Here is a 142,242-nt window from a genome sequence, read left to right on the forward strand (position 1 = left end):
TTCCCTGTCCAGCTCCAGCGCCCTGACCACTTCCCTGTCCAGCTCCGCTTCCCTGTCCAGCTCCAGCGCCCTGACCGCTTCCCTGTCCAGCTCCAGCGCCCTGACCGCTTCCCTGTCCAGCTCCAGCCCTCCGCTTCCTGTCCAGCTCCAGCGCCCTGACCGCTTCCCTGTCCAGCTCCAGCGCCCTGACCGCTTCCCTGTCCAGCTCCAGCGCCCTGACCGCTTCCCTGTCCAGCTCCAGACCAGCTCCAGCGCCCTGTCCAGCCCCGCTTCCCTGACCAGCTCCAGCGCCCTGGCCAGCCCCGCTTCCCTGTCCAGCTCCGCGCCCCTGTCCAGCGCCGCTTCCCTGTCCGCTCCGCGCCCTGGCCACTCCCTGTCCCGCTCCGCTTCCTGGCCATAACCGCTTCCCTGTCCCGCTCCGGCGCCCTGGCCATAACCGCTTCCCTGTCCCGCTCCGGCGCCCTGGCCATAACCGCTTCCCTGGCCCTCCGTTCCCCTGACCAGCCGCTTCCCTGTCCCGCTCCGGCGCCCTGGCCATAACCGCTTCCCTGTCCCGCTCCGGCGCCCTGGCCATAACCGCTTCCCTGTCCCGCTCCTGGCACCCTGGCCATAACCGCTTCCCTGGCCACTTCCCTGGCCATAACCGCTTCCCTGTCCCGCTCCGGCGCCCTGGCCATAACCGCTTCCCTGGCCACTTCCCTGACCAGCTCCGCTTCCCTGTCCCGCTCCGGCGCCCTGGCCATAACCGCTTCCCTGTCCCGCTCCTGCACCCTGGCCATAACCGCTTCCCTGGCCACTTCCCTGGCCATAACCGCTTCCCTGTCCCGCTCCGGCGCCCTGGCCATAACCGCTTCCCTGTCCCGCTCCGGCGCCCTGGCCATAACCGCTTCCCTGTCCCGCTCCGGCGCCCTGGCCATAACCGCTTCCCTGTCCCTTCCCTGGCCATAACCGCTTCCCTGTCCCGCTCCGGCGCCCTGGCCATAACCGCTTCCCTGTCCCCGCTCCGGCGCCCTGGCCATAACCGCTTCCCTGTCCCAAACAATGCCGCTTCCCTGTCCCGCTCCGGCGCCCTGGCCATAACCGCTTCCCTGGCCATAACCGCTTCCCTGTCCCGCTCCTGCACCCTGGCCATAACCGCTTCCCTGGCCACTTCCCTGGCCATAACCGCTTCCCTGTCCCGAACCAATGCCGCTTCCCTGTCCCGCTCCTGCACCCTGGCCATAACCGCTTCCCTGGCCACTTCCCTGGCCATAACCGCTTCCCTGGCCCAAACCAATGCCGCTACCCTGTCCCGCTCCGGCGCCCTGGCCATAACCGCTTCCCTGTCCGGCGCCCTGACCAGAGCCGCTTCCTTGACAACTTGCCTGACCTCTTTCCTGACCACGTGGTTCACTGCATGCAAAGCCACCGGTGGTTGGGCAACATTTCTGTGTGTCAGGACACTGGCCATCATGGAAACAGCTTTTAGCACACAGTGGAATCATTTCCGGTATGGGACACTGACCCGGCTTCACTGCGTGAACACAGATAGTCAGCTTTAGTTTGTGCTTATGGACCAGGGATCCTCAAATCATACAACAAAACCGTCAAAGCATGAATAGCAATTTTACCTACAGAATGAATATATTCCAAGACAGTGGTTCTCAATTCTAGCCCTTTGCTCTGCACATTTTGCATGTCTCCCTTATTTAACACACCTGATCGAGATCATCAACTTGTTAGTCAAGTTCATGGATCGCACTCCTGACAAGCTGATGATCACAATCAGGCATTTTAAATAGGGGGGGTTGGACATGCAAAGTGTGCAGGACAGGGGGTCCCCAGGACTGGAACCACTGTTCGAAGTATTCTTTATTTTGTAAAGCCATCCTGTCCTTAAAACCATCCTAAGGGATGAATTCAAGCTGACTTTAGGGGACGACAACAAAAAGGCAAAGTCTCTGCTTAGAACTTACATTGAATTCAGTGCGTTACCGTGTATGTGGGGTTTTTTTAGCCTTAACATGCATTATTAACTGAAACTCACTGAAAACGGGCAGCACGCAAACAGGCCCACAGTCAAATCGACAGCATTTGTGCCCTCCAGGGCAAGTCTTCATCAGAGGAACACCCTCGATGGGACGGCAACGACCGTCAGGCCTCGGCCGGACAGAAACCGTCCACTAGAGAATTCAAAAGGATCATTAGGGGAGGCCAGGAGTGCGGTTTCAGGATTTGTAAATCTGGGGTTTGCGCAATGGGTCTCAACACCAAAATACAAACATTATACATATTTGTCTGCTTCAAAATCAAAAAGGGTTTTAAATCCTACTACTCATTCATAAACCGTTGATTACTTTCAAAGTCTGAGGGTCACTAATTTCTGCATTTTTTCAGGTTCTGTAATGAAATTAACATCTTTTCACCTGTGGTTCGTCTTTGAATAGCATGAGTTATGCTCAAGTATCCGAACAGACACAAAAAACAGCAGTCAACGAGAAACACACTCGAGCCGTCATCGTCCCAGCCTGCGATCTCTGCTGGAAAATGCACTGAATTGATGCGTCAGGATAAACAGACAGCAAAGCGCACAAAACTAAAACGAATAAGTGTTGCTGCAAAATCAACCTCTGTAAAATGGGGTTTTAAAGATCCAAGGAAAACAGTTCAGTTCCAACCCTGATCAAACTCACCTGCCTGTAGCTTTCTAGTAATCTGAAATGTCTTGATTAGCTTGTGCAGGTGTGTTTGATTGGGGTTAGACCAGGGCATGTTCAAGTTCAAAACGGTGCGCAACGTTTTGCTACGGTTTCCGGGTTGAACGTCATGTTTCCTGGAAACGGTGTGGCAACGGGGTTTGAGATGAGTTTTTTCTCTTGTTTGGTGGGTGTGTCAGAACTGCAGTCCAATCAGCAGCAACATGTATACAAAGCACGCGGAATTAAAGTGAACTCGCACAATGGCTTCAAGGAAAATAATGTACAAATGTGTTCGTTGCAGCTCGGTATACGTAACAACTGAGGGATATTAGAAGACATGTTTGTCATAAGTTTTATTGTAAAAATATAGCATATCAACATAATGATGTAGTTGTTTATATTTTTAGCTTCATTGCAAGTGAATGACATTTGGTATAGAAATAAACAATGGTAATTATGCTTTTCCTAAAAATGAGAAAGAAAATACAGGGTATTAAAACCATATGAACTACAAATAAAGTCAGTATGTGAGGCTAAATAGATGGCTCCGAAAATTCTTCACAAAGAACACAAATAATGGCCTTCTCAGCTGCCATAGTTGCAACTCTTGCGTCATCAGAACAGTGTGTTCAACGCATCACCGTTTCTGTTTAAAAAACCTTGTGCAACGTTTTGTTGGGGCTGAACGCAGCCCAGCTGAATGCTGCGTTCTAGACATGTCATAAATTAAGCTAGCCTAATTACGAGAGGATTGTGCATTTCTATGGCGACACTATCAACTGCAAAATGAATAGGTGTGCTCAACTTCATGCAGCGCTGCGCAGACCGAGAATTCTTCTTCTTTTCTTAAAATTGTCCAGAACAAAATTTACAACAGTAATGCACAAAAGTATGCAGACCATTTATTCAGTAATCAACAACTGTATACTCCAAAAAAAAAAAAAAAAATGCATTACAAGCCTTGTATGCTTTTTTATTAATGTTCACCAAACTGGTGCATTAGTCCTAAAGTCTCCTGAAGAAAATGTATGAAATTTGGATTGGATCCTGACCTTATATGTAAAATTTTTCCAAAATAATAAAAATGTACAAGAAAAGTTATCACATTCATTTCAACACATTCGTATCAAAATTCTTTAACTTGAATGTAATACGTTTTCTTTTTCATTACATTTTGCACATCCACCCCAAAAAAAAAAAAAAAATAAATTGGCATACAATTACAAAAAATTACAATATACATGGGTAATATATACTCCTTTTCCATTGAGCAAACGAATCGCAGGGATAATCAAGATCCAGATCTCTAACACACTTTAGCCACATGTACCATGAAATAGGGCTGTCAAGATATTTTATTTTTTTTTATATCACGATTATTGTGGCCTCGATACTGTGATATCTATAGAAACCTTGTGGGGGGAAAAAGATAGTCACATTTTTTTTACTTTGTTTATTGAGTTTTTCTTTTTCACCCAACGAACAAGGATAAATGCAGGACACAAGACTGACTTTCTCCATCATCTTTGAAGCTCCTATGAAATAAGAGAGAAAATACTGCCAAGTTCAACAGTATGATGAATAAATATTAATGGTAACACTTTACAATAAGATGTTTTGTTAACATTAACGTATTAACTAACACGAATGAACGGTGAACAATACATTACTCAATTTATTAATCTTTGTTAAAGTTAATAAATATAGAGTCATTCATGTTAGTTCACAGTACTTTAATGTTTACAAACACAACTTGAGATTTTAATAATGCATAATGCTGAGATTAACATGAACTAAGATTAATAAATGCGGTGGAAATATTGTTCAATATTATGTTATTTATATATGTTAACTAATGAACCTTATTGAAGAATGACTGCATATGAGGCATTAAGTGCATGGCACTGCGATCAACTTAACATTTTACAAGTTTAATGTAGTAATGTGTTTGCTCAGTTTTTCAAGATCAGTTTTAATCAAGTAACTGTTAATAGTTTTGAACAACGAAATAAAGTGTGACTACGCACATGATTACAAATACAAAAACGAGTAACGAAAATGTGGTACTGATTAAATAATCACCCTTTACTTAAATGTATGAACACAGAAAACCGCTGTTAACAGGTTAATATAACATTTCCCAGTCTAGGACTAGCAAAATAAGGGCAATTTACTCTGATGAACTCGACTCTCCTCAGAGTGGCTGCGTCGTCTTCTTGTGTGACAGGTGTCAGCGTTAAGGCACAATACTGCCGCCTGGGAGCTCAACCAGGTTGTGGCGCTGGAGTATTTACATGTGGGGTTATCATAAGAGAACGGTTCATTTTAAATATTGGGGTTGTTGCCAATACCGGTATATTGTCACACACTAAATTAACACTATCAATAATCGTTACTTTGAATATCACAGTTATATCGCGACACCCCTACCATGAAACATTTTAAATAGAGCCTCTTTTACTTTGTTTAAACAGTATATTTTCACAAATACGCCAGGCTTTATTCCGATTTGAAATCCACAGGTCCACAATAAGTTTTTGACCTGTAACACCTGTTAAGCTATTCCTATACAAAAACAATGGTTTAAGAATCAACGTCTCTTAGGCCCCGTCCACACGTTTCTGTGAAGAGGCACAATTTTTTTTTTTTTATCGGATAGGAATGTCATCCACACAGATCCAGTGTTTTCGGAAGGTGAAACCACAATTTTTTGAAAGCGGATCCCAGAGTGGATAAAGCTGAACACGCCATCTTTCCGGTTTCATGTGGACGTAGCCTTAGAAACATGCTGTCTTTAACATATTGCCTTAGAAGAATCACAAGAGCTTATGGAAGTATTGCTTGCACCCAAACAGTTTTCAGCATTCATGAAATGTTTCTAGAGCACCAAATCGGCATAATATAATGAATTCTGACTGGAGTAATGGCTACAGACTATTCAGCTCTGCCAAGAATAAAGTTTAATACAAAAAGTTTAAATTGGAGTCAAAAAAATAAAACCTAATTGTCCAGTACTCAGGGAGAGGAACTTACAGCACTGATGCCCGAAAGCGGTTATGAGAAAACAGGCAAATGACACCAAACAAACTTTTCAAATCAAGCAGTTTTATTTTTTTTTAATTTGAGGTGGTAGAGACAGAAATTCTAAACCACATGAGCAAAAAGGGAAAACATGCCATTTGAATGAAGGAGTGGAAAAGATCTCCAGAAAATATTATGCTAAATTACCATTAACATGTCCCTGACCACAACATTGACCTTGGCCACATCCATGACAATTCCCTCGGCCGCATCCCTGTCCAGCACCGCTGCCATGTCCTGCGCCCTGGCCGCTTCCCTGAGCAGCGCCCTCACCAGCTCCTGCGCCTTGACCAGCTCCTCTTCCATGGCCGCTTCCCTGTCCAGCTCCGCTTCCATGGCCGCTTCCCTGTCCAGCTCCGCTTCCATGGCCGCTTCCCTGTCCAGCTCCGCTTCCCTGTCCAGCTCCAGCGCCCTGACCGCTTCCCTGTCCAGCTCCAGCGCCCTGACCGCTTCCCTGTCCAGCTCCAGCGCCCTGACCGCTTCCCTGTCCAGCTCCAGCGCCCTGACCGCTTCCCTGTCCAGCTCCAGCGCCCTGACCGCTTCCCTGTCCAGCTCCGCTTCCCTGTCCAGCCTCCAGCGCCCTGACCGCTTCCCTGTCCAGCTCCGCTTCCCTGTCCACCTCCAGCGCCCTGGCCGCTTCCCTGTCCAGCTCCGCTTCCCTGTCCAGCTCCAGCGCCCTGGCCGCTTCCCTGTCCAGCTGCGCTTCCCTGTCCAGCTCCAGCGCCCTGGCCGCTTCCCTGTCCAGCTCCGCTTCCCTGTCCAGCTCCAGCGCCCTGACCGCTTCCCTGTCCAGCCCCGCTTCCCTGACCAGCTCCAGCGCCCTGACCAGCCCCGCTTCCCTGACCAGCTCCAGCGCCCTGACCAGCCCCGCTTCCCTGACCAGCTCCAGTGCCGTGGCCACTTCCCTGTCCAGCCCCGCTTCCCTGACCAGCTCCAGCGCCCTGACCAGCCCCGCTTCCCTGACCAGCTCCAGCGCCGTGGCCACTTCCCTGTCCAGCTCCGCTTGCCTGGCCACTTCCCTGTCCAGCTCCGCTTCCCTGACCAGCTCCAGTACCCTGACCACTTCCCTGTCCAGCTCCGCTTCCCTGTCCAGCTCCAGCGCCCTGACCACTTCCCTGTCCAGCTCCGCTTCCCTGTCCAGCTCCAGCGCCCTGACCACTTCCCTGTCCAGCTCCAGCGCCCTGACCGCTTCCCTGTCCAGCTCCAGCGCCCTGTCCAGCTCCATGACCAGCTCCAGCTCCATGACCAGCTCCAGCGCCCTGTCCAGCTCCGCTTCCCTGACCAGCTCCGCTTCCCTGACCAGCCCCAGCGCCCTGACCAGCTCCGCTTCCCTGACCAGCCCCAGCGCCCTGACCAGCTCCAGCGCCCTGACCAGCTCCAGCGCCCTGGCCACTTCCCTGTCCAGCTCCGCTTCCCTGTCCACTTCCCTGACCAGCTCCAGCGCCCTGACCAGCTCCGCTTCCCTGGCCAGCTCCAGCGCCCTGACCTGCTCCGCTTCCCTGTCCACTTCCCTGACCAGTTCCAGCGCCCTGACCAGCTCCAGCGCCCTGTCCAGCTCCGCTTCCCTGTCCAGCTCCAGCGCCCTGGCCGCTTCCCTGTCCAGCTCCGCTTCCCTGTCCAGCTCCAGCGCCCTGACCACTTCCCTGTCCAGCTCCGCTTCCCTGTCCAGCTCCAGCGCCCTGACCGCTTCCCTGTCCAGCTCCGCTTCCCTGTCCAGCTCCAGCGCCCTGACCGCTTCCCTGTCCAGCTCCAGCGCCCTGACCGCTTCCCTGTCCAGCTCCAGCGCCCTGACCGCTTCCCTGTCCAGCCCCGCTTCCCTGACCAGCTCCAGCGCCCTGGCCACTTCCCTGTCCAGCTCCGCTTCCCTGTCCAGCTCCGCTTGCCTGACCACTTCCCTGTCCAGCTCCGCTTCCCTGACCAGCTCCAGCGCCCTGACCACTTCCCTGTCCAGCTCCGCTTCCCTGTCCAGCTCCAGCGCCCTGACCACTTCCCTGTCCAGCTCCGCTTCCCTGTCCAGCTCCAGCGCCCTGACCGCTTCCCTGTCCAGCTCCAGCGCCCTGACCGCTTCCCTGTCCAGCTCCAGCGCCCTGACCGCTTCCCTGTCCAGCTCCAGCGCCCTGACCGCTTCCCTGTCCAGCTCCAGCGCCCTGACCGCTTCCCTGTCCAGCTCCAGCGCCCTGACTGCTTCCCTGTCCAGCTCCAAGACCAGCTCCAGCGCCCTGTCCAGCCCCGCTTCCCTGACCAGCTCCAGCGCCCTGACCAGCCCCGCTTCCCTGACCAGCTCCAGCGCCCTGACCAGCCCCGCTTCCCTGACCAGCTCCAGCGCCCTGGCCACTTCCCTGTCCAGCTCCACTTCCCTGTCCAGCTCCACTTCCCTGTCCCGCTCCGGCGCCCTGGCCATAACCGCTTCCCTGTCCCGCTCCGGCGCCCTGGCCATAACCGCTTCCCTGGCCACTTCCCTGACCAGCTCCGCTTCCCTGTCCCGCTCCGGCGCCCTGGCCATAACCGCTTCCCTGTCCCGCTCCGGCGCCCTGACCATAACCGCTTCCCTGTCCCGCTCCGGCGCCCTGGCCATAACCGCTTCCCTGGCCACTTCCCTGGCCATAACCGCTTCCCTGTCCCGCTCCGGCGCCCTGGCCATAACCGCTTCCCTGGCCACTTCCCTGACCAGCTCCGCTTCCCTGTCCCGCTCCGGCGCCCTGGCCATAACCGCTTCCCTGTCCCGCTCCTGCACCCTGGCCATAACCGCTTCCCTGGCCACTTCCCTGGCCATAACCGCTTCCCTGTCCCGCTCCGGCGCCCTGGCCATAACCGCTTCCCTGTCCCGCTCCGGCGCCCTGGCCATAACCGCTTCCCTGTCCCGCTCCGGCGCCCTGGCCATAACCGCTTCCCTGTCCACTTCCCTGGCCATAACCGCTTCCCTGTCCCGCTCCGGCGCCCTGGCCATAACCGCTTCCCTGTCCCGCTCCGGCGCCCTGGCCATAACCGCTTCCCTGTCCCGAACCAATGCCGCTTCCCTGTCCCGCTCCGGCGCCCTGGCCATAACCGCTTCCCTGGCCATAACCGCTTCCCTGTCCCGCTCCTGCACCCTGGCCATAACCGCTTCCCTGGCCACTTCCCTGGCCATAACCGCTTCCCTGTCCCGAACCAATGCCGCTTCCCTGTCCCGCTCCTGCACCCTGGCCATAACCGCTTCCCTGGCCACTTCCCTGGCCATAACCGCTTCCCTGTCCCAAACCAATGCCGCTACCCTGTCCCGCTCCGGCGCCCTGGCCATAACCGCTTCCCTGTCCGGCGCCCTGACCAGAGCCGCTTCCTTGACAACTTGCCTGACCTCTTTCCTGACCACGTGGTTCACTGCATGCAAAGCCACCGGTGGTTGGGCAACATTTCTGTGTGTCAGGACACTGGCCATCATGGAAACAGCTTTTAGCACACAGTGGAATCATTTCCGGTATGGGACACTGACCCGGCTTCACTGCGTGAACACAGATAGTCAGCTTTAGTTTGTGCTTATGGACCAGGGATCCTCAAATCATACAACAAAACCTTCAAAGCATGAATAGCAATTTTACCTACAGAATGAATATATTCCAAGACAGTGGTTCTCAATTCTAGCCCTTTGCTCTGCACATTTTGCATGTCTCCCTTATTTAACACACCTGATCGAGATCATCAACTTGTTAGTCAAGTTCATGGATCGCACTCCTGACAAGCTGATGATCACAATCAGGCATTTTAAATAGGGGGGGTTGGACATGCAAAGTGTGCAGGACAGGGGGTCCCCAGGACTGGAACCACTGTTCGAAGTATTCTTTATTTTGTAAAGCCATCCTGTCCTTAAAACCATCCTAAGGGATGAATTCAAGCTGACTTTAGGGGACGACAACAAAAAGGCAAAGTCTCTGCTTAGAACTTACATTGAATTCAGTGCGTTACGTGTATGTGGGGTTTTTTTTAGCCTTAACATGCATTATTAACTGAAACTCACTGAAAACGGGCAGCACGCAAACAGGCCCACAGTCAAATCGACAGCATTTGTGCCCTCCAGGGCAGTCTTCATCAGAGGAACACCCTCGATGGGACGGCACGACCGTCAGCCTCGCCGGACAGAAACCGTCCACTAGAGAATTCAAAAGGATCATTAGGGGAGGCCAGGGAGTGCGGTTTCAGGATTTGTAAATCTGGGGTTTGCGCAATGGGTCTCAAACCAAAATACAAACATTATACATATTTGTCTGCTTCAAATCAAAAGGGTTTTAAATCCTACTACTCATTCATAAACCGTTGATTACTTTCAAAGTCTGAGGGTCACTAATTTCTGCATTTTTTCAGGTTCTGTAATGAAATTAACATCTTTTCACCTGTGGTTCGTCTTTGAATAGCATGAGTTATGCTCAAGTATCCGAACAGACACAAAAAAACAGCAGTCAACGAGAAACACACTCGAGCCGTCATCGTCCCAGCCTGCGATCTCTGCTGGAAAATGCACTGAATTGATGCGTCAGGATAAACAGACAGCAAAGCGCACAAAACTAAAACGAATAAGTGTTGCTGCAAAATCAACCTCTGTAAAATGGGGTTTTAAAGATCCAAGGAAAACAGTTCAGTTCCAACCCTGATCAAACTCACCTGCCTGTAGCTTTCTAGTAATCTGAAATGTCTTGATTAGCTTGTGCAGGTGTGTTTGATTGGGGTTAGACCAGGGGCATGTTCAAGTTCAAAACGGTGCGCAACGTTTTGCTACGGTTTCCGGGTTGAACGTCATGTTTCCTGGAAACGGTGTGCAACGGGGTTTGAGATGAGTTTTTTCTCTTGTTTGGTGGGTGTGTCAGAACTGCAGTCCAATCAGCAGCAACATGTATACAAAGCACGCGGAATTAAAGTGAACTCGCACAATGGCTTCAAGGAAAATAATGTACAAATGTGTTCGTTGCAGCTCGGTATACGTAACAACTGAGGATATTAGAAGACATGTTTGTCATAAGTTTTATTGTAAAAATATAGCATATCAACATAATGATGTAGTTGTTTATATTTTTAGCTTCATTGCAAGTGAATGACATTTGGTATAGAAATAAACAATGGTAATTATGCTTTTCCTAAAAATGAGAAAGAAAATACAGGGTATTAAAACCGTATGAACTACAAATAAAGTCAGTATGTGAGGCTAAATAGATGGCTCCGAAAATTCTTCACAAAGAACACAAATAATGGCCTTCTCAGCTGCCATAGTTGCAACTCTTGCGTCATCAGAACAGTGTGTTCAACGCATCACCGTTTCTGTTTAAAAAACCTTGTGCAACGTTTTGTTGGGGCTGAACGCAGCCCAGCTGAATGCTGCGTTCTAGACATGTCATAAATTAAGCTAGCCTAATTACGAGAGGATTGTGCATTTCTATGGCGACACTATCAACTGCAAAATGAATAGGTGTGCTCAACTTCATGCAGCGCTGCGCAGACCGAGAATTCTTCTTCTTTTTAACACTTTACAATAAGATGTTTTGTTAACATTAACGTATTAACTAACACGAATGAACGGTGAACAATACATTACTCAATTTATTAATCTTTGTTAAAGTTAATAAATATAGAGTCATTCATGTTAGTTCACAGTACTTTAATGTTTACAAACACAACTTGAGATTTTAATAATGCATAATGCTGAGATTAACATGAACTAAGATTAATAAATGCGGTGGAAATATTGTTCAATATTATGTTATTTATATATGTTAACTAATGAACCTTATTGAAGAATGACTGCATATGAGGCATTAAGTGCATGGCACTGCGATCAACTTAACATTTTACAAGTTTAATGTAGTAATGTGTTTGCTCAGTTTTTCAAGATCAGTTTTAATCAAGTAACTGTTAATAGTTTTGAACAACGAAATAAAGTGTGACTACGCACATGATTACAAATACAAAAACGAGTAACGAAAATGTGGTACTGATTAAATAATCACCCTTTACTTAAATGTATGAACACAGAAAACCGCTGTTAACAGGTTAATATAACATTTCCCAGTCTAGGACTAGCAAAATAAGGGCAATTTACTCTGATGAACTCGACTCTCCTCAGAGTGGCTGCGTCGTCTTCTTGTGTGACAGGTGTCAGCGTTAAGGCACAATACTGCCGCCTGGGAGCTCAACCAGGTTGTGGCGCTGGAGTATTTACATGTGGGGTTATCATAAGAGAACGGTTCATTTTAAATATTGGGGTTGTTGCCAATACCGGTATATTGTCACACACTAAATTAACACTATCAATAATCGTTACTTTGAATATCACAGTTATATCGCGACACCCCTACCATGAAACATTTTAAATAGAGCCTCTTTTACTTTGTTTAAACAGTATATTTTCACAAATACGCCAGGCTTTATTCCGATTTGAAATCCACAGGTCCACAATAAGTTTTTGACCTGTAACACCTGTTAAGCTATTCCTATACAAAAACAATGGTTTAAGAATCAACGTCTCTTAGGCCCCGTCCACACGTTTCTGTGAAGAGGCACAATTTTTTTTTTTTTATCGGATAGGAATGTCATCCACACAGATCCAGTGTTTTCGGAAGGTGAAACCACAATTTTTTGAAAGCGGATCCCAGAGTGGATAAAGCTGAACACGCCATCTTTCCGGTTTCATGTGGACGTAGCCTTAGAAACATGCTGTCTTTAACATATTGCCTTAGAAGAATCACAAGAGCTTATGGAAGTATTGCTTGCACCCAAACAGTTTTCAGCATTCATGAAATGTTTCTAGAGCACCAAATCGGCATAATATAATGAATTCTGACTGGAGTAATGGCTACAGACTATTCAGCTTTGCCAAGAATAAAGTTTAATACAAAAAGTTTAAATTGGAGTCAAAAAAATAAAACCTAATTGTCCAGTACTCAGGGAGAGGAACTTACAGCACTGATGCCAGAAAGCGGTTATGAGAAAACAGGCAAATGACACCAAACAAACTTTTCAAAATCAAGCAATTTTTTTTTTTTTTTTTTAATTTGAGGTGGTAGAGACAGAAATTCTAAACCACATGAGCAAAAAGGGAAAACATGCCATTTGAATGAAGGAGTGGAAAAGATCTCCAGAAAATATTATGCTAAATTACCATTAACATGTCCCTGACCACAACATTGACCTTGGCCACATCCATGACAATTCCCTCGGCCGCATCCCTGTCCAGCACCGCTGCCATGTCCTGCGCCCTGGCCGCTTCCCTGAGCAGCGCCCTCACCAGCTCCTGCGCCTTGACCAGCTCCTCTTCCATGGCCGCTTCCCTGTCCAGCTCCGCTTCCATGGCCGCTTCCCTGTCCAGCTCCGCTTCCCTGGCCAGCTCCAGCGCCCTGACCTGCTCCGCTTCCCTGTCCACTTCCCTGACCAGTTCCAGCGCCCTGACCAGCTCCAGCGCCCTGTCCAGCTCCGCTTCCCTGTCCAGCTCCAGCGCCCTGGCCGCTTCCCTGTCCAGCTCCGCTTCCCTGTCCCGCTCCGGCGCCCTGGCCATAACCGCTTCCCTGTCCCGCTCCGGCGCCCTGGCCATAACCGCTTCCCTGGCCACTTCCCTGGCCATAACCGCTTCCCTGTCCCGCTCCGGCGCCCTGGCCATAACCGCTTCCCTGTCCCGCTCCGGCGCCCTGGCCATAACCGCTTCCCTGTCCCGAACCAATGCCGCTTCCCTGTCCCGCTCCGGCGCCCTGGCCATAACCGCTTCCCTGGCCACTTCCCTGGCCATAACCGCTTCCCTGTCCCAAACCAATGCCGCTACCCTGTCCCGCTCCGGCGCCCTGGCCATAACCGCTTCCCTGGCCATAACCGCTTCCCTGTCCCGCTCCTGCACCCTGGCCATAACCGCTTCCCTGGCCACTTCCCTGGCCATAACCGCTTCCCTGTCCCGAACCAATGCCGCTTCCCTGTCCCGCTCCTGCACCCTGGCCATAACCGCTTCCCTGGCCACTTCCCTGGCCATAACCGCTTCCCTGTCCCAAACCAATGCCGCTACCCTGTCCCGCTCCGGCGCCCTGGCCATAACCGCTTCCCTGTCCGGCGCCCTGACCAGAGCCGCTTCCTTGACAACTTGCCTGACCTCTTTCCTGACCACGTGGTTCACTGCATGCAAAGCCACCGGTGGTTGGGCAACATTTCTGTGTGTCAGGACACTGGCCATCATGGAAACAGCTTTTAGCACACAGTGGAATCATTTCCGGTATGGGACACTGACCCGGCTTCACTGCGTGAACACAGATAGTCAGCTTTAGTTTGTGCTTATGGACCAGGGATCCTCAAATCATACAACAAAACCTTCAAAGCATGAATAGCAATTTTACCTACAGAATGAATATATTCCAAGACAGTGGTTCTCAATTCTAGCCCTTTGCTCTGCACATTTTGCAGGTCTCCCTTATTTAACACACCTGATCGAGATCATCAACTTGTTAGTCAAGTTCATGGATCGCACTCCTGACAAGCTGATGATCACAATCAGGCATTTTAAATAGGGGGGGTTGGACATGCAAAGTGTGCAGGACAGGGGGTCCCCAGGACTGGAACCACTGTTCGAAGTATTCTTTATTTTGTAAAGCCATCCTGTCCTTAAAACCATCCTAAGGGATGAATTCAAGCTGACTTTAGGGGACGACAACAAAAAGGCAAAGTCTCTGCTTAGAACTTACATTGAATTCAGTGCGTTACGTGTATGTGGGGTTTTTTTTAGCCTTAACATGCATTATTAACTGAAACTCACTGAAAACGGGCAGCACGCAAACAGGCCCACAGTCAAATCGACAGCATTTGTGCCCTCCAGGGCAGTCTTCATCAGAGGAACACCCTCGATGGGACGGGACGGCACGACCGTCAGCCTCGCCGGACAGAAACCGTCCACTAGAGAATTCAAAAGGATCATTAGGGGAGGCCAGGGAGTGCGGTTTCAGGATTTGTAAATCTGGGGTTTGCGCAATGGGTCTCAAACCAAAATACAAACATTATACATATTTGTCTGCTTCAAATCAAAAGGGTTTTAAATCCTACTACTCATTCATAAACCGTTGATTACTTTCAAAGTCTGAGGGTCACTAATTTCTGCATTTTTTCAGGTTCTGTAATGAAATTAACATCTTTTCACCTGTGGTTCGTCTTTGAATAGCATGAGTTATGCTCAAGTATCCGAACAGACACAAAAAAACAGCAGTCAACGAGAAACACACTCGAGCCGTCATCGTCCCAGCCTGCGATCTCTGCTGGAAAATGCACTGAATTGATGCGTCAGGATAAACAGACAGCAAAGCGCACAAAACTAAAACGAATAAGTGTTGCTGCAAAATCAACTTCTGTAAAATGGGGTTTTAAAGATCCAAGGAAAACAGTTCAGTTCCAACCCTGATCAAACTCACCTGCCTGTAGCTTTCTAGTAATCTGAAATGTCTTGATTAGCTTGTGCAGGTGTGTTTGATTGGGGTTAGACCAGGGGCATGTTCAAGTTCAAAACGGTGCGCAACGTTTTGCTACGGTTTCCGGGTTGAACGTCATGTTTCCTGGAAACGGTGTGCAACGGGGTTTGAGATGAGTTTTTTCTCTTGTTTGGTGGGTGTGTCAGAACTGCAGTCCAATCAGCAGCAACATGTATACAAAGCACGCGGAATTAAAGTGAACTCGCACAATGGCTTCAAGGAAAATAATGTACAAATGTGTTCGTTGCAGCTCGGTATACGTAACAACTGAGGATATTAGAAGACATGTTTGTCATAAGTTTTATTGTAAAAATATAGCATATCAACATAATGATGTAGTTGTTTATATTAGTTTTCTCCAAAACTATACAGTAGAAATATTTGAAACTTAATACAGTAATGGTCAGATTGACTGTAAACAGAAATAAACTGAAAGAACGAGCAAACCTATAAAGCAAAGATTTTTATGAGTGCTTGAAAATGAGACATGATGTAAAGTGCTTATGCACTTAGATGCTTGGTGGTTGAGTTTGTCTTTAGTTTTCTCCATAACTATACAGTAGAAATATTTGAAACTTAATACAGTAATGGTCAGATTGACTGTTAACAGAAATAAACTGAAAGAACAAGCAAACCTATAAAGAAAAGATTTTTATGAGTGCTTGAAAATGGGACATGATGTAAAAGTGCTTATGCATTTAGATTCTTGGGGTGAATTTGGCTTTAGTTTTCTCCAAAACTATACAGTAGAATTATTAAAAAAATAATACAGTAATGGTCAGATTGACTGTAAACAGAAATAAACTGAAAAAAACGAGCAAACCTATAAAGCAAAGATTTTTATTAGTGCTTGAAAACTTGATAAGTGTTTATGTACTCAGATGCTTGGGGTGAATTTGGTTTTAGTTTTCTCCAAAACTATATAGTAGAAATATTTGAAACTTAATACAGTAATGGTCAGATTGACTGTAAACAGAAATAATCTGAAAGAACGAGCAAACCTATAAAGCAAAGATTTTTATGAGTGCTTGAAAATGGGACATGATGTAATGTGCTTATGCACTTAGATGCTTGGTGGTTGATTTTACAGCAATAGTCAGGATCACTATTAGTTGAAAGGTATACACAAACATTTTATTGCTCTAAAGCACGTCAAGTTAATCACTGGACAGTCCATGTAAAACAATGTAATCAGACAGCAGGAGTACACACAAATTCTGCTATACACAGAAAGAAATGTGAAGCTGACAAGTCTACACATGCAGCCTTTGTAGGAAAACAGTGTCTAGTGCCGTGTTACCTTCAAGGGCTTCTTGTTGATGCATTGTGGGATACAGGATCTCAAGTTTGTATAGTGGATGAACAGTGGAAAAGTGAACATTTACCAAACATCAGATTGAGAAATTAGGTAATTGATGCACCTGAGGAACTTCGTCTAGTGGCGGCAAACGGACAGGAAATACCTTACATTGGGTGGATGGAAGTAAGTTTTGGTTTGGCATTAAATGAAGTGGAAACGGATGAACTTCTAATACCTGTGTTGGTGATGAGGGGTAGTCAGCTTCGTCATCCCATCGTCGGATATAATGTGATCAAGCAAATAGTGAACACAGAGAGAATAACGCAGCCAATCACAAGTGAATTCCAGAGAACAGCCTGTCCTAGTGCCGGAACGGTTCAAGCTTTCATAAAAAAAATCCATGCTGAAACGCCATGTGAATACACCATCACAACAACAAAGAAAAATGTTCATGTGCCCAAACATACATCGGTACAAGTGGAATGTAGAGTGCAGACATGCAGACCAAAGGAAGAGAGTGTGCTCATTTTTGAGCCTGATGTTAACCCACAGTGGGCAGAGGGGTTGGAGTTCTGTGAGACAATCATAACCTTGCGGCGACATACAACACACATAGTTGTCAGCGTTCAGAACCCTACAGATCATGACTTGCTGTTATCAGGCAAGATGGTTATAGGCACAGCGCAACCCGTGCAGGCCGTTTATCCAACTTCAGCTTTTGAGGAACCTGGTTTAACTTCGGTGATGGTCAGTCAAATCAGGAATGAAACCAGCAATACTTCCGATGTCACATGGGTTCCGCCAGTCAATTTGAGCCATCTCAGTGAGTCTGAAAAACCAATAGTTCAACAAATGTTAAAAGAGGAAGCAGCTTCATTTTCTCAATCTGACAATGACATAGGTTGCATCGAGAAACTGCAACTTGCCATTTCACTGAAAGACACTAATCCTGTTGCTCGCACTTACCGTTCAGTGCTTAAACCCCTCTACAAAGAGATAAAAAACTACTTGCATGATCTCATTGCGCAAGGATGGGTGCAGAAATCAAATTCATCATATGCCTCTCCTGTCGTATGTGTACGAAAAAAAGATGGCAGTTTACGCCTGTGTATCGATTTCAGAGAGCTGAACCGGAAAACGCATCAGGACAGACAGCCCATACCCCGTGTACAAGACATAATGGACAGTTTGGGGGGGAACTCCTGATTTTCACTGCTGGATCAAGGTAAAGCATATCACCAGGGCTTCATGGCCAAGGAGAGCAGACCTTTAACAGCCTTTGTGACACCATGGGGTTTGTATGAGTGGATTAGGATACCTTTCGACCTTATGAATGCTCCTTCAGCTTTTCAACGCTGCATGGAGGAGTGTCTGGATGAGCTAAGAGACAACATCTGTGTTCCTTATCTGGACGACACATTAGTGTTCAGTAAAACCTTTGAAGACCACGTGGATGATGTAAGGAAAGTCCTGCGAAGATTGAGACAGTATGGAATCAAACTTAAACCTGGCAAATGTGAACTATTTAAACCTGAGGTGCAATACCTTGGAAGGATTGTCTCGGCGGAAGGGAGTAAGATGGACCCGGCTGATACAGTTGCCGTGAGAAGTCTGAAAGATAAAAGACCAAGCACTGTTGGACAGTTGAGAGCAGTCATGGGTCTGTTGCTACTATCGGCAATATAAAAAAGATTTCTCTAGAATTGCGAGTCCGCTGTACGACCTGTTGAAAGAAACCGAGAAAGAGAAGGAAGAATCCAAGGAGATACGTTATCGACAGGTTAAAGGAAAGAAAAGGGGAGTGCCATCTTACAGGCCAATATGTGTGGACGGACAAGCACCAAGAGATAATGGAGGGACTGATTGATTGTCTAGTTGAACCACTAGTACTTGCATTCCCGGACTTCTCACAGCCGTTCATACTTCATACTGATGCATCGAATCAGGGTCTTGGAGCAGTTCTATGTCAAAAGCAAGGGGGAAAGCTTAGAGTTATCGCTTATGGGTCCCGAACCCTGACAGTCGCAGAAAAGAAGTATCACCTTCACTCAGTGAAATTGGAGTTCCTTGCCCTGAAGTGGGCTGTCACTGAAAAATTTAGGGATTATCTATTATGCGGCAAAAGAGCGGCATGTTTGAAAAAATGCGACCCCGCATAAATATGCGGCCTTTGGCTGATTATGCATTAAATCAAGCGATCGCATAATCGCGTTTTTCTGGAGGGACTGATTAGTCCACAACATTTTTTTCCACAGAGGATGAGATGATAAACTAAAACTATTTTTGAATGAGGTAAATCTATTGAAATTTTCATCAACTAATAAAAACAAGACTAAAATGTTAGGGAGGGCCGATTTGGGAAGAGATTCATTCAGAACAAAATCTGCTGTGTGGACACATAAAACAAAAAAAAAGTTCAATATGTAGTAGTAAGAGAAGAACAGACATATGGATAAATCTGATTGCACAAAAAAAACCTCAATTCAGTCCAGTTTTCTTAGCACAGACCATGAATTATACACACACAGAGATCGTGTCTCACAGTGTGCGAGTTAGCTTTTTCGCTTTGATGAACTGAGAATTACGCACAAAATTATGTTGAATTGTAATGGAATTCAGGTAAACACATTATGTCTTAAGTGAACGTGAACAGTAGGGAGAATGTGTATCAGTACATTGCATCCATTGCAGCTGTGCATTTGGTTTTAAAGGCACAGCAGCCCAATTTAGTTGCTATTGTCATTGATGTTAATCAAGCATCAAAAGAATAACAGAAAATCACTCACTGCTCTTGACTGAAAATCTTTATTAGCACAAAATATTCATCTAAATTTATTTATAGAAATAAATATGTCTGCTTGAAAGAATGAAGAATATGTGTTGGGGATCGCCCCACTGAATGCTGGTTAATATTTATTGACCGCTGCAGAACTCAAGGAGTCAAGGAGTCGGAGTCATCATATTTATTTTGATGGTTTATTGCACAAGATGTGACCTAACACACATGTTAGTGTATTTGAGGTAGTTTCTGGGTGAGAGCGCGCGGCGGGTCTGCCGTGCTGAAGCAACAGTGAATAACCGGTCACGTTACAACCGTACATACTATGAATGCTGCACTACGTTATTCACGCAAGTCATTACTGAAACATAACGCAGATCACAACTCTTAAACTTAAAAGGAAAGAATTCACAACAGCCGCCCCCACATTTGAGCAGCAAATGGGTAATAAAGGGAATTCTCTAAATGTCTTTGGTATTACCTTCTAAAGCAGGTAACTCTATCAGACGGGCAACTGGTCTGGTGAAAACTTTACCATTAACGACGATTTCAACAGTCCGCACACATCCATCACTACTGGGCAATGTCTTTTGAACTCTGCCTATGGGCCACTGAGCTCTTGGGAGCTGCGGATCCACAAACAGTACGACAGAGTCAACTTCCAGGTTCTTTGAAGCCTTATGCCACTTCTGTCGGGTCTGGAGCATAGGCAAGTAGTTTCTAGTGAAGTGAATCCAGAACTGGTCCACCGTGTTCTGACAGTGCCGCTATCGCCACTGCCCCATGTCTCCTGGAGCGTATGCCACCTGAGGCAGCGATGCATCCCGCCGCCCCATAAGGAGAATATTAGGAGTAATCGGATCCATGTCAGCAACATCTGATGAGGCATATCCTAATGGTTTCGAATTGAGGATCCCTTCTACTTCCACTAGGACTGTGGACAGAACATCTTCTGTGACAGCTTGCGTTCCGAGAGCCACCAGGAGAGCATTCTTTATGGAACGGACTTCACGCTCCCATATTCCGCCAAAGTGTGGAGCACTAGGTGGATTAAACATGAAGCTAATTTGATAGTCTGAAAGCTGAACTTTGAGAACTTTTGAGAAATCTTCCCGTAATTCTCTGTCAGCTCCCCTAAAGTTGGTGCCACAATCCGAACGAATCTCGTGTGGTTTACCTCTTCTGGCTATGAACCGGCAGAGCGCAAGAAGGAAGGCATCTACATCCATTGAATTGAGGAGCTCAATGTGTACTGCCTTAGTTGTAAGACATTTGAAGATTAGTCCCCAGCGTTTCTCATTTCTTCTCCCTATTTTGACCAGGTATGGGCCAAAGCAGTCGACACCAGTTGAGTGGAAAGGTGGACAGAGCAATCTGAGGCGTTCTGGTGGCAAATCTGCCATTTGTGGGACCTTTGGCTGAGCTCTCCATCGCTGACAGGACAGATAGTGTAGCTGATGGTACTTTATGGCCTGACGCCCTCTAAGAATCCAGTACTGTCTCCTTATTTCAGCGTATACTCTTTCTGCTCCTGGATGTAACAGATGCTCATCAAATTCTTTGATAAGGAGCTTCGTTATTGTGTGTCTGGAGTCCAGCACAATAGGGTGGATTTGTTCTGGGTCTGAGTTTGCTAGTCTTCTTAATCTGCCTCCAACTCTTATCATGTTTTTCAGTGGATCCCATTCTGGAGCAAGACTGACTAATTGGCTGTGTGCAGGAACTGGTTTCTTTGCCTTGAGGGCAGCAACTTCTTCAGGAAAGCTCTGGAGTTGGCATGCTCTTATCAGGACAGCTTCTGCCTCTTTGCTTGTTATAGGCTCACTGGAGGCACAATCCAGGCTCACTGGAGGCACAATCCGATGTGGCCGCCCCATGACAGGCCTGTCGAGTTGCTTCTACTAATTCACACCATGATTTGAACTGGGTAGAATCAGGGAGGTTGGAGACAATGTCAAATGCTATTAGGCAGTAGCTTGGAAGTCCTTTTAATTCGGATACTCCCTCTGACTGGGTGAGTTCAGGTATTTTAGGCCAGTGTTCTTCGCTCTGTTTCAAGAATGGAGGTCCTTGACTCCAGCGACTAGGCTCAGCCAGACTTTGGAGCGATTTCCCTTGTGTTATGTCGTCAGCGGGGTTGTCCTGTGCATTCACGTACCTCCATGATCTGTGATCAGCTAGCTCCTGTATCTCGGAGACTCGAGTTCCGACGAACACTTTATATCGACAGGAGTCTGATTGAATCCATTCCAACACAGTCAAGGAGTCTGTCCATAGGATTGTCTGACTGATGGAGAGAGTGGTCTCATTCCTCACCAGTTTGGCTAGCTGTGCTCCAGCTAAGGCGGCACAAAGCTCCAGACGAGGCATTGACTGCTGCCTCTTTGGAGCAACCCTCGATCTGGCCATTATGAAGGAAACGTGAATGACACTGTCGGATTGAATTGCAAAATATGCCACTGCCCCATATGCTTTTTCAGAGGCGTCGCAGAACACATGGAGGGAAATGTTCTGTTCTGCTGGAGTTGTGAAGGCCGTTAGGTAACAGCGAGGAATGGATACTGCCCTGAGATGTTCTAGCTCACTCTCCCAAATTATCCAGGCCGCCTTGAGGGTTGGCGGTAGATTTGGATCATCCCAGTCTCTCTTTTTCCCCCACAACTGTTGGATGATTACCTTAGCCCTTGTGGTAAATGGTAGTATAAACCCCAATGGATCATATTGAGATGCCATCACCTCGTAGGCTGTTCTCATTGTCAGGGCTGCATGCTCAATAGGCCGGTAATGATAGCCAAGGCTATCAGTTGCGCAGTTCCACCGAAGCCCCAATGTGGGCTACATTGGGTCAACATGGGTTTGGACCAACCACTGCTCTGTAGTGGAGGAGCGGGCTTCAGTAGGAAGATGAGCAATCACGGCTGGGTGACTACTAGCCCACTGTCTGAGATCGAATCCTCCTTTTGCTAACATGCTGCGTAGCTGATCCACTTTTTGTTTGGCTGCAGCAACAGTACGAAAGCTTGTGAGACAATTGTCCACATAGAAGCTCTGGTGTACTATTTCTTGTAACCCTGGATATTCGGCTTCAGAATTATGAGCATGATGTTGCAGAGCGAAGATGGCACAGCATGGACTGCTTGTTGTACCAAATGGTAGGACCTGCCATTCATATACATCTGGAGGGTTCTCGCTCTGCAGGTCTCTCCAAATTAAACGGAGAAAGGGTCTGTTCTTTGGTAGGAGACGAACCTGATGGAACATGCCCTTAATATCTGCACTTACAGCCACATGATGCTCTCTGAATCTCAGAAGGACGCCCAACAGTGATGGTCCAAGAGCAGGGCCAGGCAGGAGTTGATTGTTAAGAGAAAGACCCTGGTGTTTGAATGAACAGTTAAATAAAAAGTGTAAAAAAAAAATAAAAGTGGTTTATTGTTATGGCTCACCAGATGGTGGGGCAGGTACCATGATTCTTCTGCCTGGGCTGATTCCCTTTGGTTCAGTTTGGCTACATAATCTGCTTCAATGAGTTTAGCAATCTCTCCCGAGTAGATTGAGGCCTTCACATGGTCTTTCTGGATATCCTTTCAGTACTCCTTAGGTTTGCAAGAACAGATTGCAAAGATCCCTTGAGCTTAAGGGCATCTGACTTCCACAGAAGTGGGGTGGCATAACGTTGTACACCCTGTACACTGACTTGCTGCGTTTGAGACTCAAGCAGCTGCATAGCCTCGTTATCTTGTCTGGACCGGACAACCAGCTTCTCATTGCGAAAGGGCAATACGTCCAATTGCCATAACCTTTCCACATTTCTGTAGAGAAGATCATCTGTGTGAGCTGTGGAGATAAAGAAACATTGCTGCACTGGTGCCTGGTCTGTGGTACCCATTACTGCTCCTTGGAGAGCCCACCCAAGAGCTGTATGGACTGCTACTGGACCCCCTTTGGTGCTTTGACGAATTGGCTCTTTGGCTGTAATGAGATGAACTTGGTCCGAACCAATGAGTACAAGCGGATGCACTTTGTGAAATGGCTGTAGTGGAACTCCCCTTAGATGTGCATACCGTCTCCGAAGAGCCTGAACTGGGTATGTTTGTTCTACCAGATCAAGACCAGAAGCTGTAAATGCTCATAACACCTGATAGCGTTTCTCTGGGTTATTTCTTGGAGAGATTTAAAGGTGACTTTTGTGCCACTGAGGTGAGTAGTGTCTGGTCGGACGGTACGAAGGGCTAGAGTCTCAGGTTCACCTTTCAGCTGCAGTTGCTGGACGGCAGTGGGCAGGATCATGGTGCGCTGTGCTCCATCATCCAGTATAGCATAAGTCACAAATGTTTTTGATCTGTGATGTAGCAGCACTGGTACCACCTTCAGAAGGACTCTGCCTGATGCAATGGATGGTAAGAGGTAGATACGGCTCTCAGAGTTAGCTGATGCTGTGTAAGTTGTATAACTTTGGGCCACACCATGAAGCACTTGAAGGTGAATACCACCACAGTCACTGCAGGGTTTCTTTAGATTACAGGTCTCGGGGGCATGGGAACGAGCACATTTCCAGCAGCGCTTTTCCTCCGAAATCCACTTGCAAAGTTCAGCAACAGGCTGCTCTCTGATACTACTGCATCGAGTGATGTAGTGATCTTTGCTGCCACAGAATAGGCAGATAACTTTGGGTGGTGTTCTTTTCCAAGACACCTTAGGACTGGAGGATGGTTTAGTCTCTGTGGGTGATACAGCATGATACAAGGTTGTACTTTGGCTTTTCGGTTTAGCTGCATTCTTCTCCTTTGAACTGCTGGGTGCTCTTTCATACTGGTAACGTTGCACTAACCTACTGGAAAGTCGCTGTTGCTGAGCCTTGACTTGGAGCCATCCAGCAAAGTCTTGTAGGTTGTACAGGTTAATACTTGGGAGTTTAGCTTCCCTCTCAGCTGGAGAAACTCTATGAAGCCATCTCTTAAGTACTTGGGAAGCTTACTGAGTAAACGATCTACATGTGAACAACAGTTCAACTCCATCCCTCTGGTACCCTCCAACGACAAAAGCATACTCACTAAGAGGTGTACACGAAGAGCGAAACTCTGGAAGCTGTGAGCATCATTTGGTTTGACCTCTGGGGCTGTGAGGATTGCTGCTATTTCGCTCTGAGCCAGTTGGTGTGGTTGACCATATTGCAACTGAAGGGCTTGCATAGCTGCTGAATATGGGTACAAATGATGGCAACAAGACTGGCCAATCATCTGTGCTTCAGGTAATTTGAGGTGCTCCAGCAAAATATGGTACTTGTATTTCTCATCTAGCTCTGCATGCAGTTCAAGAAGGTTGTCCAGTGTTAACTTCAGGTTAGCAAATTCCCTTTCATTGTCATTCACAAAATCAGGAATCTTTGGTTGTGGGGCAGCATGCAAAGGGCGTTGAGGCACAAAGTATTCGGTTGGATTCAGTGCTTTATTAAATGGCTGCAGAGATGGGATATCAAAGGCAGGAGTATTTAGTGTCCTATATGGAACTCTAGGCTGGGTTTGAGAGACTGATGCTACTGGAGTCATAAGAGTATAATGAGTAGGCAGAGCAGTAAACTGCTGTTGTGAAGGTGACCCTGCCAAAAGGTGCTGGTAGACTGGCTTAGGTGCCATTAAAAGTGGCTGCATTTGAGGTTGAAAAGCCTTTCCAGCATCATAAATGGGGGACTGCTTCGTAAACAGTGGTGGCACAGTCTCTGCTCTTGTGGCAGGTTGTTGTTGGTGCGAAATAGTAGGTATAGTTCCAGATGATACTGGTGAATACAAGGAACTGAATACATTGAACTGACTGGACATATTGGAACAAATCCAGAGTTATAGTCCTCAGCCTCCGCAGGAGATTTACTTGCATTCTTTTGCATGTCACTCACACATCCTTGGGTAGGTAGCTCAATGTCAGGTGACTGTGATGGAGTAGTATGACATGAGGGAGGCAAATGTGGAGAAGTTACTGAAGGGGATCGTACTGGTGATGTTGTAGGCTTTCCACTTTGATAATCCTCCTCATCCTCTTCTTCCCTCAAGAATGACGTGATATGTTCCATCAGCTCTTTATTGACCGCTGCAGAGTCATCATATTTATTTTGATGGTTTATTGCACAAGATGTGACCTAACACACATGTTAGTGTATTTGAAGTAGTTTCTGAGTGAGAGTGCGCGGCGGGTCTGCCGTGCTGAAGCAACAGTGAATAACCGGTCACGTTACAACTGTACATACTATGAATGCACTATGTTATTTATGCAAGTCATTACTGAAACATAACGTAGATCGCAACTCTTAAACTTAAAAGGAAAGAATTCACAACAATATGGTAAACTAGTTGCTATAAAGAATGCATAATTAGCCTATACCTTAATATCAAACCTATATAATGAATTTGGAAATTTTAGAGAAAAGATTAATAAATGCACTGCAAACCCATTAGATTTTACCAGACTTATTTTAATGTAGATTTAGTTGACTAAACTAGACTAAAACTAAAAACAATTCAGATGAATAAAATATGACAAACTAAATGGCATTTTAATCAAAAGACAAAGTGAATCAATATTGCTGTCAAAATTAAAACTGACGGCGACAAATGTTACATTTGCATATTGCATTGTATGAATAGGTGAAACTAAATGAAAACTGCGAGAAACTGTGGCTTCATTTACCACAGGAGAGTTAAAGGGTAAGTTCTCCCAAAAAGGAAAATGATGTCATTAATGACTCATCTTTGGAACACAGTTTAAGATATTTAAGATTTATTCAGAGAGCTTCCTGTCCCTCAAATTGAAACTGTGTGCACGGTATACTGTCCATGTCCAGAAAAGTAATACAAACATCATCAAAGTAGTCCATGTGACATCAGAGGGTCAGTTAGAATTTTTTGAAGCATCAAATTTACATTTTGGTCCAAAATTAGCAAAAACTATGAATTTATTCAGCACTGTCTTCTCCGGGTCTGTTGTGAGCACGTTCACTGCAGTGTAATGATATACGGTTCGCGAACGAATCATTCAATTTAACCGGTTCTTCTTGAACCAGTTCACCAAATCGAACTGACTAGGAGCACGGGAGGTGCTCATAGAGGCATAGTACCATAGTACTGCACATTTTGTACATTAACTCTTGTTAAACACATTTGATTCAGATAATCAGCTCCTCAGGAAAGAACTCTATGTACTAAACTAAGCTTGTGTCAGTAATGTACTCTGATCAGCTCGTCATTTTTCTCATACCAAAAGCATACGAGCATCAACAACCTCCTGACTGGGGAAAAACAAAATCGCTTGCAGCCTCTGGAATTAGACTATTAATTCATGTCTACAGGGCACTAGACAAAATATTAAACTTAGGAGCCACTGGCTCCTTTAATAAACAGAATTGTGTTTTTTTTTTTTAACACTAAAATTTCAGTCATACTATGTGTTTATGTCCCATCTTTTCTTGTCTTTATCAGCATTTTAATCCACCGTGTAGATGTCCTGGGAACTAAGGTCCACTTAAAGTGGGAACTAAAAGTCTTTTCCATCAACTGTAGTCACCAAACACAGAATCTGTGCCAATTTCATGGACCATAACTATGTCAGAATCACTTGTGTAGTTTGGGCTCCTCATCAATGCATCCTATAATTGCAGTATGGCTTGCACATATCCAGTCTGTTTTTCTTTATTAGTAGAAATATGCATTTATATAGGAGGAGTTGAATTTTATCTTTATCTTTTGCATTTGCATATGTAAAAATATGCAATATGGAACATGAGTTTAGAAAAATTTTCCTTTTTTAATTTTTTGTAGCCGACTGATGAATTTTTAATGAACGTTGAAGTAAATGTATGGATACTTGGCATTGTTTACAAGCTTTACACGTTTTCCACAGTTTGAAACACTAAATGAGTGATAACAAGAAATTTTCCCCAAAAGTTGTGTTGTATGTGCTCGTTATTAATGATATTGAACAAAGAGCAAAGATTATTTTTTTGAGTGTAGGCTCTTTTTTAAATAATCTACCTTTTGATGTTCATTTTGTACTATATTATTAGTAATATATTAGTAAAATATATATTTTCATTTAATGCCATTTTAGCATATTAGACTATTTTTATGGCAAAAACTTTCATACTATATTAGTAAAGAGAAAAATATGGGTTCATGTGCCACTTGAAATAAGACGCTAAAGCTCCTGCCAAATTAAGTCACTTCAAGTCAAGTCACCTTTATTTATATAGCGCTTTAAACAAAATACATTGCGTCAAAGCAACTGAACAACAATCATTAGGAAAACAGTGTGTCAATAATGCAAAATGATAGTTATAAGCAGTTCATCATTGAATTCAGTGATGTCATCTATGTTCAGTTTAAATAGTGTCTGTGCATTTATTTGAAATCAAGTCAATGATATCGCTGTAGATGAAGTGACCCCAACTAAGCAAGCCAAAGGCGACAGCGTCAAGGAACCGAAACTCCATCGGTGACAGAATGGAGAAAAAAACCTTGGGAGAAACCAGGCTCAGTTGGGGGGCCAGTTCTCCTCTGACCAGACGAAACCAGTAGTTCAATTCCAGGCAAAAGTCAGATTGTGCAGAAGAATCATCTGTTTCCTGTGGTCTTCTCCAGGTGGTCCTCTGAGACAAGGTCTTTACAGGGGATCTGTATCTGGGGCTCTAGTTGTCTCGCTGTCTTTCAGGGCAGTAGAGGTCCTTTCTAGGTGCTGATCCACCATCTGGTCTGGTGAGTGCAGTGACCCTCTGATCTGGATACAGACAGGATCTGGTGGCTACGGTGACCTCGGAATAAGAGAGAAACAGACTAATATTAGCGTAGATGCTATTCTTCTAATGATGTAGCAAGTACATCGGGTGTAATGGGAAGTGTTCCCAGTTCTGTTTTACCTAATTAATGCAGCCTAAAAATCCTTTAACGGATTTGGATATTAAAAGCATATTAGTATGTTATGTAAATGCCAGGTTAAAGAGATGGGTCTTTAATCTAGATTTAAACTGCAAAAGTGTGTCTGCCTCCCAAACAATGTTAGGTAGGTTATTCTAGAGTTTAGGCGCCAAATAGGAAAAGGATCTGCCGCCCGCAGTTGATTTTGATATTCTAGGTATTATCAAATTGCCTTGAGTTTTGAGAATGGAGCGGACATAGAGGATTATAATATAAAAGAAGCTCATTCAAATGTTGAGGTGCTAAACCATTCAGGGCTTTATAAGTAATAAGCAATATTTTAAAATCTATATGATGTTTGATAGGGAGCCAGTGCAGTGTTGAAAGGACCGGGCTAATCTGGTCATACTTCCTGGTTCTAGTAAGAACTCTTGCTGCTGCATTCTGGACTAGCTGTAGTTTGTTTACTAAGCGTGCAGAACAACCACCGAATAAAGCATTACAATAATCTAACCTTGAGGTCATAAATGCATGGATTAACATTTCTGCATTTGACATTGAGAGCATAGGCCCGTAATTTAGATATATGTTTGAGATGGGAAAATGCAGTTTTCAAATGCTAGAAACGTTGCTTTCTAAGGAAAGATTGCGATCAAATAGAACACCTAGGTTCCTAACTGATGACGAAGAATTGACAGAGCAACCATCAAGTCTTAGAGAGTGTTCTAGGTTGTTACATGCAGAGTTTTTAGGTCCTATAATTAACACCTCTGTTTTTTTAGAATTTATCAGTAAGAAATTACTCGTCATCCAGTTTTTTATATCGACTATGCATTCCATTAGTTTTTCAAATTGGTGTGTTTCACTGGGCCGCGAAGATATATAGAGCTGAGGATCATCAGCATAACAGTGAAAGCTAACACCATGTTTCCTGATGATATCTCCTAGGGGTAGCATATAAAGCGTGAAGAGTAGCGGCCCTAGTACTGAGCCTTGAGGTACTCCATACTGCACTTGTGATTGTGGAAGATTTTTATTAGTAAGATTTTAATCAATCAAGAATAATCAATGTGAATCAAGCCATTTTTGTTGCTAGTTGTTTTTCCATTATAATCCTATAGGTAATGGATAGAAAGTTGCTTACGTGCTGGAATGTTCAGAACTGAGGAGAAACATATGGCCAGAAAGGGCCTTTCGTTATACAAAAACAAGTAGGGGCCTCTCCTCCCTAGGGAGGGATCAAAATTGCAAGCATAAGGAAAAGTTTGACTATTTGGAAACGCCCTGTATAGGGTATATAATGAGATGCAACCTAGCATTTCGCGAGATCTCCTTGCAACGAGCTCTCGGCTTTGTTTTGCTTAAAATAAAGTCTTTTCTTCTGAGAGAAAAATCCCTGACTGAGTTCGATTCTTTGGAGAACCGGCAAAATACACCACAGATTTGGCACCCCAGATGGGACTGGAAAGGAGCAGAGTGGACGACTGCTTTTGAGCTGACTGATGAGCAACACACACACAGTGGTGGCCACCATAGAATAAGGTAAGCATTTTTGCTTATATAATTAGTGTGTGTTGTTGACTGGTCAGTTCTGAGTGGTAAGGACACTTAAAATCTGCTCTTCCAAATTTAGAAAAATAATATGATATCTAAATTGAAAAAGGGGTTTTACTCCAGAAGAAATAACTGCATGTACATATTTGGGTTATTAATAGGAAGGCCTTGGAAGGCAACCTCGATTTAAGACAAATATGGTGTAGGCAGAAAGACATGGCATGCTGTGGTCTGTGTTTATTGGATAGCTGTGCCAGATAGGACAGTGATAAACGGATAAGCAGATTAAGGAATCGCGAGGAAAAGTCCCACGGATACCGCTTTGAGAATGTATAAGTGAAATTTTCGAAGGTCAGAATAGGTGGGCCCTTAAGGAGCTCTAGGTGAGCTGTGTTTTGTTGTGTGGATGTATTTGTGTCCGGACGAATGAATGTGTGAACAAATAAATTCTGTTTTGGGTGGGTAAAAGTTGCGCACCATTCTTGGACCGTCACTTCAGGGTGGCTGGGTGGAGTTGGACGCAACTAGTATCCACTTACGAGGGATGAATGTATTATGAGCCTTGATAATAAAAGGACAATTAATGTGTGATTATCCCTTAAATAAAGGGAAAAAGTATGCAAGAATAAGCACTCTGGCTCAATAAAGAGTGCAGAAAGTGTGAATGAGGTTAGGAAAATAGCATCAATAAAGTTTGAACCAAGATCTATAACAGATTTTTGCATTTTGGATGTCTGTGGCAAAGGGGAGAAAATTTTCTGAGCCCAGTGCAGTGGGAGTGAGAGCAAGCAAATAGAGTTAATAAAATAGACAGTCAAAGAATAATAAAGAAAACGCATGAGACAAAATAAAAAACTAAATTCAAAAAGGTATGACACATAGTGAAGAATAAAAAGTAGGGTGAAATGGGTAAAAATAGTTAAATTACAGTTTTTCTCAGTCACTTTGGTGCATTTTTCAAAACAGAAATGAAATTTTCAAAACTACTTGTACAACCTCCACATCGTCTAGTCATTAATACACATCATAAAACCAGTTTCTCATTCTTTTGAACAAGTTGCGATTGCTATTGTACATTCATGCAATTGATTACGCACATTTATCTGCGGTTTCCTACATTATCAGTTGCTAATGTCATGTTGCTCAAAATGTATTATATGGTTTTCTGTGCAATAGTGTTACCCCTCAAAACATCTAGTCTTTAGTTCATCGTATAAGTCATTAAATGCAAAATGGTTAATCTAGTTGTCATAAACTGCCAAGCACACTTTTTATTTGTATTTTTACACACTATTACAGTTTTTCTCAGTCGCTTTGGTACATTTCTCTAATCATTCTTGAGATTTGCAAAACAGTAAGTGCATTTCTCAAAACAACTCGTACAAATATCAAAACACAATGGATGACCTGCAAAAGCCAGTCTCTTGCTCAAAATCCTTAGTTCATCTCTCAAAAATAAATATCTGTGTCAATGAACATGTCAGTGCCATCAGAATGACAAGTCCTTGTGTCATAGTTTACGGATAAGACAGTCAAATTGCTTAGTCATGTTGTCAATTTAACAGTGGAGGGATGTTCTGATGTAAACTACTGTATTGAACAGTATGCCATATGCTTATGTATGCCATATATCCATTTCAAAACTACACATTTACACATTACTGTTTGTGGGATGTTGATTGAAAGAGACTGGATAGAATTCACAGTTACACTTTTACTAGTGGTCTGACCAAAAAAATAAAAAAATAAAAAATACTTTTACAATGCCATTGTGATATAGAAAAGGAAATATGGGAACAAAGATGAAAATAATTCCATTTTCAGAATTTGTAACTCTTGTGTTGTCCTTTGTCTATACAGTATAAGCTTTCCTACTGAAGATTCATGAGATGAACCTTTGAGCTATTTCAGAGAAATGGTTTATCATTGGTTTATCATCTACATTCTCTTCATTAATAAAGATTCACTTGCACAATTCATGCCAAATTGACAAAACATCTAATAATAGTGTGTAAAAATACAAATAAAAAGTGTGCTTGGCAGTTTATGACAACTAGATTAACCATTTTGCATTTAATGACTTATACGATGAACTAAAGACTAGATGTTTTGAGGGGTAACACTATTGCACAGAACATTTTGAGCAACATGACATTAGCAACTGATAATGTAGGAAACCGCAGATAAATGTGCGTAATCAATTGCATGAATGTACAATAGCAATCGCAACTTGTTCAAAAGAATGAGAAACTGGTTTTATGATGTGTATTAATGACTAGATGATGTGGAGGTTGTACAAGTAGTTTTGAAAATTTCATTTCTGTTTTGAAAAATGCACCAAAGTGACTGAGAAAAACTGTATTAGATGTTTTGTTAATTTGGCATGAATTGTGCAAGTGAATCTTTATTAATGAAGAGAATGTAGATGATAAACCAATGATAAACCATTTCTCTGAAATAGCTCAAAGGTTCATCTCATGAATCTTCAGTAGGAAAGCTTATACTGTATAGACAAAGGACAACACAAGAGTTACAAATTCTGAAAATGGAATTATTTTCATCTTTGTTCCCATATTTCCTTTTCTATATCACAATGGCATTGTAAAAGTATTTTTTATTTTTTTATTTTTTTGGTCAGACCACTAGTAAAAGTGTAACTGTGAATTCTATCCAGTCTCTTTCAATCAACATCCCACAAACAGTAATGTGTAAATGTGTAGTTTTGAAATGGATATATGGCATACATAAGCATATGGCATACTGTTCAATACAGTAGTTTACATCAGAACATCCCTCCACTGTTAAATTGACAACATGACTAAGCAATTTGACTGTCTTATCCGTAAACCATGACACAAGGACTTGTCATTCTGATGGCACTGACATGTTCATTGACACAGATATTTATTTTTGAGAGATGAACTAAGGATTTTGAGCAAGAGACTGGCTTTTGCAGGTCATCCATTGTGTTTTGATATTTGTACGAGTTGTTTTGAGAAATGCACTTACTGTTTTGCAAATCTCAAGAATGATTAGAGAAATGTACCAAAGCGACTGAGAAAAACTGTAAGTGAAAGGTAAAGAAGAGATTGTAACCAAGTGACTATAAAACTAAAAAGTTGATTTTTGGGGGTAATAATATAAATAAAGATATGGCAGCCACACCAGTGGAAATAATTGGAATCAAAATATCCACTGTGTAAAGAGCAAATAAACAAAATCTCAAAAAATGGCAGAAGAGAACAAAAAATATGACGACAAAATGGCCAAAGGAAGGGACATTTGATGTAGCATTGTGTGAGGAAATGGAAACTCTGATAAAAAACTATAAAACTAAAAGCATCAGTATGAAAAGAGAAAAAAGGGACACAAAGAGGGAAAAAGTGAAAGGAGTAATTGCTCTGTTTAAAAAGAAGGTGAGGATATGTTGAAGAGTATAAAACAGGCTAGGAAAGTCCTGAAGGGGACAGAGAAAGATAACATGAGAAAAGAAAAGTTATTTTCAGAGCCCCCCTAGTTGCCAGTACAAGGAGAGTTCCCAATACTCAAGGGAACAGTGGAGGTAACCGGAGAACTAGAGTTAGAAGGGCAGATAGAAATATATGAGGAAAAGAAGCCAGCTGTGAAAACACAGAGGCAACCCAGAAAGGATAAGTGCAGGAGCCCTAAAACAATAAAGTTAACTGTATGAAGGTTGTTTTAGAGAAAAATAAATACAAATGTTCCAAGAAATGGACTAATATAGAGATGGCAGATATGGTGGAATATAGAAATAATAATAAATTAATTAAAATAAGATATGCATTTAGTATTTAATAACTTGTCTGAATAGATTAATTTAAAAGATGCACGTGCTTAAAACTTTAAATCTAATATGTGAAGACATCTAAAATTTGTATCTTGTTATCCTGGGACAGTATGAAAGTTAATCCATTACAGAGTTTCAGAGATTGGGCTTGTGTAAATGTCAAAAATAAAAGAAATAACTTGTGCAATGTGGAATGAAAGCAAGATTGGGTGACCAATTTAATAGACATTTGGATTCAAAAGCTATAGGCATTTTACAATAGGAAGGGAACTAGTTACTTAAAGAATTACATTTAATTATTTTATTTACAATAATAGGAATAATTTTATGTTGGTTAGGAAACATTAATTCACAAATACCAGATTATTCTGAATCATGTATGCAAATATAGAAGAAAAATTATGATTGAAGTCTTTATTTTACCATATGCATGTCTGACTGTTATAAAAGGAAGGTTTATTTTATTTTATTGCAGTATATTTAGATAATAAAGGTAGCTGATTTCTGCATTTTGCAAAGAAGAAAAAATGCTTGCTATTTTCCGGCAATGAAGAACTTGCTTAACTAACAAAGAGTAAGAGAACTGCTGTTTTCAACCAGATTATTTTGTTTTTATTAAGGGACCACTGAAAGAAGAAGTTGAAAAGTGAAAATTAGAAAAAGAGCTGACTGCTCAGAAACAATTTGGTCAGAAGTTACATAGGTACATTTGATTAATGCAGTCTCTGAGTGTTCAAATTTCAGATGACTTCTGGAACAGTGCCTTGACAAAGGAAAGCAATGAAATGGAGTCTGTCGAGGAATGGCAAAGCAGCAAACACAGCTGCAGAGAGAAGAAGATGGAGGGGCTGATGGATGTTCCGCTCCCCTCCTGAAAGAGAAGAACACACTTTTCAGCATGGAGAAAGACTGAAAGCACGAAAAGGTGAATCTTTCACTTGAGACTTTTCCTGAGGGTGAAAAGAACATTATGAAATGCCAAACTCTGGCAGAAAGCAACCAGAAGCCAGACTGAGAAGAAGAAGAAAAACAACGGAGACCGAACACCACAACATCAGGTCTTTGAGTGCCATCACAGACTGACGACCCAGTACAACAGCCCAGGCTGATGATGTCACCAGAAGGACTTCCATCCCTTCAGTGCACAGGTCCTGCATATTCAATGAACACTATAGAGACTGCTTCAAATGTTAATTATTTTATTTAATTATTTTATTTATTATGTTTTAATCTTGATTATTCACTGGTCTCACAGCATTTCTTTAAATTCTGTGTTTTAACTAACTCTCTCAATCTGCTTTTCAATAGGTACCAGTCCAGCCTCATGTCTTAAAGAAAAAATAATTTTGATAGACAGAAGTGAGTACTTGACTCACCAATCAGATAAACATGGAGCTGGATTTGGCATAGTAAGACAGTTTCATTAAACAACTAGGGGAAAATGCATAACTGAATACTTGACAACAATGCTGAGCTCTTTGGGAAAGAAGAGAATAAATAAATAAAATAAAAACGGGTATCTTGATGAACAATAGAAAAATATATATTGTTGAGAAAATAGAAATATTGGTCACTCCATTATGTCATTTTCAAAGGTAAAACTGAATAAAATAATATTGAATAAAAAATTATTCCAAAGATCCAAAATCATGTAATCACATATACTGTCATCACTGGGGATAACCAGATGGAAATGTTGATGGCCATGGATCCAAGAAGATTTACAGAGATCTCCAATCCTCTTCTCAGAGTCGCTCATGAGCAATAACAAAAAAATTATTTGACTAAACTTTAAATTAGACAAACACATGACATTTGACAAATGATAATTGGCTCTCTCAAATGCCCAATGCCTAGGCCTAATTTTCTAAATAAATCAATCTATGAGATTTTGAAAAAGGAGAGAGAGAGAGAGAGAGAAAAAAAGGGGGAGTGAAAGTGTGTGAAGAAGTATGAATGATGGTGTTGTATGGCATGAAAGAGAGTGTCTGATGAGACACTGAGGCAATTCGATCAATTTGCCCAAACAGCTGTATACAAATTTGAATGTGGGCCCACAGGGCAAACTTATGCCCAGAAAAATAATGACCAGGGATGAATTTGGTTAAGTTTCCTGGTCAGTACCTAGGTCTTGGTTGTGGCAGAAAGAAAAACAGTGCCACACATGCGCAGCATGTGTATAACATGGGAAGGCAGAGCAAAGCAAGCTTGCTCTGTCTACCCAACATTTAACTTTCTTTTCAGCATATCATGATGGAGGAGATTGTGTCAAAAGGATGAAATACTGTCTTTCTAAATGCTAAAATAAATAAAGTGGGTTGAGTGTTTTCCAGGTCAAAAGGCCTATGCTACTGAGCAACATAGGCCTAGATAAATTATCCATTAATATAGTGGAACTCAGTTTACAAAACAAAGAGATAACTAAATAAGCAAATTGTTGAGAATAAAATTGAAAGGAATTAAAAAATAGTAAAGACAGCACAGGAATTGTGAAAACTCAAAAAGGGGCCAAGACAGCCCTCAACCCACATTACATTTCCCCAGGTCACACCTAGAAGGACGACTGGCAAGATGAACAAATAAGCATGCTTGATAACACTAACAAAACACTCTGAAGTTTTCCATTTACAGGTGACAGCAGTTCCAGTAAGGCCAAGGAATGCTTTGCTCCATCAAAGAGAACCAGTGAGGGTGCAATAATGATCTCAAGAGAGCCTTTCATTAATCAGCAAAATGGTTACAGAGTGACACCTGAGTTCACATCTCTAACCTTAAAATACTCCACAAGCTTCAACAACTCCACACAGCATGAAGTGAGGGATGAAGGGTGTGCTAGTAACGACCCACCCTTGCCAACGAGGGAAAGACCATTGCAACGACTCGCAAAGAGTCTCCCTGGTGAAGATGGAATGAGAGAATGATGGGACTGCTACTGAGATCAAAATACTGGGGAGCAGATATGAGCCAACAAATAGAAAAGAAAAAATGGAAAGAGAATTTTAAGTAATGGTAGATGAAGAATTTGAAGGTTATGAGAAGGGAAATATGGATGTAGGAAGATTTGAAGGGAAAATAGAGCAACAAATAGAATGAAAGGAGCAAAATAGAAAATTGAAGAAGGAAAAGTATGTGTTATGGTTTGGGGAAAATGCTGTATTTATAGAAGGGAGCATTTAATGAAGAACTGATCAAATTGAAAAGGCTAAGAATGGTAGATAAAGAAAATGTTGGAAAAGATAATAAAATGTAAGACTGGTTTAATTTACAGTTAGGAGCATGTGGAGCATAGTTTATAACTAAATTGGGAAAGTTTTTAGGAATTTCATTAATGACAGGATATTTACTATTTTACTGTATACTTCCTATATTGAGGTCGCTAGTCAAAGCCACAGTTAAGCAAATTAAATTCAAAGATATCAAAATAATGGGAAATTGATACATAAGGTATCTAAGCTGAAGATCAACTCTTATAATCTTGTGATATTCAATGTGTGATGTGATTTGTATTTGTATGTGTATGTATTTGTATGCCTTTTATACATAACTGTGATAACCAGGCAAATGCTGAACCAATTGCACATTCATGCTTTTAACAATGTTTACTATTAAAGAGGGGTGAGGGAGACTGGATCTTTTACTCACTCCTTGTCAAATTGTCAAAGAGATGTTTGGTCCAGTAATCCCTCAGAGTGGCATTTCATAATCTAGTCACTGGTGATAATACAATGTGACTTACTTAGTCACTAGGTAGTGTAAATAATATGACTGGATTATGGAGTAGCACTCTGGATAAGAATAATCAAATGTGATACTTATTAAGTCTCAAAGGGGAGAATATGTGGAAGATTTTTATTAGTAAGATTTTAATCAATCAAGAATAATCAATGTGAATCAAGCCATTTTTGTTGCTAGTTGTTTTTCCATTATAATCCTATAGGTAATGGATAGAAAGTTGCTTACGTGCTGGAATGTTCAGAACTGAGGAGAAACATATGGCCAGAAAGGGCCTTTCATTATACAAAAACAAGTAGGGGCCTCTCCTCCCTAGGGAGGGATCAAAATTGCAAGCATAAGGAAAAGTTTGACTATTTGGAAACGCCCTGTATAGGGTATATAATGAGATGCAACCTAGCATTTCGGGAGATCTCCTTGCAACGAGCTCTCGGCTTTGTTTTGCTTAAAATAAAGTCTTTTCTTCTGAGAGAAAAATCCCTGACTGAGTTCGATTCTTTGGAGAACCGGCAAAATACACCACATGATCGATATGATACATCTTCATTCACCGCTTCGAACTGATGGCGGTCATATAAGAATAGAATAGAATAAGAATAGAATAAATCTTTATTGTCCACCGGGGTGGAAATTTTTCTTTGGCTCACCGCAACATACAGAACAAATAAACATACAGACAATATCTCAGGCATATTGAAGAAATATTCCTAGATAAATCAAAGTAAAAATAACAATAAAAATAAAGAAAGATACAGTGCAAAATATCATATTAAGAGTAATATACTTAAATACATTAAAACAGCAGCTCATTTGTTTGTTGTTACTTTGTTTGGTTAAGAATACTAATTGCATTTGGAATAAAAGATAAAAAAAAAAAAAAAAAAGTGAAGTGACATTCAGCCAAGTATGGTGACCCATACTCAGAATTTGTGCTCTGCATTTAACCCATCCAAAATGCACACACACAGAGCAGTGAACACACACACAGAGCAGTGAACACACACACACACACACACACACACACACACACACACACACACACTGTGAGCACACACCCGGAGCAGTGGGCAGCCATTTATGCTGCGGTGCCTGGGGAGCAGTTGGGGGTTCGATGCCTTGCTCAAGGGCACCTCAGTCGTGGTATTGAAGGTGGAGAGAGAACTGTACATGCACTCCCCCCCACCCACAATTCCTGCCGGCCCAAGACTAGAACCCACAACCCTTCGATTGGGACCCAATCCAACCCTCTAACCATTAGGCCACGACTTCCCCATTTTCATAAGTACTATTAGCCAGAGGCACTCTGTGGCGCCTCCCAGACTTCAGAAGCTCAAACTCGCTAGAGAGGGGGTGAGTACTATCTACAGTGATTTTCCTAGCTTTCTTCCTCGTTCTGTCAATATATATTTGGGACAGTGGTTTTTGTGGTTTTCCTACTATTTTATTGTCACTATCCTGTTGAGCTTTTTCTTAAGCTTGCAGTTTAAATGGTCAATCCAAGCAGAGAGATGGAAAGTTAAAACACTTTCAATGTGTGTGATATACACAAGCTCGATAATCTGAGCACTGACCCCCAGGCTGTTCAGTCGTCTAAGAAGACTGAGTCGTTGTGAGCATTTCTTAAAGATAAATTCTGTATTATCAGTAAAACTCAGGTTGTTATCGAGACCCGTACCTAGATATTTAAAAGTTTCCACATTTTCAGCTACTTGACCATTAAGTAAAACTGGCTCTGTTATTATGCCTTGTTTTTTGAAAAAAATTTGCTCGTTTGTCTTTGCCACATTAATTTCTAGCTCGCTATCTTTGCACCATGCTTCAAGGGCCTTTACCTGTGCAAGATAAGAGGCTTCACCCAAGGGGTTCGTTTTTTGTAAGAGTCCAACTAAGGCCATATCATCTGCGTATTTTATCAATTTAAAAGTGCTATTGTTTATATTAAAATCATTTGTAAATAGGGAAAAAAAAGCATAGGTGAAAGAACGCTGCCTTGTGGGCAACCTGTACTAATGGTATGCACTCCAGACAAAAGGCCGTTTACACTTACCATCTGAGTACGACAGGAGAGAAAATCTCTGATCCAGAGAATAAAGCTGTTATCTATATTATTATTAGCTAGTCTTTGCAGGAGAATATGTAACTTCATAGAATTAAATGCTGCACTAAAATCTATAAATAAAACTCCAGCATACCCTTTAGGGAGTGCAAGTTGTTTTGAAATAAGGTCTAAAAGGACCAGCACAGCATCATCTGTCCCTCTGTTACTTCTATAAGCGAACTGCAGCGGATCTGTCATGCTGGTTACTTGGGAGGTCAGGAGATCTACCAGGACCCTCTCCATTGTTTTACATAATATGGAGGTGATGACTATGGGTCGAAAATCTTCAGGCTTACTTGCACCAGGCTTTTTAGGTATCAGCCTTATGAAAGAAAATTTCCAAGATGTGGGTACCCCTGCAACTAGAAGAAAGTTAAAAAGCCTTGTGAAAACACCTTTTAATTGTGAGGCACAGTCTTTAAGTAGGCGGGCTTTTAGGCCATCTGGGCCGGTGGCCTTATTCGGCTTTAATTTAGTGAGGCTTTTAGCAACAGCGTCTTCTGTGATAAATATAGGTGAACTTATGGGAAGATTTTTACAGATGTCATCACACTCATCCTTATCATCCACAGTATCAAACCTGCAGAAGAACGTGTACATTTCATCTACAAGAGTTTGACTGCAAGCTACAGAACAGTTGCTTTTATTGCAGCTTTTTCCCATTAAAATATTTAAGCCCTCCCAAGCCTGTTTTATATTCCCACTAAAATGTTCTCTCTATTGTGTTTTTATATTCAGTTTTTGCCTTTAGGATATCCCCCCTTAATTGTTTCCTTTTTTCCTGAGCTAATTCCATGTTGCCTGAACAGAAGGCAATCTTTCTTTCATTAAGGCAGGTTTTTAATTGTTTGGAAACCCAGGGTTTGTTATTTGGGAATATTTTAATAGTCTTTGTTTCAGACACACAGTCCTCACAAAACTTAATATATGTTGTTAAAGTGTTCGTAAGTTCATTCCCATCCTGGCAGGATTCGAAGAAGGTGTCCCAGTTTGTGTTGTCAAAACAGTCCCTGAGTTGATCTTTATTTGTTCCAGACCACGTCTGTATCTGCTTGATAACTGGTTTTGTCCTTTTGAGCATAGCTTTATATTTAGGCAATAAATTAATTACATTATGATCGGATTTGCCTAGGGGTGGTCTACACACTGCTTTTTATGCCTTAGGGATATTTCCATAGCAGCAGTCAAGGGTCCGGTTTAACCGTGTGGTACAGTCAACATATTGATGAACAGTTGGCAGATGTGTAGACAAGTTACATAAGTTGAAATCCCCGAGGACCAAGACAGGCTGATCTGCGGAGCGGGCGAGTGCATTACAGCATGTGGCGCTGTAATTCTGCCACAGAGATACACTTAAAATGGACAAGAAGACATGGATTTGCTGATAAACCTTGCGTGTGGTACACAAGTAAACATTTATTAATCCGTGTTAATGTTAGCGTTCAGTGTTTGTTCATGTTTTTGTTGCTGTTACGTGATGTAGTGGTGTTTGATTAGGGGCGAGACGTGGTCTAATGACGCCATATTTTCAGAAAATGTACGGATTCGCCTTCCGGGTGAAACACTAAGGCGGTGTTTTTTTTTAAATATATCCCCTCTGGGACCCGGCTTCAAAACATCGGTTTCACTCTTCCAAAACGCCAGATCCGTGTGGACGAAAATGCCTGTCCGGTAAAAAATTTGTGCGCCGAAAAAAAAGAGGAAAAAATAAAAATATATTTTTTGTTTTGTACTACTTGATTGATCTTGAGTTAGTAAATAATGTACATTTCTACATTTTGGACTTTTATTTATGTTGCCTAGCAGCTATGGATTTTAATTTTACTATTATAGGTGAACATATAGGTGCATATATATGTGCATATATGTACCTATTTAGGTATATGTATGCACATATATATGTGTACATATATGTACATATATGTGTGCTTATATGTACTTATATGTACATATAATATAGGAAAACGGCCAATTTTATGTGTCACATATATTAAAAAACTATATCAAAACCTATATTGAAACATATATGTTTATATAGGTTTTTTCCATGTGGGAGAGAGTGTGCTACAAATAACATGAAGTTCACGCATTAACAGGACCCAGCATAAATATACAGCTTGATAACGAGCAATAGTATCGATTATAAATGAAAATTGTTAATGATATTGTTAATATCCCCACATCTGAAAGCTTTATCTATTGTAGTTTGTGCAAGTTGTGCATACAACAGACATTTTTTCTTCACTTTTTTGTTTGCACATCTCTGTAATTTCTATCTGCACAATCTTAGCTGCGTTTAGCAGGTGTGTGTAAGTGCTAGAATTAGGCAGAGATTAGGACTGTTTTAAAGCCTTTTTTCCACTAAAACATTGATGAGCATCATCTCATTTTCACATCAACATAAAATATCTGATCGCAAAACAATCAGGAAAACAAGCATTTCATGCAAATTTTAAAGTCACTACATAAATGTATATAGTCAAAATTCCATTAATATTTTTGGTCACAAACTGTTTTAGTCACACTATGGAGCCCTGTATCTGGCTATGTGTAAATGATTGTGAAATCCAACCTTGTGGATTACTGTCTCTCCTCCTGAGCCTTTAGTTGTGTGGGTCCAGGAAGGCAGCTTATGTGTCTGGATACTGCTGCACAAATCTTTCAACCACGAGAAATGCAGTTCCAGCATGGCCGTACATCCAGGACAGCAGAATGGTCAGGATGACCTGAAACCAACTGAAATCAATTTAAATGTATTTAGTCTTGCCGGAGTGATGCTGAAACAACCAGGTTTAGTTTTTCTAATCCAGGATAAACTCTTCCTTCCAGTCTTCATGATGAATGATCCCTTGATCCTGGATCCTTGCTGCCATCCACTTGGAGATTATTTGGATGATATGTAGTTGTGTCTAAATGGGTAATGAATCAACGTATAAATTTTTAAAAAAAAAATACTGATAGCAGCACTATTGATACTGTAGCTTATATACATTTTTCAGTACTGAAGTCGGGAACCAAATTAGTAACAGTTCTTGAAATCCATCTCTACTTGTAATCACTGTTGTCCTGTTACTGCTGCCCAGACTGTCTTTACACCTGATAAAAAAAATAATAATAAAAAGGAAGAAAAAAAAAAATTTGTCTGGTAACAGATGAGGATCTTTTCTGAGTCATTGACTCAACTGGTGGCAGTCATGACCTAAAAATGTATTTGTTCATTAAAGATTTGTTAAAACTAAAGTATCAGATCTGTCTGTGAATGAAACATCACTAGCTGTAAAAAAAAGACAACTAACACCAATAATGAGCAGATGACAAATTATAGGCCTGTCGCCAGAGGGAGAAAGTCGCAAATTATTAATTCTACATAAACTGAACTTAATTTCAGCAATCTCTGTCTAATTAAATGGTTCTACAGTGGTTTATTTATTTATTTCTTTTTAAGTGGTATGTTGTTCCTGTAGCTCAGTTGGTAGAGCATTGTGCTATCAAGTGCAAGGTTGGGGGTTCAATTCCCTGGGAGCACAAGATAGGTTAAAGTTGATAGCTTGAATGCCTTGTAAGTTGCTTTGTATAAAAGCGTCTGCTAAATGCATAATTTTATTTATTAAAGTTATGGCTAATTAGATGTTAGAGGTAATGTGGCTGACGTTCATGCTTGGGCCAATGTCAGCCAGACTTACGTGTGCTGTCTGGGATTATTTTTCATCATTTACCATTTATATCATTCTATTATTTTACTTATTCATTTATTATTTTACATTTACATTTATTCATTTAGCAGACTCTTTTATCAAAAGCGACTTACAAATGAGGACAGTGGAAGCAATCAAAAACAACAAAAAGAGCAATGGGTGGAAACAGATGGATGGAAAAGCAAAAGGATGGAAACAGCCAGTTTTACTCATTGAAAAGGGCTTAGTGTGGTAGCGTTGCCTCTATTTCCGGAAGGTGGAAGGCGAAAAAAGGAATGGAAAGAAACTCTCACCCTGGTAGCGTGGCCGAGTGGTCTAAGGCGCTTTTTTTTTATTTATTGTTAATTGCTTTAAATAAATGAAGTTTCTGGGTTAATTAAATGTATATATATGCTTTGTTTGATATTTGTTTCATTAAATTTTAATACACCAATGGAAATGTGTATTGTTATTATTAGTTATTTAGTAGTTGTTGTATTAATTTTTATTCTGATTAAGCATGTTATTATTTGTAGTTGTATTCATATTTATTTTAAGCATGTTATTAGTTGTGATTTTATTGATATTAAATCAGATTTTTTTAAGGTTGCATTCATTCAAGACACCTTCAAATCTGTCATTTCTTATTAAAAAAGGATGCAAAAATAGTCATTATTATGCTGAAAAATGTCTGTGACAAATGACAAAGTGCAAATGATCTTTTTATAGGAATACGTTCTATTGTTGAAGTGTACTGATGAAATGTTTACTAAAGTACAAATAAAAAAGCAATAATTCTCTTTTTTTTTTTTACAATTATGCCAACATCACAGTAATTAATATAAAACAAATTAAATTTATATAAGTTTTTTAAAAAAATTATTAAAATGGAAATAAAAGTAAAATAAATGTAGAAATCAAAACGCATTTCTCAATTTATTTTTTTAATTTATTTTACAATTATGCAAACAGAACAGTAATGAATATTAAATTAAGTTTTCAAACAATAAATTAAAAAGGTAAAAGTAAAAGTTAAATAGGATTTAAAAAGCAGTAAATAAAGTTAAATAAAATAATGTTAAACACAAATATTAACAATAGTGAACTATATTTAAACAACTATATACACAACAATAAATAAAAATATACAGTGTATACATTATTTGGGAACAGTTCTCCGCATTTCCTCTAACCACTGTTCTTTTGTAACGTTCTCAGTCTGTGGACAGTATATACACCTTGCCCCTGTACTGGCTATGTCCCGTTGCACTGGTTTTGAATTGTCCACACTTCCTGCAAGTGTTTGCCTTGTAGGGTCTCTTGGGCATGGTTTGTGGAGCCGGTTGTGAATTGGTGCTCTGCACAACTGTAGGCTCTAACAGTGGCATCCTATGGACCGCTGACAGTCTTTGAACCATTTGCACACCCTGGAACACTGGCACACCCTGAAACATCGACAAAAATATGGTTTTCTGGTATTAAAAAAAAGTTTAATAATTTTTACAGAATGGAACGTGAAAAGTGTCTTCATAGAATACTTTATAGATTATGCCATTACTTACAGAGATAGTACTGCTTGGTATAGAGGGACTAGACACTGCTGCGCTGGGTTTTATTAGCAGTATTGACTCTGAAAATTACTACAAAGTATTTGCAGGATGGAATAATTGTTAATATGTGTAAAGTTAATAATAGCCAGCGTCTATGTGGAATGTTACCTGAGATTGAGAAAGAAAGATAATGCAGCTTTAACACATGAGAAGTATTGAGAGAGATGCCATGAGGGACATGAGTCTAGTCTCGAGAGAAAGCAGACAGGTTACATTCTACATTTATCCTTGACCATGTGACTTAAACCAAATCTGAGATATTTAAACTGACCATTCAGCAGACAACAGGTGCCCCCACTGTACAAGAGGGGTGACAATTAGTAGGTCTCAGCCAGCATCTCATAGCATTCTTGCTTTTTCTTTTTTTCTTCATCTTACGTTCTGAACTTTCTTGAATTTTAATTGAGCACATACTTACTAATACTAAGTGGTATTATTAAAAAAGTTAAATAGTAATTCTTACCATTGAAAATTGTGTTGCAACTCTTGCTTCCACAGGTGCAGTAGGCTGGGGCAGGGGCATGGGATGAGGCTGGGGGTCAGGCTGACTCTGCTCCGTGGCCTTCTTTGCTGTTTCAGCAGCATGAGGTTCTTCCACCACCCTTTGTGCTGGTCCAGTAGAGGCCTAAGACGACCAAAAAAAAAAAAAAACCTTTAATACATAATTCAGAAAGAAACCTTTTCAGTAAATATACTAATAATACTAATAAAAAACACTTGCTACATTAATGTTACCTTTGGAGATTGAAAATCACAGATGCATTTCAGCACACCTCCAAGCAAGGTTGTTTGGCCACGAGACAGCATCTGACATTTCTCTATCTGTAAGCACTATAACAAATATAATGCACAATACAAGTGAGTCCCTTAAGAGAGCATAAAATACTTCATTAAATTCATATATTTATTCATTCATTGATTAATATCTGGGACACAAGTCACATTTATCTTATATATAATGTTACAACTGGTATCTCTATTTAGAGGAGAAAGATACAAGACAGGAACATTTCTTAAAACACCTGCAACATTACATAAATGTATTAAAAAAATTATTACACACCCTGGTTTGCACTGTTGAAAGCCATAACATAACACAACCATCACATTACATCGTTCAAATGAATGGGACCAGGTAAATGTTTGTTCTGAAGCCTGATGTGTTGTTCTCTTATGAAAATACACTAAACAAAGATACTAATAATGTTCGATTACGATTATTATTATTTTTTTATTTATCTATAATGCAAAGGTAACAAACACTCACGCTTTGATAAATATCGTACCACTTTTTATGTCGAACTACGCGACAATGACCCTTGTCATAGGTCATGAACTTCAGTAATTAACCTTTTTTACCTCTGACACGCCCCCTGAGGATGGTGTCATTCTTTCGCACACCTTCGACACGGTTCGGCAACTTGATTGACACCTGACTAGAAGCGCTGACCCCTCCACCTAGCGGTGATACGCGGAAACGTGCCGTCGAAATCCCCCTGCTCTCTGATTGGTCAAATGTCACGAATGTCAAGAGAATGTTATAAATTGGGCTTTTTGATTGGCTGGAAATGTTAAAGCACTTCGACGTGATTGGTCCAAATGTCACAGCGCTTCGATGCGATTGGCTGCGCAGTTCGACATTGCTCAACATTTCTGAAATTATGTCGGACTATCCTTCGTCAGCTAGCACTCAGATTTAGGATCCAGTCTCTCTGGGGGCGTGGGTTCGAATCCCACCGCTGCCAGCTGTGGTTTTAATTACAGAGGCCCTGTGTGTACTCGATGAAGGTTCTGAAAACATGGTGGGAGTACAATTTGCCTTTCAACGGCCAGGTGCTCAGCCTATCTCCTTTCTGCTAAAGCAGTCAGACTCAGTCCTGCTCCCGGGGCACTGTTCTCTTCTGTGGTTAAGTGACTACTGGAAGTTTCATTGCTGACGATTTTAGTCAATCCTGTGTTGATCTGTTCTTCAGAACTCACCTCAGACTTGCAGTGACAGCAACATTGCCGCAAGCCCTAACCTGCTAGGGATCAGGTTAGTTTTACAAAAAACAGGATTAGAATGCAGCTTTTCACCCTAGTCAGCATCAGGTAAGCCTTTCCACCGCTCGTAGCGAGCGCGGGGTAGCATGGCCAAGCGGTCCAAGGTGCTGGATTAAGGCTCCAGTCTCTTCGGGGGCGTGCCTTTGAATCCCATTGCTGCCAGTAGATGCTTTTGGAAGACTGCTGTGGCTGCGCAAAGTGATGCTGCGTGAACGTCCAAATTCAGCCGCTTTTACATTCCTTGCATTTTAGCCAAGTCGGTGCTGAAAGCCTGTCACGGCTTCTGCTCCTTCCTTACAGATGCACCATGTTGAAGCAGGGACGCCAATAGTTTACAATCACAGTGAAGTTACTTCAAAACAGGAAAAATCGCTTGAATAAAATAACAGTGGAAAGCAATAAGTAGGCAAAAGGATGGAAACAGACAGTTTTACTCATTGAAAAGGGCTTAGTGTGGTAGCGTTGCCTCTATATCCGGAAGGCGAAAAAAGGAATGGAAAGAAGCAGTCGGTGCTGAAAGCCTGTCACAGCCTCTGCTCCTTCCTTACAGATGAACCGTGTTGAAGCAGGGACGCCATTAGTTTACAATCACAGTAAAGTTACTTCAAAACAGGAAAAATCGCTTGAATAAAATAACAGTGGAAAGCAATAAGTAGGCAAAAGGATGGAAACAGCCAGTTTTACTCATTGAAAAGGTCTTAGTGTGGTAGCGTTGCCTCTATATCCGGAAGGCGAAAAAAGGAATAGCAAGAAGCAGTCAGTGCTGAAAGCCTGTCACGGCCTCTGCTCCTTCCTTACAGATGCACCGTGTTGAAGCAGGGACGCCAATTGTTTACAATCACAGTGAAGTTACTTCAAAACAGGAAAAATCGCTTGAATAAAATAACAGTGGAAAGCAATAAGTAGGCAAAAGGATGGAAGCAGCCAGTTTTACTCATTGAAAAGGGCTTAAGGCCTGTTCACACCGGGACGAATTTCGCGCGCGATATTCGCCGACGTTTAACGCCTCGTGACTAAACAAAGGGCGCCAATGTGAGTGTGCACACAGACGCGAAAAACGCCACGCTTAAAAGATTCATTTTTTAAAAAACGCCTCGGGTTCGTTTTTTTGGTTTGACGCACCGCGTCAAAAACTATACGACCAATGAGAATGGCGCTTTTGCAAACGTGTCTGGAGCTTCTGAAGTTACAGTAAAACACAACTTGGGGGCGCTCAAACACAAAACTGTCTTGCTGTGAGCACACATACGTAACGGCGAAGAAGATATACCCCAAGTAGCGTATACACTGCCGGGAAGAAATAAGACGAAGAAGATGCAAGGCAAGATGAATGTAGAGTTGTTGGTCTCGTTGGTGTCGGAACACAAAGAACTATATGACAAACGTGACAGCGATTACAAAAATCTTGATAAAAGAGAACTGTTATGGAGTGGTATTGCACAGCAAATGGGCCTTGATGGTGAGTTTAATTTCATTTAATTGTCTTTCATGTACGTTCCTACAAACGTTTGACAATCGCCATCGTTTGTGTGCTGTAGTGGAGGAGGTAAAACACAAATGGAAAAGCCTGCGAGATACATATACACGAAAAAAGCGCGAAGATGATTGCCGAAGTGGACAGGCTGCTAAAAACAAGAAGACGTGGAAATTTATGAAGGTCATGGAGTTCCTCGCAACATCAACTGAATTTCGAAGGTAATATCATTAGAACATTACAATACATAGCTGTGTGAGCTCTGCTATAATGCATTGACCTTAAACATTGATTAACATGATATCATTGCATGTTCCCTGTTCACCATGTGATCACACCTCTAGTTCAGTATATTAGTTTATGTTCTGTGTATAGGTAACCTCTGCTGAAATTTTGTTGCCTGACATATGGTACATTAAAATTTGTATGAATCTAAACTAAATTAGTAATTAAACATTAAGCTCTGGAGTATTTTGTCAAGATGGGTATGAAGTGTGGCATGGCCCACAGTGTGAGTTATTGTTTCTGATGTAAACTGAATTTGTCTTTACAGTGTTCACAGCAATATTTCTCCTGAAAATATGGATGAAGGGGTTGAGCAAGTGGTGGTTCAAAAAGAAGTCAGCGACAGAGAAGAAGCATCAGCAAGCACATCTCCAGGATCATCCTTCTCCAGCCCAACTGTGACCAGGTCTACTTTAAACAAAAGAAAACGGCCAGAGACACCAGACTTGTTGGACCGGTACCTTTTATTCAAAGAAGCCAGGGAAAGTGAGAAAGAGGAACGCAGAAGAGAGAAAGAGGAGCGCAGAGAGCAACGAAGAGAGCAACAAAATGATGAAAATTACTTGTTTGCTCTTGGCTTCATACCAGCACTAAGGAGATTGTCCCCAGCCGTACAGTCTTCAGTCAAATTAAAAATACATCAGCTGTTGCATGATGCTGAGTTTGGCCAGGCCTCTTCTGCTTTTTTTCCACAGCAGTCGCCGGTGTCCTACCATCAGGTCCCCCCACAGACCCCAACAAACTATGGCTGCTCTACAACTTCTTGGTTACCCTAATAGATGTTTACTGTATACATTTTAATTCTGTATTTTTTTGTTTGTTTTTTTACATTCAAGAAATTTAGTTGAAAATGGCCATTTCATAAATGTTTATTTGCACTATTGTTCACTTGCACTACAGTCATTGTGACTTATTTGCACAACCTTTTCTGACTCCCTTTTTTACTTTATGTTTGTGATTGTTATTGCAACTTGTAGTTCATTAAAAAAAAGTTTCATTTTTCCAAAAGAAATTGTGCCTTGAAAAAGTGACTTGAAAGTAATGTAACATATTTTGGGATTTGGCATATATTTGTACATAACTATTCTTGACCTCTTATTGAAATATCTATATGCCTAATTATGGAGTCATTGCATTTATAGGCAACAGTTATCAATCTACAGGAACATAACCATTTTGGGCACAGCATTGTGCAGGGAATGAGAACATTTTAAAGAAAATGCTAGTAATAATGTTTATTAAAAATACACATTTTCAAAAATACAACTTACATCTAGTTGTAAATAAGTATATGTTGAAGTGACCAAATACTTTACTTTTTGCAAAAAAAAAAAAAAAAAACTATGCTTTAACTTTGGTAGAACATGTTATATCAAAAATATTTAATTTGCTGTGGTGAGTGCTGCCATATTAATTAATGAAGAATCAGATGCAATAGATTTGATAGTGTATTCAAGTTCACAGAAATTGTATATATATACATACACTAGCAGTTTTCACAATGGAAAATGTAATTAAAATGGCTCAAATTTATAGGTTGATATTATCTGTTCCCCAGAGCATGGTTCACATGGTCATACTGCCAAGCAACTTCTCCTGCTGGTGAGTTGAAGTACTCTTTGTACAGTTCTCGGACATTTTGGGCCTCCACAGATGCCCGCTGCCCCCTACAATATTCAAAGCCTTGTAGTGGTTGCTCACAATCATGGTCATCCTCTGTGGCACGATTCTGGTCATTTCCGTTCGGGCGCAAATAATTGCACAATGCACAAGCAGCTTTGACAACTTTGTCAACAACTCTTGGTTGAACCTGTAAAGTTCTTTGGAAAACCCGGAAGCGTTGACTGAGGATGCCAAATACATTTTCAGAGATGCGCCGTGCCCGAGACAAACGATAATTGAAAATTCTCTTGTCTGTGGGGAGGCGTCGTCCAGGGTATGGCCGGAGGACATATGGTTTTAGCGGAAAAGCTTCATCCGCCACAATGACATGGTTAACTTTTCCCAGCTCAGGAGCACCTGGAAGTTCACTTGGTGGGGGAACATTCAGAGTTCCATTTCTGAGTGCCTTTCCCAGTACAGAATTGGCAAAGATTCCTCCATCACTGTTGCTGCCATAGCTCCCCACATCAACCACCAGGAAGCGGTAATCTGCATCAACTAAGGCCAGCAATACAACGGAGAATGTACCTTTATAATTAAAGTATAGAGAACCAGAGTTTGCAGGGGCCTGGATGAATATGTGTTTCCCATCCATGGCTCCCAAGCAGTAAGGGAAATTCCATCTTTCATGGAATCTCCTGGCTGTACTCCTCCACATCTCTTCAGTAGGCACTGGCAAATGTTCATCTCTGAGGCAGTGCCACAATGCATCACAGGTTTCACTCACTATCGAAGCCACAGTTGACACACCAAGTCGAAAGCTGGACGCAATAGTGCGGTACGAGTCCCCAGTGCTTAGAAAACTGAAATAGAAATAGACAAATACTAATTTTTAACAACGCTCCACATATGTTTTTACAACATTCATTGAAGTGAATAACAATGTAAACAAACTCACCATAAGCACACGGCCAAACGCTGTTCTGGGTTGATTGGTTTACGGTAGTGTGTCTGTTCTTTCGTCAGCGAGGGAGCCGGTTGTTGAAGTAAATTTTCGAACTCACTGACGGACATTCTAAAATACCCCCGAAAACGCTCATGATACATTTTCAGCTCTTGTACCAGTCGATAAAACTCCCCATGTTCTTCTCTTCTCGTAACTATGGGATGTACTCAAAATCGGCGTCTTTTCCAGGCCTCTTTCCTCATTCAACAGAACAATAATTTCTTCATCGCTGGAACTGGAGCTGGAGCTACTGGTGCTTGAAATATTCATGTTTTCTTTGTATGATTCTGACAAGCGCGTAAATACTTGCTCTCTTCTTCTGAGTGAAAAGCGAGTTTAAGAAGCGTAAAGTTGCGCAGCGCCACCTTGTGTACAGGGGTATTTCTGTTTTACATTAAGCGCCATCTAATGTCAGGGAATGAATTTGCATGGTCACTCGGCTCATCGTCAGCAAAAATCGCTTGGGTGTGAACACAAAAAACGTGTTGAAAAACGCCGGCGAATAACGTGCGCTCATATTCGTCCTGGTGCGTACGGCCCTTTAGTGTGGTAGCGTTGCCTCTATTTCCGGACGGTGGAAGGGGGAAAAAGGAATGGAAAGAAACTATTGCCCTGGCCGAGTGGTCTAAGGCGCTGGATCTAGGCTCCAGTCCCTGGAGGTGTGGGTTCGAATCTCACCGCTGCCAGCTGTGGTTCTAATCCAGTCCCTGGAGGCGTGGGTTCGAATCTCACCGCTGCCAGCTGTGGTTCTAATTACAGAGGCCCTGTGTGTACTCGATGAAGGTTCTGAAAACTTTGCCTTTCAGCGGCCAGGTGCTCAGCCTATCTCCTTTCTGCTAAAGCAGTCAGACTCAGTCCTGCTCCCGGGGCACTGTTCTCCTCTGTGGTTAAGTGACTACTGGAAGTTTCATTGCTGACAAATTTAGTCAATCCTGTGTTGATCTGTTCTAGTCAGCATCAGGGAGGTCTTTCCACCCGTCGTAGCGAGACGGAGAGCGCAGGGTAGCGTGGCCGAACAGGAAAAATCGTTTGAATAAAATAACAGTGGAAAGCAATAAGTAGGCAAAAGGATGGAAGCAGCCAGTTTTACTCATTGAAAAGGGCTTAGTGTGGTAGCGTTGCCTCTATTTCCAGAAGGTGGAAGGGGGAAAAAGGAATGGAAACAAACTATTGCCCTGGTAGCGTGGCTCCAGTCTCTCTGGGGGCGTGGGTTCGAATCCCACCGCTGCCAGCTGTGTTTTTAATTACAGAGGCCCTGTGTGTACTCGAAGAAGGTTCTGAAAACATGGTGAGAGTACACTTTGCCTTTCAGCGGCCAGGTGCTCAGCCTATCTCCTTCCTGCTAAAGCAGTCAGACTCAGTCCTGCTTCCTGGGCACTGTTCTCCTCTGTGGTTAAGTGACTACTGGAAGTTTCAAGAAGCTTTTGGAAAACTGCTGTGGCTGCGCAAAGTGATGCTGCGTGAACGTCCAAATTCAGCCGCTTTTACATTCCTTGGATTTTAGCCAAGTCTGAAAGCCTGTCATAGCCTCTGCTCCTTCCTTACAGATGCACCGTGTTGAAGCAGGGACGCCATTAGTTTACAATCACAGTAAAGTTACTTCAAAACAGGAAAGATCGCTTGAATAAAATAACAGTGGAAAGCAATAAGTAGGCAAAAGGATGGAAACAGCCAGTTTTACTCATTGAAAAGGGCTTAGTGTGGTAGCGTTGCCTCTATATCCGGAAGACGAAAAAAGGAATGGAAAGAAGCAGTCGGTGCTGAAAGCCTGTCACAGCCTCTGCTCCTTCCTTACAGATGCACCGTGTTGAAGCAGGGACGCCATTAGTTTACAATCACAGTAAAGTTACTTCAAAACAGGAAAAATCGCTTGAATAAAATAACAGTGGAAAGCAATAAGTAGGCAAAAGGATGGAAACAGACAGTTTTACTCATTGAAAAGGGCTTAGTGTGGTAGCGTTGCCTCTATATCCGGAAGGCGAAAAAAGGAATGGAAAGAAGCAGTCGGTGCTGAAAGCCTGTCACAGCCTCTGCTCTTTCCTTACAGATGCACCGTGTTTGAAGCAGGGACGCCAATAGTTTACAATCACAGTGAATTTACTTCAAAACAGGAAAAATCGTTTGAATAAAATAACAGTGGAAAGCAATAAGTAGGCAAAAGGATGGAAGCAGCCAGTTTTACTCATTGAAAAGGGCTTGGTGTGGTAGCGTTGCCTCTATTTCCGGAAGGTGGAAGGGGGAAAAAGGAATGGAAAGAAACTATTGCCCTGGTAGCGTGGCCGAGTGGTCTTACAGATGCACCGTGTTGAAGCAGGGACGCCATTAGTTTACAATCACAGTAATCACAGTATATAGCCGGAAGGCGAAAAAAGGAATGGAAAGAAGCAGTCGGTGCTGAAAGAAGCAGTCGAAGCAGTCGGTGCTGAAAGCCTGTCACGGCCTCTGCTCCTTCCTTACAGATGCACCGTGTTGAAGCAAGGACGCCAATAGTTTACAATCACAGTGAAGTTACTTCAAAACAGGAAAAATCGCTTGAATAAAATAACAGTGGAAAGCAATAAGTAGGCAAAAGGATGGAAACAGCCAATTTTACTCATTGAAAAGGGCTTAGTGTGGTAGCGTTGCCTCTATTTCCGGAAGGTGGAAGGCGGAAAAAGGAATGGCAAGAAACTATAACCCTGGTAGCGTGGCCGAGTGGTCTAAGGAGCTGGATTTAGGCTCTAGTCTCTCTGGGGGCGTGGGTTCGAATCCCACCGCTGCCAGCTGTGGTTTTAATTACAGAGGCCCTGTGTGTACTCGAAGAAGGTTCTGAAAACATGGTGAGAGTACACTTTGCCTTTCAGCGGCCAGGTCCTCAGCCTATCTCCTTCCTGCTAAAGCAGTCAGACTCAGTCCTGCTCCCTGGGCACTGTTCTCCTCTGTGGTTAAGTGAATACTGGAAGTTTCATTGCTGACGATTTTGGTCAATCCTGTGTTGATCTGTTCTAGTCAGCATCAGGGAGGCCTTTCCACCCGTCATAGCGAGACGGAGAGCACAGGAGCGCAGTGTAGCATGGCAGAGAGGTCCAAGGCGCTGGATTAAGGCTCCAGTCTCTTCGGGGGCGTGTGTTCGAATCCCACTGCTGCCCATAGATGCTTTTGGAAGACTGCTGTGGCTGCGCAAAGTGATGCTGCGTGAACGTCCAAATTCAGCCGCTTTTACATTCCTTGCATTTTAGCCAAGTCTGAAAGCCTGTCACAGCCTCTGCTCCTTCCTTACAGATGCACCGTGTTGAAGCAGGGACGCCATTAGTTTACAATCACAGTAAAGTTACTTCAAAACAGGATAAATCGCTTGAATAAAATAACAGTGGAAAGCAATAAGTAGGCAAAAGGATGGAAACAGCCAGTTTTACTCATTGAAAAGGGCTTAGTGTGGTAGAGTTGCCTCTATATCCAGAAGGCGAAAAAAGGAATGGAAAGAAGCAGTCGGTGCTGAAAGCCTGTCACGGCCTCTGCTCTTTCCTTACAGATGCACCATGTTGAAGCAGGGACGCCATTAGTTTACAATCACAGTAATCACAGTATATAGCCGGAAGGCGAAAAAAGGAATGGAAAGAAGCAGTCGGTGCTGAAAGAAGCAGTCGAAGCAGTCGGTGCTGAAAGCCTGTCACGGCCTCTGCTCCTTCCTTACAGATGCACCGTGTTGAAGCAAGGACGCCAATAGTTTACAATCACAGTGAAGTTACTTCAAAACAGGAAAAATCGCTTGAATAAAATAACAGTGGAAGTAATAAGTAGGCAAAAGGATGGAAACAGCCAATTTTACTCATTGAAAAGGGCTTAGTGTGGTAGCGTTGCCTCTATATCCGGAAGGCGAAAAAAGGAATGGAAAGAAGCAGTCGGTGCTGAAAGCCTGTCACGGCCTCTGCTCTTTCCTTACAGATGCACCGTGTTGAAGCAGGGACGCCAATAATTTACCATCACAGTGAATTTACTTCAAAACAGGAAAAATCGCGAAAGGATGGAAACAGACAGTTTTACTCATTGAAAAGGGCTTAGTGTGGTAGCGTTGCCTCTATTTCCTGGAAAGTGGAAGGCGGAAAAAGGAATGGAAAGAAACTGTCATCCTGGTAGCGTGTGGTCTAAGGCGCTGGATTTAGGCTCCAGTCTCCCCGGGTGGCGTGGGTTTGAACCCCACCGCTGCCAGCTGTGGTTTTAATTACAGAGGCCCTGTGTGTACTCAAAGAAGGTTCTGAAAACATGGTGAGTACACATTGCCTTACAGCGGCCAGGTGCTCAGCCTATCTCCTTTCTGCTAAAGCAGTCAGACACAGTCCTGCTCCCGGGGCACTGTTCTCCTCTGTGGTTAAGTGACTACTGGAAGTTTCATTGCTGACGATTTTAGTCAATCCTGTATTGATCTGTTCTAGTCAGCATCAGGGAGGCCTTTCCACCCGTCGTAGCGAGACGGAGAGCGCAGGAGTGCAGGGTAGCCAGGTCCTCAGCCTATTTCCTTCCTGCTAAAGCAGTCAGACTCAGTCCTGCTCCCTGGGCACTGTTCTCCTCTGTGGTTAAGTGAATACTGGAAGTTTCATTGCTGACGATTTTGGTCAATCCTGTGTTGATCTGTTCTAGTCAGCATCAGGGAGGCCTTTCCACCCGTCATAGCGAGACGGAGAGCACAGGAGCGCAGGGTAGCGTGGGGGAGAGGTCCAAGGTGCTGAATTAAGGCTCCAGTCTCTTCGGGGGTGTGTGTTCGAATCCCACTGCTGCCCATACATGCTTTTGGAAGACTGCTGTGGCTGCGCAAAGTGATGCTGCGTGAACGTCCAAATTCAGCCGCTTTTACATTCCTTGCATTTTAGCCAAGTCTGAAAGCCTGTCACAGCCTCTGCTCCTTCCTTACAGATGCACCGTGTTGAAGCAGGGACGCCATTAGTTTACAATCACAGTAAAGTTACTTCAAAACAGGAAAAATCGCTTGAATAAAATAACAGCGGAAAGCAATAAGTAGGCAAAAGGATGGAAACAGCCAGTTTTACTCATTGAAAAGGGCTTAGTGTGGTAGAGTTGCCTCTATATCCGGAAGGCGAAAAAAGGAATGGAAAGAAGCAGTCGGTGCTGAAAGCCTGTCACGGCCTCTGCTCTTTCCTTACAGATCCACCGTGTTGAAGCAGGGACGCCAATAATTTACCATCACAGTGAATTTACTTCAAAACAGGAAAAATCGCAAAAGGATGGAAACAGCCAGTTTTACTCATTGAAAAGGGCTTAGTGAAAAAGGACTTGCAAGAAGCTATCACCCTGGTAGCGTGGCCGAGTGGTCTAAGGCGCTGGATTTAGTCTCCAGTCTCTCTTGGGGCGTGGGTTCGAATCCCACCGCTGCCAGCTGAGGTTTTAATTACAGAGGCCCTGTGTGTACTCGAAGAAGGTTCTGAAAACACGGTGAGAGTACACTTTGCCTTTCAGCGGCCAGGTGCTCAGCCTATCTCCTTTCTGCTAAAGCAGTCAGACTCAGTCCTGCTCCCTGGGCACTGTTCTCCTCTTTTGTTAAGTGACTACTGGAAGTTTCATTTCTGACGATTTTGGTCAATCCTGCGTCGATCTGTTCTAGTCAGCATCAGGGAGGCCTTTCCACCCGTTGTAGCGAGACGGAGAGCGCAGGAGCGCAGGGTAGCGTGGCCGAGTGGTCCAAGGCGCTGGATTAAGGCTCCAGTCTCTTCGGGGGCCTGCGTTCGAATCCCACCGCTGCCAATAGATGCTTTTGGAAGACTGCTGTGGCTGCGCAAAGTGATGCTGCGTGAATGTCCAAATTCAGCCGCTTTTACATTCCTTGCATTTTAGCCAAGTCTGAAAGCCTGTCACAGCCTCTGCTCCTTCCTTACAGATGCACCGTGTTGAAGCAGGGACGCCATTAGTTTACAATCACAGTAATCACAGTATATAGCCGGAAGGCGAAAAAAGGAATGGAAAGAAGCAGTCGGTGCTGAAAGAAGCAGTCGAAGCAGTCGGTGCTGAAAGCCTGTCACGGCCTCTGCTCCTTCCTTACAGATGCACCGTGTTGAAGCAGGGACGCCATTAGTTTACAATCACAGTAAAGTTACTTCAAAACAGGATAAATCGCTTGAATAAAATAACAGTGGAAAGCAATAAGTAGGCAAAAGGATGGAAACAGCCAATTTTACTCATTGAAAAGGGCTTAGTGTGGTAGCGTTGCCTCTATTTCCTGGAAGGTGGAAGGCGGAAAAAGGAATGGAAAGAAACTATCACCCTGGTAGCGTGTGGTCTAAGGCCCTGGATTTAGGCTCCAGTCTCTCTGGGGGCGTGGGTTTGAATCCCACCGCTGCCAGCTGTGGTTTTAATTACAGAGGCCCTGTGTGTACTCAAAGAAGGTTCTGAAAACATGGTGAGTACACTTTGCCTTACAGCGGCCAGGTGCTCAGCCTATCTCCTTTCTGCTAAAGCAGTCAGACTCAGTCCTGCTCCCGGGGCACTGTTCTCCTCTGTGGTTAAGTGACTACTGGAAGTTTCATTGCTGACGATTTTAGTCAATCCTGTATTGATCTGTTCTAGTCAGCATCAGGGAGGCGTTTCCACCCGTCGTAGCGAGACGGAGAGCGCAGGAGCGTGGCCGAGCGGTCCAAGGTGCTGGATTAAGGCTCCAGTCTCTTCGGGGGCGTTGGTTCGAATCCCACCGATGCCAATAGATGCTTTTGTAAGACTGCTGTGGCTGCGCGAAGTGATGCTGCGTGAACGTCCAAATTCAGCCGCTTTTACATTCCTTGCATTTTAGCCAAGTCTGAAAGCCTGTCACAGCCTCTGCTCCTTCCTTACAGATGCACCGTGTTGAAGCAGGGACGCCATTAGTTTACAATCACAGTAAAGTTACTTCAAAACAGGAAAAATCGCTTGAATAAAATAACAGTGGAAAGCAATAAGTAGGCAAAAGGATGGAAACAGCCAGTTTTACTCATTGAAAAGGGCTTAGTGTGGTAGCGTTGCCTCTATTTCCGGAAGGTGGAAGGCAGAAAAAGGACTTGCAAGAAGCTATCACCCTGGTAGCGTGGCCGAGTGGTCTAAGGCGCTGGATTTAGTCTCCAGTCTCTCTTGGGGCGTGGGTTCGAATCCCACCGCTGCCAGCTGAGGTTTTAATTACAGAGGCCCTGTGTGTACTCGAAGAAGGTTCTGAAAACACGGTGAGAGTACACTTTGCCTTTCAGCGGCCAGGTGCTCAGCCTATCTCCTTTCTGCTAAAGCAGTCAGACTCAGTCCTGCTCCCTGGGCACTGTTCTCCTCTTTTGTTAAGTGACTACTGGAAGTTTCATTTATGACGATTTTGGTCAATCCTGCGTCGATCTGTTCTAGTCAGCATCAGGGAGGCCTTTCCACCCGTTGTAGCGAGACGGAGAGCGCAGGAGCGCAGGGTAGCGTGGCCGAGCGGTCCAAGGCGCTGGATTAAGGCTCCAGTCTCTTCGGGGGCGTGGGTTCGAATCCCACCGCTGCCAATAGATGCTTTTGGAAGACTGCTGTGGCTGCGCAAAGTGATGCTGCGTGAATGTCCAAATTCAGCCGCTTTTACATTCCTTGCATTTTAGCCAAGTCTGAAAGCCTGTCACAGCCTCTGCTCCTTCCTTACAGATGCACCGTGTTGAAGCAGGGACGCCATTAGTTTACAATCACAGTAATCACAGTATATAGCCGGAAGGCGAAAAAAGGAATGGAAAGAAGCAGTCGGTGCTGAAAGAAGCAGTCGAAGCAGCCTGTCACGGCCTCTGCTCCTTCCTTACAGATGCACCGTGTTGAAGCAGGGACGCCATTAGTTTACAATCACAGTAAAGTTACTTCAAAACAGGATAAATCGCTTGAATAAAATAACAGTGGAAAGCAATAAGTAGGCAAAAGGATGGAAACAGCCAATTTTACTCATTGAAAAGGGCTTAGTGTGGTAGCGTTGCCTCTATTTCCTGGAAGGTGGAAGGCGGAAAAAGGAATGGAAAGAAACTATCACCCTGGTAGCGTGTGGTCTAAGGCCCTGGATTTAGGCTCCAGTCTCTCTGGGGGCGTGGGTTTGAATCCCACCGCTGCCAGCTGTGGTTTTAATTACAGAGGCCCTGTGTGTACTCAAAGAAGGTTCTGAAAACATGGTGAGTACACTTTGCCTTACAGCGGCCAGGTGCTCAGCCTATCTCCTTTCTGCTAAAGCAGTCAGACTCAGTCCTGCTCCCGGGGCACTGTTCTCCTCTGTGGTTAAGTGACTACTGGAAGTTTCATTGCTGACGATTTTAGTCAATCCTGTATTGATCTGTTCTAGTCAGCATCAGGGAGGCCTTTCCACCCGTCGTAGCGAGACGGAGAGCGCAGGAGCGTGGCCGAGCGGTCCAAGGCGCTGGATTAAGGCTCCAGTCTCTTCGGGGGCGTTGGTTCGAATCCCACCGATGCCAATAGATGCTTTTGTAAGACTGCTGTGGCTGCGCGAAGTGATGCTGCGTGAACGTCCAAATTCAGCCGCTTTTACATTCCTTGCATTTTAGCCAAGTCTGAAAGCCTGTCACAGCCTCTGCTCCTTCCTTACAGATGCACCGTGTTGAAGCAGGGACGCCATTAGTTTACAATCACAGTAAAGTTACTTCAAAACAGGAAAAATCGCTTGAATAAAATAACAGTGGAAAGCAATAAGTAGGCAAAAGGATGGAAACAGCCAGTTTTACTCATTGAAAAGGGCTTAGTGTGGTAGAGTTGCCTTTATATCCGGAAGGCGAAAAAAGGAATGGAAAGAAGCAGTCGGTGCTGAAAGCCTGTCACGGCCTCTGCTCTTTCCTTACAGATGCACCGTGTTGAAGCAGGGACGCCAATAATTTACCATCACAGTGAATTTACTTCAAAACAGGAAAAATCGCAAAAGGATGGAAACAGCCAGTTTTACTCATTGAAAAGGGCTTAGTGTGGTAGCGTTGCCTCTATTTCCGGAAGGTGGAAGGCGGAAGGCGGAAAAAGGATTGGAAAGAAACTATCACCCTGGTAGCGTGGCCGAGTGGTCTAAGGCGCTGGATTTAAGCTGGGGAACAATAGTCCATCAAAGACGGGGAAGAAGGGAAGAAAAGAGGGAAGGAAGAAAATTAATTTTTAAATTAAATTTTAATACACCAATGGAAATGTGTATTGTTATTATTAGTTATTTAGTAGTTGTTGTATTAATTTTTATTCTGATTAAGCATGTTATTATTTTTAGTTGTATTCATATTTATTTTAAGCATGTTATTAGTTGTGATTTTATTGATATTAAATCAGATTTTTTTAAGGTTGCATTCATTCAAGACACCTTCAAATCTGTAATTTCTTATTAAAAAAGGGTGCAAAAATAGTCATTATGATGCTGAAAAATGTCTGTGACAAATGACAAAGTGCAAATTATCTTTTTATAGGAATACGTTCTATTGTTGCAGTGTACTAATGAAATGTTTACTAAAGTACAAATAAAAAAGCAATAATTCTCTTCTTTTTTTTACAATTATACCAACATAACAGTAATGAATATTAAACAAATTAAATTTATATAAGTTTTCAAAAAAAATAAAATAAAAAGGGAAATAAAAGGAAAATAAATGTAGAAATCAAAATGCATTTCTCAATTTCTTTTTTTTTTTTTTTACAATTATGCTAACAGAACAGTAATGAATATTAAATTAAGTTTTCAAACAATAAATTAAAAAGGTAAAAGTAAAAGTTAAATAGGATTAAAAAAGCAGTAAATAAAGTTAAAAAAAATGGTTAAACAAATATTAACAATAGTGAACTATATTTAAACAACTGTATACACACAACAATAAATACAAATATACAGTGTATACATTATTTGGGAACAGTTCTCCGCATTTCCTCTAACCACTTTTCTTTTGTAACGTTCTCAGTCTGTGGACAGTATATACACCTTGCCCCTGTACTGGCTATGTCCCGTTGCACTGGTTTTGAATTGTCCACACTTCCTGCAAGTGTTTGCCTTGTAGGGTCTCTTGGGCATGGTTTGTGGAGCTGGTTGAGAATTGGTGCTCTGCACAACTGTAGGCTCTAACAGTGGCATCCTATGGACCGCTGACAGTCTTTGAACCATTTGCAGACCCTGGAACACTGGCACACGCTGAAACATTGACAAAAATATGGTTTTCTGGTATTAAAAAAAATTTACAAGTTAAATAATTTGTACAGAATGGAACGTGAAAAATTTCTTCATAGAATACTTTATAGATTATGCCATTACTTACAGATACAGTACTGCTTTGTATAGAGGCACAAGACACTGCTGCGCTGGGTTGGTCTTCAACCTGAGAAGGTCTCCTGACCACACTAAGATTTGGCTTTGCTGCAGCAATGTGAGAGCCAGTAAATCTTGGTTTGGTAAACCAAAAATGTGAGAAGACAGAATGTGTTATAACAGCAATACTATTACTATTTATATTACTATTTTAAGTAAATGCAGGTTTTTAAAAACATTTATTTCTGAATAGAAGTGTCACCCATAAGAGGAATGATTTATTAGCAGTATTGACTCTTGATATTACTACAAAGTATATGCATGATGGAATAATTGTTAATATGTGTACAGTTAATAATAGCCAGCGTCTATGTGGAATGTTACCTGAGATTGAGAGAGAAAAATAATGTAGCTTTAACACATGAGAAGTATTGAGAGAGATGCCATGAAGGGACATGAGTCTAGTCTCGAGAGAAAGCAGACAGGTTACATTCTACATTTATCCTTGACTATGTGACTTAAACCAAATCTGAGATATTCAAACTGACCATTCAGCAGACAACAGGTGCCCCCACTGTACAAGAGGGGTGACAATTAGTAGGTCTCAGACAGCATCTCATAGCATTCTTGCTTTTTCTTTTTTTCTTCATCTTACGTTCTGAACTTTCTAGAATTTTAATTGAGCACATACTTAAGTGGTATTATTGAAAAAGTTAAATAGTAATTCTTACCATTGAAAATTGTGTTGCAACTCTTGCTTCCACAGGTGCAGTAGGCTAGGGGCATGGGATGAGGCTGGCGGTCAGGCTGACTCTGCTCCATGGCCTTCTTTGCTGTTTCAGCAGCATGAGGTTCTTCCAAAAAAAAAAAAAAAAAACCTTTAATACATAATTCAGAAAGAAACCTTTTCAGTAAATATACTAATGATACTAATAAAAAACACACTACATTAATGTTACCTTTAGAGTTTGAAAACCACAGATGCATTTCAGCACACCTCCAAGCAAGGTTGTTTGGCCACGAGACAGAATCTGACATTTCTCTATCTGTAAGCATTATAACAAATATAATGCACAATACAAGTGAGTCCCTTAAGAGGGCATAAAATACTTCATTAAATTCATATCTTTATTCATTCATTCATTAATTTCTAGGACACAAGTTACATTTATCTTATATATAATGTAACAACTGGTATCTCTATTTAGAGGAGAAACATACAAGACTTGAACATTTCTTAAAATACCTGCAACATTACATAAATGTCTATAAACAATTATTACACACTCTGGTTTGCACTGTTGAAAGCCATAACATAACACAACCATCACATTACATCGTTCAAATGAATGGGACCAAGTAAATGTTTGTTTTGAAGCCTGATGTGTTGTTCTCTTATGCAAATACACTAAACCAATATATTAATAATGTTTGATTACGATTATTTTTATTTTTATTTATCTATAATGCAAAGGTAACAAACACTCACCCTTTGATAAATCTCATACCACTTTTTATGTTGAAATACGCGATAATGACCCTTGTCATAGGTCACGAACTTGAGTAATTAACCCTTTTTACCTCTGACACGCCCCCTGAGGATGATGTCATTCTTTCGCACACCTTCGGCACGGTTCGGCAACTTGATTGACACCTGACTAGAAGCTCTGACCCCTCCACCTAGCGGTGATACGCGGAAACGTGCCGTCGAAATCCCCCTGCTCTCTGATTGGCCAAATGTCACGAATGTCAAGAGAATGTTATGAATTGCGCTTTTTGATTGGCTGGAAATGTTAAGGCGCTTCGCCGCGATTGGTCCAAATGTCATAGCGCTTCGATGCGATTGGCTGCGCAGTTCGACATTGCTCAACATTTCTGAAATTATGTCGGACTATCCTTCGTCAGCTAGTGCTCTAGGCTCCAGTCTCTCTGGGGGCGTGGGTTCGAATCCCACCGCTGCCAGCTGTGGTTTTAATTACAGAGGCCCTGTGTGTACTCGAAGAAGGTTCTGAAAACATGGTGAGAGTACACTTTGCCTTACAGCGGCCAGGTGCTCAGCCTATCTCCTTTCTGCTAAAGCAGTCAGACTCAGTCCTGCTCCCGGGGCACTGTTCTCCTCTGTGGTTAAGTGACTACTGGAAGTTTCATTGCTGACGATTTTAGTCAATCCTGTGTTGATCTGTTCTAGTCAGCATTAGGGAGGCCTTTCCACCCGTCGTAGCGAACCGGAGAGTGCAGGAGCACAGGGTAGCGTGGCCGAGCGGTCCAAGGCGCTGGATTAAGGCTCCAGTCTCTTCAGGGCCGTGAGTTTGAATCCCATCGCTGCCAGTAGATGGTTTTGGAAGACTGCTGTGGCTGCGCAAAGTGATGCTGCGTGAACGTCCAAATTCAGCCGCTTTTACATTCTTTGCATTTTAGCCTAGTCGGTGCTGAAAGCCTGTCACGGCCTCTGCACCTTCCTTACAGATGCACCGTGTTGAAGCAGGGACGCCGTTAGTTTACAATCACAGTAAAGTTACTTCAAAACAGGAAAAATCATGTTGCCGAGTGGTCATGTGGCCGAGTGGTCTAAGGCGCTGGATTTAGGCTCCAGTTTCTCTGGGGGCGTGGGTTTGAATCCCACCGCTGCCAGCTGTGGTTTTAATTACAGAGGCCCTGTGTGTACTCGATGAAGGTTCTGAAAACGTGGTGAGAGTACACTTTGCCTTTCAGCGGCCAGGTGCTCAGCCTATCTCCTTTCTGCTAAAGCAGTCAGACTCAGTCCTGCTCCTGGGGCACTGTTCTCCTCTGTGGTTAAGTGACTACTGGAAGTTTCATTGCTGACGATTTTAGTCAATCCTGTATTGATCTGTTCTAGTCAGCATCAGGGAGGCCTTTCCACCCGTCGTAGCGAGACGGAGAGCGCAGGAGTGCAGGGTAGCGTGGCCGAGCGGTCCAAGGCGCTGGATTAAGGCTCCAGTCTCTTCAGGGCCGTGAGTTTGAATCCCATCGCTGCCAGTAGATGGTTTTGGAAGACTGCTGTGGCTGCGCAAAGTGATGCTGCGTGAATGTCCAAATTCAGACGCTTTTACATTCTTTGCATTTTAGCCTAGTCGGTGCTGAAAGCCTGTCACGGCCTCTGCACCTTCCTTACAGATGCACCGTGTTGAAGCAGGGACGCCGTTAGTTTACAATCACAGTAAAGTTACTTCAAAACAGGAAAAATCATGTTGGCGAGTGGTCATGTGGCCGAGTGGTCTAAGGTGCTGGATTTAGGCTCCAGTTTCTCTGGGGGCGTGGGTTCGAATCCCACCGCTGCCACCTGTGGTTTTAATTACAGAGGCCCTGTGTGTACTCGATGAAGGTTCTGAAAACATGGTGAGAGTACACTTTGCCTTCAATCTCCTTTCTGCTAAAGCAGTCAGACTCAGTCCTGCTCCCGGGGCACTGTTCTCCTCTGTGGTTAAGTGACTACTGGAAGTTTCATTTGACGATTTTAGTCAATCCTGTGTTGATCTGTTCTTGAGAATTCATCTCAGGCTTGCGGTGACAGCATTGCCACAAGCCCTATCCTGCTAGGGATCAGGTTTAAACGCAAACAGGATTAGAATGCAACTTTTCGGCCATGTCAGCATCAGGGCGGCCTTTCCACCGGTCATAGCGAGCCGGAGAGCACAGGCATACAGGGAAGTGTGGCTCAGTGGTACAAGGTGCTGGATTACGACTCCAGTCTTTTTGGGGGATTTAGATTTTTTCATGGTCTAAGACCCTCTTCATCTTGGCTGAGAGTGCCTGGAACGAGGTGCATCATGGATCCTTTTTCTCCCACACCACCGTCCCCATAGTCCCAACTGACCCGTGAGTGAGCACAAACACCACCTTGGACTCTTCTCTCATAAAAGGTCATAAGCTCTAAGGAAAAGTGCATAGAACACAGTGTAAGAAAGGCTCTGCAAAAATTGGGCTCACCAGCTCACCAGCATGGCTCAGGTTGGTTACTTGGCTCCGGTGGTGTTGGGGGAAACGGTGGTGTGGGATTACTCAGTAGCTGGAACTTTTGAGAGAGCTCGGACACCTGCGTCACGAGCGCTTGCACAGCGTGCCTCGTGGTGGTGATACTCTCCTGCTGCTGGTCCAAATGAGCGATACTGTGGTTGATAAACTCAGTCAGAAAAGTGGAACTTAATGCATCCATAATTAAGGTCAGATCGTTCTGTAACGTGAAAGATAAGCGGATGCAAGTTGCAAGTAAAATAACTCTTTATTGAGAGAACAGCATAGGTCTTCCCGTTGCATCCAGCAGGAGAGTGGTGACGCAGGGACTTCGATGTGCAATCCAGGTGAGGTGAGAAAATGGGAAATGACTTGATCACTGATCAGCGTAACGGGACACCCACACACACAAACACAGAAGACTAGGATGAGACAGAGGACCACCAACAGTGACATTAGTAGTCTACAGATACCTGCACCTTTCCTTTTGCAGCGTTCTTATTGTTTGGATATGGTTTCAAGGTTGAAATATTTAATTTGAAATTTTGAGAAAAATGTATGGGACAATATCTCTAGTACTGAAAAGTGATGACTTCACAGTTGCAGTGGATTGATGATTCAGAAGAACAGAAATAACATCTTCCTCAACAACTATGCTGGTGAGTTCACTTAACTCTATTAATGGTTATTATTAAAATTCATATTTATTATCAAAGCCTATATAGCCTATATAAGCCAGGATATAGCCTATATAAGTGTTTCTGAAAATTAAGTGATTTAAGTGGTAAAAATTCAATTTTGTAAACTCATATTTGATACAGTAACAATTGAGCACTTGAAGAGGTTTAAGCATGACATTAGCTAACTTAGCTAATGAGATTTAGTAGTAAGCATCATTATCAGATTGATGTAGTTTTGAGAGTAGAAGATGATAAATAACTTAATCTTAGGAAACTGTTTATCAGTTTTAGGTTAAACTTATGAACACCGACACACTTCTTGAGGGTCTAAAGAGAATAAATCGTCTTTTATTCTTAACTGATGTTTTAATTCTGTAATATTGTTCGTTTTAGTGATCCATTTGATATCAGCCTTACATTTTCTGCCTTCAATTTTCTTCCTATCACAAGCTTGGACTAAAGATGTAAGTCTTTTATTATTGTTTTTTATTATTATTATTTATTTACAATTATATTTACTTTGTTTGTATATAATTTGTCTTTAAGGTCATGCTACTTAGTATTTTAAATATTTAATTAAAAATATATAGCATTACAAAATACTGAGCAAGAAAGAGAGAAACTTTTGGCAGAGGTCAACAATAAACTTGTTTATTAACAAAAAACAATAATATCAATATGTTTATGAACTCCTCAGAATGAACTGTAATAAGAAATAAAAAATAATATTGTAATGGATGAAGAAAAAAAAGCCCTTAATGATTTCCTGGCTTATTTTATTTTATTATTTATTTTTTGGTGTCTAATTCATTTATTCTGTCTTTGTGAACATGACTGACTACAATGCTGTTCAGATGGTTCTGGGTTGAAGCCATGTCTTCAGTCCCCGAAGAGCGCTGAAGCTTCTCTCTGCCTCAGCTGATGATACAGAAAACACGAGAAATAAGCGGACCAGAGTTTCCACTTTCAAGGCCTATCATGATGTCCTGTGCCAACAGCTGTCCAACAACCTTTCTGGAAGCGCTCACAAAGGCCTTCATATTGGTTGAGCACAGAATTGATGGCTGGTGTATGCACTGTCCATCTAGTTGGACACAGGGTTTTCAGTGTTGTATAGCAGCCAGATGTAGCTTTTGCCACAGACTTTTTTTGTTTTAAATGTATGGTTTTAAATTTGCCTGCCTGGCCACATAAACAGCCAAGCTCATGGATCCATTGCAGAGTATCCTGATTATTGGTGAGGCTGAACAGGCTGCTCGTGACCAAGTTCACGCATTGGGGATGAACAAAGGCAGCAAGTGGCTGCTCTCTGCGGATGTGAGTTTGTGCACCTGACAAATGCCCAGACATGTTGGCTGCTCCATCGTATGTTTGACCACGAAAAAAAGGGAAGGTTTAGACGAAGGAGGACATCAGAAGCAGTTTTTCCTATTTGCTCACCGGTTGTGGAAGAAACTTCATAAAGGCCAACTTACAGCTCATCCATTATTATTGAATATTGCACTACTGGTAAAGCAGCAATTTCCTGTGGAATTTCGTGAATTATGCTGTTGCTCATTAAATTAATTATTTCATTTAGAATAGCAGGGCTTATGTAACAGTGATTTCGTTTGAACCAGGGACCAAGGGCCATCCTTTCTCAAAGATCCTTCAAATCTGTGGCCAGAAATCCCACACCCTGTGGCTGCAGATGAATGTCAGCTACATAAAACAGTTTCCTGTCTCCTTTCCTGCTTCACAGCCAGCTCGTCATAACCTGTAATTAGCAAGTATAAGACTTTTGAAGAGCTACTGGAGTCTAGGGCCTGTCATGGGTTGGCAGGCAATCTGACAGCTGATGACTATAGGACGGCTGAAGTCAGTGTTCTACAGCAAGCTCAGGAAGAGTGTTTTCCCTCTGAATTGGAGCAGTTAAAGCTGGGTAAATCACTTCCCAGAAACAGTCGGCTAAAGACACTGGCCCCTGAACTTGACAACAAGACTCAGCTCATCAGAGTAGGAGGTCATCTTTACTGTAAGCCCTTATCTAGATATTGATACTGTGCACCCCATTATCCTAGACCCAAAATGCCCGGTCTCTAAACTGCTTATACGGAGTTATGACACTATATTCCACCATCCAGGCCCTGAAAGACTCTTTACCCGGTTTTGGTGTAAATATTGGATTTTCCGAGGCAGAGAGGCCATCAAACAATGTCAGAGTAATTGTGTAGAATGCCAGAGGTGGAGAAAAAACCCTGAAATACTCAAGATGGCAGACCTACCTCCAGCTAGATTACGTTTATTCAGCATACCTTGTATTCAACAGGGATGAATTGCTTTGGTACGTATATTGTTAGTTGGTCACAGAAACAAGAAGAAATTTGGCATCCTGTTCAAATGTATAACTACCCAGGCAGTTTACATTGATGTCTTTCATAGCCTCGACTCTAATTCATTTCTCATGTCTCTCAGACGATTCATCGCTAGGTGAGGCAAACCAACTTCAAAGGAGGAGAGAGAGAATTGAAGGAAGCTTACACAGCTATCATCTCATGACTGCAAGAGCAGCTGGCCAGCCAGCAAGTCCAATTCCACTTCAGTCCCCTTAATTCTCTACACTTTGGTGGCAGCTGAAAAAGAGAGTTTCGCTCCCTAAAACAGGCCTTGAGGACAACACTTGGTGCCTTTGAAGTACTTTTGAAGCAGAGTAAGAGCAACCCAAATTAAGGTGGGGCAGAAGTCATACACACGCCCAGTCGCATACCTCATCCAGTTGCCTCCCACACCAGATTAAAGCTACCCTGAATGGTATAGTGTAGCTCTAATCGGCCATTAAGTAGTTATTGCTACTGCCACACTCTCTGCCTTTTTTAGACTTCCTATCACATTTGCATTAGCTTTGTGGTACAGGGCTAGATTATGTCATGACTAAAGTTCAGGCCAGATGGGATATTACATTGTACAGAATACAATTTATGAGGGGGGGGGGGGGGGGGGCATTAATGAGGGCAATTGACAAGACACACCCAAACATATTGGTACAAGCAGCAGGAGACAGTAACTATGTCACACAGAGCACATGGGGAATGAAAACAGTTCAGGGGTGTGACTCATAAATTGGGTCACAAATCACTGTTCTGATCATTATTTGTAACGCTTTTTATTTCATTATGTACAAACCCATTTCTAAATCAGCAGGTAGGTTACTTTTTATACTGCACAGCATAAAGACATTCATGAATACTTATCTTATCTTAAGAAAGGAAAGATATTTGTTTATTTCCTGGTAGCAGTGGCCAGGTTTGTGTTTTATAAAGCTCGGGTGATAATAAGTAGTGGCAAAGTGCGACTACGTAGCAAAGTGACTCCACAGAGCAAACTGAAGAGAGTTTCTGGTAAAACATATTATACAGTTACATTAAATTTGACTAACTTTATACAAATACCTATCTTTGCGTTATGTCTGCATGTTGTTGTAGTAGGTTTTTAACTAAATGCTATTAATGAATTGATTTATTTTATTTTGTAAAATTCTTTAATGGCTGGTATTGTACTTTTGTAAATGTCTTTGGAAAAGAGAATTTGCTTAATGTTTAGATTGTACAAGAACACACACACACACCCATTTACATGTTTTGGTGTACTATGATTTTTGTATAGGTAAATTTCAGATTTGGAAGCAAGAATGTCCCACACAGTCTTACCCATGAATTCTTCAACACTCATCATCCAGATTCAACCACCAACACAAACAACACCAGCTGGGACCGAGACAAATGCTCCTGCACCTGTTTATGTCCAACAGATTGCAGGAGTTTCCCCTCTTCATGGATTTCAAGCATTTCTGAAGGGCCAACCAAAAGCCCTTGGGGTAAGAATTCCTCTTCTAAACCTAAGTAAACTTTAATGTGTGTTTTTAAGTGTGAAGACAATTACATAAATAATTTAATTTGAATTCAATGAAATAAAAAATAAAGTATTAATGTTAAATCATAGGTAGTGTTTTTTCATTGTACTTATTAAAAAAAAAATATTGCCTTGGTGATAACGCAATGTAAGATGAAGTCCAATATAGGATGAGGTTTTTTTTATTTACAGATTAAAATTTACAGTGTATCAGTCACATAAAAGTCACAAAGGCTGTTTTAGGAGTTGAAACTATCAAAACTTTAGCTCATCTGCAAATCAGTATATGAATACATACAATGAGAGTTCAATGCTTGTCGAATATTTTTTTTGATGGATATTTTTTTTTGTATAATCATACGTCCATAACTACAGTCACCATAAATTTGTATTGTACAATTTATACTGATTTCCAAAATTTGAAATGGTTTTACTCTATAAAAGACACTCTTGTACACTTCTCTTGTCCCTCACAGACTGTCCAGATAATAATTGGTCTGTTGACTTTCATGCTTGGGATTGTGTCTACACTTCATGCAGATTCCATATTTGTCTATAGTGGTATTCCTTACTGGGGATCAATCATCGTAAGAAACAATTACAACTAAGTGATCTTATTTTTATAATTCAAGCTACATTTTCCAGCAGAAGACTTAAATTTGGCCTTTCTCTCTCCTCTCAGTACATTATTGCAGGTTCACTCTGCATTGCTGCCGAAAACAAACATAATTCACCCGGCAGTATCTGTTTGGTATGTACACAACACTTATTACTTTTAGGGGTTCAAGCTGCCCAACACTGGCAGGTGACATAATAATAATAATAATAATAATAATAATAATAATAATAATAATATGTATTGCATTTTTCAGGAATGGCTAGAAACAGTTTTTCCCTCTTGATCATTAAATGTGTATTTCCTGTTTTTTTTTTTTCTATATTTATAAAAATTATATCTTTTTGTCACACTACATATACTTCTCCATCTACGTTAACATGATATGTTAACAAAATGTGTCCGCTCTTCCTAATTTATTAATGGGTTTTATGTTTTTTTTTTCTGCCTGTAGGTGAGAGGTTCACTTGTAATGAACATTTTCAGTGCTTTAACTGCAGCCATTGCAATTGTTATAATTTCATTTGATTTGGTATTTGGACCGTTGGACTACAATAACTGCAATGAATATAAGGTATGTGACCTATTACATTTACATTTATTTAGTAATTACATTAAGATAACTGTGTGTTCAGTAAACTTGTCAAACGTAAATCCATAATATGCACTCAGTCTTTTCCCCCATAAATTTCATAGTAGTGTATAGATCTCTTATCTTGTATTTTGGCTCATTTTTAATGCAAGAAGGCATTGGCATTATACATTAAGCAGCCAGCGTTCCAGTGTGAGTACTAATTATCAATTGCCTTATCATAATTTGAGGATTTGTATTTTCTCTCAGACCCTATTCTTTGGAATCGGGAGTGTTTTGGTGATATTTGCATTGCTTGAGTTTATCATCTCCATCTGTCTATCAGCATTTGCCTGTAAAGCCACCTCCTGCTGTTATCAACAGGTGAGAAATGCATCAAGTCAATTAAATAAATTAAATAAATGGGTCATTGCTACTATTTTTTAGATTTTATGGCCATCAGAAAAAAAAATATTAGGGATGTGATGATGCACTTCGCTCAAGAGACGATATTGAAGTAATTATCATACACAATTAAAGACTGAACAAAATCTGAACACTGTAAAAGTTAATGGCACAAACTCAACTGACTGGCTTCTCTCAATTTGATTTCACACGAGTCTTTTCAGACCGTACATGAGCTTCTGACTTCTGATAGAAGCTGTATTGTGATCTTCTAATTGAACTTCTACAAACTGATCAGAAAAAATAAGACTGTCAAGAGATAAAAAAAATGTAATCTAATTAATCACCCCAAAGAACGAAGTCATTATTGTGCTAAAGAGAAAAGCATTGAATAGACACTACAAAAAGAAGCTTTAGAAATTAATATTTTGATTCAACACTATAAAAAATAATTATAAATGGGTATTAATGTTACTATAAATATGAAACTAAATACCCCAGTAGGTGGTGCCACTTATCCATTAAATTCTTAAAGGGTTAGTTCACCCAGATAGCAAAATTATGTGTTTAATAACTTACCCTCATGTTGTTTCAAACCCGTGAGACCTCCGTTTATCTCCGGAACACAGTTTAAGATATTTTAGATTTAGTCCGAGAGCTCTCAGTCCCTCCATTGAAGCTGTGTGTACGGTCTACTGTCCATGTCCAGAAAGGTAAGAAAAACATTATCAAAGTAGTACATGTTGCATCAGAGGGTCCGTTTGAATTTTTTGAAACATCGAAATACATTTTGGTCGAACGAATCATTCAGTTCAGAACGAGTCAGTCTATTGTTCATTATCTGGCTCGGCTCGGTGTTCACCTTCAGTTCTCTCTTCACAGCAGTTCAGTCGGTGTACTGTTTGAGTAAATGAATTACTCCGGGATATTGGTTTGTTTGAACTCAGAGGGAGTGTCAGCCGCATTAAAAAAAGTGAACAGCTTAAGTCATTTGTGGATTAAAGCGTATTAGAGATGCGAATCGTTTAAAACGATTCAGTTCGATTTGGTGAACTGAATGATTCGTTCGCGAACCGGATATCCAGACTGCTTTGTTTTGAACTCTCTCTCACAACAAACACGGAAGAGAAGACAATGCTGAATAAAGTTGTAGTTTTTGCTATTTTTGGACCAAAATGTATTTCGATGCTTCAAAAAATTCTAACGGACCCTCTGTCGTCACATGGACTACTTTGATGATGTTTTTCTTACCTTTCTGGACATGGACAGTATACCGTACACACAGCTTCAATGGAGGGACTGAGAGCTCTCAGACTAAATCTAAAATATCTTAAACTGTGTTCAGAAGATAAACAGAGGTCTTACGGATTTGAAACAACATGAGGGTAAGTTATTAATTACATAATTTTGCTATCTGGGTGAACTAACCCTTTAAGTGTAATTCCCTAATTTACATGACTTGCACTAAGTGACAATTTCAAGAAAGCAACTCTTGATATAGAATTTATATTGAAATTTTCAAAAATGTCATTTTAGAGCTAGTAATCTTGAGTTAGTGATCTTGAGCCATTGATATGCATGAGTCTCTCAAAAGCGTTTAGTAGCAGCATCTCTACAAATAGCAAACAACAACAACAAAAAACTGTAATATTGGAAGTGTCTGTCAGTGTTATTGAATTTATGGCATTTTACAGTAAGAAAACATAAAACGCTACATGTGCATTTTCCCCCCAAGGTGCCAAATGTTGCACAAGGTTTACCTCCAGTGCCCAGTGATTTTAGGTCTTGTCATTTCCATGATCTTAAGAGCCCAGAGGTATGAGAAGCTTGTAACATCAGTATAATTGGACTTTGAGTAAATTGATACATTTTTTTTTTTTAAAGTGAAAACATTATTTGGTTTTAATGTTGTGTATCCCTGTACTAGAAATGTCTAAAAGGAGTAATTGGTGGAATAATTGTTTATTATTAATAAAATAGCAATCAATATGTATGGAAGCTGATCATATATATTTTCTTACCCCTTGCAGGTATCTGTGATCAGCAACCCTTCCATGAATCACCAACCTGCAGAAATTCCTCCACAATACCGTGAAATATAAATGAATATGAATAGCAAAAATCCTGCAGTTGTCTGTGCTGCTTTTGTGGGACAAAAGGCTTCCTGTCCCTTACTACTAATGTGTAAATTATAACTATTCAAGACACTAATAGATACTATTTCCTGATTTTCATTCTTTAGTTAAGTCACAGTTGCCTAATCATCAGTGAAACTAGATAGATTGTTTAGAATAAGTAATAGACAAAACTGTACTACTATAAGAATAAAATATACTGAATCAAAATGGCTTATTCTTGTATATAACCATTATTTAACCATGCAGGTCACTTGAATTAATTAATTCTTATTTACAACAATGGGATGGAAGGAGAATATCAATCACCTGGAGAACATACAAAGTAAAACTTCATTAAAACAGGAAAATGTGTTTCTTAAACATGGGTGATGGAACTGTTCCATTAAAAATAGCATTCTTTTTTGCTTTATACATAGTAAACATATACAACTTTAGATATGAAAGAGTTTAAACAGTGATTATGTTAAAGCTAAATTAGTATAATTTCATTGTTTTAGCCACGTCTTTAATCCAAAATTACATTCTGAGAACTGTACTTACACCAGCCAGATGAAGCTCTGGTAATCTTTTTATTTATTTATTTTAATTCATTCTTGTGCATGGCCTTTTAAAAAATAAGCAACACACAAGTTATTAATAGTCATGGAGAACAGATGAGAAGTAAAAACAGGATCCAGAATCGGACACTGATTAACATTTTGCTCCCCAAGCCTGCTATACCAATAACATCTATTATATTCTGCATCTAAATTCAGTGGGAGAGAATCTTCTCTTTAACTGGCAAAGTTAAGAAAGGCCATTTTTGCTAAAAGAAACATTAATAAGGAAGGGCTTAGGCCTCAGACTGAACAGAGGAGAAACTGCTTCAATAGCTGTGATGATGATAACTGTGTTTACCTCAGGGCTTTTGGGAGTGGGCATAAGGGTGGGAATAACTTGATTTTATGACTTGATGTTTTAATAATGTTTGTAGGCTCTTTGTAAACAATACTTAACAGTAAATTAGCATTTTAATTAATGGTTATCAGAAAGGGGGGTACACTGAAACATTGTTTTGTGTTTATTAAATGTAATATCTTATAAAAGGGAAGTTATTGTATAGTGAAGTGCCAGGCTTCATGTCCTTGTAGAAGTGGCCAGCTTTATCACCACTCCTAACCACCTGAGCTCCACCTGCGTCACCTGCTTCATTCTGGGAAACAGCATCAGCAATTACAGTTATGCCATAAAATATTCCTTATCTCAGATGAGTAACCTGATAATGACAGAAATTAGGTAAATATAATTATGTCACAGTTATCTAGTTTTGCATTTTGTTTGCATATATATATATATATATATATATATATATATATATATATACTGTATATATCAAGGGTTGAGAACCAGAAGGTTTTTAGTAACATTTTGGGTGAAGGACCCAAGTGAATTCTTAATCATTTTGGAGTCATTCATTAGAAACCAGAAAACTTGACTCTGAACATACCAAACCTGTTTATGACAAAATGGTGTAACTGCACTTATGCCCTTTTGGCTCTGAGAACTGTATTGTCTGTAAAGCCTGTGGATAGCACATGACTCAAAATGGCTGACACCACATATAAGCCAGGTAGTTCAACCATGAAAAAAATTGTTGAAGATGTATTATTAATCTTAGCCACAAGAGAGAGGATGCAGGGAAAGGACAGACAGCCATTAGCCCCTTTCACACCGGAGGAACCTTTTCATAGTTCATAGAATTATTGGTGTTAGTACCTGGATGCATTCACACGCAGGAACTAAGAACTATTTTAGTTCCAGGAATTCCTTTTACGGGAACTAAATTAGCTCCTAGTTCAGAGCAGGGTCTAAACTGCGCTATAGGAACTACCCGTGATGTAAGTGTATGTTGATTGGCCAAACACACACGGGAAAATGCCGTCACACAGCGTTTTTTAAAAGCAGGATAAACACACAACAGTTTATTATTCATGGAGCAGTTACAACAACATAGAAAACAACGACTCGATCATATGTAGAAATGCAAGTTGCCGTAGTAGATATTGTTCCTTTGATTTGCTCTTTCTATTGCATAATTTCTATATTTACATTCTATCTACATCATGACCTCTATGTACAGAAATGCAACAATGATTGGAAACTGAAACCTGAGAAACTTAGTTTCCACAGGCTTATACTTAATACAGAGTTCGAATTTAGAATTTAGGCTTTCACCAACCCACAAAACATGCATGCAAGTACTGTGAGTGGTGCAAGCATTTAAATGCCAATGACAAACAAATCAATAAAGAACATTACAATGCCCACTAAAATAGAGTGGGTACTACACTCTTGTAGGGATGGTGAGGAAGACCATGCCATTTAAGGTGATTGAGCTTAGACACTGTGACTTTCTGGATCCTTTGAAAGTCCTTTCCATCACACATGGTCCAAAAAAAACCCAAAGATTATAGAGGCATAAACAGTTATGCATTTTAAGTTATTCAGTTTTTTGTTTACATTTAGATATATATATATATATATATATATATATATATATATATATATATATATATATTATATTAATTCCTAAGTTAGTTCTAAGTATTACTGTTTCATATTACTTGCTGATATCTGCATAAACATGCTTTTGCATAGTGTTTTTTTTGTGTTTCGTAATTTTTATAGACAGCAACAAAATTCGACATTTGCATCGAAGGAAATTGTGGGAAGAGAAGAGAAAACTTTTGCAAGCAATCAAGCTCTACAATGAGCAGGTGCCAGATGAGGAGCGCATCGCTGAGGAGAAGGTGGTCCGCGGACTCTCTGTGGGGGCTGGAGACAGTGGGGCAGACAGTCTAATATGGCCATGGGAAGTGCACAGCAGTGGTATGTAACCATTTGTCTCTAAGGCTATTTGTGTGTGTGTGTGTGTGTGTGTGTGTGTGCACGATTAAGCAAACTAATATGCTGTATTTATTACTGTAAACATATTTCACACAATTTATCAGAATCATTTTTCATTTTTTTTTCTACAGTTTTTGTACAGTGATGTTTTGAGAGAAAATATTCATATTGTCCTATATCTGTTGATGTCTGGGTCTGCACTTTCAAATAATCAAATTATAAAAAAATAAATTGTCTATTTTAATTTTGCAATTTATCTTGCTGACTGCTACACTAAGGATTTACTCACTTATTCTTTATTAGGACAAGTCATTTTGACCACAAGGTCTTCATCACTTGTGAGATGGCTGAGGTATTTAAAGATTTTAATCAGCGGAGTAGGAGTTCTTGAAATAAAGAACAAGGGAGAGAATCTTTAGTGTGTTGGTGTCTTTCTAATGTTTTATACCTTAATAAGCCAACTTTTTTTTTTTTTTTTGCACCCGACACCAGGTTTTGGGAGGTACATACACTACTTCTGTTTTGCCTGCTGTTTAGAATGTACAGGTCAAATTTGTATTGTAGAGATTTTATTTATGTGATTTCAGAATCCAGCAACATCCTTACCAAGAAGAAGATTTTTGATGCGTACATGTCAAAAGTGTGGCTTGAAGAGGAAAGAATCATTGTGATGAGGGAGATGAGACAGCACTGCACCGAGCTCAGAAAGCTGGCTGGGAACATCAGGACAATGACATCAGAAATGTCTTCTGGCAGAAACAGTGGTAAGAAATTAACTTTTGTTATACCTTCTTGCTGTGTGAAGCTTTTGGGGATACTGGGTTTTTTACCCAACCACTGTTATATATCCTTTTTATGAACGTAATAATTTGATTAATGTGTATTTTTTTATTTAAAATTTTCTGGGACAGAATTTGACAAAAAGAGAAAAAAAGGTGGCCAAAAAAGTATAACAAATAAAAAAATAAAATAAAAACACTAAATGGCTGGGCCTAGAGACTTCAAAACAAAAGTCTCTATAAAGCACATGTTAGTTTCAGGATTTTTATTAGTTTATCAAATTACTTTCCTTTGTCCTTTAGTGATTAAAAAGTCATGAATCAACTGAATGATCTTATAATAGCAAATACGACAATAAAACCACACTCACTTTGAGATCCATGTTTTATACTGTGGATTCCATGTGGCTGGATCTTAAAATCTGTAGTTCTTCAGTGAAGTCAGCTGATGAATAGTTCAACAATACTGACTCAGTGAAGTACTGACATGCCTTGCTTTAATTTTTTCTTCTAGGTAGTATAAGTGAAGAAGGTCATCGAGGACTACTGTGTCTTCTTCAGAAAAGGCTTGCAGATGTGGAGGAGGAGTTCCAAGTCATATGCTCAAGTTACAGCCAGGCTTTAGGACCAAATGCGGCTTCTCTGCTGGAGGATGGGCCTGAAGAGATACCGGAGGACCATGAAGAATTGTATTATGAGAGTTCAGATGACAGTGAATTTGAAGAAATGGAAATTAGTGGTTCTTAACTGGTGGGATGTGTTGAAAAATGTGTGTCAGTTGTGAGTGGATTGCAGGTTTGTTTCAAGAAAAACAACAAACCTTATTTTGAATTGTATTGGATGTCTGATACAGTGCTTTTATATTTTTTAATGTGATTTTCCAAAACTCAGTTTACAAACAGCAGGTTGGTTAAGTTGCCCTCCACCTCCAGTGTTTCACAGACTATTTCTACATGCAACTGTGGTGCTACAGCTTGTGAATTACACCAGCCATCTTGTCAACGTTATGACCTTTAATGTACAAATGTTCAAAACCGTTCAAAATCTATTCTCACTACATTACATACGTTAAGAATCTATGTTACATATTACGATTTCACAAATTTAATGCTTTCAGATTGTTTTATACTGTACACGCCTGTATAATGTTATTCACAGGTAATTTTGGTTACTTTAAGAGTGAGCCATTTACTGTACACTAAATTAAATATTTTTGTAGAGTGTCCTGTTATTATTTCTGTTACCATACCAACAAAAGGAACAATTTTGCCATGCCTTGTACTTCAGGTAACTATAAAACTGTTGTACATGCAATGCAGACTAGTTCATGCTGAGGTTTTGTTTAGTTTTTCTGTCTTAAAAAAAACCCATGAAATTACTGTATACAAATAAATGAATTCACACAAAATAATATTTTTACATGTTAATTGTCAAGTAGGTATACAGTTGTGTTTTATTAATTAATTAGTAAATTATAGCCATAAATAAGACAAGCTTTTCATTATCCTGCTGTAACTTTACTTTGGATACAATAACTAATACTAGACAACTGCTATTGTAAATATAAGCTGACAATCATAGGCTGTATACTTTGAGTTATGTCTACAATTTTATGTATGTATGAATGGCCTTGTCATCTTTGTTTTAATGCCTGTCAGTTTTTTACTTTGAAAAGTGATGTATAATTAAAGATTTTTTCCATCATTTTTTTGTTTTTTTCTTCATTAAAAACCTATAAGTTATAATTTTTAACTGAGAGAAAATAATATAACTAGTTAACTGGAGACTCTAAAATTGGCCAAGGTGTGAATGGTAGTTTTTAACACAGTTTAGCAACGAACATGAACCTTGCAAAGAACGGGAGTTGTTTATATATATATATATATATAAATCATAAAACACGTTTTGTGCTTGTTTTTAAAAATTTTTAGCAAAGGACGCTATAATCTATAGTTCTTTTTGAAACCGTACTTGCTTACAACCTTAGTTTGCAAACCGGAAGAACTACATAATTAACGTGCAGTCTATCACTTTGTAACCCGCTACAACAGGGAATTGTAGGTTTTTTTTTTTCTTTCTCATAACTGAATGTCTGGAACATAAAACTTAAAGTGCATTCAGGGGTATGGGCAGATGAGAAACACATTAGGCTGTTCAGAATTTGAAATTGTGAATGATAACTAGATGAAATTCAATTTTGACCATTTTCTGTTATTGCCCTTATTTGTGATCACACCAAAAGGTAGCCCTCATAATGGAATAGTTCAAGTGCTTTGCATAACAGTTGGTCTCATCATTGTGGCCCCTTCAGTTGCTTAATTATAAGGCTCACAACATGTATCAATGTCAAAGTGCAGAGGTCAATATTTCAAAGTAGGAGCAATGTACAGCCTTAGGCCTTGGCATGCTGTTACTCTGCTGATCAAGACCTTTCAAATGATGTATTTGGTTTAGTCCTATGTCAGGGTTTTGCATTGACACTGTTTGTCTTGTGTTTTGTTTCTTGTGTCTTGTGTCAGCACATGGCTTTGTTGATTGTTTTCTTGGCCATGTGTTTCCTTAGCCCCTCCTCCTTGTTTCCTCTTTACCACACCCTTTTGTTTGTCTAATTGTGCTCAGCTGTCCCTCAATTTTTTTCCTCCCCATTTATAGTGCCCCTTGCCCTATTGTCTTTGCCGGTTCGTGGTCATTCTCACGCCTTGTCTCTGTCTGTAGATGTGGCTGAGTATGTGTCCGTTGGTTTAAGTTGGTTATTATTTCTTTCTTATTAAGTTACTCATTATTTGTTCTTTTTTTATTATCCACTTACTGTGGGGTAATTATGTTTCTGCCTGGCACTTGGTCTGCTTCAGAGTTGGTGGTCAATGAGTATCTGAGCTCTGCTCTATGGTTGTTTGGTCTTCATCAGCCTGGTCTTGCCGCCCCCTCTTCTGTTATTCTGCCAGTTGATGACTGAAGCTGTTCCAGTGGCCTTCCCTAACTGTCTCCGTTTGTGTTCCTGTTGTAGTATCACTTGTGCACTTCACAACCCTCTTGTATCGATCTGTTCTGTCAATAAACCCTTGTTTCTCACTCAGCATTTGGGTCCTCCTTCCAGATTCCTGACAGTCCTATGACAACATTTTAATTTTCACTCTGCCCACTCAGCCTTTGTGTCATGCATGCATTTCAAAGAGACATGAAATGGTCTATTTTATAAACATGAATTAAAATGTCATTACTGGACATAAAAGACAAATTCTTTAATGACAAATTTATTTTGACTTATTAGAATCACAGATGTCACTGTGTGCCTCTTGAAATGTTTTTATAGTTTTAAGTCGCTTTGAATATAAGTGTCTGCTAAATTACTAAATGTATAGTTATTAACCATACCTTATCTCCAAGAGCAATTAAGTAAAATGATTTGCTTATTACATTAAGAGTGAGTTTTGCACATGAAAACATAAAAAAGACAGTATGCAGACCAGTTGGGACAAAAGTACAGCTGACTAGGTTGACTCCTCAGCTCACGTGAAATCTTTCAGAAGTCCCATGCTCAAGTAATTAAAAAAATGTTTTATTACAAGTGTAACTGTTATGAGAATGCTAAGAATATAAATATAATTCTGCACATTAGCCTGTTAATGGAAAGACATCTGTTTGGAGTAATCTTAGTAAAAGTAATCTACAGTAATAACAGTGCCATCTGAAGAGGAAGGGGGATCCAGGGACAGCTCCATCCAGAACAGAGTAAAGTCACAAACGATATGCCATAATGACACAAAACACATATGTACAATATGTTTTGAGGTCACTAACAACAGCTTTTAAAAACCTTTTTTATTGGTATAAAGTTAACAATACAAATGGACAGACTTGAAAGTTAAAATAATTTTAAATGATGGTGTCATTATTTGATATATACAGTATATATTTGAAACATTTACTTGATTATTTCCAATGTAAAAAAGCTTTGTATAAAGCTTTGTCGTAACAGGTTGTCATTTATTAATCAAGGAGCTAAATGCCAAGGCATTTCCATAGCTGGATATAGATGAAATTTGTATACAAAGTATGTGATACATAAAGACAAGTTAAGGATCAACCACTATGAATATGTTATTTATTTATTTTATGAGACCATTCTCTGAACAAACTCCCAGATACATTTTATGTTGTTTTGGATGCTCAAAGAACTAAGTAGACTATAAAATAAACAGTGTGTCTGAGAATAAAGATAAAAAATAAAAATAAAAAGATTAAAGAAAGTACAGAAACAGTATAATGAAAACTCATAAATTCACTCAAAAGTGTTAACAACTCATGTATGGAACAAAAAAAAAATTTATTTATTATTACAACAGAAGAAAATAAATATAGAAATAAAATAAAGAGGAATCCAGCACATTGGGAACCTGTGGAAATTAAAACTAAACAGTGTCTACATCTGCCACCCACTCCAATGGCCACTTCTTTCGACTGTAACACAAAAATGAAGAATGCAATTAGATGTTTTGGTTATGCAGACAAACTGTAGACACATTAATGCACATATTAAGACTCCTGTATCTGTTTTCCAATAGCTATGTTTTAGAGGGGTTTCATTACATCAAAGTAGGCTAATGTTAGTCAAAAATGCAGAAGTGGAAAATGTGTTGTTACCATGTTCTATAATCTGATATGTTTCTTACAAGAATCACTATTTGGTATGCACAATACTCTCAAGTGTATTTCTGGTGGGCTTATCTTCCTTTCTGTTCAGCCAGCGGCTCAGTCTGTCATTTTTTGAACATTTGTATTTTTATTTTAAAGCATTCATCAATTGACTGCATTTTGTTCTAGTGACTCAAAAATGAGAAATGTGAAGTCCACATTTTACTTTGAGACAACATCTATCGTAAAAGAAGATCAAAAGCTGACAGTAAACATAATGATCCAGTTATTAAGAAAGTAATGCAGTACTGCAGTAACAGACAATTTCTGTATTTTTGAAGCAAGGATATATTTATGACAATGGTGTACTAAAATAAGAAATAAAAATGTCTCAGATTACATAAGTTTTGAGAAACTTAATTTAAAAGAGCTCCAGTTTAACTACATGAGGCATATAAGGCATCCAAATCCAGGCAACAGGTTACATCTCCACTGCTTCTGTCTTCTACTCTGTTTACCATGTTGAAAAAACAGCATATTCTGGTTAGGTATCTTTTGAAGCATGTCTGCTGGTTTGAGCTGGTTTAAGCTGGTCATGTGCTGGTCCTAAAATGGTCCTGAGCAGGAGTTAGTTGCAAAGGGCCAGCTTAAACTAGCTCAAACCAGCAACATGCTTCTAAACCTACAGTAACCAGCATATGTTGGATTTTACAACAGGGTAAACTTGTATGTACACACACTTATTTTTTTTTTATTTTTTTTTACAAATACCTAGTTTCTCTATCATGTTGCCTTTGAATGCGCAGGGGTTTTGCAATGAATACCATTTTAAATCTGTAACTTGACTCTTTCTCCTACCAGGAGTTTAGATAAAAGATAGTAGATAAAAAGAAAAAATATCTTTCCTGTTAAAATCAGAGAATTTCTCACTCCTAAAACTCTAGAAATGGCTGTTCATGCAATTGTTACTTCTCAACTAGATTACTGGAATCCCTTATATTGCGGTGTATCTAAATCTCAGGTTGTTCGCCTTTCAGCTAGTCCAAAACACTGCAGCCAGAATTCTTCTAAAGTGTCGCAAACATAAACACATCACCCCAATTCTCAGATCTCTACACTGGTTGCCGGTTCATCAGAGAATACACTTCAAAATTCTACTCTTTGTCTATAAATCTTTACATAACCTATCCCCTGTATACCTCTTTGAACTTGGTAGTTCCATATGTTAGACTTAAGTGCAGAGGGGAGCGTGCACTTGCGGTGGCAGGGCCACAAATTTGGAGTACCCTGCCTTTAGGAATGAGAATGGCCCCTTCTCTGTCTGTTTTTAAGTCCCTGTTAAAAACCTATTTGTTTTCCTTAGTGTACTGATTACTGTCAATCAGTAACTTTTTAGACGGGTTGTTCATATTTTTTATCTGTTTTGCTTTCTGTGTATGTTTTTATAATTTTCTCTTCTGTAAAGCACTATGGTCAGCCTAATGGTTGTTGTAAATGTGCTATACAAATCAAATGAACTTGAAATATAGATTTCACGAAATGCAGGCTGTGTGGCTGTGTTTAGTTTGGCAATAATAACTTAATCATTATTGTTCAACTATTTTTAGTGTGAATGCAATAGTAGGTGTTAGTAGGTCTGTCACGATAACAAGTTTTTGTTATGAGATATATCGCCCCTGAAATAATTATGATAAGCGATATTGTAATTTTAAAGACCATTTTATACTACTGAATATATAATTATAATGTAACGGCATAATAATGAAAGTAGGCCTACACACTTCCAAATGACAACAAACTGTTTAATTTTTAAGAATATTTAGATCATGGGAATTAAGTATCCAAATATTAGATACCTTAAAAAATATTAATAAATAGTAAATAATCATTTCCTAACAAAAAGTAGAAAAAAAGCACAAATAACTTGTATGGACATGTTTCCATCCACAGATTTTTCTCTGACCTTCTTTTCTCTATAAATTAAGGCTGCACTGTATTGCTAAAAAACGCAATCCCTACTTGCAGTCAGATGTCCGTATGCACAAAGGCACTTATCCCTATCCCTTTGAAGAAGCGTTTTTTTCAGTTGGAAATAGCACCTTACTACTACACCACGTTATGTACGAGAAGCTGCAAAAGAAAGGCATAAGGAGAATTAATAAAACACGCTGACATTTATTTTTAAGTAAATATAATGGTCGATATATTGTGTCATCAAAAAGTTAGGTAATTTACATACAGTATATTGCGCAATAAGTCAATATATTGATCATTGCGACAGGCCTAGGTGTTATTGGCAAATAAGATACACTGCAAACTGACAAATTAAGGGAAAACAACAACAAAGTGTCTTATTGAGATGTTGGCCCACCAAGATCCAACATTATCAAAACACCAAATGATAGCATAAATTTTGGATGAATGGAACTCCATCCTCCTGCCCCCAGTAGAATAGAAAGTCTAAGAAAAACTGTGTCAAAGATCATGAAGCTCTTCTGAGGGTAGGTTTTGGCCTAACACTTTACTAAGACACTTTGTGTTGGCTATATTAAGATACAAGAGCAAATACTGACCACCCATTTAAAAGCTATTAAGACAAACTTTGAAATGTACTAACTAACATACCAGTAAGTCAAAAGTTTGTACTTGTTAAAACTAATTGACGATGTGTTACATATGAAAAGTCATACATACCATAGTCTGCATGGCTCCCACTCCAAATTGCTTCCACTTTTGGCCCTAAAAATAGTAAAATTTTTCCTGTTTAAATATTTGCTAAGTTTAGCAGTTCTACAAATCGCAAATACTTTTTCAAGACAATTACACAAATAACAGGAAAATGATCAGCCCCTTTCATCAGGAACATTATGTAGCTTATGTATACGTAAGTGATACTCTATTTCACCTTAATATCTCTGCATTTGGCAACCCTCTTCACAGGGTAAAAATCCTTGCTCCCTGTCAGCGTGTGTGAGCATTCTAAAAGGAAAAGAAAAATATGACATTCACACTACACTATACAAGTCATTATAGAATTAGAAATGATTATTTAGCTAGCATAGGTTGTACTTAGTCACAGTTTTTATATTGTCGTTCTGGTGAAGAAGTGATATTGAACACAAACTATTATTCACCATCCACTAATATTGGATTACACAAACAGGATTACTTAAACAGAAAACAAGTCATAGGCCATACAAGGGTGTTCTGACATAAAGTCCAGATAAATCAAGAATTTGGTCAATTCCCAGGTGAGACAGAGACCATTTTTGAACATTTAAATTTTTTTCTATTTCAAAATTCCAGACCATATTACAGATCTGAGTATAAATAGCTAGATGTTTATTATGTAAATGAATAGTTTTCAAATCCAACTATTAACATGCATGTTACATTCTGACTTTGTCTGCTATTATGCTGTTAAATAATTGCCAGACGATTGTAGATAGGTACTGCAGCTGATTCAAATTAATTTTGTGGCATTCAGTCCACAGTCCTATATAGAAAGGAACCCTGTATAACAGCTTCCACAAACACACTGCTGTCATTGCACATGAAGACTGTTCATTAATTTACAAGTCACAATAGGCCATGATACACTACATAAAGTACAAGCTCCCTCCTGAATATACCAGCAATCACTGATTGAGTGACAAATATCAATGTCAATTGTGCCGGTTAATATGCTGAACAATTTTGAAAAAAAAAAAAAAATAATAATAATAATAATGAAATAAAATGATAAATAATGTGATATTGAAGGGAATTCAATCTATCTTTTACACAATTATTTTCATTGAGAAACCTATTTAAATGATCATGGTGTAATTTTAATACCAAACAAAGATTTTTCTTAAAGGGGTTTCACCACCCAAAAATGAAAAATTCTGGCATTATATTTGTCACCCTCATGTCAATCCAAACCTAGACCTTTTTTTTAACCTCAGAACAAAAAAATTAAGATTTTTGGTGAAATCCGAGAGCTTTCTGACCCTCCCATAGACTGCAGCATAACTGAAATGTTCCCAGACCAAGAAACATATTAAGGACATTGGTATAACAGTCCACGTAACAGTGGTTCAATGATAATTTCCCGAAGATTTGAGAATACTTTTTTTGCTCAAACTTTATCCAACAATTATTTTCCTCCAACTCATCATCATCCATGATTATTTAGACTACCACAATGTATGCGTGTGCTGCTGTTGCAGTAGAAAATGCATGCACTGCACTTTGTTTTTGTGCAGGGGAACGAACATGCATTCTTCATGGAACACTCAATAATGGTGTAATACGTGATTTGGTTGAGTATAATTGTTGAATACAGTGGTTATTTTGTTTTTTTCTTTGTGCACAAAATACACTCTCATAGCTTCATGGAATTACAGTTGAACCACACGTGGACTGTTTTACCAATGTCCGTGCAACCTTTCTGGCTCTGGGAACATTTCAGTTATGCTGCAGTCTATGGAGAGTCAGAAAGCTCTCATGTCTCATAAAAAATATCTTAATTTGTGTTCTGAAGATGAACAAAGGTCATGGAATGACACAAGGGTGAGTAATTAATGACAGAATTTTCTTTTTTAGGCCCACTATCCTTTAAAGCTTTATAATATGATTTGTAGGCCAGATCATCTTTGAAGCAGCACAATATTTAATTTAAAATGCTTTTTTGACACACATTTTGCCTTGCACAAATATTGCACCTTGTGAATTGAAAATTACAGAAGTCTATACTATGATTTTGATAATTTCAATTAATTGTTCACCTCTACTGTTAAATAAACAAATACATCTGGACATTGCCCAAACATAATAAGCATCTTACAAATGGAAATACAGCCTTCATGAAGACTCACATCAATTAATGTCAATTACTAAGTATGGATTTACACACAGTACATCAACACACCTTTCCTTTTATGTGGCTGCACTGTAGTGGTAACTGGACAGCCTCCTTTTTCCACACCTTCATCTGTTAATAACATGGAAAAATGTAAATATGTAAAATAAATAGAATTTTATACACACGTGTATATATGATATAAATATAGCTCCTATTCTGCTTACCTTTAGCAATAAGAGCTGATGGTGGTCCAGTGGTAGCTGCTGAGCAATGACGTTTGGCCACTTTTACCTGTGGATCTGGAGCGACCATTGGTGGTCCAGTGTTAGCTGCTGAAGGATGACGTTTGGCCACTTCTACCTGTGGGTCTGGAGTGATCATTGGTGGTCCAGTGTTAGCTGCTGAAGGATGACGTTTGGCCACTGCTACCTGTGGATCTGGAGCGACCATTGGTGGTCCAGTGTTAGCTGCTGAAGGATGACGTTTGGCCACTTTTACCTGTGGATCTGGAGCGACCATTGGTGGTCCAGTGTTAGCTGCTGAAGGAAGACGTTTGGCCACTTCTACCTGTGGGTCTGGAACAACCATTGGTGGTCCAGTGTTAGCTGCTGAAGGATGACGTTTGGCCACTGCTACCTGTGGATCTGGAGCGACCATTGGTGGTCCAGTGTTAGCTGCTGAAGGATGACGTTTGGCTATTTCTACCTGTGGATCTGGAGCGACCATTGGTGGTCCAGTGTTAGCTGCTGAAGGATGACGTTTGGCCACTGCTACGTGTGGGTCTGGAGCGACCATTGGTGGTCCAGTGTTAGCTGCTGAAGGATGACGTTTGGCCACTTCTACCTGTGGGTCTGGAGGGACCATTGGTGGTCCAGTGTTAGCTGCTGAAGGAAGACGTTTGGCCACTTCTACCTGTGGGTCTGGAGCGACCATTGGTGGTCCAGTGTTAGCTGCTGAAGGAAGACGTTTGGCCACTTCTACCTGTGGGTCTGGAGCGACCATTGGTGGTCCAGTGTTAGCTGCTGAAGGATGACGTTTGGCTATTTCTACCTGTGGATCTGGAGCGACCATTGGTGGTCCAGTGTTAGCTGCTGAAGGATGACGTTTGGCTATTTCTACCTGTGGATCTGGAGCGACCATTGGTGGTCCAGTGTTAGCTGCTGAAGGATGACGTTTGGCCACTTCTACCTGTGGATCTGGAGCGACCATTGGTGGTCCAGTGTTAGCTGCTGAAGGATGACGTTTGGCCACTTCTACCTGTGCATCTGGAGGGACCATTGGTGGTCCAGTGTTAGCTGCTGAAGGAAGACGTTTGGCCACTTCTACCTGTGGGTCTGGAGGGACCATTGGTGGTCCAGTGTTAGCTGCTGAAGGAAGACGTTTGGCCACTTCTACCTGTGGGTCTGGAGCGACCATTGGTGGTCCAGTGTTAGCTGCTGAAGGAAGACGTTTGGCCACTTCTACCTGTGGGTCTGGAACGACCATTGGTGGTCCAGTGTTAGCTGCTGAAGGATGACGTTTGGCCACTGCTACCTGTGGATCTGGAGCGACCATTGGTGGTCCAGTGTTAGCTGCTGAAGGATGACGTTTGGCTATTTCTACCTGTGGATCTGGAGCGACCATTGGTGGTCCAGTGTTAGCTGCTGAAGGATGACGTTTGGCTATTTCTACCTGTGGATCTGGAGCGACCATTGGTGGTCCAGTGTTAGCTGCTGAAGGATGACGTTTGGCCACTTCTACCTGTGCATCTGGAGCGACCATTGGTGGTCCAGTGTTAGCTGCTGAAGGATGACGTTTGGCCACTTCTACCTGTGCATCTGGAGCGACCATTGGTGGTCCAGTGTTAGCTGCTGAAGGATGATGTTTGGCCACTTTTACCTGTGGGTCTGGAACAACCATTGGTGGTCCAGTGTTAGCTGCTGAAGGATGACGTTTGGCCACTTCTACCTGTGGATCTGGAACGACCATTGGTGGTCCAGTGTTAGCTGCTGAAGGATGACGTTTGGCCACTTCTACCTGTGGATCTGGAGCGACCATTGGTGGTCCAGTGTTAGCTGCTGAAGGATGACGTTTGGCCACTGCTACCTGTGGATCTGGAGCGACCATTGGTGGTCCAGTGTTAGCTGCTGAAGGATGACGTTTGGCTATTTCTACCTGTGGATCTGGAGCGACCATTGTTGGTCCAGTGTTAGCTGCTGAAGGATGACGTTTGGCCACTTCTACCTGTGCATCTGGAGCGACCATTGGTGGTCCAGTGTTAGCTGCTGAAGGATGATGTTTGGCCACTTCTACCTGTGCATCTGGAACAACCATTGGTGGTCCAGTGTTAGCTGCTGAAGGATGACGTTTGGCCACTTCTACCTGTGGATCTGGAGCGACAATTGGTGGTTCAGAGGTTGTTGCTGGGCAATGAAGCTTGGCCACTGCTACCTGTGGATCTGGAGCGACCATTGGTGGTCCAGTGGGGGGTTCAACCTGGGCTGATGAGGGTTCACTGAATTGTTCAGCAGCACCTTGTGCAGTCCAGCCTAAATTTTAGTACAGAATTATTTAGAAGTACAGAATTATTTAGAAAACACTGATCAGCCTATTTTCACAATTTTATAACATTTTCTAGACTAAAAATATAATTGATTAATCAAGGAAAAAAATTACAACAAAAAATACAGCAAGTTGCAGTTGTAATAGCAACAAGACATGTGTATAGACTATAGACCTAACAAGTACTGACTGTTTTACCAAACTACTACTACCAAGCAGTACTGATTTATCAGGGGAATGGTCCTAAGACATGTGATGGATGTTTAAGACAGTCTGGTGGTCAAGTGGTTGACCAATTATGCCACTTTTTCTACTGGATTTGTACAATGAAAATTATGGCATCGGTAATTACCTTTGAACATGCAATCGCCACAATATAATGAAGAGTACAATGTGACTGTCCCTTTAACCTAGGTCCTTTATTCTTTCTAGGCGTTTATGTGATGTCTCTGCCAGCTTACAACGGGGTGCCAAAACCTCAGACACCCATTCATTTGGTCTTCTTCTGGGCTTTGAGAGCAATACAATAGCCCTTTTTCCCAGGGCCTGCAGTTTTTCTAGCTAAAAATACAAGGACACACAAACAAATAACATATATTGAATAATAGGTATTAAATGTACATAGCAACTTTTGAAAAATAATCTACATTAAAAACAACTTCATACCAACATATACGCTTCATCCTGTAAATGAGAGGTGGTCCTGTTTTTTGTCTGGGCATGCACCCAGCTCTCTCGTTTCTGATAGAACTTGTCAAGTTTTTTTCTAAGCCTCAATTTATGTGGTTGCTATCCCTGGCAAGATTTGCAGGTTTTACAAGCCACATTAATTTGTTTATGGCAAAGTACACATTTGCGAATCGTAGACCCCTGGCCTGGCATTTCTGTCAGAGTTAGAGTAAACAGAAGACACAAAGATATTTTGAGAAGTCCTTATCTCACTGAAACAAACCAGGGTAAGATATAAAAATAATAATAAAAAGCAATACTTACTTGAAGACACTCTAGATTGGGGGGGGGGGGGGGGGGGGGGTTACAGTAAGGTATTTGATCAGAATTCATAGAAATGACTGACATATATCGTTTAGCCTATAGAATAATTATCTAATTACTGCAAGCTTATGACCAGAACAGAAAGTACACTGGACGCAGAGAAAGGATGTAAATTTAATGCAAGTATGCATAACATATCAAGTAGCAGGGAAAATGCGCTGGGCAAATAAAAAACTGTAATACTACATAGGATTTCGATTACAGGGCAACAAAAAAATAATAATATAATAAATAAATAAATAAATAAAACGTTATTATTAATTCACTGCCGCGCTTTATGAACTGCGCTAAAACCGGAAGTGCAAAATAGGTTACTATTTTATTTAATCATAATACTAATAATACTATTATTGTTTATTTATTTTGTGTTATTATTTCAAAAAGCTTTAACGTTACAGTCCACACAGGCAAATATGACGTTTGCTAGACGCTAGTTAATTCAGGATTTATTAAATGACCGCGCTCTAAGAAAGAAATATATGGCTAAATATGACCCAGCCAGGCCGTGACCGGCTGGTTCTGAGGTTGCGTCCAGGCACTGACCTGTCTGTAGCCTAATATGGTGATTTTATATTGCTAAAATTACAATAAAGACCTAATATCGACACAACGATCATACGCTTACCTTGCGCGTGAATTTTTAGAGAATGCACTAAATCGCTTATTTTTGGTCCTTAGAGTTGTTGGCTTTGAGAAAATTATCGCCCCTGCTGGTATTCTATTGGTAACTTCACCTTCATACATGCGTGTAACTTTCACGCCTAGAGGAGGCAAAGCGTGACACTTACACGCATCCTCGAGTGGACCAGCGTGACTGCTACACGCTTTGGCGTGATACCGGGTTGGTCAGTTAGACATGAACGTTGCTTTGACTTTATTATTCCTATTGCAGAGAAAGCACTTTCACACACATAGCAGGTCAAGATTTTTAAAGCACACTGGATTTATGCAGGGTATGTGTCTTTCAGAACACACTTGGTTGTGTATGGTTCCGTTACCAACACAACCTTAAAGGTAGGCTACACTCCCCAGTTATCACATAACTTTTGTTAGCCTTCATGAGCAAATGTTGAGGACCATTAAATATATGAGGAGCTCTTTTCCAAAACCAGATAGGCTAAATCCATTTCAATAGTTTTCAAGAAAATGACATTTTACCTAGACCCACACATTGAATATTCAATTTATCCTGTTAAAATGTTGCTGTTGTTTTTTGTACAGTCTGAACATGTCCAACAATGATTATTAAATCAAACAACAATATAGTTGATGATAAATTCAAAGTAATTTTTTTCTTTTCAAAACGCTATAAATCCACAACCCCCCCCCCCCCCCAAAAAAAACCCCCGCTATGCAGCCCCACCCCAAATGCTATAAATCTTTTTTTGTTTGTATAATTTAAAAAGTCTTTTGTCTTATTTTTCGTGTTTGCATTTATAAGGAAAAAACAATGTTACGTGACAGTTCTCCGTTACACGGACGTGACGTGAGGGCTCTGAAAGCGGCACTAAAAGACTTTCAAACTTTCACCGAGACCTCAAACAGAAAGCACAAACCTTTGTCGACAATTGACCCATTGACAATTTGAAAAGAAATTTTGTTTTTCATGCTGTTAAGAGACATATCATCGGCCCATTTAAACACTGCATTAGAGATCAGATCAGCGGATCAGCTCTAACGTCATCCGAATCAGCTGTGAAAGTGCGCAGCTATGAATGCACAAGCTATGCATAGAGCGCCACACACAAAAGTTGCCTGACAGTTTTACCGCTTGTTTTACTATTGTTGCGCTTAGCAAGTTACTGGTACATTTCGGAGATATCAAGTAGCTATATAAAGTCTCACTAAACATTCCACACACATCACAATGACGATGATGAATGTTCTTTTTTATTAAACGACCAACGGATTATCACCATCCGCAATATACATAGATATAAATCACACTGTCTGATATGCGCGAAACTTTTGAGCGTTCATCTTTTGCATGACGCGGGCCATAAAATTAATGCCAATGGGCCGGATGTGGCCCGCGGGCTGCCTGTTGAGTATCTGTGCTCTAGCGGTTAATAAACAGAACTGCTTGCGTCTTGTGGAAGAACATCGTAGCCGGAACTACTTCTCTCTGTTTATGTCTATGAAGAATCACAAAGGTACTGGGTTACTCCGCCTCGGTACCCCAGAAGCAATCTAAAATAGTCCAAATATAAACACTTATTATAGGTGCACCCTAGTGATTCAGGACAAGCTAAAAACACGGTGTGGAAAATGAATTCATGGTGTACTCGCTTATTATATACATTTTTCTACATTTTGAACACAAACAAAGTTACGGACCGCAGCTCTGATTGGTTGTTTTTTTCTTTCTGGGAGCGGTCTGTCGCATATTCTACTGTCAGGACATAATGACAGGTTTAACAAATATGTAAAAAATATATTTTTACAAAAGTTACCTACTGCAGCTTTAACTACTTATCATATTACCAACTGAAAGTCCAGAAGCTCCAGAACAGTGAGCATATAAAATATGTCACTCAATATTGAGGACATGACAACATAATAAAAACAATGTGTCACAAAGAACATTTCAGAACTATTTGTTTATGATTTAGTAGCATACTCCGACTGGCTGACTTGTAAAGCCAGGTAGAAGTCCATATAAGACTGTGGAATACTGCCATTTGTGCACAATGTAAGTACGTCTTTCATTTTCAAAGCAGTGATGTCAGGTGGACATTTGATTAACTTTTTAGATTCCATTTCATGATAACCTCTGGTCTCCTGTTTTCAGTCTTTTGGAAAAACTTTTAAATGCTTGGTCAGACAGTTCATATTTAAACTGAACAACTATTAGACACTAATTGGTTTAGCGCAGCCATTTAATTTTATGCCAACAAACTGTTTATGCCTCTATAATCTTTGTTTTGTTTTTTGGACCATGTGTGATGGAAAGGACTTTCAAAGGATCCAGAAAGTCACAGTGTCTAAGCTCAATCACCTTAAATGGCATGGTCTTCCTCACCATCCCTACAAGAGTGTAGTACCCACTCTATTTTAGTGGGCATTGTAATGTTCTTTATTGATTTGTTTGTCATTGGCATTTAAATGCTTGCACCACTCACAGTACTTGCATGCATGTTTTGTGGGTTGGTGAAAGCCTAAATTCGAAATTCGAACTCTGTATTAAGTATAAGCCTGTGGAAACTAAGTTTCTCAGGTTTCAGTTTCCAATCATTGTTGCATTTCAATCATTGTTTGGCCAATCAACATACACTTACATCACGGGTAGTTCCTATAGCGCAGTTTAGACCCTGCTCTGAACTAGGAGCTAATTTAGTTCCCATAAAAGGAATTCCTAAAACTAAAATAGTTCTTAGTTCCTGCGTGTGAATGCATCCAGGTACTAACACCAATAATTCTATGAACTATGAAAAGGTTCCTCCGGTGTGAAAGGGGCTAATGGCTGTCTGTCCTTTCCCTGCATCCTCTCTCTTGTGGCTAAGATTAATAATACATCTTCAACAATTTTTTTCATGGTTGAACTACCTGGCTTATATGTGGTGTCAGCCATTTTGAGTCATGTGCTATCCACAGGCTTTACAGACAATACAGTTCTCAGAGCCAAAAGGGCATATGTGCAGTTACACCATTTTGTCATAAACAGGTTTGGTATGTTCAGAGTCAAGTTTTCTGGTTTCTAATGAATAACTCCAAAATGATTAAGAATTCACTTGGGTCCTTCACCCAAAATGTTACTAAAAACCTTTTGGTTCTCAACCCTTGATATATATATATGTATATCCTATATATATATATAGGAATATTTTATGGCATAACTGTAATTGCTGATGCTGTTTCCCAGAATGAAGCAGGTGACGCAGGTGGAGCTCAGGTGGTTAGGAGTGGTGATAAAGCTGGCCACTTCTACAAGGACATGAAGCCTGACACTTCACTATACAATAACTTCCCTTTTATAAGATATTTCATTTAATAAACACAAAACAATGTTTCAGTGTACCCCCCTTTCTGATAACCATTAGTATTGTTTACAAAGAGCCTACAAACATTATTAAAACATCAAGTCATAAAATTGAATTTAGATGCGGAATATAATAGATGTTATTGGTATAGCAGGCTTGGGGAGCAAAATGTTAATCAGTGTCCGATTCTGGATCCTGTTTTTACTTCTCATCTGTTCCCCATGATTATTATTAACTTGTGTGTTGCTTATTTTTTAAAAGGCCATGCACAAGAATGAATTAAAATAAATAAATAAAAAGATTACCAGAGCTTCATCTGGCTGGTGTAAGTACAGTTCTCAGAATGTAATTTTGGATTAAAGACGTGGCTAAAACAATGAAATTATACTAATTTAGCTTTAACATAATCACTGTTTAAACTCTTTCATATCTAAAGTTGTATATGTTTACTATGTATAAAGCAAAAAAGAATGCTATTTTTAATGGAACAGTTCCATCACCCATGTTTAAGAAACACATTTTCCTGTTTTAATGAAGTTTTACTTTGTATGTTCTCCAGGTGATTGATATTCTCCTTCCAGGCCATTGTTGTAAATAAGAATTAATTAATTCAAGTGACCTGCATGGTTAAATAATGGTTATAGACAAGAATAAGCCATTTTGATTCAGTATATTTTATTCTTATAGTAGTACAGTTTTGTCTATTACTTATTCTAAACAATCTATCTAGTTTCACTGATGATTAGGCAACTTTGACTTAACTAAAGAATGAAAATCAGGAAATAGTATCTATTAGTGTCTTGAATAGTTATAATTTACACATTAGTAGTAAGGGACAGGAAGCCTTTTGTCCCACAAAAGCAGCACAGACAACTGCAGGATTTTTGCTATTCATATTCATTTATTTTTCACGGTATTGTGGAGGAATTTCTGCAGGTTGGTGATTCATGGAAGGGTTGCTGATCACAGATATCTGCAAGGGGTAAGAAAATCTATATTATCAGCTTCCATACATATTGATTGCTATTTTATTAATAATAAACAATTATTCCCCCAATTACTCTGTTTAGACATTTCTAGTACAGGGATACACAACATTAAAACCAAATAATGTTTTCACTTTTAAAAAAAAAATTTATCAATTTACTCAAAGTCCAATTATACTGATGTTTCAAGCTTCTCATACCTCTGGGCTCTTAAGATCATGGAAATGACAAGACCTAAAATCACTGGGCACTGGAGGTAAACCTTGTGCAACATTTGGCACCTTGGGGGAAAAATGCACATGTAGCGTTTTATGTTTTCTTACTGTAAAATGCCATAAATTCAATAACACTGACAGACACTTCCAATATTACAGTTTTTTGTTGTTGTTGTTGTTGTTTGCTATTTGTAGAGATGCTGCTACTAAACGCTTTTGAGAGACTCATGCATATCAATGGCTCAAGATCACTAACTCAAGATTACTAGCTCTAAAATGACATTTTTGAAAATTTCAATATAAATTCTATATCAAGAGTTGCTTTCTTGAAATTGTCACTTAGTGCAAGTCATGTAAATTAGGGAATTACACTTAAAGGGTTAGTTCACCCAGATAGCAAAATTATGTAATTAATAACTTACCCTCATGTTGTTTCAAATCCGTAAGACCTCTGTTTATCTTCTGAACACAGTTTAAGATATTTTAGATTTAGTCCGAGAGCTCTCAGTCCCTCCATTGAAGCTGTGTGTACGGTCTACTGTCCATGTCCAGAAAGGTAAGAAAAACATCATCAAAGTAGTCCATGTGACGACAGAGGGTCCGTTAGAATTTTTTGAAGCATCGAAATACATTTTGGTCCAAAAATAGCAAAAACTACGACTTTATTCAGCATTGTCTTCTCTTCCGTGTTTGTTGTGAGAGAGAGTTCAAAACAAAGCAGTCTGGATATCCGGTTCGCGAACGAATCATTCAGTTCACCAAATCGAACTGAATCGTTTTAAACGATTCGCATCTCTAATACGCTTTAATCCACAAATGACTTAAGCTGTTCACTTTTTTTAATGCGGCTGACACTCCCTCTGAGTTCAAACAAACCAATATCCCGCAGTAATTCATTTACTCAAACAGTACACCGACTGAACTGCTGTGAAGAGAGAACTGAAGGTGAACACCGAGCCGAGCCAGATAATGAACAATAGACTGACTCGTTCTGAACTGAATGATTCGTTCGACCAAAATGTATTTCGATGTTTCAAAAAATTCAAACGGACCCTCTGATGCAACATGTACTACTTTGATAATGTTTTTCTTACCTTTCTGGACATGGACAGTAGACCGTACACACAGCTTCAATGGAGGGACTGAGAGCTCTCGGACTAAATCTAAAATATCTTAAACTGTGTCCCGGAGATAAACGGAGGTCTTACGGGTTTGAAACAACATGAGGGTAAGTTATTAATTCCATAATTTTGCTATCTGGGTGAACTAACCCTTTAAGAATTTAATGGATAAGTGGCACCACCTACTGGGGTATTTAGTTTCATATTTATAGGAACATTAATACCCATTTATAATTATTTTTTATAGTGTTGAATCAAAATATTAATTTCTAAAGCTTCTTTTTGTAGTGTCTATTCAATGCTTTTCTCTTTAGCACAATAATGACTTCGTTCTTTGGGGTGATTAATTAGATTAAATTTTTTTTATCTCTTGACAGTCTTATTTTTTCTGATCAGTTTGTAGAAGTTCAATTAGAAGATCACAATACAGCTTCTATCAGAAGTCAGAAGCTCATGTACGGTCTGAAAAGACTCGTGTGAAATCAAATTGAGAGAAGCCAGTCAGTTGAGTTTGTGCCATTAACTTTTACAGTGTTCAGATTTTGTTCAGTCTTTAATTGTGTATGATAATTACTTCAATATCGTCTCTTGAGCGAAGTGCATCATCACATCCCTAATTTTTTTTTTTCTGATGGCCATAAAATCTAAAAAATAGTAGCAATGACCCATTTATTTAATTGACTTGATGCATTTCTCACCTGTTGATAACAGCAGGAGGTGGCTTTACAGGCAAATGCTGATAGACAGATGGAGATGATAAACTCAAGCAATGCAAATATCACCAAAACACTCCCGATTCCAAAGAATAGGGTCTGAGAGAAAATACAAATCCTCAAATAATGATAAGGCAATTGATAATTAGTACTCACACTGGAACGCTGGCTGCTTAATGTATAATGCCAATGCCTTCTTGCATTATAAATGAGCCAAAATACAAGATAAGAGATCTATACACTATTATACTGAAATTTATGGGGAAAAAGACTGAGTGCATATTAGGGATTGACGTTTGACAAGTTTACTGACCACACAGTTATCTTAATGTAATTACTAAATAAATGTAAATGTAATAGGTGACATACCGTACATTCACTGCAGATATTGTAGTAAAACAGTCCAAATACCAAATCAACTGAAATTATAATAATTGCAATGGCTGCAGTTAAAGCACTGAAAATGTTCATTCCAAGTGAACCTCTCACCTACAGGCAGAAAAAAAAAACATAAAACCCATTAATAAATTAGGAAGAGTGGACACATTTTGTTAACATATCATGTTAACCTAGATGGAGAAGTATATGTAGTGTAACAAAAAGATATAATTTTTAAAAATATAGAAAAAAAAACAGGAAATACACATTTAATGATCAAGAGGGAAAAACTGTTCCCTATCTGTCGGTCACTACGAGTTATGTCGACCGACAAATGGGGTCTCACTTGGGAGGCCAATCATCTCTGATTTTAAGAGAAAACGCCAATGAAATTGGCAAGTGGATTAACACACCTGAGCCACTCCCCGTGCCAACGGGTATAAATAGGGCGACAGGTGCATCCACTCATTAGATTTTTGCTTCGGAGCCGAGTAGTGGATGAAGACATCGCTACAAAGCCATCATCTTTGTTTTGTTTTAAAACTGTTCCTGGTCGGTGTGACGGCGCATTACAGCGGTGTCCCTGCGAGTTGCCGATTCCCCTGGGCGCTTCGGCTAAAAGAGACAGTTCTAAAAGAGCAAATCACGGACGATTCGCGTATTTTTCAAGATGCCGTTTCGTCCGTGTCCTTCTGGATGCGGTCGTTTCCTGTCTTCGGTTGACGGTCACGAGCGTTGTCTGCAGTGTCTGGGCATCCAACATGCTGAGGCTGCGCTCGTGGATGATTCATGCGTCTACTGTGGGCGTATGAACATGGCAGCACTGCGATCGCGTCTCTCACTCCTCAAGGGGAGTGCAGCAGACCCCTCTGTCGCCACCCGTCCCGGTCTCTCTGGCTTGAGCAGAGGGCCGCCGGCTGGCGCTTTGGGAGATCTGAGGATCACAGTGAGAGCTTCTCCGCCGGGCCACGCCCCACGGACCTCTCACTCCTCACGCAGCGACTGTCCCGTGCAGCTGCCGATTGATTCTGCTGGGCCGTCTCACAGCGGTCCCAGCGTGTCTTTCGGTGTGCCGCCCGAAGACCAGATGTTGATTGCTGCATCGGGGATGGGTTATCGACCTCTGAGGATGAAGGTTCGGCGGGGCTGCCCCCCTCGGGTGTTGTCGCTGCTGCCGAATCGGACTTGGAGTTGTCGGCCATGCTTGCCCGGGCAGCCGTGAGTATCGGACTGGAGGTGACTACACCGCCCAGTCCCGAGCCCTCACGGCTGGATGATTGGTTTCTCGGCGCGGGACGCGGCTCACAACCTCGTTCTGCTCCGGTGCCTTTCTTCCCGGAGGTGCATGAAGAGGTGACGAAGTCGTGGACGGCCCCTTTCACGGCCAGAAGCCGCTCTTCTCCCTCTTCCATCCTCACCACCCTCGATGGCGGGGCAGCCAGGGGGTACGTGGAGGTTCCCCAGGTGGAGAGGGCGGTTGCGGTGCACTTGTGCCCACAAAACGCCGCCACTTGGAGGAATCGTCCACGTCTCCCGTCCAAGGCCTGTAAGCTGACGGCCGCACTCGCTGCCAAGGCTTACAGTGCTGCGGGCCAAGCTGCCTCTGCCCTGCATGCCATGGCTATCCTGCAGGTACACCAAGCCAAGGCACTCAAAGCTATGCACGAGGGTGGTACCGACCCGGGGTTGATGCAGGAGCTGCGCACGGCGACTGACTTCGCCTTACGGGCAACGAAGGTCATGGCGCGGTCCCTCGGGAAGGCGATGTCCACGCTGGTGGTCCAGGAGCGGCATCTCTGGCTGAACCTGGCTGAGATGAGGTACATGGACAAAGCGCGCTTTCTCGACGCCCCCATCTCCCAGGCAGGCCTGTTCGGCGACACTGTCGAGGACTTTGCCCAGCAGTTCTCGGCGGTACAGAAGCAGACTGAGGCCATCCAGCACATCCTGCCCCGACGTGTCTCTCCGGCTGCCACCGTTCCGTCGCGGGTAGCGCCTCAGCCTGCTCGTCGCCGTGGGCGCCCCCCTGCGTCCTCTACGCCAGCTCCGCCCCGTGCTGAGAGTTCTTCGAGGCCGGCGCGTCGAGCCCCACGCAGGAGAGCGGCGCCCCCCGTGTCACTCCCGGCTGCGAAGTCCTCGAAGAAGTCGACCAAGCGGCCCTGACACGGGCAACTCGGAGATGCGGAGAACTGCTCTTCAGGATATGGCGAAGACATCGCCACTCCTTCCCCCGGAGGAGGGCCGGGCGGAGAATCTTCAGTTTCTGATTTGTTCTGTTCCGCCACTGGCCGGATAAAAGAGCAAATTCTCCTTCCTCCGAGTTGCAAGGCTCGTGGGTTGACAATGAGCGACGCACAGCTTCCTCACTCTCACCCACGACGCCCCCTTTCGCCAGCGGCCAAGAGGTCGCGGTTCGGAGACGCAACGCCTCTCCACGCGTCTCTGGCCAGTTCCTCCGGGAACACGGGGAGTGTGGTTGCGATGACCCAGGACGCAGTGCCTTCTGGGCCTTCCGGCACGACTCCCCATCGCTGCACCACTGCAGGTATGTCGACTGTCCCTTTGGTGCCACTTGTACGGTATCTGGGAGCGTGGCTTGCGCTGCCCAACCCGTCACGCTGGCTCATCCGGACGGTTCGACTCGGCTATGCGATTCAGTTCGCCCGGCGACCCCCCAAGTTCAATGGCGTGCTCGAGACTTTGGTGGCAGTCCAGGACGCCCCTGTCTTGCGCGAGGAGATTGCTGTCCTCCTGGCAAAGGATGCAATCGAGCCGGTCCCTCCAGCCGAGATGAGGACGGGGTTTTACAGCCCTTACTTCATCGTGCCCAAGAAAAGCGGTGGCCTTCGACCTATCCTGGATCTGCGAGTCTTGAATCGGGCCCTACACAAGCTCCCGTTCAGGATGTTGACGCAGAAACGCATTATCAAATGCGTCCAGCCCAAGGACTGGTTTGCAGCGATCGACCTGAAAGACGCGTACTTTCATGTCTCTATCCTCCCTCGTCACAGACCATTCCTGCGCTCTGCTTTCGAGGGTCAGGCATGGCAGTACAAGGTCCTCCCCTTCGGGCTCTCCCTGTCCCCCCGTGTCTTTACGAAGGTCGCGGAGGGCGCCCTTGCCCCACTTTGGGAAGTGGGCATCAGGATCCTCAACTATCTCGACGACTGGCTCATTATGGCCCGGTCCCGAGAAGAGTTGTGCGATCACAGGGACTTCGTGCTTCGGCACCTCAGTCAGTTGGGGCTTCAGGTCAACCGGGAGAAGAGCAAGCTCTCCCCTGTGCAGAGAATCTCTTATCTCGGTATGGAGTTAGACTCGGTGAGTATGACGACACGTCTCACCAGCGAGCGTGCCCACTCAGTGCTGAACTGCCTGAGTTCCTTCAGAGGCAGGACAGTGGTACCGCTGAAACACTTTCAGAGGCTCCTGGGGCATATGGCATCCGCAGCCGCAGTCACGCCGCTCGGGTTGCTTCATATGAGACCACTTCAGCACTGGTTACACTCCCGAGTCCCGAGATGGGCATGGCGCCGTGGTACACATCGTGTCACCATCACACTGATGTGTCGCCGCCTATTCAGCCCTTGGTCGGACCTTGCTTTTCTACGGGCCGGCGTGCCCTTAGAACAAGTGTCCCGGCACGTTGTTGTCACAACAGATGCCTCCAACTCGGGCTGGGGCGCGACATGCAACGGGCAGGCAGCTTCAGGGTCCTGGACAGGACCTCGACTGCTTTGGCACATCAACTGCCTGGAGTTGCTGGCAGTGCATCTAGCTTTGCGACGGTTTCGTCCGCTAGTGCTGGACAAGCACGTGTTGGTCCGCACGGACAACACTGCGGCTGTTTCGTACATCAACCGACAAGGCGGTCGCATGTCTCAACTCGCCCGTCATCTCCTCCTCTGGAGTCAGACGTGGCTCAAGTCGCTGCACGCTGTCTACATCCCGGGGGAGCTCAATCGTGCAGCCGACGCGCTCTCACGACAGCTCACTTTCCCCGGGGAATGGCGACTCCATCCCCAGACGGTCCAGCTGATCTGGAGTCGATTCGGGGAAGCCCAGGTAGACCTGTTTGCTTCCCACGAGTCCTCCCACTGCCAGCTGTACTATTCCCTGTCCCAGGCCCCCCTGGGCACAGATGCACTGGCTCACAGCTGGCCTCGGGCTTTACGCAAGTATGCGTTTCCCCCAGTGAGCCTGCTCGCACAGACACTGTGCAAGGTCAGGGAGGACGAGGAACAGGTCCTGTTGGTTGCGCCTTACTGGCCCACCCGGACCTGGTTTTCGGAACTCATGCTCCTCGTGACAGCCCCTCCCTGGCGCATCCCCCTGAGGAGAGACCTTCTCTCTCAGGGGCTTGGCACCATTTGGCACCCGCGTCCAGATCTCTGGAACCTCCATGTGTGGCTTCTAGACCTAAGTGATCTGCCCCCAGAGGTGGTAGACACTATCACTCAGGCTAGAGCCCCTTCTACGAGGCAGGCCTATGCTCTGAAGTGGAGTCTGTTCACGAATTGGTGTTCTTCTCACCGAGAAGACCCCCGGAGATGCCCGGTCAGAGTCGTGCTTTCTTTCCTGCAAGGTAGGCTGGAGCGTGGGCTGTCACCCTCCACCCTGAAGGTGTATGTGGCTGCCATTGCAGCACATCACGATGCAGTGGAAGGCTGGTCCCTGGGGAGGCATGACCTGATCGTTAGGTTCCTGAGAGTTGCCAGAAGGTTACATCCTCCTAGGACACCCTTGATTCCCTCCTGGGACCTCTCTATTGTCCTGGCGGGACTTCAGAGGGGTCCCTTTGAGCCGCTGGATTCGGTCGAGCTGAAGTTCCTGTCTCTCAAGACAGCGCTCCTGATCGCGCTCACTTCCATCAAGAGGGTCGGGGACCTCCAAGCATTTTTGGTAAGTGAAGAGTGCCTTGTGTTCGGGCCGGCCTACTCTCACGTTGTCCTGAGACCCCGGCCTGGATACGTGCCCAAGGTTCCCACCACTCCCTTCCGAGACCAGGTGGTGAACATGCAAGCGCTGCCCCTGGAGGAGGCAGACCCAGCCTTGTCGTTGCTGTGTCCCGTAAGAGCGCTTCGCATATTCATGGACCGCACCCAGAGCTTCAGAAGCTCTGAGCAGCTCCTGGTCTGCTTTGGAGGTCAGCAGAAGGGGAAGGCTGTCTCTAAGCAGAGGTTGGCCCACTGGATAGTGGACGCCATCGCCTTGGCTTACCATTCCCAAGGCGAGCCGTGCCCTCTGGCAGACATTTGTCAAGCTGCGGGCTGGGCGACACCTAACACCTTTGCGAGGTTTTACAACCTCTGTGTAGAGCCAGTTTCCTCCCGTGTGTTGGGTAACAGGTAATTGGCGGGAAGGGCTGGCTGGGTGTCTCGCTTGCTGCGCCATTCCCCCTAACACGGGGATGTGAGCGCCTTCTTCTCCCAGTAGAGTTCCCCGGTTGGCGTACCCTGGTCGAGCATCCTCCAGCACCCTCGGCGTCAGACTTGGCGGAGCAGTCTGTCGCCAGGCCCAGTACTGGCGTTAGCATGCCCGGAGCCGGTCAGCCCCTGTACTGGGCTAGGTGTCCATATGGCTGGGTTCCCTACGGGTAATCCCATATGTGTATTTCTCCACGGTAAGGTTTCCCTCTTGGCAAACCCGTGTCTTCCCTTGACAGATCGCTCTGTCAGTCTCTTCTGGCAGCCGTTCCATCCCTACTCCAAGGTAGGACCTGCCTCAGAGACCCTTTCCATATGTAGTACTGCCCTCTGGGCCAGTCCATATCGGTATATCCACATGTCACCTCCCTACCTCCCTAAAGGCTCGCTTCCCCATTGTCTTGCCAGCTGAAAGAACAAATAGGGAAGATTTGAAGCAATCTTTCTCTGAAGGTTGAAATCCCTTCCATTTACTTTATGTGGGCGGAACAGCAGCATGGCCTTCTCCAGCAGCGATGTACTCACCCTTTGGCCCCTTCGGTACCAAGGTCAGTGAATTTGCGCTGGGGCTTTGGGAAGGTTACGACCTTAAGTGTAGCTTTTGTGGCACGCCAAGGCTTGTCAACAAATTGCAGCGCCTCAGGGTTGTGACGAGGTTCAGGTTATGGCGTTTTCCATAGGACCCCATTTGTCGGTCGACATAACTCGTAGTGACCGACAGATAGGGAACGTCTCGGTTACGTACGTAACCCTCGTTCCCTGATGGAGGGAACGGAGACGTTATGTCCCCATGCCACAACCTTGAACCATTCGCTGTTGCCGGGACACGTTCTCGGCTCCTCAGCGTAAAACCTAATGAGTGGATGCACCTGTCGCCCTATTTATACCCGTTGGCACGGGGAGTGGCTCAGGTGTGTTAATCCACTTGCCAATTTCATTGGCGTTTTCTCTTAAAATCAGAGATGATTGGCCTCCCAAGTGAGACCCCATTTGTCGGTCGACATAACGTCTCCGTTCCCTCCATCAGGGAACGAGGGTTACGTACGTAACCGAGACGTTTCTAGCCATTACTGAAAAATGCAATACATATTATTATTATTATTATTATTATTATTATTATTATTATGTCACCTGCCAGTGTTGGGCAGCTTGAACCCCTAAAAGTAATAAGTGTTGTGTACATACCAAACATAAACTGCCGGGTGAATTATGTTTGTTTTCGGCAGCAATGCAGAGTGAACCTGCAATAATGTACTGAGAGGAGAGAGAAAGGCCAAATTTAAGTCTTCTGCTGGAAAATGTAGCTTGAATTATAAAAGTAAGATCACTTAGTTGTAATTGTTTCTTACGATGATTGATCCCCAGTAAGGAATACCACTATAGACAAATATGGAATCTGCATGAAGTGTAGACACAATCCCAAGCATGGAAGTCAACAGACCAATTATTATCTGGACAGTCTGTGAGGGACAAGAGAAGTGTACAAGAGTGTCTTTTATAGAGTAAAACCATTTCAAATTTTGGAAATCAGTATAAATTGTACAATACAAATTTATGGTGACTGTAGTTATGGACGTATGATTATACAAAAAAAAAATATCCATCAAAAAAAATATTCGACAAGCATTGAACTCTCATTGTATGTATTCATATACTGATTTGCAGATGAGCTAAAGTTTTGATAGTTTCAACTCCTAAAACAGCCTTTGTGACTTTTATGTGACTGATACACTGTAAATTTTAATCTGTAAATAAAAAAAACCTCATCCTATATTGGACTTCATCTTACATTGCGTTATCACCAAGGCAATATTTTTTTTAATAAGTACAATGAAAAAACACTACCTATGATTTAACATTAATACTTTATTTTTTATGAATTCAAATTAAATTATTTAAGTAATTGTCTTCACACTTAAAAACACACATTAAAGTTTACTTAGGTTTAGAAGAGGAATTCTTACCCCAAGGGCTTTTGGTTGGCCCTTCAGAAATGCTTGAAATCCATGAAGAGGGGAAACTCCTGCAATCTGTTGGACATAAACAGGTGCAGGAGCATTTGTCTCGGTCCCAGCTGGTGTTGTTTGTGTTGGTGGTTGAATCTGGATGATGAGTGTTGAAGAATTCATGGGTAAGACTGTGTGGGACATTCTTGCTTCCAAATCTGAAATTTACCTATACAAAAATCATAGTACACCAAAACATGTAAATGGGTGTGTGTGTGTGTTCTTGTACAATCTAAACATTAAGCAAATTCTCTTTTCCAAAGACATTTACAAAAGTACAATACCAGCCATTAAAGAATTTTACAAAATAAAATAAATCAATTAATAGCATTTAGTTAAAAACCAACTACAACAACATGCAGACATAACGCAAAGATAGGTATTTGTATAAAGTTAGTCAAATTTAATGTAACTGTATAATATGTTTTACCAGAAACTCTCTTCAGTTTGCTCTGTGGAGTCACTTTGCAACGTAGTCGCACTTTGCCATTTTGTCTTATCACCTGAGCTTTATAAAACACAAACCTGGCCACTGCTAGCAGGAAATAAACAAATATCTTTCCTTTCTTAAGATAAGATAAGTATTCATGAATGTCTTTATGTTGTGCAGTATAAAAAGTAACCTACCTGCTGATTTAGAAATGGGTTTGTACATAATGAAATAAAAAGCGTTACAAATAATGATCAGAACAGTGATTTGTGACCCAATTTATGAGTCACACCCCTGAACTGTTTTCATTCCCCATGTGCTCTGTGTGACATAGTTACTGTCTCCTGCTGCTTGTACCAATATGTTTGGGTGTGTCTTGTCAATTGCCCTCATTAATGCCCCCCCCCCCCCCCCCCCCCTCATAAATTGTATTCTGTACAATGTAATATCCCATCTGGCCTGAACTTTAGTCATGACATAATCTAGCCCTGTACCACAAAGCTAATGCAAATGTGATAGGAAGTCTAAAAAAGGCAGAGAGTGTGGCAGTAGCAATAACTACTTAATGGCCGATTAGAGCTACACTATACCATTCAGGGTAGCTTTAATCTGGTATGGCAGGCAACTGGATAAGGCATGCGACTGGGCGTGTGTATGACTTCTCCCCCACCTTAATTTGGGTTGCTCTTACTCTGCTTCAAAAGTACTTCAAAGGCACCAAGTGTTGTCCTCAAGGCCTGTTTTAGGGAGCGAAACTCTCTTTTTCAGCTGCCACCAAAGTGTAGAGAATTAAGGGGACTGAAGTGGAATTGGACTTGCTGGCTGGCCAGCTGCTCTTGCAGTCATGAGATGATAGCTGTGTAAGCTTCATTCAATTCTCTCTCTCCTCCTTTGAAGTTGGTTTGCCTCACCTAGCGATGAATCGTCTGAGAGACATGAGAAATGAATTAGAGTCGAGGCTATGAAAGACATCAATGTAAACTGCCTGGGTAGTTATACATTTGAACAGGATGCCAAATTTCTTCTTGTTTCTGTGACCAACTAACAATATACGTACCAAAGCAATTCATCCCTGTTGAATACAAGGTATGCTGAATAAACGTAATCTAGCTGGAGGTAGGTCTGCCATCTTGAGTATTTCAGGGTTTTTTCTCCACCTCTGGCATTCTACACAATTACTCTGACATTGTTTGATGGCCTCTCTGCCTCGGAAAATCCAATATTTACACCAAAACCGGGTAAAGAGTCTTTCAGGGCCTGGATGGTGGAATATAGTGTCATAACTCTGTATAAGCAGTTTAGAGGCCGGGCATTTTGGGTCTAGGATAATGGGGTGCACAGTATCAATATCTAGATAAGGGCTTACAGTAAAGATGACCTCCTACTCTGATGAGCTGAGTCTTGTTGTCAAGTTCAGGGGCCAGTGTCTTTAGCCGACTGTTTCTGGGAAGTGATTTACCCAGCTTTAACTGCTCCAATTCAGAGGGAAAACACTCTTCCTGAGCTTGCTGTAGAACACTGACTTCAGCCGTCCTATAGTCATCAGCTGTCAGATTGCCTGCCATCCCATGACAGGCCCTGGACTCCAGTAGCTCTTCAAAAGTCTTATACTTGCTAATTACAGGTTATGACGAGCTGGCTGTGAAGCAGGAAAGGAGGCAGGAAACTGTTTTATGTAGCTGACATTCATCTGCAGCCACAGTGTGTGGGATTTCTGGCCACAGATTTGAAGGATCTTTGAGAAAGGATGGCCCTTGGTACCTGGCTCAAATGAAATCACTGTTACATAAGCCCTGCTATTCTAAATGAAATAATTAATTTAATGAGCAACAGCATAATTCATGAAATTCCACAGGAAATTGCTGCTTTACCAGTAGTGCAATATTCAGTAATAATGGATGAGCTGTAAGACATCAGTGGTGTTGAACAGGTGTCTATCTGCATACATTATGTTGACATAGACCTGGAACCAAAAGAGGAGTTTGTTGGCCTTTATGAAGTTTCTGTCTCACCAATAATCGGGATACTCTGCAATGGATCCATGAGCTTGGCTGTTTATGTGGCCAGGCAGGCAAATTTAAAACAATACATTTAAAACAAAAAAAGTCTGTGGCAAAAGCTACATCTGGCTGCTATACAACACTGAAAACCCTGTGTCCAACTAGATGGACAGTGCATACACCAGCCATCAATTCTGTGCTCAACCAATATGAAGGCCTTTGTGAGCGCTTCCAGAAAGGAAACACTGCTGTTGGACAGCTGTTGGCACAGGACATCATGATAGGCTTTTAAGGCCTGAACACCTTACTGCAAGGGAGAGGAGCAACAGTCGGAGACATTCTAAGTGAAAATGTCCTAAACTCTGGACAAGTCAACAACATTGTTGAACTGTACCCGGAGCTGGAATCCCAGAACCTAAAGGTGCAGATGGTCATGTTTAGTGCAAATTATAAATACCATGAAGAACATGGTACATTAGGTCCGTGGACTCTTCAAGCAAGTGGAAACTCTGGTCCGCTTACTTCTCGTGTTTTCTGTATCATCAGCTGAGGCAGAGAGAAGCTTCAGCGCTCTTCGGGGACTGAAGACATGGCTTCACCCCAGAACCATCTGAACAGCATTGTAGTCAGTCATGTTCACAAAGACAGAGTAAATGAATTAGGCACCAAAAAATAAATAATAAAATAAAATAAGCCAGGAAATCATTAAGGGCTTTTTTTTCTTCATCCATTACAATATTATTTTTTATTTCTTATTATAGTTCATTCTGAGGAGTTCATAAACATATTGATATTATTGTTTTTTTTGTTAATAAACAAGTTTATTGTTGACCTCTGCCAAAAGTTTCTCTCTTTCTTGCTCAGTATTTTGTAATGCTATATATTTTTTATTAAATATTTAAAATACTAAGTAGCATGACCTTAAAGACAAATTATATACAAAGTAAATATAATTGAAAATAAATAATAATAATAAAATAACAATAATAAAAGACTTGCATCTTTAGTCCAAGCTTGTGATAGGAAGAAAATTGAAGGCAGAAAATGTAAGGCTGATATCAAATGGATCACTAAAACGAACGATATTACAGAATTAAAACATCAGTTAAGAATAAAAGACGATTCATTCATGCTCCATGAATAATAAACTGTTGTGTGTTTATCCAGCTTTTAAAAAATGCTGGGTGCCGGCATTTTCCCGTGTGTGTTTGGCCAATCAACATACACTTACATCACGGGTAGTTCCTATAGCGCAGTTTAGACCCTGCTCTGAACTAGGAGCTAATTTAGTTCCCGTAAAAGGAATTCCTGGAACTAAAATAGTTCGTAGTTCCTGCGTGTGAATGCATCCAGGTACTAACACCAATAATTCTATGAACTATGAAAAGGTTCCTCCGGTGTGAAAGGGGCTAATGGCTGTCTGTCCTTTCCCTGCATCCTCTCTCTTGTGGCTAAGATTAATAATACATCTTCAACAATTTTTTTCATGGTTGAACTACCTGGCTTATATGTGGTGTCAGCCATTTTGAGTCATGTGCTATCCACAGGCTTTACAGACAATACAGTTCTCAGAGCCAAAAGGGCATATGTGCAGTTACACCATTTTGTCATAAACAGGTTTGGTATGTTCAGAGTCAAGTTTTCTGGTTTCTAATGAATAACTCCAAAATGATTAAGAATTCACTTGGGTCCTTCACCCAAAATGTTACTAAAAACCTTCTGGTTCTCAACCCTTGATATATATATATATATATATATATATATATATATATATATATATATATATATATATATATATATATATATACATATATATATATATGCAAACAAAATGCAAAACTAGATAACTGTGACATAATTATATTTACCTAATTTCTGTCATTATCAGGTTACTCATCTGAGATAAGGAATATTTTATGGCATAACTGTAATTGCTGATGCTGTTTCCCAGAATGAAGCAGGTGACGCAGGTGGAGCTCAGGTGGTTAGGAGTGGTGATAAAGCTGGCCACTTCTACAAGGACATGAAGCCTGGCACTTCACTATACAATAACTTCCCTTTTATAAGATATTACATTTAATAAACACAAAACAATGTTTCAGTGTACCCCCCTTTCTGATAACCATTAATTAAAATGCTAATTTACTGTTAAGTATTGTTTACAAAGAGCCTACAAACATTATTAAAACATCAAGTCATAAAATCAAGTTATTCCCACCCTTATGCCCACTCCCAAAAGCCCTGAGGTAAACACAGTTATCATCATCACAGCTATTGAAGCAGTTTCTCCTCTGTTCAGTCTGAGGCCTAAGCCCTTCCTTATTAATGTTTCTTTTAGCAAAAATGGCCTTTCTTAACTTTGCCAGTTAAAGAGAAGATTCTCTCCCACTGAATTTAGATGCAGAATATAATAGATGTTATTGGTATAGCAGGCTTGGGGAGCAAAATGTTAATCAGTGTCCGATTCTGGATCCTGTTTTTACTTCTCATCTGTTCTCCATGACTATTATTAACTTGTGTGTTGCTTATTTTTTAAAAGGCCATGCACAAGAATGAATTAAAATAAATAAATAAAAAGATTACCAGAGCTTCATCTGGCTGGTGTAAGTACAGTTCTCAGAATGTAATTTTGGATTAAAGACATGGCTAAAACAATGAAATTATACTAATTTAGCTTTAACATAATCACTGTTTAAACTCTTTCATATCTAAAGTTGTATATGTTTACTATGTATAAAGCAAAAAAGAATGCTATTTTTAATGGAACAGTTCCATCACCCATGTTTAAGAAACACATTTTCCTGTTTTAATGAAGTTTTACTTTGTATGTTCTCCAGGTGATTGATATTCTCCTTCCAGGCCATTGTTGTAAATAAGAATTAATTAATTCAAGTGACCTGCATGGTTAAATAATGGTTATAGACAAGAATAAGCCATTTTGATTCAGTATATTTTATTCTTATAGTAGTACAGTTTTGTCTATTACTTATTCTAAACAATCTATCTAGTTTCACTGATGATTAGGCAACTGTGACTTAACTAAAGAATGAAAATCAGGAAATAGTATCTATTAGTGTCTTGAATAGTTATAATTTACACATTAGTAGTAAGGGACAGGAAGCCTTTTGTCCCACAAAAGCAGCACAGACAACTGCAGGATTTTTGCTATTCATATTCATTTATATTTCACGGTATTGTGGAGGAATTTCTGCAGGTTGGTGATTCATGGAAGGGTTGCTGATCACAGATATCTGCAAGGGGAAAGAAAATCTATATGATCAGCTTCCTTACATATTGATTGCTATTTTATTAATAATAAACAATTATTCCACCAATTACTCCGTTTAGGCATTTCTAGTACAGGGATACACAACATTAAAACCAAATAATGTTTTCACTTTTTAAACAAAATATGTGTATCAATTTACTCAAAGTCCAATTATACTGATGTTACAAGCTTCTCATACCTCTGGGCTCTTAAGATCATGGAAATGACAAGACCTAAAATCACTGGGCACTGGAGGTAAACCTTGTGCAACATTTGGCACATTTGGCACATATAAAATCTATATCAAGAGTTGCTTTCTTGAAATTGTCACTTAGAGCAAGTCATGTAAATTAGGGAATTACACTTAAAGGGTTAGTTCACCCAGATAGCAAAATTATGTAATTAATAACTTACCCTCATGTCGTTTCAAACCCTTAAGACCTCCGTTTATCTTTGGATATTGGATATTTTGGATTTAGTCCGAGAGCTCTCAGTCCCTCCATTGAAGCTGTGTGTACGGTCTACTGTCCATGTCCAGAAAGGTAAGAAAAACATCATCAAAGTAGTCCATGTGACATCAGAGGGGCAGTTAGAATTTTTTTAAATATCGAAATACATTTTGGTCCAAAAATAGCAAAAACTACGACTTTATTCAGCATTGTCTTCTCTTCCGTGTTTGTTGTGAGAGAGAGTTCAAAACAAAGCAGTCTGGATATCCGGTTCGCGAACGAATCATTCAGTTCACCAAATCGAACTGAATCGTTTTAAACGATTCGCATCTCTAATACGCTTTAATCCACAAATGACTTAAGCTGTTCACTTTTTTTAATGCGGCTGACACTCCCTCTGAGTTCAAACAAACCAATATCCCGGAGTAATTCATTTACTCAAACAGTACACCGACTGAACTGCTGTGAAGAGAGAACTGAAGGTGAACACCGAGCCGAGCCAGATAATGAACAATAGACTGACTCGTTCTGAACTGAATGATTCGTTCGACCAAAATGTATTTCGATGTTTCAAAAAATTCAAACGGACCCTCTGATGCAACATGGACTACTTTGATAATGTTTTTCTTACCTTTCTGGACATGGACAGTAGACCGTACACACGGCTTCAATGGAGGGACTGAGAGCTCTCGGACTAAATCTAAAATATCTTAAACTGTGTCCCGGAGATAAACGGAGGTCTTACGGGTTTGAAACAACATGAGGGTAAGTTATTAATTCCATAATTTTGCTATCTGGGTGAACTAACCCTTTAAGAATTTAATGGATAAGTGGCACCACCTACTGGGGTATTTAGTTTCATATTTATAGTAACATTAATACCCATTTATAATTATTTTTTATAGTGTTGAATCAAAATATTAATTTCTAAAGCTTCTTTTTGTAGTGTCTATTCAATGCTTTTCTCTTTAGCACAATAATGACTTCGTTCTTTGGGGTGATTAATTAGATTAAATTTTTTTTATCTCTTGACAGTCTTATTTTTTCTGATCAGTTTGTAGAAGTTCAATTAGAAGATCACAATACAGCTTCTATCAGAAGTCAGAAGCTCATGTACGGTCTGAAAAGACTCGTGTGAAATCAAATTGAGAGAAGCCAGTCAGTTGAGTTTGTGCCATTAACTTTTACAGTGTTCAGATTTTGTTCAGTCTTTAATTGTGTATGATAATTACTTCAATATCGTCTCTTGAGCGAAGTGCATCATCACATCCCTAAATGTTTTTTTTTTCTGGTGGCCATAAAATCAAAAAAATAGTAGCAATGACCCATTTATTTAATTGACTTGATGCATTTCTCACCTGTTGATAACAGCAGGAGGTGGCTTTACAGGCAAATGCTGATAGACAGATGGAGATGATAAACTCAAGCAATGCAAATATCACCAAAACACTCCCGATTCCAAAGAATAGGGTCTGAGAGAAAATACAAATCCTCAAACAATGATAAGGCAATTGATAATTAGTACTCACACTGGAACGCTGGCTGCTTAATGTATAATGCCAATGCCTTCTTGCATTAAAAATTAGCCAAAATACAAGATAAGAGATCTATACACTATTATACTGAAATTTATGGGGGAAAAAGACTGAGTGCATATTATGTATTTACGTTTGACAAGTTTAGTGAACACACAGTTATCTTAATGTAATTACTAAATAAATGTAAATGTAATAGGTCACATACCTTATATTCATTGCAGTTATTGTAGTCCAACGGTCCAAATACCAAATCAAATGAAATTATAACAATTGCAATGGCTGCAGTTAAAGCACTGAAAATGTTCATTACAAGTGAATCTCTCACCTACAGCCAGAAAAAAAAAAACATAAAACCCATTAATAAATTAGGAAGAGCGGACAAATTTTGTTAACATATCATGTTAACGTAGATGGAGAAGTATATGTAGTGTGACAAAAAGATATCATTTTTATAAATATATAAAAAAAAAAAAACAGGAAATACACATTTAATGATCAAGAGGGAAAAACTGTTTCTAGCCATTACTGAAAAATGCTATACATATTATTATTATTATTATTATTATTATTATTATTATTATTATTATGTCACCTGCCAGTGTTGGGCAGCTTGAACCCCTAAAAGTAATAAGTGTTGTGTACATACCAAACATAAACTGCCGGGTGAATTATGTTTGTTTTCGGCAGCAATGCAGAGTGAACCTGCAATAATGTACTGAGAGGAGAGAGAAAGGCCAAATTTAAGTCTTCTGCTGGAAAATGTAGCTTGAATTATAAAAGTAAGATCACTTAGTTGTAATTGTTTCTTACGATGATTGATCCCCAGTAAGGAATACCACTATAGACAAATATGGAATCTGCATGAAGTGTAGACACAATCCCAAGCATGAAAGTCAACAGACCAATTATTATCTGGACAGTCTGTGAGGGACAAGAGAAGTGTACAAGAGTGTCTTTTATAGAGTAAAACCATTTCAAATTTTGGAAATCAGTATAAATTGTACAATACAAATTTATGGTGACTGTAGTTATGGACGTATGATTATACAAAAAAAAAATATCCATCAAAAAAAATATTCGACAAGCATTGAACTCTCATTGTATGTATTCATATACTGATTTGCAGATGAGCTAAAGTTTTGATAGTTTCAACTCCTAAAACAGCCTTTGTGACTTTTATGTGACTGATACACTGTAAATTTTAATCTGTAAATAATAAACCTCATCCTATATAGGTTTAGAAGAGAAATTCTTACCCCAAGGGCTTTTGGTTGGCCCTTCAGAAATGCTTGAAATCCATGAAGAGGGGAAACTCCTGCAATCTGTTGGACATAAACAGGTGCAGGAGCATTTGTCTCGGTCCCAGCTGGTGTTGTTTGTGTTGGTGGTTGAATCTGGATGATGAGTGTTGAAGAATTCATGGGTAAGACTGTGTGGGACATTCTTGCTTCCAAATCTGAAATTTACCTATACAAAAATCATAGTACACCAAAACATGTAAATGGGTGTGTGTGTGTGTTCTTGTACAATCTAAACATTAAGCAAATTCTCTTTTCCAAAGACATTTACAAAAGTACAATACCAGCCATTAAAGAATTTTACAAAATAAAATAAATCAATTAATAGCATTTAGTTAAAAACCAACTACAACAACATGCAGACATAACGCAAAGATAGGTATTTGTATAAAGTTAGTCAAATTTAATGTAACTGTATAATATGTTTTACCAGAAACTCTCTTCAGTTTGCTCTGTGGAGTCACTTTGAAACGTAGTCGCACTTTGCCATTTTGTCTTATCACCTGAGCTTTATAAAACACAAACCTGGCCACTGCTAGCAGGAAATAAACAAATATCTTTCCTTTCTTAAGATAAGATAAGTATTCATGAATGTCTTTATGTTGTGCAGTATAAAAAGTAACCTACCTGCTGATTTAGAAATGGGTTTGTCTGCCTCGGAAAATCCAATATTTACACCAAAACCGGGTAAAGAGTCTTTCAGGGCCTGGATGGTGGAATATAGTGTCATAACTCTGTATAAGCAGTTTAGAGACCGGGCATTTTGGGTCTAGAATAATGGGGTGCACAGTATCAATATCTAGATAAGGGCTTACAGTAAAGATGACCTCCTACTCTGATGAGCTGAGTCTTGTTGTCAAGTTCAGGGGCCAGTGTCTTTAGCCGACTGTTTCTGGGAAGTGATTTACCCAGCTTTAACTGCTCCAATTCAGAGGGAAAACACTCTTCCTGAGCTTGCTGTAGAACACTGACTTCAGCCGTCCTATAGTCATCAGCTGTCAGATTGCCTGCCAACCCATGACAGGCCCTGGACTCCAGTAGCTCTTCAAAAGTCTTATACTTGCTAATTACAGGTTATGACGAGCTGGCTGTGAAGCAGGAAAGGAGGCAGGAAACTGTTTTATGTAGCTGACATTCATCTGCAGCCACAGTGTGTGGGATTTCTGGCCACAGATTTGAAGGATCTTTGAGAAAGGATGGCCCTTGGTCCCTGGTTCAAACGAAATCACTGTTACATAAGCCCTGCTATTCTAAATGAAATAATTAATTTAATGAGCAACAGCATAATTCATGAAATTCCACAGGAAATTGCTGCTTTACCAGTAGTGCAATATTCAGTAATAATGGATGAGCTGTAAGACATCAGTGGTGTTGAACAGGTGTCTATCTGCATACATTATGTTGACATAGACCTGGAACCAAAAGAGGAGTTTGTTGGCCTTTATGAAGTTTCTGTCTCACCAATAATCGGGATACTCTGCAATGGATCCATGAGCTTGGCTGTTTATGTGGCCAGGCAGGCAAATTTAAAACAATACATTTAAAACAAAAAAAGTCTGTGGCAAAAGCTACATCTGGCTGCTATACAACACTGAAAACCCTGTGTCCAACTAGATGGACAGTGCATACACCAGCCATCAATTCTGTGCTCAACCAATATGAAGGCCTTTGTGAGCGCTTCCAGAAAGGAAACACTGCTGTTGGACAGCTGTTGGCACAGGACATCATGATAGGCTTTTAAGGCCTGAACACCTTACTGCAAGGGAGAGGAGCAACAGTCGGAGACATTCTAAGTGAAAATGTCCTAAACTCTGGACAAGTCAACAACATTGTTGAACTGTACCCGGAGCTGGAATCCCAGAACCTAAAGGTGCAGATGGTCATGTTTAGTGCAAATTATAAATACCATGAAGAACATGGTACATTAGGTCCGTGGACTCTTCAAGCAAGTGGAAACTCTGGTCCGCTTACTTCTCGTGTTTTCTGTATCATCAGCTTAGGCAGAGAGAAGCTTCAGCGCTCTTCGGGGACTGAAGACATGGCTTCACCCCAGAACCATCTGAACAGCATTGTAGTCAGTCATGTTCACAAAGACAGAGTAAATGAATTAGGCACCAAAAAATAAATAATAAAATAAAATAAGCCAGGAAATCATTAAGGGCTTTTTTTTCTTCATCCATTACAATATTATTTTTTATTTCTTATTACAGTTCATTCTGAGGTGTTCATAAACATATTGATATTATTGTTTTTTTGTTAATAAACAAGTTTATTGTTGACCTCTGCCAAAAGTTTCTCTCTTTCTTGCTCAGTATTTTGTAATGCTATATATTTTTTATTAAATATTTAAAATACTAAGTAGCATGACCTTAAAGACAAATTATATACAAAGTAAATATAATTGTAAATAAATAATAATAATAATAAAATAACAATAATAAAAGACTTACATCTTTAGTCCAAGCTTGTGATAGGAAGAAAATTGAAGGCAGAAAATGTAAGGCTGATATCAAATGGATCACTAAAACGAACGATATTACAGAATTAAAACATCAGTTAAGAATAAAAGACGATTTATTCTCTTTAGACCCTCAAGAAGTGTGTCTGTGTATCATAAGTTTAACCTAAAACTGATAAACAGTTTCCTAAGATTAAGTTATTTACCATCTTCTACTCTCAAAACTATATCAATCTGATAATGATGCTTACTACTAAATCTCATTAGCTAAGTTAGCTAATGTCATGCTTAAAACTCTTCAAGTGCTCAATTGTTACTGTATCAAATATAACCCTATTTGGACGGGACTAGTTTTGTAAACTACGTTCGAGTTTCGATTCTTACTACCTGACGTCTGTGATTTTCATGTACCAATTCGGACGGGACTAACATCTCCGTGTTTATTACAGAGGTGGGAGGGTCTGTTTTGTGCATCTGGGCGTCACAGAGATCACGCGCTCTGTATGCGTGCATTGCATTCATTCAGAATGACTGCCTTAGTATTACACAATAAATACTAAATGGCTAGTATAGCAAAATCATGTTAATGTGTGGTTCCTTTAGTTTAACTTGTTTTCCTTTTTTTTTGTGTGTGTGTAGTAGGCTAAACCTACCGTATGTTTAATTTTCATAAAGGTACATATGTAATTCAAACATTATGTAACTGAGTGCATAAATGAACGTGAGTAATTTTACCAGATGCTGATATTACAATAGCCGGTATTAACAGTTTACGTGATCTTGCTCTTGATTTTATTATTTGTATTATTTTTTTGTTATTATTTATTTGCCGGTAAGCAAATATATCAAACATCCGCGCGGTAAGATTATCTATGGTAATTCACGTTGGCCAAAACACACAAGGAGACGCGTTGTGAAATAAAATATCAATCACAGACATTCGCATTCGGACGGGATAAGTTTTCTCAGAGGATCACTGGGTTTGCTGAAAAACAGTAGGTAATTTGCTCTGGAATTATCACAGAGGTTGTGTGAGAAAAACACAGTACGTCTGTGAAACACAGATTTCTCTAACGACCCCCTGTAAAACTAGTCCCGTCCGAATAGGGCATATGAGTTTACAAAATTGAAATTTTACCACTTAAATCACTTAATTTTCAGAAACACTTATATATGCTATATCCTGGCTTATATAGGCTATATAGGCTTTGATAATAAATATGAATTTTAATAATAACCATTAATAGAGTTAAGTGAACTCACCAGCATAGTTGTTGAGGAAGATGTTATTTCTGTTCTTCTGAATCATCAATCCACTGCAACTGTGAAGTCATCACTTTTCAGTACTAGAGATATTGTCCCATAAATTTTTCTCAAAATCTCAAATTAAATATTTCAACCTTGAAACCGTATCCAAACAATAAGAAAGCTGCAAAAAGAAAGGTGCAGGTATCTGTAGACTACTAATGTCACTGTTGGTGGTCCTCTGTCTCATCCTAGTCTTCTGTGTTTGTGTGTGTGGGTGTCTCGTTATGCTGATCAGTGATCAAGTCATTTCCCATTTTCTCACCTCACCTGGATTGCACATCGAAGTCCCTGCGTCACCACTCTCCTGCTGGATGCAACGGGAAGACCTATGCTGTTCTCTCAATAAAGAGTTATTTTACTTGCAACTTGCATCCGCTTATCTTTCACGTTACAGAACGATCTGACCTTAATTATTGATGCATTAAGTTCCACTTTTCTGACTGAGTTTATCAACCACAGTATCGCTCATTTGGACCAGCAGCAGGAGAGTATCACCACCACGAGGCACGCTGTGCAAGCGCTCGTGACGCAGGTGTCCGAGCTCTCTCAAAAGTTCCAGCTACTGAGTAATCCCACACCACCGTTTCCCCCAACACCACCGGAGCCAAGTAACCAACCTGAGCCATGCTGGTGAGCTGGTGAGCCCAATTTTTGCAGAGCCTTTCTTACACTGTGTTCTATGCACTTTTCCTTAGAGCTTATGACCTTTTATGAGAGAAGAGTCCAAGGTGGTGTTTGTGCTCACTCACGGGTCAGTTGGCACTATGGGGACGGTGGTGTGGGAGAAAAAGGATCCATGATGCACCTCGTTCCGGGCACTCTCAGCCAAGATGAAGAGGGTCTTAGACCATGCGGTAGCAGGCAAGGATGCTGCCAGACTCCTCGCGAATCTAAGACAAGGTGACCGTACAGTAGCCGACTACTCCATCAAGTTCAGAACGTTGGAACGATGGATGCGCAGTGGGACATGTTCTTGCATGGGCTGTTGATTTGTTCAGTGACATTTCTTCATATTACACAAATACGCCACAGCAGGTGGCAAAAAAGAGTGTCTTATGTATTAAATAAACGAACATATTTACTTGTGACAAAAACTGATTTGGCTTTATTAAAGTGTGTGCATGATTGTATTAAATAAATAGTCTAAATAAGTTGTTCAGATGAACAAAGCACAAGGTTTCTTGCATAATTAAACATTTTAATTGTTTGGTCAGAAAGTTCATATATAATATATTCACATTAATAAATCAGAGATTAAACGTGTTATGTTCTGTATACTAAATATGAAAACAGGCGTATGTGCACAGTACCTATAACTGCGCTTTGTCTCTGCTGATTGCTGATCGAGATTTACATGCTTGGCCGACTGACCCGGTATACTCTCATTCATTTCATTCACGAACGAGCTATGTATCAGTTCATTCAACTCGTTTACGAACGAGAAGATCGTATTCATTCACTACATTCAACGAATCACGTGCTCCGTCACATCTTGAGTCTTTTGACAGGATGAAAGTTCACAGAGCTGTTCACGAGCTGCGGATGCGCTGCTAATAGCGTCGCGCTCGTGCTCTGCTGTGGAGGGAGGAACTTCAGTGAACGAGAAACATAAGTCAGTGGATTACGTGAACAAGAACGATTCATTCACCTAAAATATTCGTTCACGAAGAACCATCACTAGTGCAATTCCCTATAGCCTATATTAAATATTTGAAATCTATATTTTCGTATTTTATTAGGTTCTTTGATAAGGTTACAATACGAAGGTCCGAGTAGCAACGTAACTTCCGTGATGTCCCCAATGCGTGGGGCAGGTCAGGGCGGGAAAATAAATTTTACTTTATTTGCAGGGTGGACTAGGGCGGGCTGGGGCGATAATTTCAGAAAAGCGGGACCCGCGGGTTGGAAAAAAAGCAGACCCGCGCATTTAATTTTAAAGTAATAAAGCAGTGATAACAAAGAGAATAGACAATATATAAAAATTAACAATTTAGTAATACTGAGAAAAATGTCAATATACAGAATTGTGAATGTGCATATATGCTATTTACAGGTGAAAAGGTTAGGAAAGTGATTTACAGATTTAAAGTCCTGAGATGTGTTTAGTGTTGTTCCAGTGGAATATGTCCTGAAAAAAAAGGGAATTCTGTCTGGCTGTTTTGGTGCTCAGTTCTGAGGTCCAGAGTGATATTACCAGCATTTTTCCTCACTTTGAAGGTTGTACATTTAGGCAGGGGGCCTCGAATAATTTTCTCAGCAGTCCTGACAGTCCATTGTAGTCTCCTGATGTCTGATCTGGTATCCGAGCCAAACCAAATACTTATAGACAAACACAGGACCGACTTTAAGATGGCCAAGTAGAACTGTGTGAGCAGGTCCTGTGGCAGGTTGAAATCCCTCAGCTGGCGAAGAAAATACAGACTCTGCTGAGCCTTTTTCACTTCATGACTTCAGTTTGCCCAGCCTCACTGACAGATGGAGGTTGGTACAGAGAGCTATGTCAGTTTGTCCATGAGAAGATCAGGCATGATGATATTGAAGGCCAAAAATAGATTCTTGCATAATTCCCAGGTCTGTTAAGGTGTTACAACACATAATGCCTTCCCATGTTGACTGCATCATCCACAGTCCTGTTTGCTCTGTAGGTGTCTCCAGTGATGTCCTTTAGGTATGTCTTTCAAATGACTGCATGAACACAGTATGTCAGACCGATAAGATAGCATTTGAAGCAGCATGGAACTTAACACAGGGAAAATATCCTCTGGAAACCTTTGTTTAACCATGGTCAGAACAGGACATAATTGGGTCCGGATGGTTTCAGGATAATGACGTCTGCATGGGAGATGGAGCAAAAGTGAATGAGTAAGTTATGTGACACTTCTATAGTGCATTTTAATCCAATGTAGCGTTGTTCCCAGAGTAGCGTTGGTTAAAGTGCTGTTTCTCTGGCATTTTATGTATAATCATTTTTGTATAAGGCATGGAAAGTATAATATTGTGGCTTGGCTTGATGCACAGTCCAATGGTGTAATGAAATTAAATTTTAATCATATTTTACCATACCAATATTGTTACTTATATTTCCTTTTTAAGCCAGTGCAGATGAATAACGTCATTTCAGAAAAAGACCATCCTGACTGTAAAGCAAAGCGTGATTGGCTATAGCGGGAACATGCTATATTGGTCAGGGAAGTGTTGCTGTTATCTGATTGGCTTGAGTAGACAGTGGGTCTTGAAACATTTAAAAATCTAGAAATGCGCACAGCAATCATCGGATGCATGGAAAGCCATTCACAAATGTACGGGGGAGTGATCCACAAATGCATGCAGAATAGAATTCGCAAATGATTGCAAGGCAAAGTTGTGTTTGTGACAGAAAAAGATGTGAATATGAAGAATTAATTTGCAAAAACCGATAAAACCTACTTTTCGTGCATTATTCTCAACATAAAGTGCTATTTATACTCTAAACATGTTTTGTCAAAAAAGCTGGTTTTGTCCACTTTCAAGGAATCACAAATTCACATTTTACTGCAGAAGCCAACAAGCGCTATTGTTTTTGAACAGAAGCCGATAAGTCCATTTTAGCAAATCAGCGCACTGTATTCAGGTCAGGTGAGAAGGCTGCTTTCACTTTGAAAAGAAGTGCTCTAAAACATGAAATGTGGAGTTATCTGCTTTTGCCACAATAATAATAATAATAATAATAATAATAATAATAATAATAATAATAATAATAATAATAATAATGACCATTGGAGTTAACTGCTTGCTATAAAACAAACTTTATATGTAAAAAAAAAAACAACACATACTTTCAATGACCTTTCATTTGGTAAATCACCTGTATTTAAGTTATTATTACTTAATCAAAACAACCCAACCACATTTTTGTTATTACTTGGAATGTGCAGTTAAAAAAAGAAAAAGAAAAAAAAAGTGATTTCTGAAAAAAATTGCAGAGCTGAGTCTTCCACCATTTGTACATACACCAGGCACAGGATCACGAGTGTTGTTTGAATAGAGGGTTGGAAACTGAATGGCAAGTTTATAATTGAGACATGTTCTACATTCTTGAGACAGATTAATTAATCTAATATTGATCTCATATTGAATCAAGACATGCAAAGGATATGATTATATAATAGAATTGTAAAATGACAAACATTTAAAAAAAAGACTCGAAAGCCTATGTATTACCTTAGAACAAGTTAAAATGTAGTATTCTGTCTTATTTTCAGAATTGTTCTGTTGTCTTTATATTGTTAAACACAATATTATAAATGAGTAGAGTTATTGTTTTGAGCTGGATGCTAGGATGATTCTATTAGACCCTCACCCTCATTAGACCCAATAGAGAATCATCACGGATACTGTTTACCAAACAGACTGTTTAGGTGGATATATTTACATTATTTAACAGATGCTACTTTGCAAAGACATTTAGAAAAGTGCTGTACCAGCCCTTATAAAGCCACTTATAACCAAAACCATTCGTTAGTAACAATTTCATTTAAAACAAAATTAACCAAAAATAAAGACAAAAAGCACTAGTCGTCAACTGTGGTATATCACACTGTTTTCCAGATGAACTTTTTTTGCCCCTGTTGTTAATAGGTAACTTGTCTGAGATGAGATAAGGCATATTTTATGGCATAACTATAATTGCTGATGCTGTTTCCCAGAATGAAGCAGGTGACGCAGGTGGAGCTCGGGCGGTTAGGAGGGGTGATAAAACTAGTTACTTCTCCAAGAACGTAAAACCTGACATTTCACTAACACCACTACAGATGACATACCTGAATTCAATGATGAACTGCCTTTAACTTTTTATTTTGCATTATTGACACACTGTTTTCCTAATGAATGTTGTTCAGTTGCTTTGGCGCAATGTATTTTGTTTAAAGCGCTATATAAATAAAGGTGACTTGACTTGTCTACATATTGTAATACCTTCCCTTTTAGGAGATAATGCATTTAAAAACCACAAAATTATGTTGTTGTAGTTTACCCAGTGATTGCTGAGCCTGTTTATTCTTGTTTTTTTTTGGTTTGCAGGTATGTGGGTTAATTGCGGGTGTGTCTTCCCAGCTGAGGCTTATTACGTGGAGCTATACAAACTGCAGCGCTGATGTGGAAGGGGGCATGATGCGATCACGCTAATCGGACCTGCTGCTTTTTTTCGTTGTTTATTTGGTTTGCATACAAATCAGACCTTGAGCTCACAGTCCACCGCCATGTACGCTTACATCACTGACTTACATTAATACTGACTGTTGGAATACCTTTGTTAATGATACTTTTGTTAAGTAAATTACTTTTCTTTGCTAATTGCTGGTCCGTGTTGGCTCTCGTTCATGTTGCAACTTGGAGCCAGTTGTTACACAATACTCACAAATCAAAATGCTATTTTACTGTTAAGTAACATTCCTACATTATTAAAATATAAAGTCATTAAAAAAATCTAGTTAATCCCACCCAAAAGGCCTTGACTGAGGTAAACACAGTTATCATCAGCTTTAGAAGCAGTTACTCCTCTGTTCAGTACAGGGCTTCACTCTACCAGGGTGCAAATATTTTGTATCTCCTGTTTCTTGAGTTCTCAGCAGAGTATTTAGGTCACGTTTTGGCACTTCATGACATAAGAACAGTTCTCAGAAGACTTTGCGTTAAAGACATGACTAAAACAACATAAAATTTTTACTTCTAACTTCTAGCATAATCCCTGTCAAAACCGTTTCAACTGTATTTAATTATCTGTTTAACATGTTTGAAGCAAAAAACGAGAGTCAACGAGACAGCTCCATCACCCGTGTTTAAGAAATCACATTTTCCTGTTTTTTAAGTTTTAAGGATATGAATGTGCTCCATCAGATTCCATCCTTCTGCGATTGTTGTTTATTCAGTATACTTCATTTTTATAGGTTATACAATATTAAACAATTACTTGTTCGAAACAATCTACCCAGATACACTGATGATTAGACAGCTTTGACTTAATCAGCAAAAGAAAATCAGGAAATAGTATCTATAAGTGTCTTGAAAAGATACTGTCTACACATGAAGAAAAACAACTGATCAACTGGTTTGGTTTGTTCTTTTCTTTTTTGCTTTCATTATCACTTGTAATGATGAAATAATTATGAAAGGCAAGTGACAGGAAACCTTTGGGAAAGCCCCAGGAAAGCATCATGCACACTATTAATATTTATGTACTTCCACTGTATTGTGGAGGAATTTCTGCAGAATGGTGATGCACAGAAGGGTTGCTGATCACAGATATCTGCAAAAAAAAAAAAAAAACATGATTAGCTATATAATGATTATTGATTGACAATTATTGCAAAAATGTATCAGTGCTTTACATATTTCCAGTACAAGCACAATCAACACTAAATAAAAAAAAATTGTTTTGTGTACCATTTTTACTCTCTAGTCCAATAGAAAACTGGTGTTTCAAGCTTCTCTTACCTCAGGGCTCTTAAGATCATGGCAATGACAGGGCACTGGAGGTAAACCTTGTGCAACATTTGGCACCTTGGGAAAAATCCACATGTAACATTTTATGTTTTCTTACTGTAAAATGCCAGAAATGCAATAACACTGACAGACACTTCCATTATAACAGGTTTAGTGATTAGTAGAGACCCACAGACTCATTATATACACTTTGATTTCTGCATATCAATGACCATCATTACTAGCTCTAAAATTACATTTTGGAAAAATGTCATCATAAAATAGCAATAGATATGTAATATACACTTTCTTGTCCAGTGTAACTTGACACAACAAGATGGACATGGTATGTTTTAGTCTTCAGAAATGAGGAGTAGAGAGAAAAACTAATACTTCGTCCTTGAAGTTGCTTTCTCTCCAAGTAAATTGTTACTTCTAGCAAGTAATGTGATTTAAGGCATAATGCTTAAGATTTTAGAGGACAAGTAGCACCAATGTTACAAGGTGGATTGGATTTTCAGTGACAAACTAATTAAATGGTTTTGTACTTAAAAATATATATCAAAGTGAATTCTATTTTATGTGATTTAAGAGAAAGGAGGAAATGGAAAGAGGGAAATTTGTCAAGTGGCATATATATACAGTATTGTTCAAAATAATAGCAGTACAATGTGACTAACCAGAATAATCAAGGTTTTTAGTATATTTTTTATTGCTACGTGGCAAACAAGTTACCAGTAGGTTCAGTAGATTCTCAGAAAACAAATGAGACCCAGCATTCATGATATGCACGCTCTTAAGGCTGTGCAATTGGGCAATTAGTTGAAAGGGGTGTGTTCAAAAAAATAGCAGTGTCTACCTTTGACTGTACAAACTCAAAACTATTTTGTACAAACATTTTTTTTTTTCTGGGATTTAGCAATCCTGTGAATCACTAAACTAATATTTAGTTGTATGACCACAATTTTTTAAAAACTGCTTGACATCTGTGTGGCATGGAGTCAACCAACTTGTGGCAACTCTCAGCTGTTATTCCACTCCATGATTCTTTAACAACATTCCACAATTCATTCACATTTCTTGGTTTTGCTTCAGAAACAGCATTTTTGATATCACCCCACAAGTTCCCAATTGGATTAAGGTCTGGAGATTGGGCTGGCCACTCCATAACATTAATTTTGTTGGTTTGGAACCAAGACTTTGCCCGTTTACTAGTGTGTTTTGGGTCATTGTCTTGTTGAAACAACCATTTCAAGGGCATGTCCTCTTCAGCATAGGGCAACATGACCTCTTCAAGTATTTTAACATATGCAAACTGATCCATGATCCCTGGTATGCGATAAATAGGCCCAACACCATAGTAGGAGAAACATGCCCATATCATGATGCTTGCACCTCCATGCTTCACTGTCTTCACTGTGTACTGTGGCTTGAATTCAGAGTTTGGGGGTCGTCTCACAAACTGCCTGTGGCCCTTGGACCCAAAAAGAACAATTTTACTCTCATCAGTCCACAAAATGTTCCTCCATTTCTCTTTAGGCCAGTTGATGTGTTCTTTGGCAAATTGTAACCTCTTCTGCACATGCCTTTATTTTTAACAGAGGGACTTGCGGGGGATTCTTGAAAATAGATTAGCTTCACACAGACGTCTTCTAACTGTCACAGTACTTACAGGTAACTCCAGACTGTCTTTGATCATCCTGGAGGTGATCATTGGCTGAGCCTTTGCCATTCTGGTTATTCTTCTATCCATTTTGATGGTTGTCTTCCGTTTTCTTCCACGTCTCTCTGGTTTTGCTCTCCATTTTAAGGCATTGGAGATCATTTTAGCTGAACAGCCTATCATTTTTTGCACCTCTTTATAGGTTTTCCCCTCTCTAATCAACTTTTTAATCAAAGTACGCTGTTCTTCTGAACAATGTCTTGAACGACCCATTTTCCTCAGCTTTCAAATGCATGTTCAACAAGGGTTGGCTTCATCCTTAAATAGGGGCCACCTGATTCACACCTGTTTCTTCACAAAATTGATGACCTCAGTGATTGAATGCCACACTGCTATTTTTTTGAACACACCCCTTTCAACTAATTCAACTAATTGCCCAATTGCACAGCCTTAAGAGCGTGCATATCATGAATGCTGGGTCTTGTTTGTTTTCTGACAATCTACTGAACCTACTGGTAACTTGTTTGCCACGTAGCAATAAAAAAATATACGAAAAACCTTGATTATTCTGGTTAGTCACATTGTACTGCTATTATTTTGAACAATACTGTATATATATAAAAAAAATTATTTTTAAACTGTCTATTCAATGCTTTAGTCATTTAACACAGCAATGACTTCAAATTATCTTTTAGAGGGTGAGTCATTGTGTAATTAATTAGATATGAAGTTTAGGAAAGGAGTTCAGTTAGAAGTTCACACACAGCTTCAACCAGATGTAAGAAGCTCATGTTCAGTTATAAGGTCTCAAGTGACTGATGTGAAAACATATAGAAGAGAAACCAGTCATATGATTTTGTGGCAATACCTTTTACAGTGCTTGGATATTTTTCTGCCTTTTATTACACATGGTAATTTATTCAATACCATCTCTTGAGCTAAGTGTATCATCAAACCACTAGTATTGTTTCATGGGGACATAAAATCCACCCAATGGTAGCAATGAATGCTGCTTCTCATAATTGAGAAATCAGCTGCAAGCGCTGAAAACCTAACGTTTGGGAACACGTGTGCTAAATTCACTTTATTAAAATTCACATACTTTACTAAAACATACAACAAGTCTGTGAACCCCTGATGTATTACTCACCTGTGGAGGACAACAGGAACAGGAAACTTTACAGGCAAATGCTGACAGAAATATGGAGAGGATCAACTGAAGCAAGGCAAATATCAGTGATACACTACTGATTCCCAAGAAAAGAGTCTGAGTGGAAATTCAACAGAAAAAAATAATAATAACACAAACGTATAATGTCAGTGCCTTCTTGCATTATACATGATCACTAATAGTAAGAGATCTATAAGCTATTTCTGAAATATTTGGGAAAAAGCCTGGACAGATGATTGTGGATTACGGATTGACTTTTGACAAGTGCACTGACAAGACAGTAGTTTTATTGCAATTACTAAATGAACGTGAATGCAAAATTTGGTGACATACCTTATACCTTGCCTCAAAACCAAAACATTGATAATCATTGCAGTAACTGTAGTACATTGGTCCTAGAGCCAAATCCATTGAAGTTAAAATAAGGGCAATGCCTGCAGTTAAAGCACTGGAAATGTTCATTCCAAGTGAAGCTCTCAACTATAGGCAAATAAACAAATACAACACATAAAACACAGTAATGAATTAGAAAAAACTATAACATTTTATAATCATATCAGGTTAACTTAGAAAAATACATAGCTTGGGATAAAAAATACACTACTTTAAATAAATAAATGCAAGCAGCAATCATCTGGGGTTCAAGCACCAATGGCTTACTTCATTATTTTACATTATTTTTCTAATATTTCAATGGCCTGTTGTCAATTATTCTGCTTGTACTATGGTTACCACAGCTCAAGACATCGATCAGATGATAAATTGAAAGATATTTGTCCAGTTTATGTACTTAAATCGCTATTGTGACTAGAATTATTTCTTCCTCATCTCATCCAACGCCCCTCTTGCTAGTTCCAAAACTTCATTTTAAAGCTGGTAACTGTCACAGTCTTCAGTCTTTCTGTCACTGTCTTCTCTGAGTGTTGTGCTTGTTTGGTGCCATGTTCTCTCTCTGCTGTCTGTTTCTGACCCCGCCCATCTTGTTACAGTACCTAATCATTGTTTTAGTTGCTCCACATGTGTTTCTCCCCTGCTCCCGGAATCTTTTACCTACCCTCAGCACACGTGGTCACTCAGTCACACTCACTCACACACACAGCTGTTGCCCATTTTCACAGACTATATATTTTCGTCTCAAGCACCACTCTAGCTGGCTGTGTTATAATGTTAATTGTGATTTGTAGTGTTCCTGGTTACTCGTGTTTTTGCATTTTGGCTGCGTCTGCTCTTGTCATCATGATTTGTTTCTGTTTTGTTTTCCCTTTTTGTTTTCATTTTTTAAAGTAATTTCTTCCCTGCACCTGGACCCAGACCCTGTTTCTTCCTCGGCGCCCTTTGTCGCGCCGTGACCATAATGGATGCTTGAGCCATTGATAGCATTCTAATGCAGTTATTAATAAAGTTATTAGAAATAGAACGAGAGAGATAGAGACACACAGAGAAAGAGAAAGAAAGAGAGAAAGAGCTTGTGTGAATTAGGCTAACGTACCTCTGTGTGTCCCTTAAGTGTTCTGCAGCAGCATCTCTAAAGTGTGTGATTATTACCTCGCTAGTGAGAAATATCATGTGTAGCCTAAGTTACTATACTATATTGGCTAACTGATCAATTTGTCAGGGCAGCGCTGACAACACCACCTTTTTGTGCAAACTGCGTGCACGTGTGATTGCATTAATTCATGTGTGCTGAGCTATATAGGTACTTTATACTAATTTCCATTATTATTGTTAACTAAGCGAAGTGATATGGAACTCTAATGTGGTCAAAAGAGCAGCCAAAACTACCTTTGCCATGCATTTCCCAAATTTATTTTGCACATCTCAGAACGTTTGTCAGCCAAACAGATTCAAGCATTCACCCCATAGTATAAAAACTATTATACTGATTATACAATCATATTTCTGTCCCCCTCACTTGTGAAATGATTGCTTCTCCAGTGCCCTGTAACATAACTTAATATAACACTTAAGCTATATGCCATGTTATCTTTATTTGGGGATCAAATATTTTGTGGCTCCACATGAATTTTATTCAGTGGGAAAGGGGCCAAAATGGCTCTTCTGATGCTGAAGGTTGCAGAGCCCTGGCTTAGGAGATAAAATAAGTTCTGACGTACTAATTCATTCACTTATATCATCACAGTGATTCATTTAATCTAATTAGATATTTTTTCCAGCAACATTCCTAGCTGCTATGTGCAAAATTTAGAGAAGATTGGACCAATAGCCTAGGAGGAGTATAAAAAATGGCAGAATTTGTATAGCTGGAAATTAAATCATAAGAAATACAATTTAAGATTCAAAGGGGTTAAAAAAAATTGTTTATATCATTTACTCCAAAATGCTATTTATATTATTAAAATGCAACCTGTCTATGTTGGGCAGCTTGGACCCCTAAAAGTAACAAGTTTTGTGTACATACCAAACACAAACCGAAGGGTGAATTAATTTTGTTTTCGGCAGCAATGCAGAGTGAACCTGCAATAATATACTGAGAAGAGAGAGAAAGGCAAAAATTTAGTCTTCCGTAAAATTTTTTAGCTTGAATTATAAAAGACAGATCACTTAATTGTAATTGTTTCTTACAATGATCGATCCCCAGTAAGGAATACCACTAAAGACAAAGATGGATTCCGCATAAACTGTAGACATGATCCCAAGCAGGAATGTTAACAGAGCAATCATTATCTGGACAGTCTGTGAGGAAAAAGAAAAATGTACAGTGTGGGACAAGATAGTCTTTTCTAAAGTAAAACAGTTTACATTTTTGGGGATCAAAACAAAATCTACACTATAAATGAATTGCATCTGTAGTTATGAGCTTATGATCGCAGTGGAAAAATACCCCCAAAATATTCTACAAGTGTGGAATGCTCAATGTATGAATCCACATACTGATGAGGTGTGAAGAATACCAAAAAAATCATACTTTAGTAAAAGTAAAGATTCCTTATTCCATTACAAATGACAAGTCACCAATTCCAATACGACTTGAGTAAAACACTTAAAAGTATCTGATTTTAAGAGTACTTAAGTATTTGAGTCACACCGAATGAATGCTCAAAGATGCAATAATCCTAAACAATAAATGTTCAGTTCATACTACATGATTTTAGCCCTGATTTTCAGTCACCAACAGTCTTGTGGAAATCGCATTATTTCCTGTATCAGTGCTCACTTGTATGTTGTGAGACTTATGCCGCCTTTCCACCGAAGTTACCCGGAACATTTGTACCAGGAACTTTTTTCCCTAGGAACTATTTTCCCCCAGACCTGTTGCTTCCAGCATTTCTACCGTTGTGTAAAGTACTGGGAAGATTAGGCAAATAGACTGGTGGCGTAGGTCTGCGTGCGTTTCTCAATACAAAGTTCGCTGATTTTGGACGTGCATCCTCGGTAGTTCAGACTCTATGCATTCGACTCGGAAGTGTTATCTCCGCGACGACGCAAGTCCGGTAATTCTGCAAACAGCAGCGTACTTGATAACTTCAGTCAGCTCGCCTTGACTACTGCAATTTTCCTCACTGTATATTTACAATAAAACAAATTGTTATATCAAATACCACTGTCTCCTTTTGTTCTCATTTAAACATAATAACAGTTGCAGACATGTACTTAGTTCAGGTAAATGTGTATATATACAGCCATTACAATGAAACGAAATATTATATAAATTTGCCTTTTTTATTTTCATTTTAATATATAGATAAATTGAATACAGACCAAAGATAACCTGTTAGATTTACCCAAAACGAATTATATTTTATGTTTAACCACTAAAGAGACATCAGAGCCAGCGGCACATATCAGAAGGTCTAGCCGTGGTGAGGCTGCTTCTCGGCAGATAGATGATCACTGAGCTCCCGCTGATCGAGTGGAGCTCACGTCTCCGAGATCGGCGAAACACATTTTTAAATAGGCGCTGTCTTTATAAATAAACCACAGATTTGAGTTTTAAACAACTACATTCCAGCCTGAAATACTTTTCAAATTACATTTCATGTTACAATAACAGTAATACTTATAAATTTATACCAGAAAATGATCCGAATAAATGGTTGTTGAAATCACGATGCTGCGTGAACTCAACCAATCAGGATGTTTAGCGCCCAAGTCCCGCCCCCGAAAGTTCCAGAACTTTGAAAAAGTACTACCTCGCCAGCATGGACTTTCTGAGGGGCATTTTATGGAACTTTATTTAGTTCCTGGTTCCTGTGGTGGAAACACATCGTGTACCAGCCCAAAGTCCATAGTTCCTGTGTAAAGTTCCTATGGTGGAAACGTGGCTTTTGTGTGTAGACCGAACAGAAGTACTGAAAAGCTGTGTAATGTGTGTCCGCCCTGTTGCCGATCTGTTCATAGTTTGCACTTCTTAAAACATTCTTTGTGACTTTTTTTGTAACTGGTAAATTATAAACTGTAAATTAACTCTGTAAATGCTAAACCTAAAATTAAATTGGTCTTTGTCTTCTTATATTTTATTGTCACCAAGGCAATAAGTCACATTATGCAATAAAAAAACATGTATGCTATAACGTTTACTACTCTGCTTTTTTTCTTCTATAATTTTCTTATATAATGTTCTGATTTTCTTACTTCACACTGGCATACACAAATAAAAATCTATAATTTGGGTTTATGAACAATTTCTCACCCCAAGGGCTTTTGGTTGGCCTTTCAGAAATGCCTGAAGTCCATGAAGAGGAGAATAAACAGGCACAGGAGCATTTGTCACAGACCCAGTTGGTGGTTGAATCTGGATGATGAGTGTTGAAGAGTTCACGGGTAAGACTGTGTGAGACATTCTTGCTTCCAAACCTGAAATTGTCCTAAACAAAAATCATAGAATATTAAAACGTAAAGAACATGATCATAAAATAGATTTTCTTTGTAAAAAACTAAAAATTTAAATCCAGTTTTACTGAAAGGATATTTTCATTATAATTGTTATAATTGTGTTTTTCATATTGTTTAAACATTTATGACTGCAGTTATATCATAGTAGTTATTACAATTGGTAGAATTATTGTCATCAACTAGAACATCCTTATTAGATCTTGGAAATAGAAAATGTACTATATGTAAAATAGCTTTTTAAATTTAATATACATCATTTACTGTACATGTAAGGCAATTAGCAGGTGCTATTTTCCCAAAGACTATATAAATAAATGTATAAACAATTAAGTGTACAACCAGCCATTATAAATTATTACCACATAAAGGAAATACATTCATAAGTATAATATAGTTTAAACAACAGAAATAAGATCCAGACTTAATGCAACTAGAGGTATTTGTATAAAGGTAGTCAATAGTAATATAAGTATATAATTTGTTTTACCAGAAAAAAATCCTCTCTAGTTTGCCCTGTGTAGTCACTTTGCTCCGTAGTCAAATGTTGCTTTTTAAAGGGCTCAGGTGAATAGGAGTGGTGACATAGCTGGCCATTGTCACCAGGAAGTATAAAAAAATAAAAGAATAGAAAACAGAAGTATTCTGAGTTGATGATTGTGTGTTCTCCACAATAAAGAGAACACTTTGCTACCTGTGACCCAGCCACTGAATGATGTGAATTAATGTTTGTCATATGCAACAACAGTGATGATGCATGTTTTGCTGAGCATTTTGAGTAACTGATTAAGGATTTAAAGTGAGGTGACCGTTCAACACAGATTTTTTTTTAACTGTATTAGCTATAATGTCGAAACACTTTTTTTTTTTTTTAATTACATGACATTCAGCCAAGTATGTTGACCCATACTCGGAATTCATGCTCTGCATTTAACCCATCCAAAGTGCACACACACAGATCAGTGAACACACACACACTGTGAACACACACCCGGAGCAGTGGGCAGCCATTTATGCTGCGGCGCCCAGGGAGAATTTGGGGGTTCAGTGCCTTGCTCAAGGGCACCTAAGTCATGGTGTTGCTGGCCCAAAATTCGAACCCACAACCCTAGGGTGAGGAGTCAAACTCTCTAACCACTAGGCCACAACTTCCCTTAGCATTAATAAATATGGTTTTAATTACTGAAAGTTTATTTATAGCTTAAAATGATTCTTGGCACAATTGTTTATTAAGCATTTGCATCTATTTGATTTTATTTAAACAATCTTTTTTTTTATTACTCTATGTACTCCGATTACATAGAATCAATATAAATCTGTTAAAGGGGGGGGGGGGGTTACACTGTTAAAGAGTTGGATTCCCATGCTAAACATGGACAAAGTTTCAAAAATTAAGTTGTATGTTTGAAGGAGTATTTTTGTTCCCAAAATACTCCTTCCGGTTTGTCACGAGTTTCGGAAAGTTTTTTTCGAGTATGGCTCTGTGTGACGTTAAATGGAGCGGAATTTCCTTATATGGGTCCTGAGGCACTTCTGCCGGAAGAGCGCGCGCTCCCGTATAGCAGAGCACTGAGAGGCTGAGCACAGACAATCACTGATCAGAGCGAGAGCGTCGCGAAAAGTCACAAAAGAAGTGTGTTTTTGGCAGGCGGTGAGTAAAACTGCTTAAAATATCTCTGCCTCCTTGTTAGTGTGTCCCCTCCCATGCCGGAGACCCGGGTTCGAGCCTCGCTCGGAGCGAGTCGTTGCTGCTGCTGCTCTCGTTCAGTTTCAGCCTCGGGATCTGATTCTGGATCATAAATAAACGGCTGAATCTGACTGTAAGCCATGGTTCGTTTTTCCCTCACGGTAATGTCACAGCTTCCACATGCTCTCAACGCAAAAGCCTACTCGCGCTCGTGATTCTTTAGCTCCGTCCACACGTCACGCCTCCAGCCGGTCGTGTTTTTCCGGGAAAAATCGGTACAGACTATCTTTCTCTTATGAATATAATAAAACTAAAGACTTTTTGGAGTTATGAAGGATGCAGTACTACTTTATAGGTACTCAAGATTAACAGGATACTGAGTGAAAACGAGCATTTCACCCCCCCTTTAACTGTCAAAGCAATTCGATTTAATCAGTTAAACATAATGAACAATTCTGCCAATTGTATCACTAAATTAAACAGTAAATAAAGTTTTACTGTTAAATGTAAGGTGAAAGATGATTTTAGTGCCTCAGTACAAGCAGCAGTTCAGAACTCACATGAACCGATCATCTCTTCCTCTTTACTTCTAGTTACCACAGCTAATAAACATGAATGATCATCTCTTCCTCTTTACTTCTAGTTACCACAGCTAATAAACAAGAATGATCATCTCTTTCTCTTTACTTCTAGTTACCACAGCTAATAAACATGAACGAACATCTCTTCCTCTTTACTTCTAGGTACCACAGCTAATAAACATGAATGATCATCTCTTTCTCTTTACTTCTAGTTACCACAGCAAGTAACCATGAACGAACATCTCTTCCTCTTTACTTCTAGATACAACAGCTAATAAACATGAATGATCATCTCTTTCTCTTTACTTCTAGTTACTACATGAAATAAACATGAACTGATCATCCTTTTCTCTTCACTTCTAAATACCACAGCAAATAAACATGAACCATCATCAGAAGTGTTATCTACTAAGTGAAATTGTTACTTAACTGGAAAAAAATTAATAAGTAATTTTGCTAAATATATGCACTTAACGTAAATATTTTTTTACTTAACCTGTTCTTCAATATGTAATGTAATTTTTTTTATATAAATTAGTCTTAAGTAACGAGTAATGACATCCATTGTTTAAATATTTGTATTTCAGCAAACTGGAGAGGAAAAATAATATCATAAAAACAAAATAATAATTAAAAAAAATAATAATATAAAAATAGCTTTACATGCCATTTAAATGTTTCTTTATAAATCACTGTAATATAGTAATGTACCAATTGACATGGTTTACTGTATAGTTGCAGCATTAGTTGAGCCAGATTTTTAACTCAGCTTTAGTTTTATGTCTGAGTAAATCAATGACTAATGTTGTGTTTTTGTGATCTTGTTGCACTGCATGTTTGAGAATGAAGACTAAAATCAATTGCAATTACATCCCGAGGGGCTAAAGTATCTCCCTAAATGAAGACAATGAGACATTCATTAAAGAATATGTGGTAAGTGTATGTCAACCTGCTCTTTTTACATGATAAATGTCTTATGGATATATTTACATTGATAGCTATGTTATTTCTCTTATTGGCATCACAGTCTCGCTTTGCCCATGAGTGTGCCCATGAAAATTCGCTCATTATTGATTTCATAAAACACACTATGTTTTAGCAGAGGTAACTAGAAGTATGAAAACTTTAGTATTGGTAACTGTTTTACAAGTTCAGTCAACTTAAAGATTTAAGAACACTGGGTCTCATTCACTAAATATGCATAGGCACAGATTTTTGCGTGAAATGTGCATTCGGACGTTTTCACGAATAAATCATGATTCATCAAAAACTTTTGTACTAAAATTTATTCTGAATGTACGAAAAGATTCAAGAACTTATACCATACGTATGCAATAATCATGGACAACCAGGCCCTTATAAGCATGTGTTAAGAACCCTACATATAATTAGATGTTATAGATAAATTATAATTACAGTTCCAATTTTATATTATATATATATATATATATATATGGTCCAAACAACAATCACCTGATCTATCCTTATATAAACGGTGATTAATGTGTCTCATCTTGTGTTTAGAGGCATGGCACACTTGGTACTGCTTGAAGACATCGCGGCGCGTGCTCTAAGGAGAGAGCGTGTCTTTAGAGAGCGCACAGATATGTTCGCTGAGAGTGACGAATGGCTATTCAGTCGCTTTAGGTTGCCCAGAGAAGTCCTCATTGATTTATGCAACTCACTGGAACCACACCTAAGCCACATCACCAACCGCTCTCACCCTATACCACCTTATTTCAAAGCCTGTGTTATAACCCATGCTTCTTTTTTACCTGTGCCCGTTATGCCAGTGGATACACTTTTAAATAACAAATTTTTCCTGGGTTCCACCTCCGACAGCAAAACCTCACGTTCATAATCGTTAAAGTTATTTTTCTTTGTCTTTTGTTTCGGTGCTATAATTGACTTTCTCTGTACAAGTGACTCATTGTCGAAAGCCCTTATATGGAGCTGGGTTGGGGCGTGAATTATGCTAATTACTGACCACTGTACTCAGTGCACCCTTTCTTTTTTTCTTCTTTTTTTATGCAGTGCAAGTGATCTCAAGCCACTGTACCCTTTTTTTTTTAATCCTGGAACAATAGGAGTGCTCATGTTTTTAAATGGTTAGTTCACCGAAAAATTAAAATTATGTAATTTATTATTCACTCTCATGTTGTTTCAAACCCGTAAGACAGCTGTTCATCTTCGGAACACAGTTTAGATTTAGTCCAAGAGCTTTCTGTCCCTCCACTGAAAATGTATGTACGGTATACTGTCCATGTCCAGAAAGGTAACAAATAATAACAAATATGACTTTATTCAGAATTGTCTTCTGTTCCGCGTCTGTTGTGAGGACAAGACTGCAGTATATGATATGCGGTTCGCGGATGAATCATTCAAGTTTAACCGGTTCTTCATGAACCAGTTCACCTAATCGAACTGAATCGTTTGAAACGGTTCACATCTCCAATCCACAAATCACTTAAACTGTTAACTTTTTTAGCATAAGTTTTAGTCATCTCCAGAGGCAGTTTCTGCTTCTTTCCCTTCCCCTTCATGTTGAATTTGGCCATCAACCGGTTGGTAAAGAGCCTAAAGAAACAAATGCACCAATTAAAAAGTACATGTAAAAATCTACAGCTGTAGCATGGATGTGATTTTGGACACTCTAGTTTTCTGAAATTGATTAAACAAACCTCTGGGAGGTGACCGTTTGATAGCTCTAATGACATTCTTTCCCTTCATCTGTCCCTGCACCTGTCAAACCCCATCCTCTTTAACTTCCACATCAGGTTTCTATGCAGTCTCATGATTGCATTTCAGATAATTCAAGTCTGTGTAAACTGGAATTCGCTTCTGACTTCATTTCAGTATAGTGATACATTTCCAACTGAAACAGATTAAATAGCAGGGATGGTTTTATTGTAGTGCTCCTCTCCATTTCACTCATAGCAAACTAACGGCTGGAGGGATGTGGTCAAGGATATTCTGCCCAATCAGACTGACATCATCATAGAAGAAATTTTGGGAACACTTTCTATGTGAGTGGTTAGATACTGAGTGTTATTTGATTCTTTCCTGCGTAGCTAATGTTAATTAATTGATGTGAACAATACTCCTACTGAAAAAAAATGCAGTGTTTTATATGGTAAGATTTTATTTTGATGGTCCCCTTAATCAATCTATAATCTATAAGCAACTTTGCAACTACATGCCAACTTACTCTCATTAGAGTATTAGTATGCTCAAGAGTGGTAGAATCTAGTTTGGTAAAATAAGCTGACATACTTCCAAAGATACTTATATTCAGTTTAACTGTTAGTATATTTACAGTAGCAGACACACTAATACTCTAATGACTGCTAGTTGACATGAGTTGCAGAGTTACTAATCAACAGCAATGTAAAGGATACCATCAAAATAATCAAACTGATATTACAGTAAAAATAGTTCAAAGCAAATGTTTAATATTACACATTCATCTGATCTGATATCTGATCTTATGGCTGTTTGAGATTTTTTTGTTTGTTTTGTTTTTAATATTATTATGATTATTATTACTACTTATAAGTGGCCTTTATCCGCTTTAAGTAGCATCAGAAAATTGGCAAGATATGAGACTTATAATACATTATAACTATGAGAAATATAATCCATTGTAAAAGTGGATGCAACGTGTTTCCCTATTTTAAAAACAAAGCCTTACAAGGTAATACAATATTAAATGAAAAACCTTAGTCAGACATTTAGGCCAAAATGGGTAAACATAAAAACTTTGTCATCATGTCATCTTTGTTATTAAAAAATAAGAACAAAGATACATATTAAAATTACACATACAAATAAAACAAGCGGTGTCTTGTTTTTAGATACGGTAGGTTTATTTAGCAGTAGCATTCAAGAAATTGAATGAAGAAATATAAAGCATTATATACTGCGTAACACTTGATTCTTATTAAAGCAACAGTATTAAAGTTCTTCAGTCAAGATGTTTTGTGTGTTAACATTAAAGTGATCGTTCACCAAATAAATTATCATCCTCTCATAATTTTTCCTCTCTCAAGTTGTTTTAAATCTAAATTTCTTCTGTTGAACATGAAAGTTATTTAGAAGAATATGAGTAACCAAACAGTTGCTGGTCCTTAGTGACTTCCTTAGTATTTATTTCCTGCTGTCAAAGCAAAGTCCTTTCAGGCAAGTCGTGCCACTCGGCCGCCATCTTGGCAACGCCTCCGGGCAGCTATTTCAGAATAACAAGACCAGCTCCTATCTAAATGAATGGGCAGAGAGTCAGAACTGCAATTTCTCAGGTCACCGGGACATAAAAACACCATGTATAGAAACAGCAGTGAAATATGATAAAAATCGCTGAAAAAAATTGATGACTTTGCCCCAAAATAAGGTTTAAAACGCCTTTTTCCCCACAGGTTATACCTTTACTACGCATGCGCAAGGGTTCCTCAACTGTGCGCATACGTCAGTGGAACCAGACGATAGGCTTAAATGTTTCCCGGCTTAACTGCTAAAAGCAAGATGATTGGCTATCCAGCGAGAGGGGCGGGACATGTGCACACAACCACCATCTTTGCCGTTACGGGTTCTCCTTATATATATGTATTGAGGATTGAGGAAGTGACATGTCTCTTATAAACTGTCTCTGTGTCAAAGTCAATGTGGACCACCAACTGTTTGGTTACCCACATTCTCCCCAAAAATAAATATTGGCACAAAAAAGAAATAGATGCAGATTTTGATCAAAATGAGAGTATAGTATAAGCAGAGGTAGATATGTCACATCTCTTTCGACTGGCAAACTGTGACAATAAATGTAACATGTTTGGCAAGTTCTATATGTAGGGATACTGTTGAAAATACCTGTCAAGCATTCTATGGACACAATCCCTTACATCTTTCCCTCCAATTATTGCAAGTTGGAATACCTTCAAAGAGAGGGGATAATATTCCTGTCATGTTAGAAAACATTAGACAATAACATGCTTCACTGATATATTACTGATAAATTACTTTATTTCCAGATTGTCTTGCAAATCATACCAGGGACTCAAAGGCTTGAAAAGTCTCACAAACTCCTTCATTGTCTCCAGCTGCTGTATATGGGTGGATGAAAGGGTAGACTCGCTTCTTCCCAGCCTTCTGACCTCCATGTGGATTTTCACCAATTTAGACAAAACTTCTTTCTGAAACTCTGAAATCAAAATTATGCTTTTGTGCTGAAACTTGTGCTATTGTTATCCTTAAACGGATGTGTGAATTGAATCTGCTAATGCTATATGTCCGGTTTAATTCAATATTTGTGCTTTTGATACCAGTTCCAACTTAAGTACTTACTTGCCATATCCATTGGGAATCTTAAGTCTGTTTCCCTACGAGGCCCTGTACGTCTTGATTCATGTGCAGAAGACCTATTACTCTTCTCTGAGAAAGACCTCCCAGAGGATCTTGAGATTTGTCTTTGATCAATTTATAATCTGAAAGACAAAATTTGTCAACTTATACTCTGTTGTCCATAATAATTGATATAGCTCTTGTAGCAAGTTTGTGCCCATATTATTTAAGTTTTTTTTTCAAAGCAACGCCAGTGTGTAATTCCTGCTTCTGCTGTACTCAGCAGTCAGTCAAGCTCAATTGGTGCAAAAACACTCTTGTTATAACCAGTGAAGCTATGTTAATCTAATGTTGAATAAATCTCTTACCACTTAGTTACATTGCACACGTAGGTGGCACATTACAGCTCTGACAAGGCCACGAGCTGAACGCAGCCAGTTTAGTCAATGCTTTTTATTTATCCCAGCTACTCCATGCTGCTTTACTTAAGATAGCTGCCTAATGTATTTTGGATGGATAATAATAATATTTGCTGATATTTAGCTATCGTCAAAGGCATCAGCAACAGGCAATATGACATGATACTATTATCTATCAGCACACCCTATGTTCTACCATGAGGCTCAGAATGTTAAACATAAAACCAGTTGTTGAAAATATGCTCAAAATATCTCATAACACTGCTACTTTAGAACATTTATGTTCTTGACTTTGTGAACCGCATAAAGGTTTGAATGAATACTGTCCTTGGACAAATCGCTGTGCCTTGAATGCTTGCCTTGTCCCATCTGGTTGTTGTCCCTGGACTGGTTGCTGTGCCTGGACTGCTTCCTGTGTCGATATGGTTTGCTGTCCTGGGACCCACTGCTCTGCTGGGATACATCACTGTGCTGAGATACATCACTGTGGCTGGACTGATGAGTGGACCCAGCACCACTTAAAGAGTCCTGAAACCCTAAACCAAAATTGAACACCATTGAAGACAATGTTAGCCTCTGTTAGATTTAATAGTAGGGGGGAAATGGTTAAATGTTAGTTTTTATAAGCTATTTTCGTCTTCTGGGTTTAAAATCTTCATCCTGTCCAGAGCACGATAGTACTTTGATGACTCATCGGTGTCTCATAATTATTAATGAGACTGAGTTTTTTATCCAATGAGAAGACACTCTCTTAATTATTCATGACACCACGTGGATCTTTCCGAAGCCCCTTTCACACTGCCATTCCGGCAAATACAGGGGTAAAGTGTTCCTGCAATTGTTCCCTGGTCACTAGATTTCGCTATCTATCTGTCTGTCTATCTTTGTCTATCTATATTTATGTATCTATCTGTCTGTCTATCTGTCTTTATCTATCTGTAATGTGCTATTTCTTTTTTTAATGTTCAGCAGAATATGTTGACAGATTGCAGGATCTGCTTTTTGAAAGTGTGTTGGAGCAGCCACAACTGTTTCAGGAATCTCTAAAAGGACTGAAGTTCCTGACCAACTCTGCACACAGTTTCAAAGACCTGAAAAGAGTGAAGCTGTTGCACAACACACGTCACGATTTAGACCACCTTCTGTCTGTCTGTGATCTAAAGTAAATAAACAAATTACATGAAAAAATTGAAATGTAAAGTTCTTTATTTTAGTCAAGGGGAGGGGGTTGAAAACCTGAAAAGGTAATCTGTGAAATTAGATGTTTAGTTAAGACCAGGTAAGAATGTTACTAACCTATTGAGGACTGTGTTCTCCATGTCACCATAGAGCTGGCGATATGTGCCATAAACAGCTTGCAAAACAAATGTGTTTAGGGCGACAGGTTCAAAACCTGGTTGAGCAGTTATGCATGCTGCCCCACCAACCTGCTCACATTTGAGCATCACCTACATGTTAAGAATTAAAAGTAATAATAAAATAAAAGGTGTATAATATATATACCTACACATATATTACACACACACATAATATATATATATATATATATATATATATATATATATATATATATATATATATAGATATATATATATATACACACACACACACATATGTATGTATATATATACATATATATATATATGTGTGTGTGTGTGTGTGTGTGTGTGTGTGTGTTTGTGTGTTTGTGTGTGTGTAATGGAAACATGCCAAAAACCTACATATGGTAAAACGTGTATTTTGACTGATTACATACTGAGGGGGCGCTTGGATCTATGCTACTGTATGTATGCAAGGTTTTTTTTAAGCGTTATTTTTTTTTTTCAAATATGCATTTATAATGTGTATATAAACAACTATATATTTTATAATGACTGTAATTACACATGTACATTAATATGTTTTAAATAGAATTACGATTACTGTAGGATATATGTAGCAGGGCATTCAGTAACTCTTGAAAAGACAAAAATAAAGTGTCAGTGCATTTCATTAGATTTTAACTTTTCCAGTTTTTTTTTTTAAATTGTAGTATTTCCTCACGTTTTAACACTGATTTTTAGTGACAGTCGATATGCATGGGCTACTGGCGATGAGAGTTTCCCCCCTCCCCTCGCCCCTCTCCCCTCCACTGCCGTACCACACCCACTCCCCTCCCCTCTTCTCACAGCCACCACGCCCATTTAAGT

At 40.4% G+C, this 142,242-nt stretch overlaps 9 protein-coding genes and 6 non-coding genes across 21 annotated transcripts; 9 read left to right on the plus strand and 6 right to left on the minus strand.

Moving 5' to 3' along the window:
* Nucleotides 1-8,758: 8,758 nt before the first annotated feature.
* LOC113047121 (waprin-Phi1-like) lies at nt 8,759-10,358 on the minus strand (the record flags this gene model as incomplete). The annotated part of the gene is made up of 4 exons (XM_026208399.1): nt 10,124-10,358; nt 9,751-9,882; nt 9,010-9,237; nt 8,759-8,811 (listed from the first exon to the last, which is right to left on the minus strand). Coding segments are annotated over exons 1-4 (507 nt in total), but the record flags the coding sequence as incomplete, so codon positions are not given.
* Nucleotides 10,359-12,739: 2,381 nt separating this feature from the next.
* LOC113047114 (fibroin heavy chain-like) lies at nt 12,740-15,101 on the minus strand. 3 transcript variants are annotated; one of them, XM_026208393.1, is made up of 3 exons: nt 14,887-15,101; nt 13,723-13,995; nt 12,740-13,392 (listed from the first exon to the last, which is right to left on the minus strand). In XM_026208393.1, exons 1-3 carry the CDS (start codon nt 14,978-14,980, stop codon nt 12,866-12,868), a joined length of 894 nt encoding a protein of 297 aa, XP_026064178.1. In that variant the 5' UTR covers nt 14,981-15,101; the 3' UTR covers nt 12,740-12,865. The 3 variants fall into 3 exon arrangements, 1 of the variants encoding a protein (XP_026064178.1); XR_003276211.1 differs by lacking the exons at nt 12,740-13,392; nt 14,887-15,101 and adding an exon at nt 14,509-14,610 and having other exon boundaries at nt 13,857-13,995; XR_003276212.1 differs by lacking the exons at nt 12,740-13,392; nt 13,723-13,995 and adding an exon at nt 14,603-14,645 and having other exon boundaries at nt 14,887-15,028.
* Nucleotides 15,102-48,042: 32,941 nt separating this feature from the next.
* Nucleotides 48,043-49,456, plus strand: LOC113047657 (uncharacterized). The gene is made up of 3 exons (XM_026209000.1): nt 48,043-48,168; nt 48,248-48,404; nt 48,737-49,456. The coding sequence occupies exons 1-3, from the start codon at nt 48,156-48,158 to the stop codon at nt 49,242-49,244; spliced, it is 678 nt and encodes a 225-aa protein (XP_026064785.1). The 5' UTR covers nt 48,043-48,155; the 3' UTR covers nt 49,245-49,456.
* Nucleotides 49,457-53,756: 4,300 nt separating this feature from the next.
* On the plus strand, nt 53,757-53,838 carry trnal-uag (transfer RNA leucine (anticodon UAG)). Its single transcript has one exon. It is a non-coding gene; the product is annotated as a tRNA-Leu (tRNA).
* A 2,526-nt stretch (nt 53,839-56,364) lies between these two features.
* Nucleotides 56,365-56,446, plus strand: trnal-uag (transfer RNA leucine (anticodon UAG)). The gene has a single exon. It is a non-coding gene; the product is annotated as a tRNA-Leu (tRNA).
* A 284-nt stretch (nt 56,447-56,730) lies between these two features.
* On the plus strand, nt 56,731-56,812 carry trnal-aag (transfer RNA leucine (anticodon AAG)). Its single transcript has one exon. It is a non-coding gene; the product is annotated as a tRNA-Leu (tRNA).
* Nucleotides 56,813-58,115: 1,303 nt separating this feature from the next.
* Nucleotides 58,116-58,197, plus strand: trnal-uag (transfer RNA leucine (anticodon UAG)). Its single transcript has one exon. It is a non-coding gene; the product is annotated as a tRNA-Leu (tRNA).
* Nucleotides 58,198-58,481: 284 nt separating this feature from the next.
* Nucleotides 58,482-58,563, plus strand: trnal-aag (transfer RNA leucine (anticodon AAG)). The gene has a single exon. It is a non-coding gene; the product is annotated as a tRNA-Leu (tRNA).
* A 5,962-nt stretch (nt 58,564-64,525) lies between these two features.
* Nucleotides 64,526-64,607, plus strand: trnal-uag (transfer RNA leucine (anticodon UAG)). The gene has a single exon. It is a non-coding gene; the product is annotated as a tRNA-Leu (tRNA).
* A 4,611-nt stretch (nt 64,608-69,218) lies between these two features.
* Nucleotides 69,219-73,778, plus strand: LOC113047658 (membrane-spanning 4-domains subfamily A member 4A-like). The gene is made up of 8 exons (XM_026209001.1): nt 69,219-69,336; nt 69,602-69,812; nt 70,324-70,434; nt 70,530-70,598; nt 70,918-71,037; nt 71,305-71,418; nt 73,175-73,255; nt 73,470-73,778. Exons 2-8 carry the CDS (start codon nt 69,627-69,629, stop codon nt 73,539-73,541), a joined length of 753 nt encoding a protein of 250 aa, XP_026064786.1. The 5' UTR covers nt 69,219-69,336; nt 69,602-69,626; the 3' UTR covers nt 73,542-73,778.
* A 1,383-nt stretch (nt 73,779-75,161) lies between these two features.
* LOC113047387 (uncharacterized) lies at nt 75,162-78,638 on the plus strand. Its single transcript, XM_026208741.1, has 4 exons — nt 75,162-75,186; nt 76,245-76,445; nt 77,051-77,227; nt 77,757-78,638. Exons 1-4 carry the CDS (start codon nt 75,162-75,164, stop codon nt 77,987-77,989), a joined length of 636 nt encoding a protein of 211 aa, XP_026064526.1. The 3' UTR covers nt 77,990-78,638.
* A 2,542-nt stretch (nt 78,639-81,180) lies between these two features.
* Nucleotides 81,181-90,247, minus strand: LOC113047122 (nascent polypeptide-associated complex subunit alpha, muscle-specific form-like). 2 transcript variants are annotated; one of them, XM_026208401.1, is made up of 5 exons: nt 89,931-90,247; nt 89,617-89,825; nt 86,948-89,251; nt 86,790-86,852; nt 81,181-81,703 (listed from the first exon to the last, which is right to left on the minus strand). In XM_026208401.1, the coding sequence occupies exons 2-5, from the start codon at nt 89,624-89,626 to the stop codon at nt 81,666-81,668; spliced, it is 2,415 nt and encodes an 804-aa protein (XP_026064186.1). In that variant the 5' UTR covers nt 89,627-89,825; nt 89,931-90,247; the 3' UTR covers nt 81,181-81,665. The 2 variants fall into 2 exon arrangements, with proteins under 2 accessions (XP_026064186.1, XP_026064185.1); XM_026208400.1 differs by lacking the exon at nt 81,181-81,703 and adding an exon at nt 84,731-84,856 and having other exon boundaries at nt 89,617-90,247.
* Nucleotides 90,248-94,961: 4,714 nt separating this feature from the next.
* LOC113047659 (membrane-spanning 4-domains subfamily A member 4A-like) lies at nt 94,962-105,798 on the minus strand. 3 transcript variants are annotated; one of them, XM_026209003.1, is made up of 8 exons: nt 105,770-105,798; nt 105,101-105,311; nt 104,486-104,596; nt 104,322-104,390; nt 97,702-97,821; nt 97,318-97,431; nt 95,484-95,564; nt 94,962-95,270 (listed from the first exon to the last, which is right to left on the minus strand). In XM_026209003.1, the coding sequence occupies exons 2-8, from the start codon at nt 105,284-105,286 to the stop codon at nt 95,199-95,201; spliced, it is 753 nt and encodes a 250-aa protein (XP_026064788.1). In that variant the 5' UTR covers nt 105,287-105,311; nt 105,770-105,798; the 3' UTR covers nt 94,962-95,198. The 3 variants fall into 3 exon arrangements, with proteins under 3 accessions (XP_026064788.1, XP_026064787.1, XP_026064789.1); XM_026209002.1 differs by lacking the exon at nt 105,770-105,798 and adding an exon at nt 105,573-105,727; XM_026209004.1 differs by lacking the exons at nt 95,484-95,564; nt 105,770-105,798 and adding an exon at nt 105,573-105,728.
* A 4,716-nt stretch (nt 105,799-110,514) lies between these two features.
* LOC113047123 (membrane-spanning 4-domains subfamily A member 4A-like) lies at nt 110,515-116,993 on the minus strand. Of its 2 annotated transcripts, XM_026208402.1 has the most exons (14): nt 116,971-116,993; nt 116,576-116,646; nt 116,097-116,184; nt 115,446-115,537; nt 114,941-115,335; nt 114,753-114,831; nt 114,556-114,657; nt 114,084-114,294; nt 113,638-113,748; nt 113,474-113,542; nt 113,033-113,152; nt 112,648-112,761; nt 111,040-111,120; nt 110,515-110,823 (listed from the first exon to the last, which is right to left on the minus strand). In XM_026208402.1, the coding sequence occupies exons 8-14, from the start codon at nt 114,267-114,269 to the stop codon at nt 110,752-110,754; spliced, it is 753 nt and encodes a 250-aa protein (XP_026064187.1). In that variant the 5' UTR covers nt 114,270-114,294; nt 114,556-114,657; nt 114,753-114,831; nt 114,941-115,335; nt 115,446-115,537; nt 116,097-116,184; nt 116,576-116,646; nt 116,971-116,993; the 3' UTR covers nt 110,515-110,751. The 2 variants fall into 2 exon arrangements, with proteins under 2 accessions (XP_026064187.1, XP_026064188.1); XM_026208403.1 differs by lacking the exons at nt 111,040-111,120; nt 114,753-114,831; nt 114,941-115,335; ... (2 more) ...; nt 116,576-116,646; nt 116,971-116,993 and having other exon boundaries at nt 114,556-114,640.
* Nucleotides 116,994-123,986: 6,993 nt separating this feature from the next.
* On the minus strand, nt 123,987-132,648 carry LOC113047124 (membrane-spanning 4-domains subfamily A member 4A-like). Its single transcript, XM_026208404.1, has 8 exons — nt 132,526-132,648; nt 131,836-132,010; nt 129,768-129,878; nt 129,604-129,672; nt 127,518-127,664; nt 127,164-127,280; nt 124,363-124,428; nt 123,987-124,174 (listed from the first exon to the last, which is right to left on the minus strand). The coding sequence occupies exons 2-8, from the start codon at nt 131,983-131,985 to the stop codon at nt 124,100-124,102; spliced, it is 735 nt and encodes a 244-aa protein (XP_026064189.1). The 5' UTR covers nt 131,986-132,010; nt 132,526-132,648; the 3' UTR covers nt 123,987-124,099.
* Between the last annotated feature and the right edge of the window lie 9,594 nt (nt 132,649-142,242).

This window comes from Carassius auratus, chromosome 28 (genome assembly GCF_003368295.1).
Source record: "Carassius auratus strain Wakin chromosome 28, ASM336829v1, whole genome shotgun sequence".
NCBI lineage: Eukaryota > Metazoa > Chordata > Actinopteri > Cypriniformes > Cyprinidae > Carassius > Carassius auratus.

Coding starts and splice junctions, on each gene's coding strand:
- LOC113047659 (XM_026209003.1), bottom strand. CDS start 105,286: ATGTCCCACACAGTCTTACCCATGAATTCTTCAACACTCATCATCCAG. Junction 104,391..104,485: donor CTTACTGGGGATCAATCATC/GTAAGAAACAAT, acceptor CTCTCCTCTCAG/TACATTATTGCAGGTTCACT. Junction 97,432..97,701: donor ATATCTGCAGTGAATGTACG/GTATGTCACCTA, acceptor ATTTTCTCTCAG/ACCCTATTCTTTGGAATCGG.
- LOC113047114 (XM_026208393.1), bottom strand. CDS start 14,980: ATGACGGCTCGAGTGTGTTTCTCGTTGACTGCTGTTTTTTTGTGTCTG. Junction 13,996..14,886: donor TATTCAAAGACGAACCACAG/GTGAAAAGATGT, acceptor GTGTTCACGCAG/TGAAGCCGGGTCAGTGTCCC. Junction 13,393..13,722: donor AAGCGGTTATGGCCAGGGAA/GTGGCCAGGGAA, acceptor AGGGCGCCGGAG/CGGGACAGGGAAGCGGTTAT.
- LOC113047658 (XM_026209001.1), top strand. CDS start 69,627: ATGTCCCACACAGTCTTACCCATGAATTCTTCAACACTCATCATCCAG. Junction 69,813..70,323: donor GCCAACCAAAAGCCCTTGGG/GTAAGAATTCCT, acceptor TGTCCCTCACAG/ACTGTCCAGATAATAATTGG. Junction 70,435..70,529: donor CTTACTGGGGATCAATCATC/GTAAGAAACAAT, acceptor CTCTCCTCTCAG/TACATTATTGCAGGTTCACT.
- LOC113047657 (XM_026209000.1), top strand. Junction 48,405..48,736: donor ACATCAACTGAATTTCGAAG/GTAATATCATTA, acceptor TTGTCTTTACAG/TGTTCACAGCAATATTTCTC.
- LOC113047124 (XM_026208404.1), bottom strand. CDS start 131,985: ATGTCTCACACAGTCTTACCCGTGAACTCTTCAACACTCATCATCCAG. Junction 129,673..129,767: donor CTTACTGGGGATCGATCATT/GTAAGAAACAAT, acceptor CTCTCTTCTCAG/TATATTATTGCAGGTTCACT. Junction 124,429..127,163: donor GTTCCTGTTGTCCTCCACAG/GTGAGTAATACA, acceptor ATTTTTCCCAAG/GTGCCAAATGTTGCACAAGG.
- LOC113047387 (XM_026208741.1), top strand. CDS start 75,162: ATGGCTGACACCACATATAAGCCAG. Junction 75,187..76,244: donor TGACACCACATATAAGCCAG/GTAGTTCAACCA, acceptor TAATTTTTATAG/ACAGCAACAAAATTCGACAT. Junction 77,228..77,756: donor GTCTTCTGGCAGAAACAGTG/GTAAGAAATTAA, acceptor TTTTTCTTCTAG/GTAGTATAAGTGAAGAAGGT.
- LOC113047122 (XM_026208400.1), bottom strand. Junction 86,853..86,947: donor ATCAGCTCTTATTGCTAAAG/GTAAGCAGAATA, acceptor TGTTATTAACAG/ATGAAGGTGTGGAAAAAGGA. Junction 84,857..86,789: donor GCAGCCACATAAAAGGAAAG/GTGTGTTGATGT, acceptor TTTTCCTTTTAG/AATGCTCACACACGCTGACA.
- LOC113047123 (XM_026208402.1), bottom strand. CDS start 114,269: ATGTCCCACACAGTCTTACCCATGAATTCTTCAACACTCATCATCCAG. Junction 113,153..113,473: donor CACCCGGCAGTTTATGTTTG/GTATGTACACAA, acceptor TTCTGGCTGTAG/GTGAGAGATTCACTTGTAAT. Junction 111,121..112,647: donor CCTCCTGCTGTTATCAACAG/GTGAGAAATGCA, acceptor TATGTGCCAAAT/GTGCCAAATGTTGCACAAGG.